At 55.4% G+C, this 137782-nt stretch overlaps 5 protein-coding genes and 1 long non-coding RNA gene across 9 annotated transcripts in view; 2 read left to right on the top strand and 4 right to left on the bottom strand.

The window, feature by feature from the left end:
- Positions 1–38600, bottom strand: part of ABCA7 (ATP binding cassette subfamily A member 7) — a 44583-nt gene extending 5983 nt beyond the window's left edge. Inside the window, exons 1-43 of one of the 3 annotated variants that reach the window (XM_044998900.1) lie at positions 38462–38600; positions 31726–31851; positions 30944–31037; positions 30294–30435; positions 29401–29528; positions 28011–28132; positions 25881–26075; positions 25327–25416; positions 22928–23165; positions 22112–22251; positions 21733–21849; positions 21292–21471; positions 20996–21204; positions 20700–20876; positions 19859–20081; positions 19103–19324; positions 18535–18739; positions 17735–17851; positions 16976–17147; positions 15828–15959; positions 15206–15345; positions 14238–14375; positions 13493–13719; positions 13089–13161; positions 11997–12199; positions 10312–10360; positions 8812–8919; positions 7736–7890; positions 7213–7337; positions 7008–7106; positions 6350–6545; positions 5921–6015; positions 5482–5514; positions 4973–5078; positions 4669–4743; positions 4183–4352; positions 3915–4092; positions 3133–3248; positions 2552–2696; positions 2184–2307; positions 1780–1909; positions 939–1059; positions 1–27 (exon numbers count right to left, since the gene is read on the bottom strand). The exon at positions 1–27 is cut by the window's left edge and continues 36 nt beyond it. In XM_044998900.1, the coding sequence (XP_044854835.1) occupies positions 1–27; positions 939–1059; positions 1780–1909; positions 2184–2307; positions 2552–2696; positions 3133–3248; positions 3915–4092; positions 4183–4352; positions 4669–4743; positions 4973–5078; positions 5482–5514; positions 5921–6015; positions 6350–6545; positions 7008–7106; positions 7213–7337; positions 7736–7890; positions 8812–8919; positions 10312–10360; positions 11997–12199; positions 13089–13161; positions 13493–13719; positions 14238–14375; positions 15206–15345; positions 15828–15959; positions 16976–17147; positions 17735–17851; positions 18535–18739; positions 19103–19324; positions 19859–20081; positions 20700–20876; positions 20996–21204; positions 21292–21471; positions 21733–21849; positions 22112–22251; positions 22928–23165; positions 25327–25416; positions 25881–26075; positions 28011–28132; positions 29401–29528; positions 30294–30435; positions 30944–31037; positions 31726–31791 (5802 nt within the window). In that variant the 5' untranslated portion in view covers positions 31792–31851; positions 38462–38600. Of the gene's footprint in view, positions 28–938; positions 1060–1779; positions 1910–2183; positions 2308–2551; positions 2697–3132; positions 3249–3914; positions 4093–4182; positions 4353–4668; positions 4744–4972; positions 5079–5481; positions 5515–5920; positions 6016–6349; positions 6546–7007; positions 7107–7212; positions 7338–7735; positions 7891–8811; positions 8920–10311; positions 10361–11996; positions 12200–13088; positions 13162–13492; positions 13720–14237; positions 14376–15205; positions 15346–15827; positions 15960–16975; positions 17148–17734; positions 17852–18534; positions 18740–19102; positions 19325–19858; positions 20082–20699; positions 20877–20995; positions 21205–21291; positions 21472–21732; positions 21850–22111; positions 22252–22927; positions 23166–25326; positions 25417–25880; positions 26076–28010; positions 28133–29400; positions 29529–30293; positions 30436–30943; positions 31038–31725; positions 31852–32682; positions 32705–38461 lie in introns of those variants that run through there. The other 2 variants (XM_044998899.1, XM_044998901.1) reach the window with 2 other exon arrangements.
- A 2291-nt stretch (positions 38601–40891) lies between these two features.
- CNN2 (calponin 2) lies at positions 40892–57804 on the bottom strand. The gene is made up of 7 exons (XM_044998902.1): positions 57654–57804; positions 47462–47583; positions 44694–44760; positions 44406–44543; positions 43774–43890; positions 43003–43149; positions 40892–42509 (listed from the first exon to the last, which is right to left on the bottom strand). Exons 1-7 carry the CDS (start codon positions 57714–57716, stop codon positions 42246–42248), a joined length of 918 nt encoding a protein of 305 aa, XP_044854837.1. The 5' UTR covers positions 57717–57804; the 3' UTR covers positions 40892–42245.
- An 11610-nt stretch (positions 57805–69414) lies between these two features.
- ARHGAP45 (Rho GTPase activating protein 45) lies at positions 69415–113338 on the top strand. 2 transcript variants are annotated; one of them, XM_044998701.1, is made up of 23 exons: positions 69415–69755; positions 74372–74702; positions 83317–83460; positions 88922–89006; positions 89574–89646; positions 90348–90426; positions 91654–91791; positions 92337–92401; positions 93148–93258; positions 94448–94528; positions 95174–95353; positions 96570–96707; positions 97423–97577; positions 98062–98213; positions 99951–100028; positions 100466–100567; positions 102058–102221; positions 103751–103939; positions 104911–105048; positions 107097–107338; positions 107643–107901; positions 108747–108840; positions 109618–113338. In XM_044998701.1, the coding sequence occupies exons 1-23, from the start codon at positions 69666–69668 to the stop codon at positions 110064–110066; spliced, it is 3537 nt and encodes a 1178-aa protein (XP_044854636.1). In that variant the 5' UTR covers positions 69415–69665; the 3' UTR covers positions 110067–113338. The 2 variants fall into 2 exon arrangements, with proteins under 2 accessions (XP_044854636.1, XP_044854635.1); XM_044998700.1 differs by having other exon boundaries at positions 97423–97613.
- Positions 78277–85676, bottom strand: LOC123355878. Its single transcript, XR_006575216.1, has 4 exons — positions 85528–85676; positions 83211–83441; positions 78973–79093; positions 78277–78662 (listed from the first exon to the last, which is right to left on the bottom strand). It is a non-coding gene; the product is annotated as an uncharacterized LOC123355878 (long non-coding RNA).
- A 1459-nt stretch (positions 113339–114797) lies between the features above and the next one.
- On the bottom strand, positions 114798–120713 carry POLR2E (RNA polymerase II, I and III subunit E). The gene is made up of 8 exons (XM_044998281.1): positions 120565–120713; positions 119496–119670; positions 118514–118629; positions 117115–117195; positions 116805–116863; positions 116531–116609; positions 115488–115570; positions 114798–115046 (listed from the first exon to the last, which is right to left on the bottom strand). Exons 1-7 carry the CDS (start codon positions 120619–120621, stop codon positions 115505–115507), a joined length of 633 nt encoding a protein of 210 aa, XP_044854216.1. The 5' UTR covers positions 120622–120713; the 3' UTR covers positions 114798–115046; positions 115488–115504.
- An 8408-nt stretch (positions 120714–129121) lies between these two features.
- GPX4 (glutathione peroxidase 4) lies at positions 129122–133768 on the top strand. The gene is made up of 7 exons (XM_044999096.1): positions 129122–129262; positions 130117–130211; positions 130764–130908; positions 131639–131790; positions 132147–132171; positions 132870–132929; positions 133507–133768. Exons 1-7 carry the CDS (start codon positions 129188–129190, stop codon positions 133537–133539), a joined length of 585 nt encoding a protein of 194 aa, XP_044855031.1. The 5' UTR covers positions 129122–129187; the 3' UTR covers positions 133540–133768.
- Positions 133769–137782: the final 4014 nt, after the last annotated feature.

Below are 137782 nucleotides of genomic sequence, written 5' to 3'. Positions count from 1 at the left end.
AGCCGGCTTCTTCCTCGCCCGGTACACCTGAGAGAGAGGGCAGGGAAACAGCCTGAGTGTGGCATCCCAGACCTGAGGCCTGGTGCACCTGGGGAGAGGGCGGAGTCACGTGTTTGTGCGGGAATCTTCCCCTCCGTGCGAATGCAGGCCAAGCACCTGCCGCAGCGAGCGGGCGGACCCACGGTGACCATCGCATGAAACCCCACCGCCTCCTGGTGTTCTAATTCCTGGCAGGAAGGGTTCATCGCCCTTGGAATCCCCCAGAGAGAGTCGGGGGATCGCAGGCGAGGGTGGATTGAAAATGTGGTCATCAAAACTGGTTTTTACAGGACGCTGGGTGTATGACGAACCAAACATATTCACAGGAAGGGTCTGCGTTTATGGGGAAACTCAGATGGTTGTCAGAGAAAACGAATGCCCCGAAACCGAAATATTCCCATTTGGCTATCGCTGCCGCCGCAGAGCCTCATGGGACATGTAGTTCAATTGCCTCATCTCTCCGTTCTCTTCTATGGGTTGGGGGCCCCTGCTGGACTGCACCTCCCATGATGCACCATGGCCAGGGACTCCCCAGGTGCACTGCCTGCCCTTTCCAATGGGGGGGGTGGGGGGATTGTGGTGGCTCATGGGAGATGTAGTACAATCCGGGGGGCCTGGCCCGTAGCAGAGAATGGGGTCCTGTGGCAGCATTTCCAAACTGAGATTTGTTGATATTTGAACAGCTGCCAAAAAATTTTAAATTTTTTTAATAAAAATGAAAAAAAAAATCTGTGGAAAATTTAATTTTTCCATAAAATAGAAAAAAGTGGCACAAGGAAGTGCCAAGTCCTCCTCTGGGGGTGACGGTGGGAGGTGGATGATGATGCCCCACCCCCAGTTGAGGAACAGGCTGCCCCGAGAGTGGAGTCGCTGCCCAGTTCCACCCGTCCCCTCCGCACCTTGGTCAGGTCATGCAGCACCAGGATGTCTCCCTGCCGTGCTCCGCTTGTGATCTTCTCCCGCTCCCTGGCCACATCCTCGTCCTCCCCGCCCAGAGGGGGGAGTTTAACGGCAAAGGGCCTGTAGGGAAGGAGGGGGAATGGTTCAAACCAGGATGCGAACAGAGGGTGACGTCCCACTAGGGCGAGTGGCGTGGAACGGCACGTTGGGCCGCACGGTTGCCATGACACCCAGACCTAGCACGGGCTCTAGGGAACTTGGAGATCCCATAAATGATGCTGGAATCCTGGGGGCTGCGATCAGGTGTTGGGGTCCCAGATTGCCAAATGGGAGGGGCCCCAGCTAGACCCCAGCAGGATGAGACAGGGTCTTTCCATGGTCAGAGTTGAGAACTGCTAGTTTAGACTGGTCCCAACTGTGAAGACAGGCCCGTGTGAGCGAGGTCAGATATTACAGTGACCACGTAAGCACACAGGTGAGAGTCAAGCGGAACTAGGCTCCTAAATCACTTAGGATACATCCATACAGCAGCCGGGAGAGGCGGGTAAAATCATGCAGATTTGGCTCACAGGCCTGGATGGACAGACGGAGGCGGCAAGCAGAGGTGGCATCTCAGCTTTCCCCGGGTCCTGTCACTGAGATGTTAACTCTGCCAGCCCAGCCACATGCCCCAATGACTGTGGGGAGCTGGGCGAAGGGATAGATTAAACAATGGGCTTTCCCCACTCTGCTCTGGCAGGGAGGGGGAGAGCGACTCGGGGAGGGGGTTGGCCAGAGCTGGATTTCTACCCCAGCCGCACGCCCACCAGCCAATCCCGCCGCCCCCCACCGGCCTCTCACCGGAGCTTGACGAAGAACCTGTACTGCAGCAGGATGGTGAAGAGGAAGAAGACGACGCCCTGGAGAGCCATGGCGAACATGTTCTTCCCGGCCAGGTCCCAGCACAGCGGAGACACGAAACGCTTGTCTCCTGGGGAGTGGGGGGGGGGGAGAAATAGGGCTTTAAAAGAAGAAAGGGGTGGTGCGGGGGAGGCATGGGACAGGACAGAGTCAATGCCCAGCAGAGGGTCAGATACCACGCTGATGGCCGTGGCCTAAGAACCTAGGCAGAGACAGACAGATGCTCCTGAGGAGAGCGGTGCAGGGATCACAGGTGTTACCCGTTCATGCTGAGTCTAGCCCGTCCAAGCAGAGCGGGGGCGGGGAAACGTGTCACCTCGACACTGTGGGCTCAGGTGACTCACCAAACCGCTCGAAAGCGTCGGCCATGGCCTGATTCTTCACCATGTCGATGAGGCCGCGGCCCAGGCAGAAGTGCGGGAAGATGAGGAAAACCTTCTTCAGGATGCGGTTGACGTGGTTCAGCTTCTGCCCAGGTGGGGAAGCAAAAGGGTCCGGCTCAGGTGACGGCCCCAGCTCTGCGACACCAGCATGGGGGGCTCCCACCATCGCCCTGGGGGTCCCCTTCCCCTGGGAGCTGAACTCACCTCATTGCAGGCACTGGGCTGAGGTTGGGGGCCTGGGCGGTTGCTAGTTAATCTTGGGTTGGAAAACCCCCGCCGCGCAGCCTGTCCCGAGGGGGCCAGGGAAGCCCTCAGGGAGCAGGACTCACCTGGTCGGTGAAGAGCTCCAGCACGAAGGTGGCCACGCTGCCGTTGATGCCGATGAAGAGGTTGATGCAGGTCAGCACCACGTAGGCCGTGCTGGGGATGCTGAAGAGGAAGGAGGCCGGGTACATCAGTGGCGTGATGGACCAGCTGGGGTGGAAGAGGAACAGAGCTGAAGCAAACCCGAAAGACACCAGGCCCGGCCCCAAGGACCCAAGCCCATGCCGCAAACCAGGGCTGGGAGACAAGGGGCCAATGTCCCACGAAACCCCACCTCCCCGCTTGGTCCTGCAGGGCAGGGCTGCCAGCTGTAATCCACCCCCGAGAGAGACCTACCAGACAAACGCCCTGAGGTCCAATGTAGGGAGTGGGTATTTCAGCCTCGCTCAGATGGCCGGTCCCGGGAATGGGCCAGGCCAGCTATCTCCCTTCCCCTTCTGGGCTAGCTGTTGGTCCCTCTCCCCAGGATGACAGAATCCCCCTTGCCCCCAACAGACAAAGCGAGCTCCCGACTGCGCAGGGAATTTGCTCCCCATGTTGTCAGGGCCAGACGGGGGCCGCGCCTGCCCCGGCTCAGGGCCCTCACCCATAGAGGAACAGCAGCAGCACCAGGGAGGGCAGGTTGGCTGAGGACACGTAGGACTTCTGCTGGAAGCAGAGGAAGATGAGGACGACCAGCCCTGCTGGGACCAGGTAGTTACACTGTGGGGGGAAGCAGAGGAGGCAGTTGGTGTGACCCAGTCAACCCTGGAGAGGCTGGTTGGGGGGGACAGGCCTGAAGCCACCCCCCCAACTCCCTCCCCTCCAGACAGGGAGTGAGCCCCCCCTCCCCCCGACCACACAGTGGCCATTGGTGTTGAGCTTGTCATGTACCCCACACCCAGCGTCCCCACCCCATCCTAGCTCAGGGCCTCTCATCGGCCCAGCAGTGAGTCCCACTCATGGGCACAGGCTTCCCTGCGCAGCCCACACCCACTCTGTGCGGTGCACGGTCCTCGGCTTGTGGAGACTGGGCCACTCGTGGAGGTTGATGAGCCTGCTACGGCCTCGGCAAACAGAACCTTCCCTTTTAGCTCAGGCAGCAGGGGCTCAGGTGTTTCAATCCAGAGGGCCCAGGTTCAATCCCTACCACTGACAACCTAGCCAGGCATGCAGCTGTGTTGGGGCTGACACCTGCCTCCCTCCATGAGGGTCCTGCCCGCAGGCGAGAACCTGCCTGTGAGCCCCACCAGGTGCCAGCCTGACCCTGTGCTGGAGAGCTATATCCCCCACTCCCCCCACCCCTCTGCCCCCAGAGCCATGGGATCCCTCCTCTCGTGTGTAAATCTGCCACTCCCCAGATCTCCGGCCCCACGGCCCGCCCCGCACCATGTCCCAGGCGAAGTTGCCCAGCCAGTAGACGCTGGGCTTCATGCCGCTGACGAACTGCAGGTGCTTGGCCTTGCTGACCCGCTCCTCGATGAGGAAGAGGACGAAGCTGGCGGGGACGAAGGACATGGCAAACATCACGCAGATGGAGACCAGCACGTCCACCGAGGTGGCCATCCTGCCATGGGGAGGGGAGAGGGAGATGAGCCAGCCACCCAGCAAGAGCCCCACCCAATCCCCACCCACCCTGAGGCTCCCCTGTACTCACAGCGCAGCCTCCGAGAGCTGCTCCTTGGTGAGGTTCAGGGGGTGGTTGATGGCCGTGATGCCGTAGCGCCAGGGCTCCGCGCCCGGGGGCAGGCTGGCCCGCAGCAGCCCGTTGTTCACCACGTTGACGAAGGACACCATGGCGTGCCAGCCCTTGTTGTTGAACCAGACCTGTGGCCGCACGGCAGCGCAACGGCAACACTCAGCGCCAAGCTCGCCCCCCGCTGGCCCCCTGTGACTCGCCCGCCACCACCGTGGCACAGCTGGGAATAGAACCCAGGAGTCCTGAGGCCCGGTGCCCCATGGCTCCGACCGCCAGACCACACTCCCTCCCAGGGCCAGGAATAGAACCCAGGAGTCCTGACACCCAGTTCCCATCCCTGCTCTCTGGGCCTTCTCAGACTGGCATCTGGGGATTGGAATATGCTGCCCATGAGGGTGACGGGCCCCTAAGCTCCCCCCCCACGGGTTCCGTCCCCAAACTGACCTTGACGTTACTGCGGGTGTCCAGGCCTTCGATGAAGCTGCTCAGGTTTCCCAGCAGCCTGTCTATGGGGCTCCCCTGGGGGCCGGAAAGGGGGATCAGGACTCGATGCAGATCGATGAGACGTTCACATGTGCCTCCCTGTCCCATGCCACCCCCACGCCATCCATCCCCAGCCCTGCCCCATACCTACCCCCACCGCCAAGAGTCCCATGCCACCCTCTCAGACTCACTGCAAAGCCCCGAGGCAGGAAACTGACTCTTCCCCCATCCCCTGCCCCACCCCACCCCACCCATCGGGCTGTACCTTGGTGATGTTCAGCACGGCCCGGATCTCCCGCACAGCACCATCCACCTCCTCTGCTGAGGGCAGGACCTGAGAGCTATGGGCACCCAGCGAGACGCCGCCATACCTGGGAGGGTGGGCGCAGGGAGGATCAGGGACCCAGGCGTGCCCCCTCGTGCTCCTCCCCACCCCGGGAGATTCAGGGCAGCACCTTGGGACCAGGGCAGGGAGACACCCCCAGGCTGTGACGGTGGGAGGTGCATCGGCACATGACAGGGAGACAATCTGGTGCCCAGATACTATGGTGATGGGCACGCTATATGCATGGGCATATAGACAGAGATGCTGGGGGTGCCATCACCCTTCCACAGCAGTAGATCCCCAAGCTTCAATCAGAGCCACTCACCCACAGCCCCCTCCCAGAGCTGGGAACAGAACCCAGGAGTCCTGGCTCCCAGTCCCATGCCCTTAACAGTCTTACTAAAATAATTCACACCCCAGCTGCCCCCCCACCCCCGCACTCCTCTCACCTCTGCTCGTTGACCCATTTCTTGGTTCTCAACCTGCAGGAACAAAAGGGAAACGCCGAGGGAGCCGTTTACAGCCACCAAATGCCCGATGGACGGCCCTAGAGAGCGAGGTCTGGATTCACCCCCAGGTCAGGGACAGATGGAGGAGTGCCAGGGCAAGCGATGCCCCTGCCTGGCCCTCACAGCGCACCCAGCCTTGGGGAGGGGCAGTTCAGGCTCCGGTGGCCCAGTCAGCCCCTGGCTCTGTGCCACCAGGTCAGTCCCAGAAGCCTTGGAGAGGGCAGGAAGGGAGAACTGTAGTTCTGCATCAGGAGGCGCATCGGGGCTGTGTGTGTGGGGGGGTCGTTACAGCTTCTCCCAATCCCCCACCCCAAGTCGGAGGCAGAGACGGGAGCTCTCCCCAGACTGGACCAGACCCCAGGATCCCCCAGGTGCTCACCCCTGGCGGATGATCTTGGGGTAGGTTTTCACCAGGTAATCGGAGACGTTCCTGCCCGTGAGGTTCTGGAGGATGTCGCCGGTGCCCCTTTGCACCTGGCGGGAGGACAGACGGGGACAGACAGGAGACGGGACTGGAATCGTCGTCGTCCCAGGCAGGACTTTGTGGGGTCCCCAGGGCCGTGCTGGGCCAAGGGCTGGTACTAACCCCGACTGGGTCCACCAGGAGCCACCTCCCTCTACCCACCCAGCTTCTTCTGGCCGTGATTCTCGGGGGATTAGAAGGGGGTGAGACCCGGGCGAAGGCAGAGGCCCGTCTCCACGCTGGGCACTCCCTGGCCCAGCCTGACGGTTTTCTGCCCTCTGGGATGAGCCTCCCTCGCCGCCCCCCCCCCCGACAACCCCAGGGGAGGAGGGAGTGGCCGGCTACCTGTGGAGGAGGAAGTCCCCCCGCTGCTTCGGGGCAGTCGGGCAGCATCTTCCGTGCCCCCCGGGAGCTGCACTCGCAGGCCGGGGAGGGGTTGGCTGGCGTCCAGTTCGTGTTCTGGAAGAGCTCGGCCAGGGACCGGGGCACTTCCGGGGTCCAGAAGCCTCGTTCGTGGGACGCCGGTGGGCAAGGCGCACTCCTGAACACCCCGGGCAGGGAGAAGGCTGCTGGTTAGCACCCAGCCTACTGCTCTCCGCACAGCCGAGCAGGAGCGAGCTCCGAGCCTGCCCCAGCGCCAGGCAAGAGCGGGGTCTTACCGGGGCAGCGAGGGGGCACAGACCCCTGCAGGCGGGGGGGGGGGGGTACAGGCCTGGGCAGACCCAGTGTGTTAACCCCTTGGACGCCACCCTAGAACCCAGGACAAACACGGCCCAGACAGCAGCAGCTGCAGAGGGGAAGTGTCTGGCCCAACAGAACCAGCCAGGCTGGTGCGAGGATGCCTCCTTATGGCGAGCACGGGGAACTGCAGCCACCTTGGGCTCCGCTCCAAGGCTCTTGGCAAGGAAGTAGGTGCGACCTCCGCACAGGGTCCCTTCCCAGTGGCAGTAACTTCCCCCCCCGGCCTCTGCCAGAGGGAGGGGCACAGGCTGGGGGTACTCACCCCTCCGGGGCATCCCTCATGCACTTGGTACCGAAGCCCGGCTCAGCCAGCAGGGCTCCCAGGAGCTGCGCAGAGTCGGGGTCCCCCGGGGAGTCATCACTGAAACAGATGGAGCAGAGGGGCCATTGCCATGAATCCTCCCAGCCGGCGTTGCCGCCGGCACAGCCCAGGCGACACCCCCCCCCCCAGCTGGAATGCGACGCACCTGAAAAAAGTGAACTGCTGCCCGTACATCCAGGGCTCCAGGTGCAGCGGGGGGTACTTCCCGAAGGGCGGCACAATCAGGCTGAAAAGGAGGGCGATGCACACAAAGACAGCCGGCAGGACGATCTGTGAGCAGGGGCTGGAGTCAGAGCTGGGCAGGGGGGATCCCGCAGCCAGGGCAGAGCCCCAGGGCCAGAGCTGGGCAGGGGGGATCCAGGCTGGGCCCCTCGGGCCGGGGCACAGCTGGGGCTGGGGAGAGGGGAATCCTGCAGCCAGGGTGCTAGGACACCCTAGGTCAAGCCAAGGATCCCACAGCCAGCGAATCCGGACTCTCCGGGGCTGGGTCACAGCTCCAGGATGAAGGCCTGACCCGCTGGTAGGAGGAGAACATTCGCAGAGGAATAGTGCCCCCCATGTTCCATTCACACACCCCCACACCCCTCCCCGATGTTCCACTGCTCGGCACCCGGTGCTCTCAGAGGCCTCCCCTCCCACGCCCCCCATCAAAGCCCCCCCTGCGGTACTTGTGCGAAGAAGCCCCTGGTGCTGCGCCGGGCGTAGAGGAGTCTCTTGGTGAAAAGGGCCCGGAGCTGCTGGCGGGTCAGGGCCCAGCCCAGCACCTGCTGGGAGCCCCTGCCATCCAGGCTGTGCAGGAAATCGGTCTCCTTTGGCTCCTCAGCTGCAAGAGGGAGAGCCAGAGATACCCCATCAGCCCTGCCTGCGGCTTCAATGCCTGCAGGGCAGCCCCCCGCCACACCACCGGCCTGCTCCATGGGCAGCTTTGGGCTCCAGGCCACTGTGTGTCTCCAGGGACCCGTGTCGGGGGGGGTGGAGCAGCCGGGTGAATTGTGGGCAGAGCGCTAGGAGCGGGGACACGTGCGGGGGGCGATGCATGGGGAAGGGGAGAAGGGGGGCATGCCTTGCTCTCAGTGGTGGGGTGCCGGGCTCTCTACATAGGGGAACGTGTCCCTCGTCTGGCTCAAAAAAGATGCCTCGGGACTCAGGGCCGAACCCCGCCCAGGCTTCCAGGGACAAGGACAGCTCTGGATCCTCTCCCTCCCGCCGCTCGGCCTCCTACCTTTCTTGGATCCTTTGACTCAACGCAAAGAAAGAGAAAGAGGACAGATCTCACATAGCTGTGCAGGGAACCTCCCCGCGGCACCAGAGCCGGGGCAGGGGAACTGACTAGAGTGGAGCTGGATTCCCCAGGGCAGAGGCGTGAAACGGGCTCTGCCCATGCTGTGAACCATCGCCTGGAGCTTGCAATGCCCGCCCAGCCACTCGCCGGCTCCCGTGCCGGCCGTCTGACTGACACCGGTTGCACCGGCTCCTGGGACGGGGCCTTTTCACTCTCGTCCGGCTCGACCCACAACAATTTCACACTCCCAATTCCATTGCACAAATGCCCTTGAAGTAACCCATAAGCCCCTGGCTCCCGTTAGCACAGGGCACTGCGAGGCGGGTGCTTCAGAAGCACCCAGAAGGCACCAGTGCCAGCGATGGCAGAGAACCAGCCGTTTCCTACCATTCGCGGTCCCTGCGGACCTCAGTACCCCCGTCCCCCTCCAGCAGGAGCCGGAGCCTGGCTGTGCCCCCTTACGCGGCTCGGTGTCTGCTGCCTCCACGTCCCCGTTCTCGCTCACCGTCCGGAGGGTGTAGGAGGAGGCCGGCGCTGCCGTTCTCCCTCGCTGGGGAGCTCCCCCAGAGCCTGCAGACACAGGGCCAGAGCATCACACCACGGGCAGGTGAGAAAAAGCATGTGGCACCCAGGGCCGTGCAGAGGTTTGGAGGGTCCTGGGGCAAAATCTGAAACTGAGGCCCCCCCCCGGCAATCCTTCCAAAAACTTACCACTGAGGGGAGGCCTGGTGGGGATGGAGAGTGAGCCCCCCACTCACCCCACAGCCATGGCTCCCGTCCCATGGCGGTGGGTCCAGCTCCCCACTCTGGGTCTTGCCACCTGGCACGCAGGCTGGCAGCGCCACTCACGTTTGCCCTACAGCCTCTCCGTCGTATGGAGGGGCCGTGGGCCAAATTTCAGGGTTGGGGGCCCTCACAAATGGGGGGCCCAGGCATAGACGCCGACTTCTACTGGTGCCAGTGGGTGCTCGACCCTCCTCCGCCCCCGGCCCTGCCCCCATTCCAACCCCTTCCCCCAAATCCCCGCCCCGGCCCCGCCTCGTCCCCTGAGCGAGCCATGTTCCCGCTCCTCCCCCCTCCCTCCCGGAGCTTGCGACAGCTGTTTGGCGGCAGCAAGCGCTGGGAGGTAGGCGGAGGAGCTGGGATGTGGCGCACTCAGGGGAGGAGGCAGAGGTGGAGGTGGGGCGGGGAGCTTGGCTGCTGGTGGGTGCAGAGCACCCACCCTCCCGGAGCACCCACGGAGTCGGCGCCTAAGGGCCCAGGTCAAACTACCCCTTCAGTCCCCCCTTCCGGACGGCCCTGGTGACAGCTCGTCACAGCGAGCGGAGCAAACTGCAGCCGTTCACAGCATCCATCCAGAGGAGCAGCCTGCAGGGACTACAGGATCCAGCACGTAATGCAGCCTGGCCCTTCCGCCATGTTGGGATTTATAGTCCCTGCAAGCCAGGCCGGGGCAGCCTGGAGTCCCAGGAGGCCTGTTTCGTATGGCCCTGCCAAGCACCCGGAGGCTGTGCTGTGCCAGCTGCTTGACTGAGTGCGCATTGACCCTGCAACTTCCCGGGCTACCCAGGTGCACCCCGTGCCTCCCCCGAGCACCCCAGGGAGAGATGGGGTGAGAACAGTTTGGGGAAAATAACTGGGTCCATCTCCCAACGCTGAGCCTCATTGCAGTTTGAATGAAGATTCTTCTCCCAGGAGCCATGGGCTGCAGAGAACAGAGTTGAGTTTCCAGCACAGGCGCTTATGGAGCTGGGTCTAGAACTCTCACTCTTCAGCTCTAAAATGGCATGATTCTACCTCCTGAGCTAAAGGAAAACTCCCTTAGCTAGCAGCAGTAGCAGGTCTCTTATCCCCTCTGCAGTCCAGGCACTAGAAAACATGATCATTCCTTCCACTCGCCTGACCATTAACTTAGACCCCCAGGTGCTCAAAGCTTTTCCAAGAGGGTGCCAATGCATTTACCTGTGGTGTCAGCGTCCACTCCTGTGTCCTCAGCCACCTTCAGAAAGATCTACAAAGGGTAAACGGGAATGGAGAGGTGTTTTACGGGGGGGAAAAGATGACAATGGACCCTCAGCAAACCAACACCACAAGGCAGGGAGCATCCCAGAGCCCACGGGACTGGCTGAGGGTCCCACAGGCCCTGCTGCCAGCAAAGAAGCCACAGTGGCATTTCCCTAACCCCCCCTCTCCTCCCAACGTCCTCGCTGGAAAATCCACCCAGATCCAGCTGATTTCCTAGCTGGCTTTCCCTGCAGCCCTCTGTGACATTTCACGCCATAATTTTTATGTAAATATGGTCCTGATATGAATACGACATAACTGAGACGTACTTTATGCAAGATGGGGCTTGTAAGATATCACTGGAAAGGTTAAAATTTACAGAATGTGATTATCCGACCGGTATGGCTGAATCATTTCCGTATCTGAAGTTGCTGCCCACTGCTAACGCTTCAGGTACAACAACGGAAAAGCCAGACAGGGCTGACGACCCATCAGCGAGGACAACGGCCTGTGAAAAGGCCTGGCCTTCCTGCAGAACATACTGCCACTGACTCATGGACGCTGCGATGCGACAGAGTCAGGTGGGCTTGTCACCTGATACTAAACATGACCTGGGACTCCTTGTAACTTTCCACTGGAAGGGAAGGGGGGTTCCAGTTTGGGAACCAAAGGATTCCCGCCTTATGGAAATCCTATTTAAGGGTGGGGAGGAAGGCAAACGTGGCTCCGAGTCCAGACCAAGACAGGGGTCCAGTCTGAAATATAACTGGAACTCTGGACCACAGAAACTTTGCAACCTGCCTAAAATAACATTTAGGGTGAGAATTTCCATTTTGTAACCTGTTTCTTAAGGATACTGAGCTTAGCTTGCGTATTTTGCTTTATTTGATCAGGACTCTGCTTGGTTCGGTCTGTTATCTCTTATATTCACTTAAAATTCACCTTTTGTAGTTGTTAAACTTACTGCTTGTTGATAATATGACCCGGTTTATATAATTTCTAACTGGAAGGGGCGAGAAGTTGTGCATCTCTCTCTCCACATTGAGGGAGGGGGCAAATTTCATAAAACCTCTGGGTTTGTCCCCCTTAAAGGGACTGGGCACCAGAGCGCTGGGGTGAGCCCCTGGGCTGAATCTTCCCAGAGCGGATCTCTGGCTCTCTGTGCAGCTGGGGGTGGCCCTGCCTGTGAGCTTGACTGGAAGATGCTTGTGAGCCCAGCCCAGCAAGGCAGGTAAAGGGGACCCAGGCTGGCAGAACAGGCTGACTCAGTGGCACCCCAGCACATCAGGTGACACCCCAAATCCATCACACCCTCCACTCTACGTCCCTCTCCCCGGTCCACACTCTCTGCCCTCAAGCAGGTGAGTTGTGGAGGGCAGATTGTCTCTCTCGGAAGCATCAGGTGTAGGCCACTGGAGGAGACAAGGTGTCAGATGTGATGGACTAACGGTGCAGCTGATACAGCAGGAGGAGAGAGACTGATCTTGATGGGCCTCTTGTCTGGTCTGGTGAGATGAGGGGTGGGATAACAGTCTGGATCCATGTATGGTCTGCCCCCGTCTGACATGGGAGTAGGATGCTGGGGTGTGGATAGGTGCACAGTCGGTGGCAGGGGATGAGATGCTGGGAAGGGGCTGACGTACCTCCTCCAAGGTGGTGTCCGAGATCCCGTAGCTGGAGACCCCCAGCTCGCCCAAGCGGCTGTCCAGCTCCCGGAAGAGCTCCCCGAAGGTCCCATCCTTGGCGCCGCCGTATGGCAAGACGTACAGCACCTCGTGGCCAATATCCTCCACCAGCCGGGAGCCAGGGACCAGCTTCTGGATCAGGGCCGACAGCTGCGGCACGTCTGCAGAAACAAAGGGGGCAGGGATGGCTGGGGGGAGCCAAGGCCTGGAACAGGGCACAAGACCCACAGCAGCTGCACTGTGACTGATCCAACATGGACGTTCCAAGGGCACTATCAGTGCTAAGCTGCCTTGTGTCCTCCTAATGTCCCAGCCCCTTTGCAGGTGCCGATCCAGCCTGGCAAGGATTAAGTGGGTTCTGCTGATGCTGTGAGGTGGGTAGCTCAGCTTCCACCAGGAGATAAGGGAAGTGGGAGGGGCTCTCTGGGGATGGAGGATGTAGGGTGCGGGCTGAGCCGGGCAGAGGGAGGATCCCAGCCTAGGGAGAAGGCTTCAGCTGGACTTTCTCTTATTGTTCACAAAGCCCAGCCCCTAGGAGCTCGGACTCCCCCTGCCCTGTGCACAGTTGGGTCCGAGACCAGGGTGGGGAAGTCAAGGATTGTAGGATGCAGGAGAGATGTAGTGTGAGGTGACCGTCAAAAGCTGGCCCTTGGGTTGTGTGTGGGGCGGGGGGGTGGCCCTGGAAGGACAGGTCACTGGAGAAGGATTTCCTAGGGAGAGGAAATGTCGCCTTGGAGACTGGAGGAGCAGCCGGGGAGGCAGCGAGGCTCTGAACACGCCCCTACGTGCAGGCAGAGACCCCACCCAGGGAACTCAGCCACTCGGGGTCAGTCCCAGGCTGGGAACCAGGGAGAAGCTCAGACTCGCTGTGCCCCAGGGTGACCACAAGGGGGCGCTATGTGCCTGTGCAATGGATCCGCTCCGCGGGGGTGGGGGCACAGTGTGTGCATTGGGGGCACTGTGTGTGCGCGCAAGTGTGTGCAGAGGGATCTTAACCCTTTCCCGACCGGCTCCCAGTGCCAGCCCCTTCCCCCGACCGGAGCCGCTCACCCACGGTGCTGGACTCGCTGCATTGCTCGCTGCCCAGGCCGGTGTCACAGCTGCGCTCCGAACCGCTGTCGTCCTGCGGGGAAGGGGAGGGTAGGAGTCCCAGCCCTGGGCTGGCCCCAAACTCTGAGGCTCGGGACCCCCTCTAATGACCGATGCCACGTGAGGAGATCAGGACACGAGAGGAGATCCCTGTGGTGAGCCCGTTCCCCGACCTCCAAACTTCCGGGAACCCTGGAGCTAGATTCCCTAGAACTCCAGTGACCGCCCCCCACTCACCAAGCTCCAGGGGCTCCCCCTGCCCTCTGACCTTTCACCCCGTGGGGCGTTCTACGGCTCTGCCCACCCAGCCATTCGGGCAGGAGCCCGGCTGCACCAGGCAGGGGAGCCCACTCCCCCGGCATTACCTTTCTGCTGGCGATGGTGACGCTGCTGGCGCTGCCCCCCGGGGCTGCCCGCTCCCGGGCGCCGGCCTCCCGCTTCACCAGGGTCAGGTAGTAGCCGGTGCCCAGCTTGGTCTTGAGGAAGAGCGGGGAGCCGCAGCAGCAGAGCCGGCCCTGGGAGATGATGGCCACGCGGTCGCCCAGCAGGTCCGCCTCGTCCATGTAGTGGGTGGAGAGGATGACCGTGCGGCCTGGGAGGGGGGCAGAGAAGAGGGGGTTCGGGGGGCCAGCCTGGGGGCGGAGCAGGGAAGGGGGTGGGGGGGAAACAGGATGCAGCAGGGCCTTGATAGCCCCTTATACCCAAGGGCTCCTCCTGCAGAAACGCCCCTACATGGCTGCAGGTCACCTCAGGGCGAGTGACCCCCTGAACCGCTCCATTCCCCTCCTGCCCCCATGGGTAGGACTCACTGGGGCCCAGCTCTGCCAGAATTGTTGGGTTCCCTCCTGCACCACAATGCTTGACCTCCCTCACCCAGCCCCAGCCCCAGCCCCCTCTGCTCCCAATAGACACCTTGATCGACTCCCTCACTGCCATGTAGGGCCCAGATCCCTGCCTCAGTTCCCCAGAACGCCCAGTAAGGAGCCCAGTGCAGGGGGCTCATCCCCACAGGGCCTATTGCGGCTCGGCTGGGCCCCATCAGCCAGAGGCCCAGGCCCATTTCTGAGACACCCCCCACTGCTGTTCCCATCCGCCCCACCCCACTCAGACCTTTGCGATACTTCAGCAGCAGCTCCCAGATGCCCCGCCGGGAGTAGGGGTCGACCCCAGCCGTGGGCTCATCCAGAATGACCACCTGGGAGCCTCCCACGAAGGCGATGGCCACGGAGAGCTTCCGCTGCATCCCACCTGCCCCGGGGGAGGAACGGGGCGAGCGTTATGGGGCATCGGGGCAGCCCCCAGCCACATAGCCCTGGGCGTGGGGGGGGGGGTTGCTCCAGGGAACAAGTCATCCCAGGTCACCGGGGCTGCCAGGTCACTGGCTCTGGCAGGGACCAATACTGCAGGATCCATGCCACACCCCCACGGTAAACTCCCCCATGGCTCACATCCCCCACCCCCACCGCACCCCCACCCGCCCACGGCTCACCCACCCACCCACGCCCCACGTGCATTGGACCAGTTTACCGAAGGTCACAGTGGATTCTCCATCACAGGCGCTTTTTAAATCAGGGCGGGATGTTTTTCAGAGAGAACTGCTCTAGGGATTATTTGGGGGACACTCTGTGGCCCATGTTACGCAGGAGGGATCACAATGGTCCATTCAGGGCCAGGGAGTCCATGAATGCGCCTCCCCCACTCCCCGTGACTGCACCACTATAAACACACCTGCCTCATCGGGTTAATCAAGCGAGGCCTGAGGCTGAGATCGTGTCTGTTCTGTGTCTGTACAGCACCTAGCGCAACAGGCCACGGCTGGGACTCCTAGGAACTACAGTGATATAAGCAATAAAGGATCATGGGAGAGAGCAGGGAGCCCGCAGACCCATCCTTTTGGGCCCTGAAGCCTGCAGATTGGGAGTGGGCCCCTTATGTTACCCACTTGTAAACCGACGGGGGCTTCCTTTTCCCTTTAAAAGGCAGCTCTGCCTGCAATATGCCAGGATCAGGTCCTAACCCGAGCCCAGCCTGTCCCCTGTGTCCCCATACCACCTGCTCACTGGGCCCAGGGCACTCACCCGACAGGTTCTTGGTCTGCTCCCAGCGCTTGTGGGGCAGCCCCACGTCCTGGATGATCTGCTTCACCTCCTCCTTCACCTGCTCCCCTGACAGCCCCTTCAGGCGCCCATAAAACCAGATGTGCTCCTCCACCGTCAGGCTGCAGGGGGCGGCCGGGAAAAGCTGACTCCCAACAGGGCAAGGAGAAGTATCCCACCTCTGCCCCTACAGATGCCCAGCCCCCCTGCTCTAACCACTAGAGAATGCTCCTCTCAGAGCTGGGAACAGAACCCAGGAGTCCCGACTTCAAGCCCCCCTCCCCCTGGACTCTAACCACTAGGCCCCCTCCCCTCCCAGAACTGGGAACAGGACTCAATGAGCAAGTGCCCCCGCGGTTGATCCCCGAGCTGAGGCTGCTACAGTGGGGCTGGTGGCTTCTCCAGCGCCACTGGGTCCAATTGCGCTCTGCTCTGGCGGGGAGCAAGGTCCGGCCACAGGCCCTCCAGGCTGGAGGCAGCAGGGAGGCTGGGTGCTCCAACCATCAGGGCCCAAGGGAATTCTCCCCCAGCTCCATCCGCCCTCCCACTCTTGGGGTTCACCCCCCACCCATGCCTAGCTCTCCCCCCACACACACACACCTACATGTCAAAGAGGACGTTGTGCTGGGGACACATCCCCATGGTTTTCCGGATGCTGTCCATCTCGGAGCGGATGTCCCGGCCCAGGATGTAGGCCGTCCCGGAGCTGGGGGGCAGCAGACCACTCAGGATGGACCTGGGAGCGGGGGAGCAGGACACAGGGGGTTAAAACCAAAGCAAGAAGAGTCAGAGGAGTGTTTCCAGCGCCCACCTCCGATGCCTAAGAGCTCAGGGCAGGGGGGTGTTGCAGGGCGGCCGGGCAGGGGCACCGCCCTGCCGGGCATTCAGACCACACGGCCCCAGCTCCCAACACCATGCGGACACTGGCTCATCCAGCAGCTGCACACACCCCTACCCAGCGAAGAGAGCCAGTGACTCCACCCAGGGGAAGGGAGGCTATTTCTTTGCTCTGCTAGCCAGGGCTGAAATTCACTAGCCACCCAGCATACCCTGGGCCAGGTCCTCAGCTCACAGACCCAGCTGAGCTGCCAGCCAAGGCCCTGGCCCAGAATCTCCTCTCCTGGCAGGTGTCAGGACACTGACTGCAGTGGGGTTACTCCCACCAGCGCTGGAGACGAATCGGGCACCGGCGTGGGCATACAGGCCACCCCAACTGTCTGAGACGTGCGCCCGGCTCCCCCTTTGATTCAGGAATTCACATTATTCATTAATAAACCAGGAACTCTGAGAGACTCTCCGGCGGTGGAGCAAACGGTTCCGGAGGGACGTCGGCTCCAACTGGTCCGACTCCAGATCTCTCCTGCCACAGCAGCTCAGTGCCTGGCCCACCCAGGCCTAACCGGGCCCAATCCCCTCTATCGTGACCTTCCGTCACCGAGCAGTGCCAGGGGGGGCTTCCCACGACTAGATCTGGGCTTCACGGACCCCAGCACTTCATACAAGTGAGAACATCCAGCCCTCTCTCACCACAGTGGTCAAAGCGCGTTACAAAGCCAGCTCAAAATCATCCATTCTCTCCATTGGACCAATGGGGGGAAACTGAGGCACCCAGCATCCCCCCCCCCCCCCGACGCCCGTGCCGCAGCTGCCGAGCCACGTTGGCTCAAACACCACGAGAAACACGCCCACGGTGCCCGCAGAACCCCCAGGGATTCCCCACCCCCGCCCTCCCGGCGCGCCCCTCGGGCTCACATCGTGGTGGTCTTGCCGGCCCCGTTGTGGCCCAGGAAAGAGGTGATCTGGCCCTCGTAGAAGCTGAGGCTCAGCCCGTTGACGGCCACTTTGCTGCTGCTGCGGTAAATCTTCACCAGGTTGCGGATGGAGACCCCTGGGCGCAGGTGCGCGGGCGGCTCCTCCACCAGCACTGAAAAGCCAGGAGGCAGAGTCAGCAGGTGGGCACAGTGCCGGACACCACACAGAGTCGGGGCACCTTGGAGGACCCTGCGGCTCCCGCTCCCCCAGGCCAGGGTTTGGGGCCAGTTAGCAGACTCAGCATAGGGCTACAGATGGGGCAGGGACCTGGGCTGGAGACAGGGCTGGTTGTTGGTACCAGGAGACTCAGCCTAGGGTTAGGGATGGGTTGGGGCTAGTCAGTGACTCTGGGCTGCCACCTACCCACTGTCTCACTTCTTCTCCCGTCTCCCACCCCATCAGCCGGTGGCTGGCCCTCTGCTGGGCCTGGCTGGCACGCGGCTGGAGCCACTTTGTTAGTCCAGCAGCAGAACCCAGGAGTCCTGACTCCAGCTCCCCCACTCTAACCAGCCTGCAGAACAGGGAATCGAACCTAGGAAGAGCCCTGATTTTCGGCCCACTTACTCTGACTGCTGGCCCCACTCCCTTCCCAGAGCCAGGGACAGAGCATGGCTCTCCTGACTCCAACTCCGTTACTCCAGTCACTAGACCACACTGCCTCTGTGGCTGATCGGGGCACAGGGGAGGGGAACCCTTTACCTTCCGCAGAGCTCAAGGAGTTGGTGGGGAAGGGGTGGCAGCCGTCGGAGGACGACTCTCCGAACCAGTAGCTCTTCAGGAAGGGAAAATTCCAGGGCTTGGGAATCCCGTACTGGCCTGAACGCAAACAGAGGAGGAAACTGATCGGAGAGCGCAGGGTGGGCATGGAAAACAACCCCATCTGATCGGGGGTCTGGTGCAGCCCAGCTGGGGGAAGGGGCTCTGGCTTTAATCCCAGGTCTTTCTTTTCTCACCCAGGGGCCTAGGGCCTTTCTTTTCTCATTCCCCCAGGGACCGTGGGCCTAGGGCCTTTTCCACACTGGAGTTTGCCCCGATTCCAGCCACAGGCCATGCAAATGCCTAAGACGGGCAGCATCAGCCTCCAGGCAGCAGCTGGCATCGGCTCGGCTCGGCTCGCCCCGGGTTCCAAAGCACGGGTGCAAACTATGCTCCAGGATCTCAGCTATCAGTTGGAAAACAACCTTAGGTCTCTTGTCCTGACAAGTACAAAAGAATCTGGGTTCAGCTGACCCAGAGCCGTCTGCCTGAGTCTGCAGGCAGCAAGGAGCTCTGAAAAATACACGCTGCTCTTATTCATTTCAATTGGATTGTTAACTCTGAAACCTAATGATGGTGCATTAAGGCTAAGCAATGTCACTGATGATCTACCTATGTGAGAATGGAGAAGTGTGGACTTATTATGAAGATCTGCACAATTCACTGAGAGTGGCAGTTCATAAATGGGCAGAGCTCGGGGGAGCATCCGAGTCCCATATCCATTCCCAACCCCACCCGCTGACCTGGAAAGACAGCCTCGATGTACCACGTGGCCAGGCCGTACAGACACGCGTCCAGGAGCAGCAGTGCCAGGGAGGTGGCGAAGTTGTAAGGGTCGTCCTGCACGGGGCTGGCATTCAGGTTGTACCACTGGATCCCTACACCCTGTTCCTCGTACAGGGAGAAGTACTCACAGCCAAACCCAAACGCCACTGGGGACAGGAGGCTCTGGCGGGGGAGAGGCAGGTGAAGCAAGAGCCAGGAAACCCTCAGACCCAGCACAGCTCCCTGAGAACTAGCCCTGTTCTCCCCATGGCCACCAACCTTCCCATGGCCAGGTTCAGTGGCCAGCCTGTGAAATGCTAAGGGGCAGAGATTCCGAGTCCAGCCTTCCTCCGGGGGTGGGTGGTGTAAGCAGCTGTGGGGATGGGACAATTCTGAGCAGGTCACCAGGACCCCCGTGCCCCCTTCGATCGGCACCCACATAGGGAGACCCCATTAGAGCCAGGCTGAAAAGGCCACCCTGGAGCGGGACCGGAAAACATCCAGGGCGTGTGACCTCCAGGCAGGCTGGAGCGGGGGGGATCTTACCACACAGAGGCGCAGCGGGAAGGTGATATGGTCGCGCCAGGCCACGCACAGCACGTAGGGCAGGTAGAAGGAGAAGTAGATGATGCCGCCGCAGGCCGAGGCCAGGTTGGCGCGGGAGAAGAAGGTGCTGATGAGGAAGCACTGGGCGATGGTGGCCACAGCGAAGGTGGCCAAGAAGAGGAAGACCACGGCGGGGTCGCTGTAGGGCAGGATGTCTCCCACCTGCGTGTGTGTGTGTGTGGGGGACGGATTAGAGCTGTGGCTGGCAGAGGCGCCGCGATCTCTCGTTGCCCGTCACTCCCAGCCCTCTCTGCCCCGCTACTGCAGTGCCAGGCTCCCCCACTACACTCAGCTCTGCTGCGGCCCGTCAATCCTAATCTACAGCCCCATCCTGCTACCCCAGCTCTGGGCTCCCCCACGCCTCAATCAGACGATGCTCCTCAATCCCGACCCACAGGCCCCCCTCTGCTACCCCAGCTCTGGGCTCCCCCACACCCAGATCGGATGATGCTCCTCAAACCTAACCTGCAGCCCCATCCTGCTACCCCAGCCCTGGGCTCCCCCACGCCCGGATCGGACGATGCTCCTCAATCCCGACCCACAGGCCCCTCACTGCTACCCCAGCCCTGGGCTCCCCCACGCCCGGATCGGACAATGCTCCTCAAACCCAACCTGCAGCCCCATCCTGCTACCCCAGCTCTGGGATCCCCGTGCCCCCAGCACTGCCCCCCTCCCACCAGCGCTCTGCAGACGTACCTTGAGGATGAGGACGAGGAAGGAGGAGCTGATGAGGAAGGGAATGAAGCTGCTGATGAACCAGCTGAGCCAGAGGATGCCGCTGCTGAGTCCCATAATCTTCATGGTCTCCTTGAGCCGGGCTTCCTTCTCGTGCACCACCCCTTTGATGATCATGGCCACCGAGTAGATCCAGGCCAGCGTCATGAAGAGCGGCAGCGAGCGGTTCAAGACCCGCAGGAAACTGGGGGAGGGCGCGTGGAGGGGGGAGCAGATGGGTTAACCCTTGAACCCCGTGCCCCACTGGCACTTTGTGAAATGAGCAGGAGGGGGCTCCACGCAGTTCCCGGGTGCCCACGGACATGAGAGACAATGCCCCACCACACTCCATGAGCCAGACACCACACAGGATGCCTCTGCGTCCCAGAGAGCCACGGCAAAGGGCAGGAACACCTCAGCAAGGGACTGCAGAGGGTGGGGAATGAATCATCTCCCGTCTTGGAAACAGAGCAGAGATCAGCCTTGGCCGGCAGGGGGCACTACAGGGAATGGGGGGAATACACAGGGATATAGACCGTTCCTATCTCAGTCAGCAGGGGGCGCTGCAGGATATAGGCTGGAGGAGCAGTGGGGGAATACACAGGGATATAGACTAATTCCTACCCCAGTCACTAGGGGCACTGCAGGAATAGGGGCAGGGCCTGGGGGGTAGATACATAGGAAAACAGACCCATTCCTGTCCTACCCAGCGGGGGCCCTGCAGAGTTCGTGACTAGAAGGGGCGCCCGATTTTATGTTGCTCCTGCTCAAGCCTGCGGGGTGGACAGACTGGATCCCGTCCGGGGAGCACGCGGCCACTCACACGTCATCCACGTAGCAGGGGTAGGGCATCTGCTGCAGGTAGATGCCGGTGCGGCTGGCCGTGCCGCTCAGGACCCGCGTGACGGCCCGTTCCACCAGGTCCTGCACGTAGACGAAGCCCCCCCAGACGTAGCGCAGGTCGTTGAAGGGGTCAGCGGCCGGGCCTGGGTCCCAGAACCTGAGTGAGCGGAGAGAACGTGAGCGAGGCCAGGGCAAAGCACCCCCAGATATGGACCCCACTGAGAGGAGATCAGGGGGGTCAGCATTTCTATAGGGCCCTCCCCCAGGCGCCCGCACCTGTCCTTGATCTTGTTGCTGCGGGTGACATCGTCAATGTCCATGCGGATCTTGTAGCGGACGTGGGGGGGCAGCTCCCCGGGGGTGGCATTGTCTGGGGGCAGGAAGACCACGCCGGCCCAGAACTGGCGCCCCTCCAGCAGCTGCAGGGCCCGCGACACCAGCTGCTCTTCGGAGGCCACCGCCTCCACCTTGTCCAGGGAGACACACTGTGGGCAAGAGCAGGAGAGCAGGGCCCTTAGCGCGGGGGGGTCCAGAGGCGGGAAGCCAGGGGGTGTTACTCGCACGCGCCGCACCTCGATGAACTGCGACAGGGTGCCCACAACCTGGTCCACCTCCGCGTAGGCCTGGCGCCAGGTGTAGGCCTCGCCCCCTGGCACCCCCGCCAGGAACTCGCCCACGGCCGACAGGTCCCACGAGGTGCGGTTCAGGCGCTGCTCCACCAGGCGGGAGGTGGCAGGTGCCCGCAGCAGGCTCTGCCGGGGCAAAGAGACGGGGACAGGGCTGCCTCAGGGGGTGGCACCGTCCCCCAGCCAGCACACGGCCCCGCTACGGGGCCAGAGTGGGGCTGACCCCCTTCCCCAGCCCCACCACCCCATTCCCTTCACTGCACCCCCTCCCCATTCCCTTTGCCCCCCACACCCATCCACCCACACCCCTCCCTCTGGGCCCCCACACCCTCCCCCTATACCCGCTCCTCTGGCTCCCCCATTGCCCGGCCCCCAGCTGGCACAGACCTGAAGGACCCGCATCTCCAGGCTGCTGTTGAGGAAGGCGTAGACCCGAGGCCCCAGCTCCTGCCAGGTGCCCCGCACCTCCCGCAGCACGGCCAGCTCCTGGAACGTCCGGTTCACCTGGGCCGAGAGGAGCAAGGGGTCGGCGAGACAGGCTGCTGGCCCGGCTGGGGGTCATGCCCCACTCCAGCCTGCCCCCGGCCCACCGCCCCTCCGGTAGAGTGGATGGGAGGCCCATGGGACTCCAGCCAGAGCCCACAGTCTGGGGGGGGGGGGGCGGGGGGAGATCCCTAGGCACTAAGGGGGCCCCCTGGGTGCTCCAGGCTGACTCTGCATGGTTGGGGTTCGTCCCCGCCCCCACCCTACCTCCCAACTGCTTCACCTCGGCCATGATCCTTCGCGTGCTGGGGCTGGACGGGGCGTAGAGGATTTTTCCGATGAAGAGAGGTTTGATCCCCCGCCACAGGATCCGGGACAGCGGGTTCGACTCCAGACTCTGGATCAGCTCCTTGCAGTAGGGGCCTGCGGGGTGGGGGGGGGGGAAGGATCGAGAGAAGTGGTCATGCTGCCCCCCCTCCCCCACAATAAACTTGTATACTGGAGATGGGGGGAGCTCCTCTATAGATCTGCCCCTCCCACCCCCCAATAAACCCACAGGCTGGGGAAAGGGGGATCCCCTCTACAGAGCTGCCGCCTCCCACCCCCAATAAACCTGCTGGCTGGGCATGGAATCTCCCTCTCCCCTCCAGACCCAGCCCTGGCTCCCTGCTGTCCCCCCCAACCCCGCACTGGGGTTGGCTAAGGCCCCTTCCCCTCTAACCTCCCTGGGCTGCAGCTTCCCCTGGGGCAGAGGATACACCCCTCAGTCAAGCCCAGCTCTCCTCCCTGCCCCCGAACTGCAGCCCTGCCAGGAAACCTCCCACCCGGGGCTGCCAGAGCCCAGCCTAACCCGCCCTAGGAGGGGGATCTCTGCCCCCCGCCAGTGGCTGCCTGCACAGTAGGGGTGAGAGGTTGGGTTGCTTTAGGCACTGGTTCCTTTAGCTCAGGCACTAGAGCCTCGCGCTCGCGGCTCAGCGCGGCCCGGGTTCAAATCCTGTTGTCGCCCCAAGCTGGGTCAGTTCCACCCACGTGGGATCCTGCTGCTGCATCCCCCAGCTCCCCTGCCCCGGCGGGGAAAGGCAGCTCCCCACTCACTCACTGGTGGTGTCGTCCAGCGGGACAGCTCCCTGCTCTGAGCTGTTGCGGTTCAGAAAGGCCTTGATGTCGTTGTCCTCGTACCAGTTGAGGGAGGGGATCTTGAGGCCGCCCCCTTCCGGGTGCCCGCAGGCGATGCGGGACACGGCCTCGAAGGCGCCCTGCAGGGAGGAGCCGGCGTCTCGCCCCGACAGCGCCTGCAGCTCCTGCCGGAACTCTGCAAAGCTGGTCATGGTGCCAACCTGGGGCGGGAGACACCAGCCGCCCATGGGCACCAGGCCTAAAAACCAACACGGGCTGGGTGCTGTGCACGGTGGGCTGAGACCGTGGGACAGGTACGCAGCCCCCCAGGGCCCCCCAGACCCATGTGCCAGAAGGAGGGGGGAAGAAAGGCCCCTCCCCAGTCCCAGCCAAGCCCCTCCCAGTGTAGAGACCGGGACCTCTGCCCAGACCCGCCAGCAGTGCCCTTCGCTCTCACTCTCGGGTCCTTCCCTCCGCCGGGGGTGGGGCAGGAGAGGATGGAGACCAGCGTGATGCCTTCAATCACCCCACTGTGCCCGTCCAGCTGGGGGGCTCCCCTGTCACAGCCCCTGAACCGCAAAGGAGCTCTGGTGTAAGCTGCTAACCAAGGGATTGGGGAGCTCGGCCTGAACCGGGGGTAACATCCCTCCCCCTTCCCGCTAGCGCCTAATGGACATTAACGCCATTGGCAGAGATGTGCCCGAAGAGGCCATGAGCAGGGAGCACACCCGGGGCCATCCCTGCGGGGCTGGGCAAAGCAGGGCATGGGGAGCCAGCAATAACAGGGAGGGGAAAGGATCGTGTTCCACAGGGATCCCTCCTGCGCCCGTCAGCCCCCGTATCTTTGGCCTCGTGAGACACAATCCCTGCCGTAGAGAGTCAACAACCAAAGGGCAGGAGGGGAAACTGAGGCACACAGCAGGGCAATGACTTGCCTGGCGTCACCGGCAGGTCAGTGGCAGCACCCAGGTCTCCCAAGTCCCAGCCACTAGACCAGGCTGTCTCCCTAGTAACAATGCTCTTGCGAGGTCTGGGTAAAAGCAGGGACAGGATCCAGAACCCAAGCAAAGAGATCTGAAGCCCAGCTCCGCCCCAACGCCACTTTCCCCACCCTCGGCACCAATATCCCAGCCAGGCTCTTCCCCCAGAGGCTTCTGAGGGTTTACAGCAGGAGAATTTAGCTGTTTTAGGAGAGCTCTGGACAAGAGAGGCACCCCACGTCAATATCCCTGCTCAGCCGCCACCGGAGAGGGTTAGGGGTCATGCCAGCGCTGCCTGGATCCAGGCCCCCTCCTTCCCTGTTCGCTGTGTACTCACAACTAGGGCCACCATACACGCAGCTGAGACCCTGGGTGCTCTGTGCTGGGGCACCTGGGAGCAGCCACCCAGAGACAGGGGTTGGGGGGAGAATGATGGGGACAGTGGAGTGGGGATGGGAGGGGGTGGTGAGGTATGTGCCCCATTGGCACCATATGAAATGAGTTGGTGGGTCTCAGCGCAGTTCCCGGGCGCCCACACCAACACAGCTGGCACAAACGAGCCCCTTCGTTAGGAGGCCACCGTCTGGCTGGCACAGGGAGACAGAACTGCCCCTGGGGGGGGGTCCCTCTGGTTTGGGGCAGATCACAGGCACTCACTGCCTAATCACCTAAACATGGGGGGGTAAAGTATTTTTTTCTACCACAAAGAATATTTTCATTTCAGTCAAAACATTCCCCCCCCCCAATCCCCCAATTGTTCAGTTCTCAAAACGGGAGTAATTTGCCATGGGCGGGGTTTGGTTTTAAGGGTTCCCCCTTCCTTTCCCCACCTCTCTTTTCGAGTGGGGCGGGGGGTGGGAAAGGAGGATTGGAAGGGAAAAAAGGGAGAGAAAAGTGGGGGAAAAACCACCACAATATTCAGGTTTCGTTTCGTTCGCAGACACGAGGGGGTGGAAAAGAGCAGAGAGATTTTCCCAGCAGCTCCACCGGGCTTGGAGAATCCTGGGATCTGCGCGCCGGGGGAGACTCCTTGTCTGGCTGGCCTCGCAGCCCCGTACAAGAAGCCGGCAGGGGGCCCAGCGGTGGGGACGCGGAAGCCCGGCCGGGTGCACTGAGCTGCACATCCCTGGGGTAGTAAGAAGTTAGGGAAGCAGCTCCCTTTCCACCCTAGCAGGCGCACCTAGCAGAGCGATCCGCGGCTGACGGACTCCTACACTTTGAACCCTGCCCGTGGAGGGGAGACCTGGCACTGGTCACAAGCGCTGCCAGTGGCGCCAGGGGAGGAGTCTGCCTATAGAAACGCGTCGTTCCCCAAACCTCGGGCCCTGGGTCCCAGCGGGGCTGTAGGGCAGGGGAGCTGCTGGGAGCGGTGCAGACCTGGGGCCAGCAGGGATTCCGTTACCTCCTTCGCAAGCGTCTCGGTGCCCTGGAGGAAAGTGACCAGGGTCTCCACGGCGCGCGCCACGTCATCCGATTCAGAGCTCAGCCGCTCCTGCGGGAGGGGGAGAGGGCAGAAGAGTCAGACCCCCTAAGGGGCTCCTGGCAGCTCAGCGAGACAGCTCACTGGGGCTGCGGGGGGCTATGGGCCTGAGTGGCCCCATCTCAGACACACACACCCCCAACCCCCAGCCTAAGCCAGGGGCAGATCTAGCTCCGTAATGGGGAGAGGATGAACCAGCCAGGCAGCACGGGGACGGAGCCCCCATCACACACCCCGATCCCCGACCCAAGGCACAAACTTCAGCGCCAAGAGCCAGCTCCCTCTTCCACAGCCGCCTGGCACCCAGCTCCGGACACACCCAGAGCGCCTAGCCCCACTCCCACTCAAGTTCCCATTGGCTCCCAGGGGCAGGCATGGAGCGGACGGGGGGGGTCCCTTCTGCAGACAGTTTGGAAACGCTGATGATAGAAGCCCCAGCCCCACAGCTCCGGAAGCCCCCCCACCCCGTCCCCTACCGCCAAGACTTGGGAGAAATCCGCTTGTGAGAAGAAGCTGCGCTCCATGGCCTGGAGGGTGGGCCCTGGCAGAGCACAGAGCCGCCCCTGCAGCTGCTCGGCAGAGCTCGCCTCCGCTGCCACCAGGAACTCCGCCAGCACGGAGGCGTTGCAGACGATGTCCTTCAGCGGCACGCCGGTGGTGGCAAGGGAGAGCTGCAGGGGGAGACAAGACGCCCCGGTAGCCAGAGAAGCAGTGGACAGCCCTCCCGGTCAGACGCCCCTGCAGCCTTCCTCGGTTTCAGTCTGGCCACGCAGCCGGAGGCGACCACAGGCTCCAGCGCGCCATGTTCTGTGCTGACATGGGCAGCCTGCGGGCCACTGCGACAGATTTTTCCCTACCTCCAACCTCCAGCACCCCCGGCACAGCAGGAGCTCCGGAAGCAACAGCAGCCCAGCGCACATGGCCCTTTGGGCAGAGGCTGGGGAAGGCAGGCAGGGCTTATGGTCAACACACCAGCCTAGGAGAGCTGGGTTTGTCTTCCAGCACTGCCACAGACTCCCTGGGTGACCTTGGGCTTGTCCCCTAACCTCTCTGTTCCCCTTCTGTAAAATGGGGACACCTCCATTGTCTGTTTACAGTGTGAGCTCCCCAGTGCCAGTCGGCCCCCTGTTGTCACAATACATACCCCAAAGGTGGATGGGATCTATCACTGGAAAACCAATAACTCACTGATCATTAACATTCTGCTGTGATGTACGGACGGTAAACCCACAAAAGACTTTATAGATCGATGCTGGACAGGTGTGCTTAACACGTATTGGGCCATGCCTGCTCCCGACAAAGGAATGTGGTTCCGTCCGCGTAAGTAAATTAAGCCAGGGGAGACCAAAGACAAAGATGAGCACGTTTCGCAAGCAGGGGCAGACGGCCACTTAGTCTTGCTGGGGGTGGAGGCAGCACCCCCAGGAAGCCGCCTTCCTGCCTCTTGAAGCAAGGTCAACAAAATTTGGGACACCATTAGTGGAGAGAACAAGCCCTTCTGGCCTCCTTCACTGGAGGAGACAGAGGCACGTTGAGATCTGTGAAGCGGCCTGGCCAGCCAGGCTGCAGAAGAGACATGGTGAGAAACACCCCTTGGAACAAGAGACTCTCGTTTGTGATGTCAGGTTTTAGTCCTGGCAGCGTGTTGTTAGTTTTGTGTGCTCGTCACCCTTCCTATCTTTACTCCATACCCTTGGGAACAGTTAAACCTACGACTTTTTGCTTAATAGACTTGTTTTACTTCCACTATAAGCCAATTCAGTGCTTTGATTACCACAGAGGGTTTGTTAGCGCCAGTTAAGGTAGTACGCAATGGGGTACTGTCTCTTTAAGGGAGCAGCACACGGATTCACTCCCGGCGAGAGAGCTGGACACTGTGGGGCAGACGGTTGGGGGGATGGGTGTTGGTGTCGTACCACAAGGAGGAAGGCTGGCGAACGCCAGGGTGAGGTTACTGTGCTGTAAGGCGGCTGCTGGAGCCAGAGCTGCACAGTACAGAAGCCCCCCGGGTTACACGGAAGACGGCACCACAATCCCTTGTGGTCTGGGTCGAACCCCAAAGCGTCACAGAACTTGTGGGACTTCTGCCCCCAAGTGCACGTACAGCACCTGGCACAAGGGCCCTGATCTCAGTTGGGGCATTTAGGTCCCACTGTGAATACAAACAACAACTGAGCTTCCCCACCCCTAAGAACTCACTGCTGGGACAAGGTGGGGCCGGGATACTGGTACTGCACAATGTATCCGACACCCCTGCCCCTCAGCACCAGCCTCCTCTCTGTCCCTCCTCACTCCTGGGGCAAGAACCTTCGGCTTGGCATCCTCCCCCATCCAGAACAACCTCCTGGTGTGTCTGCGTCACGCTCCCCTCTCTGCTGAAACTGTCTCTCCCTGCTTCCTCCTCTCAATCCCTTCCCTGTGCCCCAACGTTACTGGACTCTGCAAGGCGCTGGCAGCTGGGACCCCTGTGCCAACTGCCACTGGGTGGCTCCCAAGAGGGCACATGGGTAATGGAGGATCTGGCCCTGCCATACACCCACAAACAGGAGGGCGGGGTTCCTAGCCCCCGGTCCCTATCACAGACCTCGGGCATCAGCCCTACTCACGATGCGCAGGTCCAACCGAGCTCCCAACAGCTCCTCCACCAGGGCAGGGGGGAGGGAGGCGTTGGTCCGGAGGAAGTGGGAAAAGGTCTCGCCCTCTTTCAGGTAGTCCTTGACTGGCCTGGCTGGGGGACACATGGAGAGAAGGGGGGGAGGTGAGGCCAAGCCAGAAGAGGAGCAATGGGAACGAGAAAACAGCGTCAACGAGGTTGGGAAATTCACTGGGAAAGAACCAGAGTAGTTCAGCTAACTGCAGCGCCAAGCACCATGAGATATGCCCTCAGAAGTCCTAGCAACATACGCCACTAAATGCAGCCCCAGTGTGGACGCAATCGAGTGTAGCTGCTAACACCCACACGCCAATCGCCTGAGTCACCTCTGCAGTGAAGACGTACAGTAACTCCTCACTTAACACTGTAGTTCTGTTCCTTAAGTGAAATAATGTTAAGCGAATCCAATTTCCCCATAAGAATTAATGTAAATAGGGGGGGGTTAGGTTCCAGGGGAAAAATTTTTGCCAGACAAAAGGCGTTATATACACATTTTAAACACTTTTAAACAAGCAATTTAATACAGACATAGCCCACTGGCACTGGAGATGAGGCAGGCAAGGAGGCTGAAGGTGCTGTAGGCTAGAAGAAGCATGTTGCACAGCAGCAGCGGCAGCTTCCCCTACTCTGCAAGCATCAGGGGCAGGGGGCTCAATCCTCAGCCTGCCCACTCCACCCCTTGCCCCAAGCCCCCACCCATCCTCTTCTCCCACCAGCCTCCTCCCGCTTTGCTGTGTCCTTGCTCCTCCCCTCCCTTCTGAACGCACAAGCCAGCTGATTGCCGTGGGCAGGAGGCAGGGCAGGGAGAGAGGAGGTGCACCTCCCCACTCCCAATCAGCTGGCTTGCGGCATTTAGGAGGGAGTGGGGAGGAGTGAGGACTTGGGCCGTGGGGTCTGCTGGTGGGTGGGAAGCGCTGGGGGGTGGAGGAGGGAGGCTGCCAGCTGTGGAGAAAGCAGGCAGACAAACAATGTAATAGTGGAGCATTGCACAACTTTAAACGAGCATGTTCCCTAATTGATCAGCAATGTAACAACGAAACAACGTTAACCGGGACGACTTCAAGTGAGGAGTTACTGTACCTACAGGGCCTGATCCTGCAGGGTGCTGTGAGAGAAGCCCTGTTGGTGTACACCCAAAAGGGGTGGGGGGGGGGTTCAGACCTTTGGGGGTCCTGGGTAGGGGGGGGAATGTCATAAATCAGGAGCCCAACCGCTGATTCACTTCAAGTTTTGCAGCACAGCTCCCCATCGGGCCTGGATCAAAGTTAAAATGCCAGGGTGTCACAGCAGGATATCGGATCAACCCCTCCTTGCAGTCATGGCTGTGTGGCTGGAGGCCTTACCCATCCACGGAGCGCCGTTCCCCCAGAGCCGGCGCAGGGCAGGCAGGAGCTGGCCAAAGCTGCTCAGGGTCTGCTTGCTGTTGGCATGGAGCAGCACCTTCCGGGCATCCGCAAACAGGCGGGAGATGCTGCAGGGACAGAGAGACAAGGAGCTGAGACCAAGTCATCACTTAGCATCTGCTCCCCTCCGAGAACTGCCTGCTCCCTTCTACCTGGGACGGGGAGGCAGCCTATGACTGGGGCCGGGAGTTAGCTCCCCTGCCCAAATGCAGTCTGGAGACCCCACCGTCATGCTCCCTTTTGAGCCAATTGTGTGGTCCAAAAAGACTACATGCCCCAGCATGCCTTCTCCAGGCAAAAGACTACTCTCCTCCAGGAGCACTGCATGCTGGGAGTTATACTCACCTCTAGCTGCACCTCCTCCCCCTTGAAATAAGCAGCATCACTGCATGCTGGGAATTGTGGGCCACACTCCCACCTGCTTGAAACAGTAAGGAGCATTGCATGCTGGGAGTTGTAGTTTCCACAGGATACACCTGCGCTTGGATCAAGGTGGAGCACTGTGTTGCTGCAATCTCTCCAGGCCTTCGGGGAAGAGCAGCTAGAATTGTCTACATTGAATGAGCGGTATCCCTTGGGCTGGCGACAAGTTGCCAACTGGGGGAGCAGGAGGGAGAGGGGATGTCTCAGCTGAGCAAAGCATGGGTGGCCCCCAGTCCCCAACCCAACCATCATGGTGCAATCGGGGGGCCAGCTCCCATCGTGTGGGGGTGGATCAAGGCCACGCTGCATGTAGCCACAGATTGCCTGGCAACAAACCAAGGCAGCCGTTCGTACCCCCGCTGGTGCAACATCAGAAGCCAGAGAGGGGAGCACGTGAGACGGCGACTCACATGGACTGGTTGAAGTTCCCCACCACGCCGGGCGTCTCGCCGGCCGTCGGGTACCGGAAGCAGGGATTGTTCACGTTACAGATGATGCCCTGAATCCACGACAGCGTCCCAGCCGAGGGCAAGGCCTTGTTGGGGAAGTGACCTGCAGAGGGAGGGAGAGAGCCCGGAAGGAGCTAGAAGGCTGCAGAGGAAGGTCAGATGCAACTTGAACGTCAGCCGTGGGTCTACGTAAGGGTTGCTGGGCAGAGACCCTGGTGTCTCCACTCCCCGTCCCTCTGGGGGGCCCCATGCAAGCAAAAAGCCAACAGCGCTGGACACGGCTAGGCCGCAGATACATACATCTCCTCCATGCTGCTCTGCAAACCCACGCCCTCGACCCAGCCACAGAAGCCCGCTCTCAGTCTACGTCCTCTTCAGAGCAGGCCCTGCCCATCGTGCTAAACTCTGTGAGATGCCCACTATGGGGCAGACCACCCAATCCCTGGCACAGAGTGAATTTCATCCCCTGGTGCACGGAGAAGCCCCTCCCCTAGCCCTGGTGCTGGGCCACAGGCAGCCGAGGACCGGGGAAGGGCATTACGAGAACTGGTTTGAAACCGGTTTGGGCCAACTGGTTTAGCTGGGTCTCCACCTCAGGGGGCGGCACTTACATTCATGCTGCTCGAAAGGGGGATGTGACTGGCGCACCGAGATCAAGATGAAGAAGAGGAAGAGGGGCCACAGGAGCTCAATGGCGAGTTGGATCTGGAGAGAGACAGAGGCAGGCGCAGAGTGGTCGGATGATTCACATGGAACCCGCAGGGGCAGCAATGGGAGCAGAGGGGACCAGCCTGGTCAGCCCACTCCGCTGTGAGCCACACAGATGGGGAGTGAACAACCTGGGGATCATCCTGAGCACAATGGGAGGCGAGTTCCAATCTCTCCTCTCAGGGATCTTGCCCGGATGGACAGCTTTTTAGGAGACCTTTGCTGTTAACTTCTCCACAGTCTGAATGGGAGCCCGTCCCCCGACCCCCCGATCTCTCACCCCCACCATCAGACCCACCCAGGCACCAGCACCCCATGCCAAACTCCCGGTCTGCAGCCCTGGGGCTCAGCCACCCTGCTCAGGTGGGTAAGTCCAGGAGCTGCTGTGATAGAAGGTAGCTTCCCCCTCTGGATCCAGGGAAGTTTAGGAGATGGGGGTTTGGTGCAGACAGAAGGGCAATGAGAGGAGGGAGGAGAAGAGGGATCCCCATGGAAATGAAGGGGAGGAACCCAGCTCTTTTCCATCTAAACTCACTTGGGCCCCATAAACAGTGGCTCATTCCCACCCATCTCCACCAGGGGCCGCTCTTGAGCGGGAGAGCTTCCCCTTTTCCGCTGCAGCTTGTGCCCAGTGGGATTTAGGGCTCTTGGTCCCTGGCTGCAAATTCCTGCCGAGCCGACTCACCTTCTGCCTGCGCCGATAGGTGAAGTTCTTCCACAGCAGCAGCCCCAGCTGGGTCCCAAACCCCATGCTGCAGATGGAGGCAGGGCTGCCCCCACCATGCTAACACCGCCGGCTCTCTGGTGAAGGCTGGGGAACAAAAATCAGTGGAGAATCGACTTAAATGCAAGTCCCCCTGCTACATAAGGTGCTTCTGGACAACAAGAGTCATTGAGGCCACACCTGCCCCATCCTCTTCCTGCAGGAGGAGCTATGGGGGACAGTAAGAACTCTGGACAGTGGCAGCCTCTCCCAGCAGGGGGCGCTGTAGGGCATGGGGCAGGAGCGCTGGCAGAGGAGGGAACTCCTGGGTAACCCAGTCCCAGGCTCTCCCAGCAGGGGGCGCTGTAGGGCGTGGGGCAGGAGCGCCGGCAGAGGAGGGAACTCCTGGGTAACCCAGTCCCAGGCTCTCCCAGCAGGGGGCGCTGTAGGGCGTGGGGCAGGAGCGCCGGCAAAGGAGGGAACTCCTGGGTAACCCAGTCCCAGGCTCTCCCAGCAGGGGGCGCTGTAGGGCGTGGGGCAGGAGCACCGGCAAAGGAGGGAACTCCAGGGTAACCCAGTCCCAGCCTCTCCCAGCAGGGGGTGCTGTAGGGCATGGGGCAGGAGCGCCGGCAGAGGAGGGAACTCCTGGGTAACCCAGTCCCAGCCTCTCCCAGCAGGGGGCGCTGTAGGGAGTGGGGCAGGAGCACTGGAAGAGGAGGGAACTCCTGGGTAACCCAGTCCCAGCCTCTCCCAGCAGGGGGCGCTGTAGGGCATGGGGCAGGAGCGCTGGCTGCAGGGGTTGCTCAGAGGCCCCCTGGGTCTAACCTGCCTGAGCCAGCGCCATCATCCTGATCTCTGCCTGCTGCCATTACTCAGCTCTGCCTACCCACAGCCGGATCTCTGGCCCCCCGCTGTCCCACCCCGGCCCCCAGGGCTCACCGAACTTGTATGGGAGCTTTGGAGAACAAAGAAGGCGTCTTTTACAGAGGGGAGGAGGTTGCCGTGGCAACGGCTCAGCGACTCCAAGTCACCCATTAAGTAACAAAGCAGCCTGGAAGCTAATTGGTAACATGACCCTCTGGCGTGGGAACCTTGCCCATGGGCCCTGGCACGCCGCCCGCCCGCTGGGCTCCCACCCTCCCAGGAGTGGCTCTGTTCACAGCCCAGCAGAACAGACAGCCCCCGGCACAACTCCCGTGCAACTCGATGCCCAGGGCGGGAGCACCCAGCTGGCCACCAGACCGGGTCCTCCCATTCCCACCCCGCTGCACCTGGGGACATGGGCAGTTGGAAGACCGCATGCCGGGCCAAGGGAGAAAAGAACCAGCCAGTTTTAAAAGAATGACTTTGAAGCAAACAAAGCATCAGCTCAGCAGCAAGACCTGGGCGGGGGAGGTTTCAGGGCTATCAGGTGTCCTGGGCTCCCCAGTGACACGGCCCCACCAGCCACCACAGAGCAGGAATTGTTGTAACACAGGGAGGATCTCTCTGTGCAGGGAGCCCAAAGCGGAGACATCACTGCCGGCCCATCACCAGGCTCCGCAGGGGTCAAGCCTCCCACAGTCATATGCACCTGGCTGGCCCTGGCAGCCTGGGGATTTGAAGCTTGGCCCAGCCTGGGCTGGAGCAGGATCTAAGCTGAAAAGAGATGGGAGGAAATGGCCCCAGCTGATCTGCTCCCCTATCAGGGTTACATTAGTGCCCGTTTCACAATAGGGCCCACAGCCCCAATCAAGCCCCGCTACGCTAGGCGCTGCACAGACGGGCCTCCAGAGACGGGCCCTGCCCCAGAGAGCTCGCTGTCCAGGGTTGTGACGGGATGCACCCGGCGCTGAAGCAGACAAACAGGAGCGGGAGGGAAGATAACATGGTTTTACACAATCAGCAGCAGGCTCGGCAGGTCTCCGTCCCTTGCAGGGCTGACGCAGCTGGCGAAGGCAGAGCTTCTTGAAGAGAGAGTTTGAAATCTGCCAACGCCACCGTCTACAGGCAAGATGGGTCAGTGCCTTGACCCTAGCAAGATGCTGCATGATCTTCAGGCCGGCCCAGGCTGACTCAGGGACAAAGGGTGGCAGCCAGGAATAGATGCCCCAACACCAAACGAGCAAAGATCACAGCTGGGTCGTGCCAACCAGGCCAAGTGCACTGTCGCAGGGTCACAGAGCCGGGTGCCCTGGACAGGTCTCTAGAACCTGCCCTGGTCTTAGCAACAAGGATGAGCAGTCAGGGCATTTCCCAGGCCCCCTCCGCCCCCTCCACGCACACCCCAGCTAACAATAGCCGCAACTGTTTCAAGGCAACACAGTAACTCGACAGGAAACCAGAGAGAACAGAGAGAACTAGTCCTCCCCCGCCCCAGAACATCGGCAAATCCCGTCCCACAGCACAAGGATCCTCGCTACAAAGCAGATCTCAGCTGGGAAGCCTTAAAACGGGATCATCCCTCAGGCCTAGTCCTGAGGCAACTGTCCAGGGACCACGCGTGGAGTGGGCCTAGCCAGGCTGTGGCATTACATCACAGGGACAGACCCTGCCCTGACAGCATGTAGCTGGAAGTCCAAGGGCTAGTGAATGCCAATCTTGGGGAGCGCGGCACCCTGGCACTCAGCACAAACCCAGGCTGATTTCATCTCTGCTGATGCTGCTTTCACATCTGATGCTGCTCAGCTTCATTGCCGAGAGTTTAGACAGAGGAGACGCTGCCTAGGCACAGAACAGTTTCCAAATCCTGCCAACACATGCAGCCCCCTCATCTCAACCCTGGGCTGGAGGAACCAGAGCTAGTAGTGGCTAAGAGAGACGTTCAAGCTCCTTGGACTGTTCCGGGCTCCGTCTCGCCTGAACACCCAGCAAGGTGAGCTCTTTCAAAACTCTGGTCCGACAAGAGACAACTGCAGCCGCGCCTGCCTGTGACACGGGCTCTCAGACACACAAAGCTCCCAGCCGGTGCAGACAGACTTAGTTCGTTGAGCTGATTTTCTTGGAGATTACTGCAGCCGAGTCAGCAGAAAAGTTTATTCGGTTAACAACTCAACCCGATTCTGTTCCACCCTGCGCTTTGCGGGGAATAAAATGCACCGATGACATTCCACAGACGTGTCTATTATAAAAAACAACTATTGAACATTTCATTTCTCACTGAAAAGATGCCCACTGAAGTCAGTGGCGTTGGGAGCAAACCCTTCATAATATTTTCATGATTATTGTTTATATTATTGTAGTACCTGGACCAGATCCCCTTGTGATAGGTGCTGTAGCAACAAACAGAACAAAAACACAGCCCCTGCCCTACATTATCTATAGCATCTTCCATTCCTAAAGATCTCTCTCAGACTGTGCTCCGTAATGCTACCTCCAAGCCCCTCGCAAAGGAAACCAAGGCACTTTGTGCACAGTGATGATTTCATCCACCATTAAAATGCAGTCACTTCTGGGGTGGAAGTCAGCACTCCACCACAACAGTTAATATCAGGTAGTAAAGTGCAGCATTCAATTAAAACGGCAAGGGGGATTTCTTAGAGGGCTGGGGGGCAGGCAGAATTGGACCAGGGGACACGGACACAGACACGGACACACACAAGAAAACCAGCTCTTTTCTGCATATTTGAAGGATTCTCATCTGCAGGTTAAAACAATGGAACGGGGGTTAGACGAGATGACCCTTGCGGTCCCTGTGATTGGATCTGGTTCATTTCAACACCAGGGCCAGTCAATTTCAACACCACAAGGGTTTTGTAACCCAAGCAGCTGCAAACTCACCTATCTTCCCCCTCTCCCCCCGTACCAGAAAAATGTCGACACGTCCATCCAACTCGGAGCACTACATGGGCAAACCTGGAGCTTGGTCAGTATCCAAGTGACTGCTGGTTTCACAGTCAAGTTTTCTCCCCCACCTCTTGGTTCTGAGCAGCTCCTCCAGTCCTAGCTCAGAATCCGCTTCAGAGATGGGGTCTGGTGGCTGAGCGCTAGTCGATGCTCCCCATGCTGAGCAACATGGCAGGCAACCCGTAGTGCCCTGCTGCTGGGGCTTAGTCTGCTGCTCCCCCTTGCCCACGGGGATAAGCAGGTCCCACAGCAAGGCAGGATTATGATGTTGCCAGGAAATCCTTCTAATCATATTGCAGAGCCTGACATCAGCGGCACTAAGGCAGGGGCCAGGCTGAAGGATTTCCCTGCCTGGGGCACAGGGCATTGCAATCGGGCTTTGCGCTCCCACCTTCCCCTAACCCCCATTTTACAGATGGGGAAACTGAGGCCCAGAGAGGGGAACTGATTTGGCCAAGGAACACAGTGAGGCAACAGCAGAGCGGACAATGGAGGCCAGGAGACTACATGCCCTGTCCACTACATGCAGCACACAGGTGAGCCCTCAGGCAATGGGGCTTGGAGGGAAAAATCTCTCGGATATACAGACACCCATGCCCCACCTGCACTAAGAATCAGGCAGCTCATGGCCTGATCCACCCACCAGGGCCTTGATGTTACTTAGGGCCCTTGTGACTCACAATGGCCAGATCAATGCCCAGTGTCAGTCAGGGCTGAAAAGCCCAGCAAATACAGCTGCTCTGAGTGACCCGTCCTGATCTTGCAGAGCGTGTGCAGGCCAGTTCTGCATCACTCATGCTGCAGCAAGGAAGGAAATGACGGGGTGTTGGTTTGCTTGATTTCAACACCTGATATTGCCAAGGTTAAAAACTAGCAGAATTGTAAGGGAGAAAAAGCTTTCAGGCCCACTTTACACATCACCCAGCAGTCAAATATACAAGGCCATTTTAAACACAATCCTTTACTTTATTATTCTTTACAGTCCAATAATGCCCAGCAATCCCAACCAAGGTCAGGGCCCCACAGTGCCAGGTGCTGCACACGCAGTAAGAGGCAGTCCCCTCCCCCCAAGGAGCTCACAGTCTAAACAGACGAGACGGACAAAGGGTGGGAGGGGAAATGTGATTTGCTCAAGGTCACCCAGCAGATCGGTGGCAGAGCAGGGAACACAGCCCAGGTCTCCAGTTTCTAGCACTGCCAGCCCCAAATGTTCAACAATCATTGAGGCAGGCCCAAATAACTCTCAGAATTGGTTTAAAAATCAGGATATAGATGTAGATATAAATATAAACATTGGGTTCTTTTTGTTTGCCTTCTGTTTTCTGAGCCTGTAAGCTGTACTTGGGTCACATTTTCAAGCTTTTCTCTGCAACCATGAGGAGTAGAAGCTTACTTCAAAAAAGAAAGAAAAAGATGAGATTTTTCACATAATCAGAGGATTCCATGTCTGGGACTTTAAATAAAACACCAGGTATCACAAGAGTTGGCAACACTGCAATTCCCAGTTAAGTTGACATAAGCCCTTGATATACTGATGGTTTGCTCGTTGGTCATAAAGCATTTGCACGTGAGCGTCAGGCTAATATCAACCTACCCTGGCACCTGCTTGCCAAAAACAAATTTAAAAAAAATCAAGTAACTTGTCAGTAGGAGGTTATCAAAATGGTAGCCATGGGAAAAAGCTGAAGTGTAATGAAAGAGCCACCCAGAACTGAGAGAGCATTTGAACCCACCAAAATGTAAAAACAGTAGTAACTGGAACTGTGTTAGGATGGGCTGTCTCTGATGCACAAATCCCTCCACCCTAACCACCAAGGGGACTGTAGCCACACTGAAATCAACCTACAACTATTTATATTTAGACAGGAGGAAAGTTAATCTCACACAGAAAAGCCCAGGATGCTCCGTGCAGGATTTTCATACAAATGGGTTTTTATCATCAGGAGGAAATAACCTAGCCAAGAAAGCTCTGATCAGGTCTGTACACGCTGCTCCCCGGAAGTGCCGATTACACAGCAAAGCACTGGAGCTTCACTGGCACAGCTACCCTGATGTAATCAGAACCCCTCAACAGGGCTGGCTCTGTCACCCTGCACCTCATGCTGCCATTGACCCCAGGGCAAACCCACAACCATTCCCATTCAGTCACATTTGCACTGGTATAAACAACTGCACGAAGTGCAGGCAATGGAGATCCAGGCCCTCAGCCTGTGGGGAGCAGCTTTCTGCGGACTAATAATAAACTAGCATTCCCCACTCCCTGGGTTCTCCAGTGTCTTTTCAGTGTCTTCTCTTGCACTCTGGTACCAGCACGATCTTCATCCTCACCCCTCCACCAGCTTTACGCTGATAAACTAGTGCCAGATAAAAGCCAGCCATCCACTGCCACCTCCTTCCCTGCATACTCTGGAAGTGACTCCAGGGATTTGATAAACACTGGGATGCAGCGAACTGATTCCCTGGCAAGCCCACGCCTTCAAACACTCCGGGATGCCCTTGGCTAGCGTCCAAGCCCTGGCACTGCAGAGGCCAGGAAGGAAGGGAGCAATCACACCCCAAAGGAGAGAGGGGGAAAACGGGGGAGCACTTGGGAGAGGGTGGGTCGCAGGGTCTCTGCTTCCCCTGAAGTGGGCAAGAGACGCTGCCTTCTGCGCTGGGGTCCGGGCAGGGATCAGGAGACGCCCTGCCCAGATGCAGAAGTTGCAGCTACAGAGCCAGCAGCTGCTACCCCTCAGCCCACCTGCAACTCTGCTGCAACTTCCAGTGACCTCTGTTGACCTGAGATGGGTCCTGCCCCACTGGGACCCCCAGGACTCCCCCTGTCTCTAGGACCCACACACCCCGAGCCCCGCCGCCCTCCCGCCCCGTGTAGCTCTACCGCTCGCCCCGGTACCTGCTCACTGCATAGCCAGCGCGGCCCCTTTAAGGGAAGCCCCCAGGCTCTCTGTCCCCGCGCCGGCCGGCTGCTGGGGCAGCCTCAGCGTTCCGCTAGCCCCGCCTCCGGGCCGCCAGCGTTCGGCTTTGGAACGTCTGGCACCGCCCACGCCCCAGCCTTATGGCTACAAAGCCGCCGCGTGCGGCCTGAGGGGAGGGGTTATTGCCGGTCGGGTGACGTCACGTAGTTTCTTAAAGGGCCCGTTGCTGCTCAGAGGGATGATGGAGCGAAGAAGCCTGAACTGGGCGCAGACCATTCAGGCTGGGTTTGAACAGCCCCTTCCCACCCCAGGGGCCGTTCAGATCCAGACCTGGGCTCTGGCCTTTTGCACAGTGATGCAGAGGCACCTTCCCCAAGCGGAGCTCCAGTGCCTAGGGTAGCCCATTAGGGGTGCTAAGCAGGAATATTTATGGGGGGCCTCCCCCCACAACACCTACTACTAATTAATAGGGGGGCCCTGCTGAGGGCCCTAAGCAATGGCTTAGTTATGCCTAAAACTGACTCTGCAGAACTCAACCCCTTCTCACCACACCTATGCTTGTGTGCAGCCCCCTTCCCCAGCTGAAGCCAAGTTTTCAGAGATTCTCACTTCACATAAGCAAAACCCCACCCATGCCTGGGGAGTTTGGCAGTTGTAGGGCTTTCACAGGCCCCCACGCTAGAGGCATATACTCACAAAAAAAACCCCACCTCCTCCTCTACTACAGCAAGCGAGTTACTGAAAGCATAAGACTTTCTACTGCAAATATAGGCTGGTCTTGCAAGCTGAGGCACAACTGCTACAGGAAGCAATGAGGGTAGAAAGCAGTGCAAGGATTTAACACACACACACTTCAGATTAAAACTGCAGTTTATTTATGTTTTTAGTTCTAGAAGTGATGTAGGGGAATAGGGAGTGAGTCCTCCACATGTACACATAGCCTGTTTAAAGGTATACTGCTTTATTCCGAGACCTGTGCCAATCTCACCTCTCAGGAGCCCAATCTTCTATTACTCTAAAGATTGATTCTAATGTACATAACTAATGTCACACTTTTCTGATGGGGTAGCATTTCACACCAGCTCTGGACAGGGGCTGTCCATGCACCTCAGTTACTTTGGACAGCAAAGCCAAGCAGCCTTTCACCACTTCCTGTAGAAAAGGATCCGTTGATTACTTTAAATAAGTTATTACAAGGACAATATAGCTGTAGGACAGCAATGCAAGGGCTATGATGGGCCGCATGGTTTTCCCATATGTAATGTCAACCAAATCACATAGCTACGCCTGTTAGACAAACTCTCCACCTGAATCGGTTCACCAAACCTCAACCGCTGAGCTACAGAACCACCTCAAGTGTGGAACCCAACTGTTTAAGAGGGGCATTATTATACATCATACTCTTTCAGAAGGAATTTAAAAAACCCAATTCCTGCATGCCCACGTTGTTACTTTATTGCCAGACTTGCAAGATTTAAAGTTTCTTGAAGCTCCAGCTCTTAGAGGCAGGCAGTTACACAGGAGAGTTTCACTTTTCCTTTTTAGGAGAGTTTCTAATCTCATGGCTGTAGATTTAAACATAAAAAAAAAATGTTAACTCCCTCCAAGCTCAAACTACAAATGCAAATAAAACCCAAGATTCAGTAAAATACCTGGTGCTGAGGCCAGACTCCTAGTTTGAGTACTTGGGAGTTGGCACTACTGAGTTTACAGATCACTGTTTGTGCTGGTTGCTTTTGGCATTTCAACTTGGACAGTGAGTCTTCACTTTGATTCACAGGGCTGAAGAAATTGGCTTCCGGGTTAGGTGAAGAGCATTTTATTTCTAGACATCTTCAGCACTAAGGGAACAGCACCACCTACTGAGACAACAGCAGGGAAAGCACTGGATGGAAGAGAGAAGGTGCCCAGCCTAGCAAGATCCCCACCTAAGAAGGTATTGAGTTAAGGAATTCCCATGAGTTCAGGTCTATAACTGAGCTGCAGGTGTTGGGCTGAGTTATCTTCCAGCATCAAGTTTAGTTGACCATGAGAAGTGGAATGTAAACTGACCAATGGGGGAAAAAAAACAACTCTCTTCTCAATACAGGAGTTCCCTTAAAGATACCATCCAATAAGGCATCTACTCTAATTTGAAGCATCAGAATAGAACAGATCCATAGTCTCCAATAGGAGAAAAACTCAAAATATTTGAGCCTTAAGAAAGCTATTGAGAGGCAGCCAGTGACCAAAATGAATGTCTTATTTCAATACTGGGTGGGAGAATATGCTGCCTTTGGAATCCGAGACTCATCCCAGCCTATAACCAGCGACAGTGCCAAGCGAGAAACAAGGAATTCTGTATTTCTGCAATGGGGCCAGACCTATTTTTTTATATACTTTAAAAAATAAAGTCACAACAGCGCAAGTCTTATCTGAAAGCTTTTATTGCCTATATTCAAATATTACAGTTTCACATTTTATTCAAAAAAAAAAGTTCTAAGCTACCTTTACAAGGACAGTAGCACCTGGGGAGGACTGTGCAGTATTTCGGTTATCCACACGCAGAAGGAAGTCTCTGACCTCAGACACAGCTGTGGCCGAGATCCCATCCAGTTCTTAAGGACTTGTCGTTTACCAGCAGCGCAGTGTTGTTCCCTGCCCCTACAGATCACAGGATGGCTAAGGAATGCCCAAGTCGACACACTGATCAGGAGGCCACATACAAATGCAACTTAAAAAAAAAAAAAGTTTCCTGATGGTTTAAATTAAGGGGGAGCCTAACATACAAAAGCATGTAACATTTGTAAGGATCCACTGTCCTAGCAACAGGGCAATGGCTACACAACCCAGCATCCTGCAGCTGCCTGTGCCGATGCAGCACTGTCTGCCTGAGCACTATCAACTACAGGATCAGGTAATAAGATTCTTCCTTCCCTCTTCCCTTCCAAGGAGGGCGGCAAAGGGGAGAGGAGAGAGAAGGAGCCACAGCGTAAGAGTATTTTAGATATTAAGTTAAACACTTGGTCCCTAGGATGTCGCCAAGGTACGTTACTGTCCTTGCCTCACTTTAAAAGTATATACATTAAAAGAGAGCACGAGCCTTTTAGAGCTTCACTTTTGGCATCATAGAAAGGCACCTAAAAAAGAATTCCTTGGCCCTTTGAGCGAGATCTCCAGAAGCAGGAAGAGCTGGCAAAGGCTTTACCAGAGCCAATGTGGGAGAATCCACCTCTAATTCCCTTTGAGATTTCGTGACCTCACTAGCGTAACCAGGAGTCATTTGGGAAAGCCTGGGGTGTTTGATGCCATCGACACCTATGCTGCTAGAACTGCGACAGCGTCACAAGAATCACATCAGAGCATGAAGAATAAGCAGCATTCTTGCAACGCAGAGGACTGCAATGCTAGAAGGTTGCATCCCATTTGAGAGCAAGTTCCCCACTCCGCTCCCTTCCCCAAGAAACACACGTAGCCCCAATGTTTTGCTGGTATGTGTCTCCCTGCATGACTAGAAGTGGACTCCATCAGCAATTAAAGGCCTGCCTTGTTCGCATTCTGCAAGTTGCGAGCAACAGGCTACACCCCAAAGGTAAGAGGGTTTTAAGAAGCCACCAACTCTCTCCTCTAGGATCAGGGGATTTTTGTCTTTGCTCAGAAAACAAGATTTGTTTAAAAAAAGTTACAGAAAGAGGCTATAGATACTGGAGTGTTGCCGGCAACAGAGATCCGCACACGAGCTGGCCTGGGGAGGTGGCCTTGTGGCCAGGCAGGACCCAGGGCTCAGTAGCCCTCCTCTTCTCGGTAGTAGTGGTACTCCGGTGGGTCCGTGCTCTGGTCGTACACTGCGTTGGCCACGTCACCGGCATTGCCCTGGGGACAGTACTTGGGATCGTAGATCTGTCGGCCCAGGCCGAAGATCTGGCCGCTCTGATTGGCTCCCTGGTTGGAGCCCATCTGGAGGGACATGGAGGTGTTGTCGCACTTCTCGGTGCCCATTTTGGTGTCGTAGATGTGTCTCCTCGTGCCAGGAGCCGTCATGCCCACCTGAGAGACCAGATTATTTGTGGTAACCGTGGCAGCTGGAAACCCCCATTGGGGATTGGGCTCCCACTTTACAAGGCGCTACAGAACATAGCAAGACCCTACCCAAACAGCTGATCTACCTAGACCGCGTGGCGATGGGGGGCGGGAGGGAGTGTACAGCTTCTGTTTTACAGGTGTGGAAACAGACACAGAGATTAAGGAACTTGGGCAAGGTCACACAGGGAGTCTATGGCAGGGCCAGGAATCCAAATCCACATACCGGTCCAGTGCCCAAACCACAAGACCAGCTCTCCAGCAGTCTGAGGAAGCACCGATTACATCAAGTAGGCACCTCTGGGGCTTTCCTGGATTTAACCCAGCTGCCCAGGCAGGAATCTACCTTCTTCAATGCCACCCTTAACCCCAGATGTTGTGCTGAAGAGACTCCAGTCACTCAACTGGCCTCTCTTCCCTCCCCACAGACAGTTCACCAGGTCCACGACTGCCTGCTTACCTGGCTGGCACACTTGTTGGTGCCCATCTGAAGGCTGATGGTGGAATGGTCCATGGGGGCCAGGATCTGGTTTTTGGGATCATAGAGATGTCTCCTGGTGCCGTAGGCCGTCATGCCAGACTGGCTTGCACACTTGTTTGTGCCCATCTGTGGGCAGAGTCACACGGAGAACTAAGCTTACAGCCCAAACGAGTATGAAGCAGGTTCCTCCCCGCCTCAAATAAGACAGCAAGACCCGGCTAAGCCTCCTCTCCCCACTCCCATACTAAGCACAACTCCTCATGGCTCAAAGACGGCCTCTATTCAGAGGGGCAAGTACGAAGATTTCCCAGGGCGGGGATTCTAGCCCTGCCTCCAACTGCAGGCTTTCCAGTGCATTATGGATTTCACGTCTGCAGAGCCGCAACTTCCCATCCCCAATTCCCTGCAGGGGCAACTCTCCAGGTCCCAGACCTCTGCTGGCGGGGAGGAGGGAGTCGGTAACGCAGCCCTTCAGACCAGAGAACCTGTTCGATACACACCCCAGCCCCCGCAGGGGAAGAGAAGAGACACCCCAACGTGCCAGGAGACCAGTGACGAGCTGAAGGGCACAGGGCAGTTCTACTCTGTGCTGGACGTTTCACATCCAGCCTGTACCAGGAGATCTTCCGGTCTCTTGCCCACCAGCCGTACGCAGCGGCAGCGAATTCAGGTGTTAAAGGGGTAAGAGAATTTCATGAGACTTGCCTCGCCACCCCGTGGCCGTGCCTAGCCCACCCCTGCCCAGCTCACCTGAAGCCCGATGACACACTGGCCGGCCTTCATTTTTGCATCGTCAAAGTTCCTCTGTTGTTTCTCCGAGTATTTCACCCCGATGTCCACATCGCTTTGTATCCCCTTGGTCTTTGCCTGCAGCAGAGAGAAGGGCGGGGGGAGGGAGGGAGGGGGGCGGCCTATTAGAACCACCGAGTTCTGTTCCTGCATAGAAGAGGATACTGCAACCTAATGCTGCAGGATCATCGTCAGTCAACGTACAGAATCCAACCCAGGAACTGCCAGGCTGGATCAGCCCCCTGGTGCATCTAGCTCAGTCTCCCTGCTCAGGCAGCAGCCAGCATGAGATGCCTCACAGGAGGGCTAGGAGAAGGAATGACCACTCCTGCCCACAGGCCATATGGGATGGATGCCAGTGCAGAGTCAGAGGGAAAGCAACTAACGCAGGCTAAGGCTAAGGCAGCCCCGAGAGTTAACCTGACTCATGTTCCTGTTTCAACAGCCCCTACAGAGCTTTGCAGGGGCCCACAATCACCAGGGTGCCGGTCTCTGCCCCCTGCCGCCATACCAAGGGTATACCACGGCTGGGGGAGGGTGCCTCAGCCGAGATGACCAGGGCAATGACAAATCAGCCTCCCAGCGGTACTCACCATGCCTGCCAGAGCCAGCAGGCACACCTGCACCTGCGTCATGTTCCCGGTCTCGAAGAAGTCATTGGCTTCAAAGAGGTCGACGGGGTTCATGCCGTACTGAACCATGGCCTTGATGAAGTTGGAGAGGTTCTCCAGCTGGTGGGGAAGAGAGCCGGATATAGACACACAGGCCACAGCCAACAGGGGGCCAGGGAAGGAACCCGCGAGGCAGCGTTTGAGAAGCCGCTCCCAGGCGAGCCATCAGCCAGGCCACCCTCGCTGTAAAGGGAGCAGCCCAGCACGTACCTGGTGCCAGGTCTGAGCCGAGCGGTTGATCTTCCTCACTGAGCCTGGCTGCAGCTTGTTCATGAGCCTGGAGAGAGTGAGAAAGAGCCGTAAGAGCGGACGCCAACCACCCGGTGTGGAAGCACATTTCCAGCCACAGTGGAGTTGCACACGCCTCTCTTAGGAGGTTCGGCTGCTTTTAAACAAGCACCCGTCAGAGAGAAGGACGTCCACAAAGCTAAACAGTTAGCAGAAGAAATGCTCATCCCTCGACTCTCATACAGAGTTCTCAGCCGCTCACAAAGCACTTCACAAGAGGGGGGCAGGATCATTCCCCATCTGTGAAATGGAGGCAGAGAAAAAGCGACTTGCCCCAGGTCACCCAGCAGGTCAGTGGCAGAGCCAGGAACGGAATCCAGGTCTCCTCAGTCTCAGGCCACTAGGGGACACTGCCTCAGGCTTGGGCTGCACAAAACTTACCCCTGTGCAGCCACATCAGTCAGCAGTGTGGAAAAGCCACTGCAGCCCCAATGATTGTGTGTGAGACAAAACCCCAACGGACGGCAACAGAGGAAAACACTGTTCAGAACGGTGACGCTCGTCCCCCAGCAGGACACCTCCTCGTGGCGTATGCTGCATCTACACTAGCAGGCTCTACCAGTACAGCGATGCTGACACGGGCTGTGTCTACACTGCAGAGTCACAGTGGACACAATGTTAAAAACCCAAGTCTCTGAGATCCTGGCTAGACAAGCTATTATAGGAGTCCCTGGCATGGGCCATTGTTCTAGGCGCCGGACGCACACAGGACACAAGGCTACATTCATTCAATGTTAAGATTTAAACTCACACTTAAGGAAGCATGAATGTTCTGGTCCCCAGAGCAGAATTGGGTTTTGGGGGGGGGGGGGGGGGAGGCTGTCCTTGCGTAGGAAAGCAGCCATGTGAACACCATCAGCATTATAATGGGGCGAGGGAGTTTGCAATGGCAAAAATGCAAGATCCCCCTGAGCTGGCAGGTTGCACTACATGGCCCTGGGAAGGTCATTTCCACCTGGGTTTCCCCCAGCAGGATATCATGTTCCTGACATATCAGTCCCCCGGAGAGAAGTCAGCTCTAGCTTCACCCACACACACAGCAGGAGCATCACAGGCATCGAGAGATGCACAGCCCTGTATTTCCTGGCATGTGTGGTTAGAGACTAATGCAATATCCTTGTTACATATTTTCTCCCTCTATTCTGAACTACAGCCACTTTCAGCAACAAGATTGTTACCAGGATCTCATATTCCACCCACCCCCAATCACAGAACCAAGACAGAGTCATTCGAGGCCGTCAGCCATTCTCCCCTCTGGCTCCCCGTCTGCTAACCAACAAAGGCTGCTTCAGGAGAGGTCCCGAAACAGTCTCTCTCGCTCCAGGCCTCGGGAATGGCCAGGCTCTGCTGCATTTCTTTGCAGAGGCAGATCTGAACCCTGGAACATTCCCATCTTTCAGATGCTTTCCTGGAATCAGACTCTCCTCTCCTGCTGTTTGCAGCTGCCCAGACTATTATGAATCTCTGCAATCTGCTTTCAGAGATCCTTGGAGAGATGCTAGAAGAAGGCAAAGCATTCACTATTCATGACACCGGGTCTCTGGCACTTACTGAATTACCAGCATGTGCTTAGGGTTACTCCAGATGTGACCCTGCTCCTCCAACCTCCCCCCTCACCCCCCCCCCCCGAAACCCAAGCCAGGGGCTCCAGTGCTCCTCAAGTCAATTCCCTTTTAAATGAGCTCCAGTAGCCCCGTGGCACTTCTGCCAAGTGACATCTCACAGCAGCGGCGCCAACTTTCTCTGGCATGGGTGGGTGCCCGCGCCCCTTCCCCCGCCCTGACTCCACCCCATCCCCAAAGTCCCTGCCCTAACTCCGCCCCCTCCCTGCCCCTATTGGATCCCTTCCCCAAATCCCCGCCCCAGCCCCGCCTCTGCCCCAGCATGCAGCATTCCCCCTCCTCCCCGCCCTGCGAATCAGCTGTGTCGCGGCGCAAGGGCTGGGAGGGAGAAGCAGGACGCGGCGGCGCGCTCGTGGCGGAGGCAGAGGGGAGTTGGAGCGGGGGGGCAGGGCAGGACCATGGGGAGCTGCCGGTGGGTGCTCAGCACCCACCAGTTTTTTCCCCGTGAGTGCTCCGGCCCCAGAGCACGCACGGAGTCGGCGCCTGTGTCTCACAGGCGGGAGCAGGACCTTCTGCCACTGCATTTGCCAGCCAACCACAGAGCACAAGCGCTTGCCGGGCCCTAGTCCAGCCAACGCCTCTGCGTCCTAGGCCGAGACTGGGAGTCTTAGCGCCAAGCTCGGGACTTTTGCAGAGACGTCGCAGGCAGTCGCTGAGGCAGGGCTAAACTGGTGCTTTAAGTGCTGGTATCGTTTGCTATGGGGCAAGAGGGGCAGTTAACCCCCTGCCCAGGCTTTTCACACCTCTACACGCCCCATTGTATCTTCCACTTCCCTCCCGCTCTGACTCTGCAGGGTAGAATACGCTGCACCAAGCCCTGAACGCTGACACGACTCTGCACCTCCCGACGGTTTCCTGAAGCGACACCGCTGGCTTTAACCCTCCAAGCCGGGCTGCAGCTCCGGCTGGGGCCCTTGATGCAGGACGGGTGCAACCAGCCAGCAAGGTGAAAGGAAGTGGAGCTCTTCCCCGGGATGGCAAGGGGAGGTCGGCGCTCACAGCCTGCTGTTCCATCAGCTCCCTGCCCCAGTGCAGACCCAGGAGTCCACCAGCCCCTCCCAGACTCACTCGCAGAGGATCACTCCATCCTTCAGCCCCAACTGGAAATCGGGGCCGATCTCCTTCCCGGTGATGCTCTCGATCCATATCCTCAGCTCAGCCTCCTTCTGGGGATCGTACTTCTGGGCAAGCTGGGAGGAGAGCAGAGAAGGGAAGAGTCAGGCAGCTCCTCGCTGGGTCCCCGGGCTAGCCACCCCTCCTCCCACTGCCCACTTCCAGGGGAGCGCAGCCCCAAGGCCACGTACCCTCTCGCTGCACAGATCTACAGAGCAAGCAGCACATTTCAGTAAGGGCTGCTCGGACACACGACCACGGGAAACAAGACAGACTCCATGATCAGAGACCTCTGGGGAAGCTGAAAGGGGGCAGGCCAATACCAGGGCCACCTGGTCTGAGCCAGATGTGTAGCTCCTCACGGAAAGGGGGGCGTGTGTGGTGTGGGGGGGGTTAGCATACAAAGCTAATGCAGTCCCCCAGCGCAGGCTAAAGCAGCCTCCAAGTTGCACCCGTTTCAGTGATGCTCTAGTCTGCTCCCCAGCAGTGCCCATATAAACAGGGCACGGGTCTGCCCCAGCCGTGCCCACTCACACCCAGATTCTGACCCATCCCCTTTGTGCCCAGGGCTGGTCAGTGCAGAATCAATCACGCCGGCTGGCACTGGCGAGTACTGGGTTTCCTTTGACCCCACAGCCCCTTTGCAGCAGCCTGGCTAGCGAAAAGGGGCCCCGCTTCCCTCTACCCAGGTGTGCTAGCAGCAGGCCCCCCTGTAAGGCACAGGCCAACGGGGCGGCGGGGAGGAGACCATCATCAGTGCAGGTCAATGTCCCATTAGCGTGGCCACTGGTAAGACTGGTCAGGACGCAGCTCCCCAGAGGGAGCCTTAATGGTGGCAAGAGAAAACAAAACCTCAAATCACTGCCAGGCATTTTGCCGCTAGACCCCCTAGAAGCCCAATGGGCTGAAGCCAAGCGGGCTGGAGACCAGAGGGCCCAGCATCAGGAAGGGGCCGTCTGGATGGCACCAAGATACTTGGTCAGCTGCCACTTCCTGATGCACCGGAAAGCCAGCCCATGCAGGAGCTCAGCAACGAAGACACCGGCAGCCTCTGCTGCAGCGTACAAGCCCTGACGGTCCCTCAGCAGCCAGCTGGGGCAGAGCCAGCGGACACCCTGCAGCATTTACGTGCGTGGGGAGTTTAACAACTTCCTTGTTTGCTGGGTTTTGACACACGAGGACGAGGCTGGTTTTTACTCTAAGCTGGTCTAAGATCCCCCTCAGATCGCACGAGAGCGAACCCAGCAAAGACGGCTCTGGGCTGGTTCCCGCTGGACGTTCTTGGAAGCTTGGGGCAAGTGCAACAGCATCACATCTTCCCCACGTAGCTACCAGCCAAGAAATGGTGCAGCCTCTGACAACGAGGTCACTAGAGATCACCTGTCGCTTCTCGGGGGGGGGGGGGAAACGTTCCACTCCTCCTGCCCAAATCCCGGGCTGGCCAATTGCAGTCTGTCCCCCAAAATCCCCCGCTGCACTTCTTGGCTTCTCCCTCCTTCCCCACCACAGAGACACGACTGACCCCGCCGTGCCCTGCCCTGGAAGGCTGCAGACCAAGCAGGCTATAAAAAGCACAGAGTGATCATTACAAGACAGAAGCTAGCGAGAGGTAGGAGGTGTTGCGGTTAAGACACCGGGCTGCTGGCATGATTGACATCCTGTGTGAGCCAGCACAACTCACCGCTCAGTCTAGATGCATCTTCATCTCCTAGAAGCGGGAGATAAAGCAACTGCACTTCAGCCTTTTCCTTGGTGCAGCAGAAGGTCTGGAAAAGTTTTGTTTAAAAACAAAAGAGCCGACTAGTTTTCCAGCTTGTTTGATTTTAACAGTAGAAATTCAGGTCCTGTCTCTTCAGGAGCCTGAACGGCTGGAGAACTGGCACAGAGGTGGAGTAGGAACAACACAGCTGGGGTGGGCGGGCAGTTTTTAATTCACCTTAATCTATAAGGCTCATTTAGCCCAAGTGACTGCTCCCGCTGGGGAGAAGGGCGCTCTTTGTTAAAGACATTGGCCTGCTAAACCCAGGGTGGCGAGTTCAATCCTTGAGGGGGCCATTTAGGGAACTGGGGTAAAAACCTGTCTGGGGATTGGCCCTGCTTTGAGCAGGGAGTTGGACTAGATACCTCCTGAGGTCTCTTCCAACCCTGAGATTCTAGAATTCTATGAAAAGTGCTGCAGCCCACAGCAAGACCGGACTTCATTCGTACGGGAAGAGACCCAGCAAAACAATGTGGTTTTAAGAGGGAACTTCTCAAGCCTTTTTGAAGCAGCAAGGAGTGCCCCAGTGCGACCTATTCTCTTTCGCAGGTGACCTTTAATGCTGTGGATTAAGTTCACCCCACATCAGCGTGCGAGAGGCCGGCTGTACCTGCCTGCCATGGTGCCACAGAGCTAAGAGGCTCCTACAGTCTCAATCCTCATTTGCTTCTGCCCCAAGGCCACTGGCAATAAAACCTGAGCCTACAGATCAGGGTGTCATTTGCTATGGGGCAACAGGGCAGTTGTTCCCCCTCCCGCAATATCCTGCTTTGCCTCGAAATTTTTTTTATAGGTCTGTATCTTCCAGTCCTCCCTGACTTTGCAGGTTATATTATAATCACACATCTTGCTCCCCCGACCCCAGAATTTCTCCTGAAGTGCCACCGCTGCTATAGACAAACTGGGATCTTGGTGCACTGGCATGAGAAGCCAATGGGAAGCCAGGCAAGATTCTGCCCTCTTCACCCAGGTCCCAGCGCGCACGCACACACACCCCCCCCCCAAATCTCTAACACCTGCCTCCCACGGGTGCAGAAGCCCTTGGGATCCTTGAAGGGGAGTCCTGGAGCTGGACAGAACAAGGGCTCAGAGGCCTCAGCACTGCAGGCCAAACCACTGCCCTTGGGGTCAGGACCAGACTTCCTCTCCCGGCAGCCCAGGAATGCGTCTCGGCAGATTCCTTGGTCACCGCGAATATGCCAAGAATGCAAAGTGCCTTGTTTAAATCAAGGCTGCAGGCCCCTCACTGCTGATCGGCGGACAAGCAGCTTTAAAGAAGAAGTGAAGGAGACAGCAGGTCCCTGCTGCCAGAGGAGAGCTGTCAGCATGTTGGATGCCCTCTCCCAGCTGCTACTAAGCAGCCTCTGTTAAGGGCTCATGCCCAGGAGCACCTGTCAAAGGCAGATGCTGGAGAAGCTGCTGGCTGCATAGCGTCAGGAAGGAAGAAGGCTGCTCGTTAGTAGAGGGCTAAGAATAACAATCCTCCACTTAGTGGAGTCATTAAACCTAGAACCTTTGGCATCAGAAACATGGGCCTCTACCTCTTCAGCTAGGGGTGCAGCTCTACTAGATGGCAGCAGTAGTAGGCTCTTATCTTTTTAGATGAACCAGCCACTAGTGGGTACATGACATTTAACTACTGTGTCACATTAGATATTTACAACTCCAGTCAGTTCCCTGAGACTACAGCGTCAAATCCCAGCAAGATCAATTCAGCCCTTCCAAGGTACAAGATTAATACAATGCAGTTTAGTACATGGGTGTCTCCCAGCCATGGAAAGCAGAGTGTCCTCTCTGCCCGGGAGAAAAGGTCCCCTGGACTTGACAGTCTCCTTGGAGAAAGTTCCCCTCCTCTGGCTTTGGGAGCAGCTTGTAGTCCTCCACCCCAGAGCTGACTGCTGGTCAGCCGTGCTCTGAATGCACACAGCTTAAACATCACATTTCAGCCCAGCTCGAAACAACTAGACTTGCACGTTTAACAAACCCTAGTAGTCTGCAAAGGTAGAGATAGGAGGGGCGAGATCAGCCTCAGCTTATCTTGGGCAGGGACAGGCATCTTAGCCCAGCTCCCTAAGAGCATATAACAAGTTAATTAACTACAGAGTCTTCCAGCATGGACGGGGCAAAACCCTTGACGAGCTGAGAGAGATTGTTCTATGCTCCCAGTGCTCCAGGCTCACAGTTGGGCCCTACCAACGTCGCCGTCATAGGATTTAAAAAATGGTAAATTTCATGATTTGAAGCTATTTAAATCTGAAATTTCACAGTGTTGTAATTATAGGGGAGTTCTGGGAGGGTTGCAAGGTCATGGGGGGGGGGGGGTTTGCGGTACTGCTACCTTTACTTCTGCGCTGCTGCTGGCGGCGGCGCTGCCATCAGAGCTGGGTAGCTGGAGAGCGGCGGCTGCTGGCCGGGAGCCCAGCTCTGAAGGCAGAGCCGCCGCAAGCAGCAGCGCAGAAGTAAGGGTAGCATGGGATAGTATTGCCACCCTTACATCTGTGCTGCTGCTGGCAAGATGCTGCCTTCACAGCTGGGTGCCTGGCCAACAGCTTCCGATCTCTGGCCGCCCAGCTCTGAAGGCAGCGCAGAAGTAAGGGTGGAAATACCATGACCCCCCTGCAATTCCCTTTCGGGTCAGGAACCCCATTTGAGAAACGCTGGTCTCCCCCGCGAAATCTGCACCCTAGGGTAAAAATCACACAAGAGACCAGATTTCACGGTCCGTGACAGGTTTTTCATGGCCACAAGTTTGGTAGGGCCCAACTCACAGCCTTTGGCATGTGGTTTCCAGCAGAGGCAGCCACACAGCCCAGCTCATCCGTACTCCCATCTCTCCCCACTGCTGAGGGCTTGGCATGGGACAGCTCAGCCTGCCTCAGGGACGAGGCTCCCCACCCACAAGGAGGCAAGCTCAGTGATGGAGATGCAGGGGCCAGATTAGCCAGAGACAGTCACACCCGCAACGGGCCCAGGTCCAGGAGAGCTTGGCTCTGTCCACATGTGGGGCCATAAACCTCATGAGGAGAGCAGAGAATCTCGCTCCCAGTCTCAGCTCTGACAACTGCGACTCTTGGGCAAGTCACTGCACCCCTGCCTCAGTTTCCCTGCTTATAAAGTGGGGGAAATAACGCACTCCGCCAGAGGGTACTTTGGATCGAAGGGTATGAACGCGTTGGATCAGCTGCAGACTCACAGCTCACCACAGCCGGGAAGCAGCACCCAGGCGGAAAAGGGAGAGTTTAGGATCTGGAGAAGCCCATGGAAGCTCCAAACCCCCACCGGATTCAGAGCATTGCACTACTGTGAGGTCACTAGCTGCCCAGCCCATCAGCAGGGCTGCTCAACACCCTGCTGTGAAACGCTCAGCTCTGGTTTCACAACAGCTTTCTTCACTCCCTTTTGCAACCCAAGAAGGGGACTGGGGTGTTAGGGGGAAGGGGAGACCTGTTGACAGCAGCAGTGCAAGGGGAGGGCCCTTGCTCAACACATACAAGAGGCACTGGAGATCCTAGCCCCAGTGGCACGGGAGAATCTAGCACTAATCCACAGCCCTGCACCCTTCCTTCTCCCCACCCTGGCTCCTGGTGCAGCTACCCTGGCCTGTAGAAATGAGCCACACCCAAACCCACTCAAGATCCAGGGCCTTGCACTGGCCTCTGGATGGGAGCTCGCCTGATGGAGGAATCTGAACAAGTTTGCTGGGTCTCACAGGGACCCAGGGCAAATCAGAACACAGGACAACATACAGGACCAGGCTGGGCTCCTTCTCACCCAGCACCAGCTGCTTCAGACAGAGGGGCAGCCCCCCAGTGGAAGGAAGTTACTTGGGGGAAGTTACTACCTAACCCCCATCAGTTAGTAGCTGGTCTGTGCCCCGAAGCATGAAGGTTTAAATAAGCCAGAGCGACGTAGCCGCTCCAGCATGACTGCACCCGCACACATGGCAAATGAGAACATCGACTCCTGGCTTCAGCTCCGGGATTGCGCTGCTCTGGGTTTCACCTGCCATCCCAGCCCCATGGGTAGCGCCAGCTGCTGTTTCGCTACTACAGCCCTATCGGAGCCGACACCATTCCCTTGTGCTGTTGCCCCACATACACAAGTATTTATCACACTCTAAGCTCCCTGGGGCAAGGACGGTTTGCACAACAGGGCCCTGATCCAGTAGGAGCTTTAAAGACCACCTCCATGGTCCTTTAGAAAGCTCCCTTCCCCCACTGATCTATCAATTCCACAATTCCAGGCGCTGACAGACAGAGAACAGGCAAGATCTTCATCACCCAACCCCCTAACTGCAGAATCCAAAGTGAGCAAGGTTGACAATTTGGATGGGACCCTCAAAAGGCGAGCGAGATTAATTCACATTGGCGTTAACAACCCATCCCAGCAAGAGAAAGCTTCCCATGGAGAGGGACACGCATTACATGTTCCCCTCTCACGCCAACATTATCACCTCCCCAAGTAGTTTCTGCACCAGCTTGCACGGCCAGGGGAATGGTTCCGATTTCTGGGGGAGGGAGCATGTCAGCATTCTGCAGTTCATGCTGCAAAGTCTGAATTCTTTCCCCTAGACTCTGCTGTGAATCTGTTTAGGTGACGGATTGATTTGACCCAGGGACTGAGAGAGAAATTTTGGGGGGTGGGGTGGGGGGGGGAGGAGGAGACAGACAAGCCGGCCCCAAAAGCAAATTCCACAGATTCCATTCTCCAAGGACTTCTACCCTTAGAAAAGTTGTACTGATTTAACTAGAACAAAATCCATGGTGCAAATCCTGAATGTCAAACTACTGCGTGCGCCAACTCCCTCGAGGGTGTAGCTGACTGAACTGAACTAAGCAAGGATTAAACAGGTTCAAGTGCCTCTGCGCTTAGGGGCTGGCACCACTGACTTTGATCTAGTTAAACCAGTGCCTCTTTCCAGCGTCGGTGCGGCCTAGGCACTGCTGCAGTATCTAGAGAAAAAACAACAGGGTTACTGCTGCCAGTACAAACCGGGGAAGGTGGGTTTGTCAAACACACCTTTTCCACTGGTTTCTGGAGTTCCCCTTCCCTCCCTTTATAGCATCGTCCCCTGAAGCAACCTAGAGCAGAAACTGCATGTCCCTTGGGCCGTGCTGACTAGACAAAGGGCGAGTTAAAATTGGGTTTAAGCTGGCGTGCGTCAGTGATCGCTCTTCCGGGTTAGAGCAGAGCCTTGCGGCTGGTTCTCTTCCAGATCGTGGTGCTACACAGCAACTGCAGATATTTGTACTGCTTTTATGGGGGTTATAAAACAGGGCAAATGGTGGACAAGAATGAAGCACTTGCTCAATGCTGGCCTGTCCCATAGGCTCTAAAAAACTGCAAACCCTCACTCAGCTGCGTTTAGAGAGGATACCCATGTTGTGCCCACATCTGCAGGTTCCTTAGTGTTCAGCCATAGTATTGCCTCCATCTCGTGCAATAACACTTCAGGATTGGGCCATAAGGTTTCGCTAGAGGTGTTTCCGAGCAGAGACAGTGGAAGGCTGCAGAGAGAAGAGGCACCTGCAGTACAGCACCTAGCGCAATGCAGCTCTGACTGGAGCCTCCGGCATTACTGTATTACAGATCTGTACGCGGGAACCTGCTCCCAGAGAGCCCTCGGCACTGTCACACTAGCCAACTGAGCAAGCTGGTCTCAGAGGATGAGTGCAGAGGAAACGTGCCACATTGTAGCTGCAGCGGGAGCAGACGGAGAAGGGAAAGATCCCAATCCCTTTCAGCCTGCGCCCCGCCCACAGGAGCCCTCCCTGAGCCAGAGAGGGTATCACAAGTGACAGAATCAATCTGAACTAGACCTGAAGATACCAGAAGTTCACCAGAAGGCAGCTCTGGGAGCTGCATCCGCACTGGAGGTTGGAGTGAAATCGGACTCCCAACAGCGAGCGCTAGTTTTGTGGGTTAGTCCCAGCACAATCTAACCCCCATAAGAACCGGTCTGGATGACACAGCTACATAAATGCCACCGGCAGCCTGTCTATACACGCACCAGTGGGAGACTTCCCTGATGTCACCATGAACAAGGAAGGCCCCTCAGGGCTAGACTCCAAGGCGGCAGTTGCAGCCCCGGCAGCCGCTCCCGGCAAAGGGTCACTCCTGGCAAAGGGTCACTCCTGCGTGTTGCAATGGGCCAGCAGTTCCCCCTTCCACCATAGGCCAGCTCAGAAGTTGCATAAACAGCTTTATTTTATGACAGTAGCACTTCAGAACCGCAATCAAGGACCCCCAGTAGTAGGCGCTGTACAGATAGAACTGTCCCTGCCACAGGCAGGGGACAAGGTAGGTAAGATGCCAACACCTGCCAGCCACTGATCTCAAAGTCTAAACTAAATGTGGAGCACTGGGAGAGGTGGCTCAATGTCATCCCCATTTTACAGAAGAAAGGAGAGGCATGGGGTGACAGTGGTCCAATGCTATGCCTTGAGTCAGCATCACAGCAGGGAATCCCCACGCCCAGAGCCGTGCTCTAACCACTAGCCCATACTCCCTTCACTGGGGAAAGGGAGGATCCTTTTCCCCGGCACAAAGGCCTCCTGAAACACTTCTGGAAGTTGCAGGTAGCATCGGAGCAAAGCCAGGCCCTAGACATTTAGTTTATTACATTGTTATTTAGGCCAGTTGCCTTTCTCAGGGATTATAGCAACACATTGACAAATGGAGGCCAAATTGCCATGGAAATAGGGAGCTGGGTTGAGTCAGGGGTAAGAAAATCTGTTGGAACAAACAGAGTAAGGTGTAATAATAATTAAAAAAAAAAAGCCTTCCTTGGCTCACACCTAGTATTTATTCTAATTACACTCAGAACAGGAGCAATCCAAGCGGTAAATGACAGGTTTAAGAATTGGGATGACACAAATTGGTAGCCAAGAAGCTGCACCATACAGTCTGAGCAGCGTTGTCCCCACACCTTCCCCTGAGAGGACTTGGCTATTCTAGAAAGAGACTTTCCATCAGGCCACAGCCCCATGGCTTGTTTTCTGCCCACACCTGCACGCCCTTGCCTAACAGCCTCCCTTCTCAGAGGGTTTAGTCTGTGCTCTTGTACATGTCTCCTAACAGAAGGCAGGATTTAACCACATTTACCCAAAATCTGGAGTTAACCTGCATTCCCCCAGGGCCATCAGCATCCCAGCCAGCTACAGAACCAGCTGAGACCACTCTCAGTTCAGAGGGAGGCTCAGTTCAGGCCCAGAAATGTAAATTTTGTAGGGGGAGGGGAAGAGACAGTTCGCATTTCAGGGTTTCCCTACTCAGTTTAGAGGCCAAACTTTGCAGCCCTGGGACAGAGAAGCTGAGCGGGAAACTGACAAGAAACAAAAAGTGAAAGCGACCGGTTTTAACTTGGTCTAAGAGTAGCAAAAAGCAAGACAGACTGAATGGGCCTGAGTTCAGCTGGTAGCAGTAACCAAGGGGGAGAGGAGTTTAAAGCTACAATGCGCTTACTAAGCCGACCAGGGCTAAGATACTGAGCTAAGTAACACGACTCCGGGGTCAGGATCAGATGGCGAGGAGGAAGTGGAAGCTCTCAGATTTGTTGTGGCAAACAGAGGAATATAAGGCGATGCCCCCGGCCCCCCCAGCTCAGCCTGAGAGGAGCAGGCTACGCCCAGCTGCTTCCTCCCACATTCCCACCACCTTCCCTTTGTGGAGATGGGCAAACGCCCCCCCCCCCCAAACTCAGGGCAAGTGGACGCAGAGATACATTTGACTCCCCCCCAGGGCCACACCCCCTCAAAGCTACTTTATAGACCCCATTAGCGGGACTTACTTTGTAGGAAGAAAGCTGCTGCTGAGGCTCAAGTAATTTTTTGCTTTCATACCTGATGCGGCCAGCCCAGAGGGGCCGGGCACAAAATTAAGCCCTGTCCATTGCACAAAGCCGGGCGAGGCTCTGGGGGGGGGTGCTGAGCGTGCATGGAACCGCACCAGGGCAGAATCCGGCCTTGCACCAAACACACTTGGAAGGGCCCAGGGAGCCGGGGCAGCCCAGGAAAAAGTGCTGCCAGATGGAGCCTGGAACAGGCTTATGGGACCAGTGGCAGGGAGCCCTCCTGGTCCCCTCTCACTTTGGGGGCGGGGGGAGGTGCGGGCCTCCTCTATCCCCAGAGGCCGCTGCAGAGCCCAGAAGGAGAGGTCCCAGCCAGGGCTGAGCAAGGGAGGGCGGAAGAGGAGCTTGGAGGCAGATTTCCCCAGGGCCAGCAGCTGGGACCGAGACGGGACCTGGCCAGTCTAGCCCTCGCCAGCACCCCAGGGCGCACCAGGCAGCACCCAGAGCGCACCGGGCAGCTCCCCGGGGCGCACCGGGTCCCCGCTCCCAGGCACAGCCCAGCCCCCCGCCAAACTTTCCTGGCGAGCCGCCAGCCTCACCCTGCTCTTGACCTCCGCGGACAAGCCGTAGGACGGGCCCTTGTTGAACTGCGAGCTGCTCATGCTGCGCTCCGGGGGCTGCTCTGGGCCAGGTCCCGGGGCCGCGGCGCTTGCAGGAGACTCCCTCGCCGCGCTCCGGGCAGGGCACCGCCTCCTCCCGCTGATTGGAGGGGAGTTAAAATAGCCTTATAAGGGCAGGAAAGCTCCGAATTCCTGCAGGATGGGGAGTTTCCTGTGCGTGTCCCCCCAGTGACCCCCGGGGTCAGAGCTGGGGGCTGCGCCCCCCTTCCAGCGCCGGCTCCGTTCCAGGAGCCTTTGTCAGGCGGACGAGCCAGGCGAGGGTGAGAGATGGAGCCCTGGGCTCTCTGGCGGGGGCAGATCCCAGGGATGGGATTTCCCACTAGGTTTGGGGGGGTTGATCCCCCTCCCCCCCCCCGCCCCAGTCACACACACACAGAGACACACACCCCTTCACATAACAGACACCCAGTCCTGACACACAACCCCGCCTTACACACAGACACCCTCCCCTTAACACGCCTCCCCCCCCCCCCCCCGAGCACTGACACAACCCACCCATCTCCCCAGACACACCAAATGTTACACTCACCCTAGAAATAAACACCCACCCCCCTACACACTCAGACCCATCCATCCTAGAGTACAGCCAAGCCGTGACACGCCCACCACACACACACGCACGTGCCTGCACAATCCCTGAGCCCAAATTGCCGGGGCTGTGAACTGCCAAGCCTAGAGGTGCCGGGGCTCTCAGCCCTGGCAAAAATTAATCGCTGCTTATGTCAGATGCTCGGGGCGCCTCACCCAGACCCCTGGGCACACCCGAGCCCTTCAAACACCCAGTGGCCCCTACGAGCCCGCCAGCCCTCCTGTGTACACACAACCCCCTGCCCGCTCCCTCACACACACTCTAGGGCTGGGCATGCTCCAGTGATGCACACGGCTATTCCCCCCACCCCTTTCTCCCCACACAGGGGCTGTCCTGAATTCATCCAGGAGCCCAAGCTGAGGATGGGGTATGCCCAGGATGCTGATTGCCTTCCCAGCTCTCCCACACATACCAAGGCAGTGAGCTCATTCCGGGTAGACGCTCATCAGGGCAGGGCTGGGTGAGGCTTCCTTCTGCTACCCGCAGGGCTGGGCAGGCTGGACAGAAAGTTGCTTCCAATGGCAGGAAAAGGTGCTTCTTCTACTGGAAGCTGGGGGTGTCGGCTGCATCCCATCCAACCCCCCATTATCCCGTCACTACTGAGCACCTCCATTGTGCTGGAGAACCCCAGCAGCTCCCAGCGTCAATCAGGTCCCAAACACACATGACCCATTTATGTGTCACTTTCCCAGGGCGACGGAATTAAGATCCCCATTCCCAGGAGTAACTGGGTGTGATCCAGGCGTGTAGCGAGGACTGACTCTTAATGAGGGCGCGGCCTGGGAGGGCCGGGTGACAGACCACTGTGGGTGGCTGGCACCATTTCTCAACAGATGTAATCTTACTACTGAGACACCACAGTCTTTGTCTGTCTCTCTATCCATCCCCATACCCCCACTCTATCTATCCATCCATCCATCTATCCCCATACCCCTACTCTATCTATTTGTCTATCCTCATACACACCCCAATATCATCTGTCTATCCCCACACACCCCCTCTATCTATCCCCACACACCCCCTCTATCTAATCTATCTATCTATCCCTATACACATCTAATCCAATCTATCTGTCTCATCAATCACACCCATCAGCATGGTGTCTGGATACCGATAGGGAGGGTGGCTCACTGTCCCTGGAGGGAACAGAAATCTGAAATTTCATATGAAAACTTTCAGGGGGGGGAGGGGAGACAAGAATCAGTTTTTGTCCCTTTTCCCCCAGCTTTCTGCTTAGACCCCTCCGCAACCTCCTGCCAGCTCTGCAGGGACATAATACCACCCAGTTTATCGGTGGGCAGGCCACGTTCCTCACAGCAGATTGGTGAATCCAGGCAAACACAAGGGTTAAAGCAGCTGTTTCTCAAATGCAACCACCGTGGCCACATGCAGCCACCAGGGACTTTTCTCGGGGCCACAGACTTCTGGGCTGTGATGGGGGGGGAGGGATAAGTAGAGCCCCCTCCCCCTCTCCGTTGCTCCTGGATGCTGGGGCCAGCAGCACGGCCTCTCTGGGGACACCTGGGGCACAACGCTGGAGTGGAGGAGCAGGCAGCCAGGGAGTTCCCCACTTCTCCAGGAGTGGTGGGGCTCAGGCTTTGGGCTTCAAACCCTGGGGTGGCGGGGCAGCAGGCTCTGGCCACGGGGCTTCAGGCTCCAGCCCTGAGCTCTTGCTGCACAGTGGCAGAGCCAAGGCTCCATCCGTGGACCCTGTCCTCCAGCCGCGGGGCTTCAGGCTCTGGCCCCAGGGCTTCAGGCTCCAGTCCTCCACCCCCATCTTCTCTGGCTCCCCACTGCCTCCCCCAACCCTCCATCTAAGGCTTAAGTTGGCCCCAGGCTTGCCAGGGCTCAGTAAGCCTGCTGTGAAAAGTGATACTTGCATGTCTGTTAATAGCACTTTTCACACCAGCCTTACTAGCTAGCAATAAATAAATGGCAATGATTTGGACATGTCTATGTGCATATTTATTTGGTTTTCCTAAAGCTAATCAAGTATTTTAGGAAAAAATGTGAGAGCGGCACTCTGAGGCCACCAAAAAATTTGTCCTGAGAACCACTGGGTTAGAGGAGGTAGGTTACACTGTACCGCCATGCAGGCAGCACATCTAGATTGTTGGGCAAGGGATGGCTTTCAGTTCATACGCCCTAGTTATGGGAAGGAGAACCAGCAGCAGCATCTGATTGTTTTGTGAGACAGATCAGGGCTCATCGTAATCCAGGGCTAAGAGAGAGATCTCCAGAAGGGATCTGAAGACAATCAGAGTGACAGCTGGATCTGACGGCTGGAGCACAGGATGTTTGCATGGCAGGAGGCACATGTCACCCTAACCCTGAGTAATCTTCATGGCTATTTCAGAAACCAAGAGAACACTTCCTTCTTCCATGTCAAGACTGCCCCCGCACCTATCTCTGTGTGTTCTCTCCACCCCTCGTGCGAGTGGTCTTGGCTACATTGAACTTTTTTGAACTGGTGCAAAACCCCTGTGTAGAATCATTACACCAGTGTAAACCGTGCCAGCTACGGTGCTGTACCATGGCAAGTCATGGTTGACACGAGTGCAGCATGTCTGTGTTAGTGAGTTGCATTGGTGAAGCCAAAAAAAGGAACAACTCCAGGCCAGGGTTAGCTTCTCGGCTGGTATAAATCAGTGCAGCCTCATTGATTTCTCTGGAGCTATGCTGATTACACTGGCTAATTATCTGGACCACTGAGTTCAACGGAACAGCACTCATTCATGCCAGCTGGGGATCTGGTCACATTAAATTAAATGGAGCTGCACCAATTTACATCAGCTGAGGATCTGGCCCAAAGAGCAGAGCCGGCATGTGCCAATGTTTTTAATAATATTCATCCCCGTCAGATTACATTTTTATTTTGGTGACATTTCTAAATGGGATCGACTGTAGAACAATTTATGTTAGTAAATAATGATGTATTGACTAATTATCCCAATAAGGAATTGGACACTGACTGGCTGTAAGTGACGAACTGCTTCTTGGGTCAGCCCACGTGAGCCGTCCTAGCAGCCACTTGGTTCTGGCACAGCTGGGATGTGTAACTCCCTGCGTCAAAGCTGAATTTCTAAGCAATATGTTGCCACTTGCTGTTCCGTTCTGTGCAGGTCTTTTTACCGCATTCATCATGGTGGTATCTGAGCGTCTTGCAGGGGTGCCTGGAGCCACAGGACTAACATTTGCCATGTGTCTGTTCTCTCATTCTCTCTCACTTCCTTGTCACTTCTATTTAGCAAATGGGGCTTGAATAAGGAACTGGGTTTTGACTGGCTTTCCATGACAAAATGCTTGTTGGTCACCCCCGCTGACACATCCCTGTGTCGTCAAGACTGTTCTGCAGGAGCAGGGCCACATCAGCCCCTGAGCCGATGCTTTTCTCCTCAGTACTATGCTGGCATATGCCACACAACCACCTCGCAAATGGGGCTTGAAGCTGGGTTTTGACTGGCTGTAGGTGACAAAATGCTTCTTGGACTGTAAGTGTCGCCCCTACAACCACCAGACTCTTCTGAAGGAGCTGGGGCACGTCCCTCCCTGACCCAAAGCATTTCTTTGTGAGTAGTAGTGGCCCACGTCACCAGCCTCTCCTCCCCCCCCCCCCATGGAGGAACCGGAGCAGCAAACAGGGTTGTTCAGAAGGCGACGCACCCAAGAGTCCTAAAAGAGCTGGTCAAGGAGCTCTCCAGCCCGCCAATGTTAATCTCTAATCAAGCTTGGAATACCCAGGGCCGACGAGTGGGGGGGGAAGCCGGTACAAATTACCAGGGCCCGGCGGTCTGGAAGGGGGCCTGGGGCCCAGCTTCCCCAGCCCTGTTTAGCCGGTCCACCCTTGCTGGGGGGCCTGAAAAATGTTTTTCACCAGGGCCCGAACCTGCACTCGGTGGCCCTGGGAATAGCGGGGAAATTCCAGAAGACGGGGAGGGTGCTAATGTTACCAAAATTCAAAAAGGGCGAGCGGGATGACCTGGGTAACTATTGTTCTAAAATTCAATCACATTTATTATGTAACCTTACATTGATTAAATGTTATTTGGTCTTTGAATGTTGTCAATGGCCAAAGCAGATGGGCCCAGCTCCTGCCGGGCTCCCTGACTCACCAGGCTGGTAGACAAGAAGCGAATTTCCTGCACTCGACTTGGGACTGAGAGTAGCCACATCCCCTGACTGGCTGCTGGCTTAGCAGCCCTACTCGCAGATCAGTGTCTGCTCAACGCGTACCACGCCTGTCGCTCTACGTGCTCTGCTTCCAGTCCCTGCTCCAGCTTGGTCTCTGAACCTGCTCTGCCCCAGCCCCCGCTTCCACTCCGGATTCAATCCTCGGCTCCACCTCTGGTTCCGGCATTCGGCTTCTGTCCGTCCAGTACTGATCCCTCGGCTTATTCCTGGACTCTGCTCACCCTGGACCCAGCTCTAACTGGCAGCCCAAACTCTCATTTCAACCACTAAGCCTGACCACTGTGATAAAGTTCCTCCGCTACCTCGGTGGGTCCTGCGCTTATTGCTGGATTTTGCTAGCCTCAGAGAGCTTCCTGTGTTGGATCAGGAGTTGGGAGGTTTTGGGGGGAACCCAGGCCCACCCTCTACCCCGGGTTCCAGCCCAGGGCCCTGTGGACTGCAGCTGTCTAGAGTGCCTCCTGGAACAGCTACACGACAGCTACAACTCCCTGGGCTACTTCCCCACGGCCTCCTGCCAACACCTTCCTTGTCCTCACCACCGGACCTTCCTCCTGGTGTCTGTTAACACTTGTGCGCCTCAGTCCTCCAGCAGCTCATCCTCTCACTCCCAGCTCCTTACACACACCTCACTAACTGGAGTGAGAGCCTTTTTATACCAGGTGTCCTGATTAGCCTTAATTAATTCTGGTAACTTCCCAATTGGCTACAGGTGTCCTAATTAGCCTGCCTTAATTAGTTCTAGAAAGTTCCTGAGTGTTCTGGAATAGTCCCTGTTATCTTACCCAGGGAAAAGGGACCTGCTTAACCTGGAGCTCATGTATCTGCCTTCGACCACTCTCTTGTAGCCATCGGGCCTGACCCTGTCACACCACCCATGGCCTGGTTGGCTACAGATATAGAACTGGGAGCTATGACTAAGGAACTAGGAATAAGGAACCAAGTTCAGCCCAGTGCCTGAGTGGGAGTATGTATTCTGTGCTCCCAGGGGAGGCAACAGTCACCCAGACAGAAGGCTCACTCCTCCTGGAGACACACAGTCACATGTGCCTCTCTCAGGAGAGGACATCCAGACTGATTAACTTAACGCTGCTCCACTCCCAGTATGTGTGACCCAGGCTGTCTGCCTCCCTGGAGCAATAGTTTGGGACTGATCCAACAAGCTGATTAAAGGGGTGCTGGTGCCCTCAGCTGGAAATCTAGCCAGTTTTAAAGAGGTTGGACACAATCTCAGGTCCTACACTTGCCCTTCCCTTGCCAATTTCGGTGGGTTTTGCCACCACATTTTATTAATGTGTTAAATAACATTTCCAGTGTTGCCAGCCCTCTCAGTATTTGGTGTTGGATTTTTTACTTATTTTTTTTAAAAAGCTCCAGCTGCCGGAGTCCTGTGAGTACATGATGATCTCAACTTTCCTCAATAAAGAAAGAGGGGGAAAAAAGTACGTTTCTAGTCCTCATTTTTAATGGAGAAAAGCTTGAAAATGTGGCACACGATTGGCACAATAGAAATAACAATTAATTCAAGTAATTAATTAGCAGAGCACAGTAGCCCAAGTTGCACATTTCACATCCAACGCCAGATCCCACGCGGGCGGGGGTGCTTGGCTGCAGGGGTTTCATTGATGTCTCTGGAGAGAACCGTAGTCACTTGCAGTTACCGCTCCAGAGATGACCAATTATTCAAGATTTGCTGAGTTCCTCTTTCCCTAGGCAGCCCGGTTCTGTCAGCAGCCTACATACAAAGGGCCACACTTGGTTCTCTGCTACAGGAGATGAACAGAATCTGAGCCTGTGAGTCCATTACTTTCCGTCCTTCTCTTCTTCCAGTTTGACCCATTATTATGTGTATTGCAGGAGCACCCGGGAGCCCCAATCACAGAGCACGACCCCCATCCGTGCAGACACAGAACAAAAAGATGTTCCCTCCTGGACTGCTCTAGCTAGAGAGATTTGTTCTTCTCTGCTAATTCCTGTTCTTCGAAGGGACCCAGCTGCCAGCGCTGAGCAGTGGGAGGCAGAGAGCAGAACGAAATGTCGAGAGGAAGGCTGGCCTAGTGGTTACAGTGGGGGGGTCAGCGCTCAGGGGACATGGATCCAAGTCCTGGCTGTGCCACTGATTTGCTCTGCAAGCCGGGGTAAGTCACATCATATTGGTGTGGCAGCTTCCCCAGCTGTAAAATGGGGATAGCCCAGCTATTCAGGGACTTATATGGGCCCTGTCACCCTTTTGCAGTAGGGAAGTAAGTGTGAGGGGCTGTCCTTAAGGACAGAGGAAGATGGTAGAGGGGGAGGGAGCCATGGAGAACCCTCTCATCCAGAGCAGCATCATACAAGGACCATGTGTCCATCGAAGGTGCAGAGAGAACAACCTCGGTCCCTTTCCATGAGTCTAAACTGCTCCAACAGCGACCCCTCGTGACGGGATTTCAGAGCTTGCCTGGCCTCTGACCACAGCACCAGCACCAGGCAGAGCTCCCCTGCCGTTCTCTGGGCTCCCGAACGTAGGCCGCATTTGGCCGTATATAATCCACGGTCTTGTCTCAGCATCACCAGGGCCCAGGCACCCAGGGCACACACTGAGGTCTGGTCTCCACTACAGACCCGTACTGGTGCAACTCCATCAGTCACGGCTGAAATCCACCGCCCCAGAGATGTAGTTATACCGAGCTAAGCCCCTTGCCGACAGAGCTGTGGAACTAGGGGGGCTGCCGCACCCCCTGGCTTGAAGTGGTTCCCATCATACACAGGGTTTACAGTTTGGTTCAATGGCTCCCACCCCCACTATACAAATTATATAGGTAAAAATCAGTCCCTCACTAAAATGTGCCCCCTTTGGGGGTGTGGGGAAGGAGAGTTTGGCCAGGGAGTCTAATCACAGAGTTCTTGGGTAATGTGGGAGAGAAATTCTTTCAGCTACCATGGTGCTGGCTCCCATGTAAACACCTGGAGAACCAAAAGTCTGAGAAAGGAAGAGAAGAGAGAGAGAGGGACAAGGAAAAGGAGAGAGAGAAGATGGTGGGAAAGGAGACGCAGGGCGGCCTAGCAGATATGGCGCTGGAAGGGGAGCTCTAGATTTCTAGCTTGGCCCCTAACCTGCTGGGTGATATCACTTCCCCTCTCTGCACCTGTTTCCTCTCCCAGCCATTCGGCCATTTAGCCTGTCAGCTCTTTGGGGCCGGGACTGTCTCTTACTTTGTGTCCGTACAGCGCCTGGCGCCCGTCCGGTAGGGTGACCAGATAGCAAGTGTGAAAAATCAGAATGGGGGGGCCACAGGCGCCTATATAAGACAAAGCTGCGAATATCGGGACTGTCCCTATAAAATCAGGGCGTCCGGTCACCCCACCGTTGGGGTCTCTAGGTGCTACCATCATACAAATACCAAGAGTCAAGAAAGTTTTCCTTGCTGGTCAGAAACTGAAACTGAGAAGAGGCTAACGTGTTCAAACCCAAAGCCATCAATTCTGGAGAGAGCATCGCCAACTTCTCTAGCGCGCAGAGGGGAACCCCAAGACCTGAACAACGGCAGGAAGCGCACAGATTTTCCCACGGTTTCATTGCCCCTTCTTGCCAATGGGTGGCAGCAGAGTTCACCCAGAGCAGCGGTTCACACTTTTCTGATGGCAACCCCCTTCTTTGTGTCTGCAGTAGTTTATGCAAACACACACACACACCACACACACACACACACACACGCCACACACACACACACACACAAGTATATCAACATGCAACCCTCACGCAGTATTACCAACAGCCAGGTGTTGATTCAAACAGCGCCAACGAGCCATGGTAATAACCGCAAAGGCCACACCGCGATGGCGATCGATGCTGACAGTGAAATGTGCACACCGGGTTGTAGCCAACGGATTCATGTACCGATGGCAAAGCCTTTGTATGATGCTAGGCAAGCGTCACAGAAATGTGTCACAACGCACAGCGCCACTGACCGTCGAATGCACAGCACCACTCGAGGAGCTGATGTGTCTGGAGGAGTCGGCTTTGCCAGTTATGTCCCCCGCCGCCCCGCCAAAGCTTCTCATGCCCCCACCCCAAATACATTCTTTCCCCCCCAGTTTGAGACCCTCTGGCCTAAAGAGCCCGGCCCAGCCTAGCCCTGCCATCGGCGGGTTAATAATGCCAAGCGGCTCCAACTTGGCACTTTTGTCTCCCGTGAGACCACTTTTAACTGCAGCAAATACCCAACCTAGCATCACTCCACAGGCAAATCCCCAGCCACAGGCAGACTCCTCATCTTGCTCCATGCAACTGGAGCCTTTCACCCACTTGACCCAATCCTTCAGTCCCTACTCAGGCAACTGACTGCAGTGCGCAATTTGCCAGAGAACTGGAGGATCAAGCCCTTAAATTGCACTGAGTGGGACCACGTCTCGGTTACGTTAGGGCAGGGGCTTACAGTGGGTGGAAAGGGCCCCTGAGAATACTCCTTGTGCTGGGAGTCTCCCTGCTCTGTGGCTGTTGTAGAATGGGACTAAGGGCTCTATCCCACCTCTGCTCCCAGCAGACCGAGCGGATGTGTGCGGCCCCAGAGCACTGCCATGGTCGATGGGGGGCATGGGAAGCAGACCATAAGGTACAACAGCCCCGAGGCTGCTCTAGCATGTGCCAGGGGTCAAGAAGTGCCTTGAACAACCCCATAACTCAGGGAGTGCAGAGATGGCTTAAAGCCACCTTAACAACACCCTGCAGCCCTGCCCCAAGCACAGGAACGGAGGAACTGAGACTCAAACCCACAACCCAGCCATACCGTGTCAGGCAACGTGAAACACGCATGCATACCAGCTGACTATTCCTCTCCCAGTAGTCACTCTAGAGCCTCACTAGCCCAGAGACCCTCCTTCTGGGCAAGACCCTCTGCCTCTCCCCCCTCCTCTGCCGGGCTGTGCGGTGACCTGGCTCTCCAGCCAGGTCACACTAAGAGTCCCACATCCAAACTCCAACTCTTCCAGGCTCAATCCCCTTCATCCCTCTCAAATGATCTGGTCGTCTTCCCTGACTCTCAGGGCTTCCTCTCTGCAGCCTCCTCTCCCAGGCCTGCTTTAGGAGTGGCCTGGTCCCCAACTGTCCTCACCCTTCAGGACTGTCCTAGGGCACAAGCTCCTTCCTGTAGGCCCCTCTGTGGTTCCTTTCCCAGAGAGCAGAAATCCCCAACCACCTCTCTCCTGGCTCTTCGCTCTCTCTTGCCCTACAAGTTTGGTTCTAATCCTTAATTACCTGCCTCCCCTCCAGGAGCCCCAGAATGGGTTAATTGGGCCCAATCCTGCAAGGTGTGGCTCGCCCTCTCCCCGCATTGCAGTCAGCAAGAATGGACCCAGGAAACTGTCACACTAGGTTGCAGGGCCGGCTCCAGAGCCCAGCGGGGCAAGCACCCGCCTGGGGCGGCCCTTTCCCGGGGGGGCGGCAGGCTGGGCCGGCGGACCTGCCGCAGTCATGCCTGCGGGAGGTCCACCGGAGCCCCGGGAGCAGCGGACCTGCCGCAGGCATGACTGCGGACGGTTCGCTGGTCCCGCGGCTCGGCTGGACCTCCCGCAGGCATGCCTGCGGCAGCTCAACCGGAGCCGCCGGACCAGCGAACCGCCCGCAGCTGCGGGAGGTCCAGCCGAGCCGCGCGACCAGCGGACCCTCCGCAGTCATGCCCGCGGGAGGTCCGCTGCTCCCGCGGCTCGGGGGCGCCTCCCGGGCATGATTGCTTGGGGCGGCCAAATTTGTAGAGCCGCCCCTGCTAGGTTGGCTCTGCCTCCTATCTCTGATAGCGGCAAGTACCAAGATGCTTTAGAGGAAGGTGCAAGAACCCTGCTGCTGCAGGATTACCTGCCCAGGGACTTACCTGCTGAGTGACCACAGTCAGAATTTCCTTACGCCATGAAGCACGAGGGTTTAAATCCCTCCCTCGGTTATTTCTAACATTTACTATTGTAACCCTGGATTTTCCGTACCAGCGTCTCTAATCCCTCTTTTAATATCGCTAAACTCTTGGCTTTAATGGCATAGCACGGCAGCGAGTTCCACAGGCTAACTGGGCCTGACGGCATGCGCATGGCAGCCAGGCAGCACCTCTCAGGACCTGCTCACAAAGCTAGGCCCTCGCTCAGCCACTCAGCAGGTGCAGTTAGACAAAGATTTTGCAAGATAATCTGATGTGTTAGGTGCCATAAAACACGCTGCTTCTAGGAAACCGGGGGGTGGAGGGGGTGAGGACGGAGGGAGGTTGGTACTGTGGTTATGGCACTGGGCTGTGCTGCAGGGGAGGGTTAATATTCATTTGTGTTACTGTAGCACCTAGGAGCCCTAGTTGTGGACCAGGACCCCCCTGTTGTAGGTGCTGTACAAGCACAGAACAAAAAGACAGTCCCTGCCCAAAGATTTGATTCCCTTCTCTGCCACTGACGTTCTCCGTGACCTTGGGCAAGTCACTTAATCCCCCTGGGCCTGAGTTCCCATCCGTAAACTGGGGGTTATACAAATAAAGCTTGTAAGGCACTCTGGCACTAGGGGCCAGGTAAGTATAATAAATAGGGGGATGTTCAAAAGCACAAAGGGTGATTTGGTGCCTGACTCCCATTGAAACGGAGCGGGAGTTGGGGCGTAATTCTCCTTTGTGTCTTTGAAAATTTCCCCTATAATCTCTCCTGGCTTCAGTTCCTATCTGGAAAACGGGGCTAATGAAACCCGCAGGGAAAGCTCATCTCAAAGAGCCAGAGAGAGATCCGGCCCCCCTGAAAACAGTGATCACAACCCCTTTTTTCCCTCCCCACTTAAAAAAAGAAAAGTCAAACCTCTAAAAGCAAAACAAGAAAAGAGGAATCGAGCTGCTTTTGTCTCTCTTTCTGCACATTTGCCTTTTCCTGTGAAGTGTTTGCAGGTTAGCCTGACACGCCAATCAGGAAATTAGTTTGCATCACATGCTTCAGCCCTGACAGTTAAGCAGCGAGCTAATGTGGTTGAACTGTTAAGGGAGTCGCGCCTGAGCTGGGCAGGCTGCAGCTACACAGGGCATCTACGCAAGGCTCGAGATCAAGCCGTGGTGGATGGAAATAGAGAGAAAGAGAAAGTGAACCCCAGCTGGGAGCTCAGAGACCGGGGATCGGCTGGGGTGGGACGCGAGAAAGACCTTGTTCTACCTTTGGGAAAGATGTTTTCAAGGAAGAAACGCGAGTTAATGAAAACTCCCTCAATATCTAAGAAGACCAGGGCAGGAAGCCCCATACCGCAAACCCCATCTGTAAGTAACACTGCATCCTCTTTCCTCTGATCAATGCAAATGTGAACAGCTACGATGCAATGGGAGGCAGAGTGGCTCTGAAAATTACCAACCTTTAGGGCAGCGGTGGGAGGAAGAGGAAGGGGGGGAAGATACCTGAGGCAACAGTTTCTCTGTTTAGAAGTTGGCTTTGAAAAGGAGAGAAGATGTGATTAAACGGAGGGGGGGGGGGATCGGATGGAAGGATGAGAGAAATTCAGCAGCAGCAGCAGCGATTGGGAGCGAAGGGAGGGAAACGATTATTAATGGGCGAGTCGGGTAGGATTTGGCATTCGCGTCTATGGAAGGCAACTTTGCAGCAGCAAAGCGGCTGAGCCAGGTGGGACAGAGGGAATGAGATCAAAGCCGGAGAAGGAGGAAGACAGGAGCTCGCCTTTATTTCCATGATAGAGCACAGAAATCAGAGGTTGGGGGAGGCTCTCTGGGGTCAGCTAGGCCCAGCTCTGGAAGGAGGGAGCAAAGGGGGGACGGACAGGAGCGTGTGGATGTTTTTTAAATGAGCTACATGGGGTTCTAAAGCAGGCAAAAAGGGAAGCTCCCAGCTTCATCTTCCTGCTGCTTTGGAAACAGCTGTGGTTGAGACACACACCCTGACCCACCTCAGCCCCTCCTTAGCAACAGACTCCATTTAAACTATAGATTCTCTGAAGAAGGAATGGGGGTGGGTCCCAAGGCCGCCGAAAACCATCCAGCAGCTTCTTAAAGGGCAGTGGCTGCGTTTGCTCCTCCTTCCCCATCCTTCTTTCCGGGCCAGTTCTTGGGGGTTTGCGGATGGGTCCGGCCCGTAGGCCCCTTGTGTGTAAGACCAGAGGATGCTGAGCAAACGCGCAGCTGGCAAGAGCAGCTACAGCCCGTACTCTGCAGGGCTCAGGAGACTGGCGAAGAAACACAGCTCACGTGAGCATGCCCTGGACTCCTTCTCCTACAGACCAAAGGTGTGGCTGAAGGTAGGTGGGAACCCAGGGTCAAACTCTGCCTTCTGCTTCTGTCCGTGCAACTCCACCCAGGGGGCAAAGAGGGAAACAGTAGACTCCAGCCCCATGATTTCAGCTAGAACCCCTCCAGCCTCCTAGCCAAGCCTGTGCAGCAGAAGAAAGCTGCCACCAGACAGGGAACATATCACCCTGCAGTTGCCGAAGCAAGAGAGTTGAGAGCCCACGGAGCCAATAGCTTGTAACGTCAGAGGGGGCTGCATGGTGTTATCACGTCTCACTCCTGGCTAGAGGTTCACGGGGGTCTGGAGATTCCTCTTGGCTCAGTTTGCCTGTCGTTTATCCTTCTGGGATCTTGGAACCCACAGTCACCGCTAGCCTCCTGGGGATTCATTTCTCAATTTTTTGTCTCTAATCGAGCCTCGTGCGAAGGCCGGTGCCAGGGTTTGAGAGCGAAGGGCCCACTTTATTCACCGAGCAGCCAGAGCAAAGGCCGTAGAAGCTTCCTCACAGTCCTGCCCTGGAGGGACCATCTCTAGGAGAGAGGCGAGGCCAGCCCCCAGCTCATCCAGTTCCTGGGCTCACGGCTGACACGGCCACCACGAGGCCCGATCGCTGCCAGCTGGGGTGGGTTTTGTCACGCTTGCTGAGAACTGGGCTGAGACCCACCAGACTCATTTCATGCACAGGCTGCCGAACAGCCGTCTGATAGGAACTACTGAAAGCGGCGTGGATCTGAATCACTGGCTTAGAGGTGGAAGATGCCACCAAGTCCCTGAGCCATGCAGTCCCTTATGGTGTGGCTCTAGGAAGTCCTTGATCAGACAATGGTCTCATGGGCTCTCCTAGGTAACTCCTGCTTTCCTTTTGAGTTGTGCTAAATAATGCGCCTTGGGCCAGAGAGAAGGCGTTGTCAGCTAGGCTGGCTGGTCTTTTCCTTTCTGTAATTGAAACTGTTTCTGTTATCAGCCATGGTTTCTGATGCAACTCTACCCACAAACCAGACATGCTTGGCACGGAGTGGCTCAGGGGTCTCCAGTCCACGGGAATGCCCTCCTATGACTTCTATGGTTATTCCAGCCTTCTCCTGTCACTGGCTTTGAAAGACCAGGTGTCTTCCCAGTACAGATACGCTGATGGGGCATTTCACATGCAAAACCTGTAGAATAGGAAATGCCAGATAAAAGACGTAAGGGAAGAACTCAAAGTTGTCCCTGGCCCATCACAAGCTCTTCCTCCAGCAGCTACACACAATACGACTGAGTCGTCCTGAATTTGACCTGAAATCCCCCGCGGGAAGCCAACAAATCTTCTTTGAGTTGGGAAAGGAAAAGTTCCCATGGGGATCAGGATGTTGAGCCATCGTGGGGTGACACTGAGCCACAATGTCATGCCGTGTTACATCCCAGCATGATGTCTTCATCCCAGTGTGAGATCACGGCACATCACCTAAGGGGGACACCCTAGCCTGGAGGCCGTGTCTGTCCTCTTGCACCCCTAGCTGTGCCCGGGTGTTTGGAGAACACAGCGTGAACGCTCGGCTTCTCCATTATCTCCTGGCTTTGGTCAGTTTGCACCAGCCACACCTTTTACCAGCATTTGTGCATGATTACGATACAGTGTCACACGCTCTGGATCCTAGGCCAGACCCAAAGCCAAGGCGGAGGAAAGTTCCATGGACAGAATAACCTGCTCTAAGTCGACGCCGGCACTGGGCGTCCAGTGGAACCTCGTGTGACATACAATGGCCTATTGTCAATCTACCCAGTAGAGGACAACCCGATATAACGTGGCATAGGGCAGTTAACACTGTAATTCCACATGGCAAAAGGGGCCACGGTGCAGAGAGACACCAGAAGACAGCGGAGGAGAGATGAGCAGTAACTGATATAAGCCAGGCAGCCAGCAGGGACATGGAAGAAACCAGCTCATAGTGATCAGAGAGAAAAGTCTGTGGTTTCTGAGCTGATGACTGATGCTTGTGAAAGGTCCCGCATCAAGGGCTGTTTACGTGTTGAAAGCCTTGGGGGAAGGTCTTAGGCAATTGAGACTGTTAAGGCCACATCATATTTTCACCCCTGTGGGACTCTGCTTCTTGAGTTGGGTGTTTGCAGTGGTGCAGGGACCGAGGTGATAAAGCTCCGTGCCTGGCTGTTGCTGTGTGGTACAGAGCAGCGGATCAAGGACGCGAGTGGATCAGTATCTCAGGGTCTGGCCTAGTGGCACTCTATGAATCTAGAACTCTTTGGAACCTCATCCCAGTCTGGCAGCGCCTCCAGAAGGGAGATGCTGGGACGGATAGTGAGCTAAATGATAGCCGGTGTTTCTACCATGCTTCCTACAGCGCCTCCTGCTGGGAGGGCTGGATCAGGAACAGCACGGCTTTCGCAACTTGTTAAGCCAGTGATGCTCAGAGTGTGACTTGTGAGCTGCAAGTGACTCTTTAACGTGTCTCTGTGCTGCAAGTGATATTAAAACACAGCGAGATTTAATTAACCAATCTAAAGTTATTAACCGATCAGGATGCTTTTACGATGTTATTAACCAATTAAGTTAACTTATTTGCTGTGAGACTAATATATATAAATATTTCCCTGCCATACTGTCTAAATAGGAATAGCATGATAGACAATGAAACACGGAATTCACACTCCTGTGTCTCTTTTGGGTAATGCTGATCGCTGATTTGGTTCCTGAACTCCTGAGATCTGAGTAGACTTGTATTAGTGCTAGTGGGATCATGACTGTCTTGTTCCAAGAATTCTCTAATCATTTTATTGTATCGAAATCATAATTCATCTTTGTTCAGTCATTTTGTGGTTCACAGGGGGTCTACCCCCACTGTTGACCTGAATTCTTACTGATGTCAGCAGGAGTTCCATGCACAGGGACAAAGAATGTAGCTCGTATAGCTCTGAGAGGTGAATCATTTAAACCTGCCAACTTTTATTCGCAGTTCAGTCATTTTCCTCTCCCCAGCTGGGTCACCCACTGTCTTCATCTTCAGAGATTGTCCCTCCATTTCCGGGAGGAAATGTTCCTTCGATTCCTTAAACCTTTTCTTGTTACAAAATGCAAACTCTGTAGCCACCTTAATTGATGATAAGACCGTGATCTCATTTACCCTGGTGAAAATGCAGAAACCCCTCCGGTTTCAGTGTAGGAGTTACACCAGGGTTGCTAGAATCAGAATCTGGCCCATTAACTCATTAAATCTCATAGCCTCCTTGTAAAAGGTTCCTAAATGGAGAAACCGAGGCACAGAGAGATTAAGTGACTTGCTCAAGGTCACAAAGAAAGTCAGCGGCAGAGCTAGGAGGTCCTGACTCCCAGTGCCCTTCTGTAACAACTACCCATAGTCCAATCTCAGGGCTAGGGATAGAACCCAGGAGTCCTGTCGCCCAGCCCTCCCCTGGGCTTTACCCACTAGACCCCACTCCTCTTCTAGAGTTTGAGCTAGAACCCAAAAGTCCTGGCTCCCTGTCCCCTGTTCTCACCCCTCCCTTAATTAAGACGAAGGTTCATAAGTGTGAGGACTGCCTTGGTAACGCCTGTGGGACTGGTTCCTCCCCGCTGGCTCTGGGAGGGTTGGAAGCGCCTTCCCCCTGGCCCGTTACACCCTCACGCATGTCCTTGTCCCATCAGGAGCTGCCGCGGAAGGACTGCCTGGACGCGCCGAATTCCAGCCTGGCGGACCTGTCCATGTCCAGTGCCAAGCTCAGCAGTAGCCCCAGCACAGTGGGGACACTCAAGCGCCCCACCAGCCTGAGCCGGCATGCCAGCGCCGCCGGCTTCCCTCTGTCCCCTGCGGGCCCACGGGGCATCGCCAAGGGACAGAAGACCCCCGCCTCTTACAGCCCCATCGAGAGCGGGGAGGGGACTTTCATCGACGTGGAGGACATCTCGCAGCTCCTGGCCGACGTGGCCCGGTTTGCCGAGGGTTTGGAGAAGCTGAGAGACGTGGTCCTCAGAGATGGTAAGTGCCCACGACCACCTGCTCCCAGAGGGGCCTGCGGACGTAAAGGCCTGAACAGGGGTTTCCAGCGTGTCTGGTAAAGAATGGGGCAGGGTAAGGGGGGATAGAACGGAAGGCCCCGGGGAGCTCCCTGGCTCTGAAAGGGACCCTTGTGTCCTGCAATGCCCCCCCTGCTGCAGGCAGGCCAACAGGAGGCAGCCTAAGGCAGAGAAATAGCCTGGAGCCGTGGATTTTCAGCCACGGCCTCTGATTTCTGGATGTTCCATTTTGGGATGCTTGATCTGAGCCACCCTGGGACAGATTTCCCAGAGGTGCTGGGCACTGGCCGCACCCAGTGACCTCAATTGGCACTAAGCCCCTCGGACAATAAGACCCAGGACTGAGAACGTCCCTCTCAAAATCAGAGGCGGCTTTGAAAAGCAGGGCCTCGCCCTGTTTGCACGGGGGGCTGGCAGAGGGGACACTGGCTGATTTGTCTTTGGCAACAAGACCCCTGCAGCCAGCACTTACCCATCCCATAGAAACAGGCCCATGGGTTTGGTGGCCTGGTGCATGCACTGGGGCTGATCCATGCCATGCTCTGGCCTCCTGGATCCGACGTCAGCACTGGTCTTGTGCTCTGCTGCTCCCTGCGCCAGTCACACAGCTATGAATCACCCCCATGGGTCACAGCTGCCTGTGGTTGACGCGCTGGAAATGCCCGACCCCCCCCTCCCAGACGCCTGAGCTCGATTCACCCTCCTGAGTGCTGGGGATTGAGGAAGAAGATTCTGCAGGGTGGGAGAAGATGGGCTGTTTGCAGTGCCTGGGCATCAAACCCTCTGTGAGTCCCTGTGCTCACAGGGGAGAACGTCGAAGAAATAATCCCGATGAGATCTCGCCTCCTTGGTGCCAGGCAGCCTGCCTGCCGACACTGCCTCTCCCCCTCGAACGTGGGCAATCCCACGCAGCCATGCCAGTGCTGTCGAGTCTGTGCATGGCACTGGGAAGCAGGAGCTCTGGCATTCTAGTCCTGGCTCTGACACTGAGCCCCTGAACACGCCACTCTCCTGCTCTGGGCCTCAGTTTCCTCAGTAATATTTACTCCCTTACCTACTTCCCATGCGTGTTGTGAGGCTTAACGGCCGTAAGAGACTTTGGAAATGGAAAGGGTTATCCGGGTGCTACTTAATATTATCCCTGTTCCAGACTTGGGAGATCCCAAAGCACTTGACAAAAGTTAGAAACTGATCACACCGAGCTAGGGACAAAATACTGGTCTCCACCCCGTGCCGAGAGAGGTGCTGGTCTAGCAAGGCAGGCTGGGAGCCAGCAGCTGCCGAGTTCTGATTTCTAGCTCTTCTCTGATCCCCGCTGCACCTTGTGTCATCATGTAGCCCTGTGCAAAGGGGCCGTAAGATGTTCCCAGAGCAGAGTTCTCTGCTCCCTCACACTGGTGGGAAGGTGAAACAACCCCACCCGGGCCTGATTCTCCTCTCACAGATGTCAGCGTAAACCAGGAGCAATTCCACTGAATGGAGTGGAACGACCCGGCCGGAAAGCTGGGGCGAGGAGAATCAGAAGCACTTGCAGCAAAATGGGGGTGATGCTGACCCACCTCCTGGGGCTCATGTTTGGCTCAATGAACCCCAACTCCATAGTGCTAACTGGGAAGGTATCCTGGACTCATCCCACACAGAGAACTCCCAGCTTCTCAGCTGCTGTCAATCAGCCCAGCCCCACTGAAATCAGTGGCGTCTCATCCCTACCTGTGCTCAGGCGTGTCATGTGATCCAAGCTCCACAGGGGGGATTGGGCTGGAGGAACTGCCTCCCAGCAGTGCAGCACAGCCAGGGGCCCCAGGATGTGTGATTTTTAATCTCCTGGGAATGCCCCTCAGCTGCTCTCCCTAGCCAGCTGCACTGGTTCTGCTAGCAACTGTGCTCATCTAATCTCCAGAGACCGTGTCACTCCTCAGTGGAATGCAGCCACCTCTGGGGTGGAGGGGACACATGCAGGCTGGCCCCAACAGAGTGGGGGAGGCGGAGCAGTGTCTGGGGCAGCTGTGAAGAGGAGAAGGGGGGAGGGAGCAGAGAGCAAACAGGCTAGAGAAGCAGCAGGCAGGGTCAGGCAGCACCTGCAGCTGAGAGTGGTGATGGGCAAAGGAAGGGTCAGGGAAGGGTGGCGAGAGTGCTCCCCCTCCCCCGCACCGGCCAGTCCGTGGCACTGATTGGACACCTGCCTCCAAAGCTACATGGCTATAGGGGAGCGAGAGGGGTGGCGTCACAGGAGAAAAAGGCCGAGCACGGGGGTGATTCCATAGGGAGCGGACAGCAGCATGCTGGGAGGCGGTGGTCACCCAGGGTGGGAGAGCAGAAAGCCAGGGCCTGCAGCGCCCTGGGGGGCTTCGCTCAGGAACTGGGCCTGACCTCCCCACGGTGGCCATGCAACTGCTTTGCTCTAGCCTTTCCTCGTGGCCTGGAGCAGAGCAGTGGCAGCTGCCACGCGAGGCGAGGAAGAGGGGTAAGAGGCTGAGCAGGGGAGGGGGATCTGGGACAGGATAACACGACTTCCTGCCTGCAAGCTATTTTCATCTGCCTGCCTTTCCTGTTTACTGCAGCGCCAGCGATGGCTGGTGGCACCGAGATAAAGCCCTTGGAGTGGCAGTGGGCACATTCCTCGCCTCTCCCCGAGCCCCATGCGCCCCTGGGAACGAACCTGGGTTCCCAAAGGCCACTGAACGCGGCTCTTTTCTTTACCAGGACGCCAGGCTGGGGGCGGGAAGTGGCCCTGCAGTCTCTGCCCTGTCCCTTTAAGAGGCTTCTCTCTCTGTAGGAGACAAAGGAAACTGTATATTTCCCGCACCCCTGGCTAGGGTGGGGCCCAGCTGGGGGTCACATGATGACTTGTTTTTTCGCTGCCAGCCATGCAAACATGTTGACGCGGTCCCTGTTCCAGTGGAAAACACCAGCGCAAGGCCCCAGTGTGTAACATGGGGCGGGAGTCTCCACAGGGAAGGGGCGCAGTGACCCCCGACTCCATTCCGAAAGGGGTGGGCAGGAACCTTGGGCCCAGGTCTCTCGCACCGAGGTTTGAGTTTAGACCCCGCATCCAGATGAAAGTCCACCTTGGAGTGTGGCTCACCTTGCATCCCCTGCTCGGCCAGCCCTGCGCGGTCCTGGTCGCAGCCGAATGAGGTTGCTTAGGGCACTGGGACCCTGGCACGGTGGTTGGAGTGGGAGCCTGGTTCTGCATTGGGTCAGTGGGAGAAAAAAAATCCATGGGCCAAACTCCATGGAGCGGCACCTGTTTATACCAGCTCTGAATGTGACCTGCTGGGCTATCGGGCGGGGGGAGAAGGGATGGGAGGCGAAGGTTAAGTAGCTTTTGCAGAGTTAGTCAAAAAATGGGATTTCCATTCCGCAAGAAATGCCAGAATGTCATTTCAAAATTTCCGCCAAACCCCCCCCCCCCAATTGTTTTGGGTCAATCGAGCTGTTTTGGTTGGATTTGGACTTCAAATTTTTTTTAATCATCTAAAATAGACTCCTCGATGGAAAAACCGTTTCAAAACGAAAATGTCAAAATGCTTCGTTTTGATTACCCCACCCTGGGCAATGAAATTGAGTGGAAATTGACGCGTTCCCGCCAAAAAGTTTGATTTCAACAAAGCGGGAACATATTCTGGGAGGAGATTTTCAACCAGCTCTAAAGCCACGTGAGGGGGGGAAGGAAGGGAGAGAGACCGGGCTCAGGGGGACGCCGGGTGGGTTCTGGAGGAAGACTGAAGCTGTTGAGACAGGAACTGTGTGTGCATGAAGGGATGCAGCAATGGTTGTAGGGGATTGCACCATTTTGGTGGGTCCAGCTTTCCATTACGTCTCTTCGTCCATCCCTGCTCAGCTGTGACACAGATCCCAGTCCTGTCGGTCCCTGCCCCCAGCCCCACATGGCCTCTCTGCCTTCCATTCCGGATACAGCCTGGAAACGTAAGAGGCGGCAGAGAATGCATAGGAAATCCCTTCCACCCTGACGCTGACATAGGGGGCCGGGATGCAGGGTTTGCCCAGTCAGAGCAGGCTCCCTCTCTCCCCTCCCTGCTCTTGTGGATTTCTCTCCAAAGAAGGCTTCACCCTCCAGTCCCAGAGTCACAGACGCTGGGCTTAGTCCCTGGGCATGTCAGTGCTGAGCTCACCCCACCTCCTAGCATCCAGGATTGGATTAAAGGGATCAGCCACTCTAGACCTCACACCCCTTCCTTTCCTCCCTTGTTTGAGGGCTGCTTCCCTACCTCCTAGCAGTGCCGTTCACTCTGGGGCAATGCAGCCGTCCCACGCCCGTGGCAACGCAGCTTAGAGTGCCCCGTGTAGGCCCATGTTCTCGCCGGGGACAAATTCTGCTCTCAGTTGCACCTGCAGAAACCAGAGTGAGGTCAGTGGCGTTCCTTTGGGTTTACACTGATGTAGCAGAGCAAAATCTCAGTGCAGCGAGCAGGCTGATAACAGGAACAATACTGCTCACATATCACTTCGTCCAGGGATCTTAGAGCACTGTATGAACATTAGTGAATGCTCCCAGCACCCATGTAAGGTAGAAAAGCATGAATCATCCCATGTTACAGATGGGGAAACTGAGGCACAGAGAAGGGACAATGACTTGCTCAAAGTCTTGCAATTGCAGAACTGGGGAAGGAACCCAGGAATCCTGACTCCCAGCCCCCGCTGCTCTAATCAATCAAACTCCATTCCACAGCAGTGAATGGAACGCAGGATTTCTGCTCTAACCACTAGATCAGCTCACATTCCCCTGTCGGAGCTGGGAAGAGAGCCTGTCACTCGCTCTACACCTCTGTGCTTGGCATCTGAAGGAAAAGCAATGGGTATATGTTTTCCCCTGGCCATGCTGATAGCTTCTGGCGCCCCGGGGCAGAATTCTACTGCACCTTCTCAGTCTGTGATCACACACAGGGCTGATGGGGCAGAAACAAGGGATGCTGGTGGGCGGCTTTATCTGGAGAGTCGCAGAAGGGGCTGGTTTCCTGGGGAAGCTCCCAATATCCAACTTCCTTTCCTGCCAGTAAACAAACTTCCCAAGGACCCTGGAGCCAGTTCCCGTGCTCACTCAAAGAGTGAGCTGGGGTGTGCGTAGGGAGAGCAGCCCGCTTATTTGCTGCATCTCCGATGGGTGGCTGAGAAAATCCACCCAGCAATCATCCTAAATTACAGCAATAATGGAAATTTGGCTGAGCAGGGAGGAGGCAACAAGAAGCCACTGGGTCCCTCCGGGCTGCGTGGCAGGGAGTTCACATCCGGGCAGGGAATGAAAGGAAAGGAAATGAGGAGGAAATTCTCAAACTGCTTTCAAGGGAAACCGCCACCGAGGAAAAATCACTGGGGTCAAATGCCTCCCATCTCCCTCCTGTCACACCACAGCCTGAAATAAACTCCCAGGGCCTGATTCTCTGTTGTCATGCACCTGGGGTGTAAACACATCATGGCAAAGTGGGTGGCCAATGCTTTCAGTGCCAGACTGGGAGCATTTAATGTCCGCTTTGCACAGGTGTGAATGACTGTGCAGGGTCAGATCCACAGACATGGGTTGTGTCAGCCAGACCCTCCCTCCCGGCAGGAATCTGTGCCTTGGGATACAGCGAATGACTGATGGAGACAGACAAGACTTTCTCCATCTCCACCTACTACTGCAGTCTTGTTCCCTCTGGTCCATTCTCCTGGGCTGGGGTGGTTCAGAGCAACCCAAGCAATGGAGGGTTCCCCACACTTCCCCATAGGGGCAGATCCACCTCTTTGGAGTCTATTTTTGTGACAGTCACCTGAACTTTCCCTTGGGTCACTTTCTCCTCATCACTCTGCCTTTCGTTTCCCCTGCGGGGCTGGTAGAGCGGCTGCTACTAGCTAGCAATGCAGTTAGTCCGTATATGCTCCTCTATAGCACTTTTCATCTATAGGTCCCAAAGCAAGTCAGTATCTTGAACCTATTTGAAACTGAGGCAGAGGGAGGGGATGTGACCTGCCCACCGTCAGTCAGTGGCTCAGCTGGGACTAGAACCCAGGTCTCCTGTGCCCCAGTCCAGTGGTCGATCCACTAGGCCACAATGCTGCCACCAGGCATTTAGCGCTAGTGCAGCGTGAGGCTGAACCAGCCTGGCGAGGGAGTGTTCTAAACCCCAGCAGTCAGTGCGAAGAACAACGCTGTATGCGCCTCTCATGCTTTCCATCCAGAGGTCTTACAGCATTGTCCAAAAGTAAGTATTGTTCCCGGTTTTTCAGATGGGGAAACTGAGGCACGGAGCAGTTAAGTGACTTGCTCAAGGTTACTCCGAGAGTCAGTGCCGGAATTCAGGGGCCAGCTCCTCAGCTGGTGCAAATCGGTGCAGCTTCATTGACGTCAGCAGGGCTATGCTGATTTCTTGTAAGCCTCCCATCACCCTAATAGCTGAGCTCTGCCCGATTCCCAGGCGCCAACCACTAATCCACAGGCTCACTGTGCGAGAAGCTAGAGGGTTCGTCCCTCGTGGAATTCCCAGTGCTATTCTGAAGGCTCTTTATTCATCTCATCCCAGCACCCCAACTAAAATTCACCCCGACACACACATTCCCCCCAGCCAGCCAGCCGCTGAGCGTTACCAGACAGCCAAGACTCATTTAACAAGCCGGGCACTCCCTGAAATCTCCTTGATCCTGCCGTATTGTCTTTCCTCTTCCTTAGGATGCTGCTCTGGCCTCAGGCCTTTAAACCCAGCCAGGGCTGGAGTGGGGAGGGCCTGCCTTGGGAAGGACAGTTCTCAGGGAGGAGGGAAGATGCGTGATCAAACCGAGGCAAAAACAGGAAGCTGACGGGGTGGGTTTTAATGGGCTTGGAGATCAGTTGGCTGGGACGGGGGCTTTGAATAGAATCATAGAGTCATAGACCTGGAAGGGACCTCGAGAGGTATCTTGTCCAGTCCCCTGCACTCATGGCAGGACTAAGTATTATCTAGACCAGGGATTGGCAACCTTTGGCACGCGACTCGCCAGGGAAAGCACCCTGGTGGGCTGGGCTGGTTTGTTTACCTTCCACACCCGCAGGTTCGGCCGATCGTGGCTCCCACTGGCTGCGGTTTGTCGCTCCAGGCCAATGGGGGCGGTGGGAAGCGGCGCGGGACGAGGGACTTACTGGCCGCCGCTTCCCACAGCCCCCATTGGCCTGGAGCGATGAACCACGGCCAGTGGGAGCCACGATCGGCCGAACCTGTGGACGTGGCAGGTAAACAAACCAGCCCGGCCCACCAGGGTGTTTACCAGAGGTTGCCGATCCCTGGCAGGTCTTTGTCCAACCTGTTCTTAAAAATCCCCAATGATGGAGATTCCACAACCTCCCTGGGCAATTTATTCCAGTGCTTAACCACCAGAATAAATTGCCTAGGGAGACAATAATGGGTTGGTATGTAACGAGGGAGACTCACAATCCCACGCACCCATGTCAGTTGCTGCTGGCCGCTAGAGAAGGACGCCAGCTGGAAGCGCCATCTGTCTGTTGAGCAGAGGGATCTTCTGTCCTGTCTTGGCCGGGACAGTCCCTTTTTTTAGCCCTGTCCCAGCCATCCTGACTTTTTGGGCAACAGTGGGCATTTGACAAGAGCAAACGGGCAAATGGTCACTTTTGTCAAAAATGTGGGGTGCAAAGGAACGTGCCGGGGGGGGAGCAGTGATGCCAGCCCCACGCGGGGGGGCTGGAGGGGGAGGCAGGGCTCTGGCAGGGGGCAGGCAGGGCTCAGGTGAGCAGCAACGCCAGCCCCAGCCTTCGGGATATATGGTCACCCTAGTTGAGCATGAATGTGCCTGTTCCAACAGGGAGTGAGATGCGTTGGCTGGGACAGTCTAGGCAGCCTTCCCTAAAGGGGGGATATTGGTACCGTCCCATCAGCACAGTGGAACCCCCTCCTGGAACAGGAGCCTGCGCTGATTCCTGTCTTGGGATGACTGACAGGTGCTGAGCCGTCCAAGAGAGGGAGGAGGCTGGGAGAAGATACGGGCAGGCCAGAGGCCCCAGCAGGGGCTTCCTGGGCAGGGATACGCTGGGCAGGCTGGAGACACTGGTGGGGAAGCCACCAGTAGAGAGATTGGAGGCCGTGATGTGACACAGAGCACCCCAGAGCCCCAGCAGGCACCAGGCCCTCGAGCACAGAGTACAGCTGGCTCCTTCCAAAGGTCCCATGGGATTAATCAGCCAGGGCAGGGGGCCTACCACCACCCTGAGCAGACTGATCAAGATGAGCTGGGTGGAACGTGTTAGACTTCGGTTCAGATGGGGCGGCTCATCAGTGACATGAGTTCGGTAGGTTTCAGCCTCTCTTGCTCTCATAAAACCATTGCACAACTGGAAATGTCTGCTTAGAAGTAACTCCGCACTGCGACAATGGGTGCAGGGGCTGTTCGTACAGGTGGGGGAGCAGGACTGGAACAGCAGCGGATGCTGCAGGTCAGGCGGAGGCGCAGGGGCCAGGGGAACGGCCTGTGTGTGGGAGCTCACCTTGCTATTACCCCGGTGCTCCTGTCCTCCGAGCGCCCTTCGCCGGCACAACGTTGACTTTACAGGCTCAGGGCTGTAACGCTGCTTTGACCCCTCTCTGTTGCAGATCCCTTGGAGTCTCAACGGCCGCTAGCCCACGAGTGCCTGGGGGAAGCCCTGCGCATCCTCCGGCAGGTCATCAACAAGTACCCACTGCTCAACACCTTGGAGACCCTGACAGCCGCAGGAACCCTAATATCCAGGGTCAAAGGTCAGTGCACAGCCGGGTCATGAGCACAGAGCAGCTGCCACCTCAAAGGCTCCGCGATTCTGCTCACCCTTCACTGCCTCCCTCCCGACTTGCCCCAGCCAGGCCCAGCAGCTGCTATGGACTCACGGGCGTTGACCCTGTTCAGATTCAGGCTGGGCTGGAGGCAGGTGGAAGCTGACCCTAAGGAAAGGCTCTTTGGGGTTGGGGTCAGGGCTGCATGGAATCAGAGGCGAGGGCCTCAGTCCTTGGTTTGGAGACGTCCTTTGCATCCAAACCACAGTCACAACCAGTGCCAGCCGACCCCTCGCTCGCACATGCGGCAGACAGAGGCCACGGGCTGAACGGGCTACGGAGACTGAGCTCCCTTCTGCATCCAGGGGGATTCGGGGCAGGGGGAGGGGGGCAGGCACACTGGTAGGGAACAGTGTCCAGGAAGCTGGTGTGGCTGCTGTCCAGGGGGGTGGAGACAGGTCTTCAGTCACCAGCCCCTGGCACGAGGGTATTTCTGCCAGTCTGTTCTCCAGGGCTCGAGCCAGTCCACTTTAAAATGACTCCAGTGATCAAACTCCCCCAGGGGAGAGGATCCCGCAGTCTGGTTGTCCTCCCCTCCCTTCCCCCCCGGGAACATTGCTGGGATATTCAGCCCACGCTCCCCTCGCTTGCTCACGTCCTAATTCTCTTCACGCCCACTGGCGCAAACCCTCATGGATGGACACAAAAGCCTCTGTGGGTCACTAGCGTGAAGCGTTCACTGGGCCAAATTCAGCATGTGGCTCCAGGGAAGTCAGTGGAATTACCCCCGAGACAAGTCTGGCCCTTCGTCTGACACGTTGCGCTGCACCAGGCGGGAGCCAGCTGTCTCCGAGCCGCAGGAGGTGCAGCGTGGATTAGCCAAGATGGAGCATTTAATTTCCTGGGATTAGAGAGAGCCCGGCCTGAGGGTGCTGGGTCACGGCTGGGGGAGCCTATTCACACCGAAGCTTTTACAAAGGAACTGCCCTTTCTCTAGATGGGGCGTCAGACGAGCCCAAGTGAACGATGCCAGTGGGAAACCTTCCAACAAACAACCCGGGGCATGCGAGAGAGAGGGCTGTTTTCTGAGCTGTAAAACCAGCCCCGGCCCTGCTAACACCCTCGGCCTCACCCTGCCAGCACCACATGGCTCTAAGAAACTGACTTGGGTACAGAGTCTTGTAACATTCATCGCTGGGGGTGCCAGGGACCTAGGGCCAAACCCAGGCCCTGCTGAAACCAGTCGGAACTTGCACCTTGACTCCAATGGGAGGTTTGGCCCTTTCACTCATATTTTCCCCTTGGACATCACATGGCAAGAGGTGCTCAGGAGTCAGGCCGGGATGTGTTTTCTGGACCTCTCAGTTCCACTTCAGGGCTGGGAGAGGGGTGCGATATTTGGGGTGAGTCCTTGTCTGTCGGAAAGCCACCCCAGGCTCCCCCGCCTTGACTGATATAAGTCTATCCCCCTGCAAAGGCAGGAGACGGGCTCTGAGTCTCCTCTCCCTTCCACCACATCATCCCTTCCATCACATCAGTGTCATCCCATTGATTAAAGAGCGACAGGGGAGGGATCACTGGATGATTCCCTGTTCTGTTCATTCCCTCTGCGGCACCCGGCACTGGCCGCTGTCAGGACACTGGGTAGCAGGACCTTTGGGCTGACCCAGTGTGGCCGTTCTTATGCGCTCACTCCTAATTTACACCGGTGAGGCCTAGAAGAGGGCGTCAGCCATAGGACCCGATTCTCCACTGCCCTGCGCCTTGTATCGTCATTTACACCTAGGCGAAGCGGGTGTGAAACGCCACCGGGTCAGAATTCTCCACTCTCGCACGCTGGCCTCTTCCCTCACTCCAGTGTCAATGACATCGCCAGGCAGCGAAGAGTCAGACTCCCACAATGAGCCCAGGGTACAACGCTGGGCTCTGCGTATGAACTTCCCCAGAGACTGGGGATGTCTGGATCCGGGGATTTCGTACAGATCCTGCCCTGATCAATACTAAGCACTGGGCACTCATAGAGCCCTGCGGAGGCCTGACTGTCCTCTCACTTACACTGGTGTGGATCAAGAGCCGCGCTGTTGAACTGAATGAAGCTCCTCACGTAAAGCCGGTGGGCGTGTAAGTTCTCTGGGCCAGTTCTTTGTTCTGCGCTTGTACAGCAACCAGCACAACTGGGTCCTGGTCTGTGACTCAGGCTCCGAGGCGCTACAGCAATGGAAATAATAAGAAGCGAGATCAGAATCAGGCCCCGTGCCTATTCAAAGAGATGAGCCAAGGCACAGATTGCAGCCTAAAGCCCCCTGGAACGTCGCTGGGGGTTCGGTGCCGAGCTCCCGTTTGTGCCTTTCCAAATCTGACATGTACTGTTCACGCAGCTAAGGCAATGAATGAATCGGCTCTTAAACTGATCTGGCATGTTGAGCTGAGCCCAGGTGATAGGAGAACAGTCAATTCCTTCTTCAGAGGCATTTAGAAAAACGTGCAATTGACTAGGGTGGAAATGCACACCTGGGATTCCGAGGAGTGGGGCCCCCAGAAAACAGTTCCCAGCTGTGCTGTTATTCTTGTCAATGTTGTTTGATGGGCCTGATTTTCCAAAATGGCCTGCAGATTCGTGGGCACTATTGTGCCCCCTCTGCTAATTGCTGGGGCAAAGGGCTGGTATTTGGGGGCGTCGCTACACAACTGTGGTTGTGATCCAGGAAGATTTCTAAACACTGACCATCAGTACTCGCTTCTCACTGGCGGTGCACACTTGTGTCTGCAAAACTGGGGGCCAGGCTGAAACACATATGCACAAGCCGGCCTATTTTCCAGCAAGTAGGAGAGAAAATGTCTGTTCAGCTGACATGAGGGGTACTTAGGGCTGATCCAAAGCCCACAGAGGTCAGTGAGAGTCTTTGGATCCAGGCCTTAGATCAGAGATGGGCAAACTATGGCCGGCCTGCGGGACCGTCCTGCCCGGCCCTTGAGCTCCTGGCTAGGGAGGCTAGTCCCCGGTCCCTCCCCAACAGCCTCAGCTCGCCATGCCACCTGCGCTCTGCGTGGCGGGGCCACGAGGTCCTGACGGGCAGCGCGGTGGTGGGGCTGGCTCTGGCCGGGCGGCGCGGCTGCCAGACATGCTGCTCTGAGCGGCATGGTAAGGGGGAAGATGGGGCGGAGGTTTGGGGGGGGGACATTAAGGGGACGGGGAACAGGGGGGGTTGGATAGGTGGAGTCCCAGGGGGCCTGTCAGGGGGCGGGGGTGTGGATAAGGGTAGGGGCAGTCAGGGGACAGGGAACAGGGGGGATTGGATAGGGGGTGGGGTCCCAGGGTGGCGGTTAGGGGCAGGAGGTCCCGAGAGGGGGAGGTCAGGGGACAAGGAGCAGGGGGGTTGGATGGGTGGGGGGTTCTGAGGGGGGCAGTCAGGGGGTGGGAAGTGGGAGGGGGCGGGGGCCAGGCTGTTTGGGGAGGCACAGCCTTCCCTACCCAGCCCTCGATCCTGTTTCGGAACCCCAATGTGTCCCTCAGGCCAAAAAGTTTGCCCGCCCCTGCCTTAGCTTGCTAGGACTTTGAGGCAGGGGCAGTCTGTTAATTACAAGGCGTGGAGTGCCGAGCACAATGGAGCTCAGATTCGTGAGTGGGCCGTTAGCTGTTACTGCAATAAAAATCTTAAACCCTAATCATCATCGGCCACTATCTCCCCGAGTCCCTGGCAGCACCGCATGTTTCTGAGACGTGATTCTGCCAAGTGTGCCAGTGCAAAGCCTTCCGAGAGCAGTGTTACAACAGCGGTGGGGGAAGGGCCGGCGGGCTTAACCGCACACAGAGCACAACATTTTGCGTCACTGCCCTCATTTCCTGGACACCGAACGGTAACCACAAGGGACAGGAAGTTCCTCCATAGCAGGGTGGAACGAGATCTGCCGATCGGCTTGCTCAGTGATCGCCTGTCAGGGCCTCGGCATGGGCCAGGCTCTGTGGCTCAGCAGTTGTGGCAAGCGCTGATGTGAGGCACGTTTAAAAATGGGCGGCTCCTCTGAGCCATGCAGCAAGTTGATTTTGATGAGCGACAAGGTTGTGAGCCAGATTCTGGTCTTTTACTCTGGGAGAGGCTTTAATTTTGCATCGCCCAGCACCTTGTGCCGGCATTTGCACAAGTGGCACGTGGGTGTAATACGCAACCTAATCAGAATGAACATTTCACACCTACTTTGCACTGGTGAAAATGACTGCACCGGGGTAGGGCAATGGAGAACCGAGCCCAGGGTGCAGAGAATACAGGATTGGGCCCATTCTCTTTTTACCATTTAATGCTAAAACCTCTAGCGATTCTACGCTAGATTCATGCAGGAGCAGACCCAGAATGATTCTGCATCTGACCTATTCGGAATCCCCGGACTTGAACTAGATGGGAATAAAATTCTCCTTTTCTTTGGGATCTGGAGGATTCAGAGCTTGGGGTGACCCCTCCACCTGGCAGCTCTGCAGCAGTACAAGCTGCTCTCTCAGTCTGCGATTAGAGGGGTTCTTTGATCAGAGTTTTCCATCTCAAAGCAGAAGGCTCTGAAGCCGGAGGGCAGGAAAGGCACAGCGGTAACACAGATTCATCTTCTCTCTTACGGTGGCCTGGGGGTAGCTGGGAGTGATGGGATGCAACTGACCTTAGGGGAAATACAGACCCAGCACGCTGAACGGGAACAACCTCCCAAGGGAAGTGCTAAAAGCCCCATCACTGGGGAAATGTAAAACTGGCCTGGACAAAGCCCTGGGGAATATTCCATGGGAACGATCCAGAGCTAACCCTCTCCAGGGCGCTGGACCAGATGAAACCTAGGCAGGTCTTTTCCACCTCCAACAAATATGATTATATGTACTGCCGGGCTCTGCCCCCAGGGTCTCTAGGTCTCTTTCAAAAGCTGCCCTGCTAAATGTGCAGTGGCAATTAGCATAGAGCAGCTGGGTTCATCGAGCCAAGACTGTTTTGTTGGTGGCACCTAGGGTACGTCTACACTGCAAAAAAACCTGCAGCAGCCAGTCTCACAGCCTGGGTCAACTGTCTCAGACTCACGGGGCTTGTGCTATGGGACCAAAGATAGCAGTGTAGACATTCTTGCTTGGGCTTTTGCTCGGGCTCTGAAACCTAGAGAGGGGGGAAGGGTCTCAGCCCGGGCTCTAGCCCCAGTGGGGATGTCTACACTGGTATTTTTAGCCCCGTAGCAGCAGCCCGAGTCCACTGAACTGGGTTCTGAGACTTGCTGCTGCGAGGTTTTTTGCAGTGTAGATGCACCCTAGTTAGCAAGGGCAGAGGTACATGAGAACTGAGGGACAGCTGAGCCTGAGAGCAGAGACTTCCTGGATGGGCTGCAAGACTCACCCCTCTCTCTGCGTCGGAGCAGGTCTGGGACCACCCCTGGCAAGTGGGTGTCAGTCACAAAAGGGCTTTTGCTTCTCTTCCATTTCCAGGTTTCCACTATGAGTCCAACAATGAGACGGACAAGCGGGAGTTCGAGAAGGCTCTGGAGACCATCGCAGTCTCCTTCAGTAGCACGTAAGCGAACCTCAGCCGGCGGCGGTCTGGAGGACTTGCCACTCCCCTGCCACCTCGACTGTCCCCAACCCAGAGAGAACATGCTGCCCCGCCCTGTCACTTTGCACACTCGCACCTTAACAAGGGGCAGCTTTCCGCCGGCAATGGTGAAAGACCAAGTTTTGGGTGTGCAACCCATCCCCCACTCCCTGCGGCGTCACAAGTTCCTGGGTGGCCCCTGGCTGGATGTCCTGGGTTCCTTCTATCAGTTACATCCACATTGCTACTGACACCAGGAGGTCTGGTTCAGACAACCACCTGGCAGGGATATTAAGATACCCCTGGTCTCCTCCTGACATTGCTTCACCTTCATCTACACTGTAGCAGCTAAATCATTTGGGGGCTGATCCAATCCCCACTGACAGCAATAGGAAGACTCCCACTGAGCTGGATCAGGCCCTAGGGCCTGGCCCCTGGCAGACTCCAGAGACCTGCACTCGGAAGTGGTATGGAAGGTCCTATGTGCTGCTCTCCAGTTCATAACTCTAACCATGCTGACCATCCATGTCCTCCTGCCCCTTCTTCCAGCGTGTCTGAATTCCTCATGGGAGAAGTGGACAGCAGCACCCTCCTCTCGATACCTCCCAGTGACCAGAATCAGGTGAGTGACACCAGCTGCTCCTAAGTGGACCGGAGGGGGGATATCGCTGGGGTTTGCTTTTACTTCTGGTACACTGCCGTTCAGAAACCCGGACCAGGCCCTGCTCGGCACCAAGAGAACCAGCCACACACAGTCTCTGCTCAAGAACAAGTAGAGGCAACTAAGCCAGAGGCCTGGCTGCCCCAGCTTAGCCTAGCGGGCACTGACAGAACTGTGCGGGGAACATCACACAGGCCTTGTCTGCTTGGTCCTGTTCCTACTGCCATTCACGCGGACAAGGAGAGATCAAAAGGGCACATGGTGCTTAGCTAGAGAGGTGACAGGCCCCTGAGAAGGACTTCAGCTAGGTTGCAGGATGATCTTGTAGACCAAAGAGTGGAAGACTGAGAATCAGGGCTCTTGGTGTCTATTCTTGTCTCTGCCGCTGATTTGCTGTATGACCTTGAGCAGGTCACTTAACCACAGATACTCCCATGTCCCCAGAGGGCCTTCATGTAGGACCCCAGGGCTGCACTTGGCAGATCAAAAGAGTTTGCTCCTTATTCTGGGCCTCAGTGAACATAGAGAACGGCCGGCAGCCCCAGGTTTCTCTATCCATCTCCTGGCTTCTGGAAAAAAACCCTGGCAGCCTGCTCCCGGCTTCACCCGTTGTACCTACTTCTCACTCTCTAACGAGCTCTTTTGCCTCCCGACCCGAACAGTCTATGGAGAACCTGTACGGAGGGATCGCCGGGCAGGGCGGAGACGGCATGCCAGCTGGCATGGAAAGCTTTGATTCAGGTGAGTGGCTGGGTGCAGAACAAATCCTGCTGGGGGCAGGGAAGTCTGGGCAGCGGGCCGAGCAGAGTGGCTCAGAGGACGTGGCGTTCCCTCTCCATTATTGAGGTTCCGGGAGAAATGTGCAAGTGCAACTCCCTGGCTTGCAATGGTGCTGAATGCCAGCGTCCCACAGGATCGCAGGGTGCAAGTGACAAGTACACGAGGCTTCACTGCAGGTGTGTTCTTGCCCCCTGAACCCGGCACCTTAGGCAGCACCAAAGCAGTTAAATCTGCATTCTCCATGCCCAGCAGGGAGCCGAGGGCACAAAGGGGCTGGTAACAAACACTGCCGTGAAATGTGCAGCTCGTGGCATTTCTCTGAGTCTCGGAGCCAGCAGGCGGTGGGCAAGTTCAGGCAGGCAGAGTTCCTGCAAACCATCCAGCGGATGCAGCGTCCTTCCAGCCAACGTCTCCTCCGAGACGAGAGATCCTCCTCATCTTCACTACTGCCGCAATACACCCAACCATTCCGTGAGGCGCTGCGTGAACATGTTATAAGAGAGAGTCCCTGCCCCGAAGAGCTTACAGATCAGACCAGACAACACAAGCCGGTGTGACAGAGGGAGTGGAGCAGGGCGGAAAAGGGCAGAAGTACCAAGAACCCACGTTTCCATCGGCTGACGACGTGTGCAATTTGCAGGGATCACGCCAACTTGCCCAGGAATGCTAGAAACATATCGGTCACCCTTACTACGCCCCTGCCTAGCCATGATCAGCTGGAAGTTCGATCCTGGCACGGCTTTGGAAAGGCGTTCGAAGGAGGGCCAGCGAATGGCTTGACAGGCTCGTTTGGGGAGAGCGCTTCACGGGACGGCTTTGGCAAGTGGAAGAAGCAGACAAACAGGCAACGGAAGCTGGCGGCGTTGGCAGGCAACAGGCATCATGAGACACGAGAGCGGATTAGTAGGGTGGGGCAGGGTCATGAAGGGCTTTAAAGGAAACCTCAAGAAGTCTGTGTCTGCTGCCGTGGGGGAGGGGGGCGTGGAGGAAGCCTGCAGCAGCTCAGGAGGTCAGTTCTGCTCCTTGGTTTCAGCCCATGGTGGAGCTCTGCCTCTTTGATCCCTGCAGGACTCCTGGACAATTTGGGTGGGTAAGTCAGTGGATGAGAGTGCTTGGCGGTAGCTTAAGTGCCTGGCTCATTCTGTATCTCCTCCTTCTCTCCCATCTTTCTCCGTGTCCCCGTCACAGTCCGTCCGTCTGCAGAAGAGGTGGACATCATGCTCCAGCGGTGTGAGGGCGGAGTGGAAGCTGCCCTCCAGTATGCCAAAAACATCTCCAAATACATGAAGGACCTTTTCTACTACCTGGAGAAGAGGACCACTCTGGGTGAGTGGCGAGAGGACGGAGGGCAGGGTCTGCTTCCCGAGATGCTGAAGGCGGCATCGTAATGGGCCACAGTGCCATTCCCAGCTCACATTCTCGTAGTATTTATTATGGGCTGGAGGTTGAAGGGACCCCTTGATCCAGAAATGGGTTGGGGGGCGCGAGAGTCATTTATGGCCGAATGGACCAAGCACGAGCCTGGGAATCGGGACTTGAATTCCATTCCAGACTTTGCCACGGACTCTGAATGATCTTGGGCAAGTCTCTTTGCCTCAGTTTGGCCCGCTATCAAATGTTACCTGGCTTCCTATGTAAAGCACTTTCAGATCTATGGAGGAAGTAAATCTATGTGCATGTGAAGAATTACTACCTTGATAGAAAAAGGCGAAGGGGTGGGTGTGTGGGTGTGTTTGTATAGGACCTACGCTATCTGCAGAACTGGCATGCTTTAATTTATATTCAGCGCTGAAATGACTGATATCCCCCAATGAAACATAAAATCAGCAGGGCAAGGCCTTCTAAGTCCACTTCCTTCCTTCCCCTTGCAGAGATGGAATTTGCCAAAGGGCTGCAGAAGATGGTGAACAGCTGTAAGCAAACGATCACTCAGGAGGTAGGTCAGAGCTCCCATGTAAGCACACCCCTTGTGTCTGGTTCCGGCATGTGTCTGGCCTTACTTACACCAGAAGCAAGCCCTGGAAACCTCCCTCCTCATGAGAGAAACACTGCAGTTCCAGAGCCTCAAAGGTTTAGCTATGCAATTCTAGGGTGTCATTTTTCGGAAGCAAGCTGCACTGCCCAGCGTGGAGAATTGAATTCAAAGGCCAGTGCTAAGCACTTCTGAAAATCTCACTCCTAAACTTCTAGGTGTCACGGTTCATTTTTGAGACTCCCTGCTCCCTCGTGTAAAATCCAGGGGCCCGATTCCCCCACCCCAGGTCCAAGTAACGACCATTCACTTCAAACTTGAACCCAGGCTCCGAGTCCCGTAACAATACGACCTGTTTGGGTGAGGGCGAGCTACCTGCGAGCCAGGCTAGAAGGAATCCCAGGAGGAAGCGGTTATGGTATAAAGTCATATCGCAGGGTTTTACAGGCACTCTGGTTTGAGAGCTGCTGGGAATGAGGTTACGCATGTCAAGCTCAACAGAACCTCTGACATTTCCCCTTTGCACAGTGCTAACAGTACCTGATGCATCACTATGTAAAAGCTAGCTAGGGGCCTTTGCTGGCAGCAGAGTCTGGGCCTCTCACCCTCCTCCACCCCCTGCCCCACGGCTATGACCATTTCTCTGTCATGTGCTCAGCCTGGTTTCTCGCCGTGGCAGTGATTCTCTGGGGGATGTTGTAATTTTCCAGCCGCACATGCCGTTCCTGTCGATCTACTCGCTGGCTCTGGAGCAGGATATGGAGTACGGCGCTGCAGTCCTGCAAACGGCTGCCACCTTGCAGAACCACACCTTCCTGCAGGTAGGAGAGCTGCCCACCCCCACACAGCTGCACGGGATGCCTTGGTGCAAATGGCTGGAGAGATCCCCTGCCTTTGCTTTCCCTGTTTGCTGCTTGATCTGCAGTGAACACCTGGTGCCCCTGAGTTCCTGGCTTTGAAACAGAAAGTGCCCTCTCCTACCGGAAATGGCACCTGAGAATAACCCCTTCCCACTAGAGACTTTGCAGCGGTAGAAGTGTGTCCTGTCACTGTCTTTATACCATAGGGTTTCTCTTTCAGGCACAGCTCTTCAGAGTTCCCTTTCACTCCACTAAGGCAGGGGTTGGGTTTGATATTTACCGGCATCCCGCCTGTTACTGCTCCAAACTGGAGATGTGCCAGAATCAGAATCATGTATCCAAACTCCTGGGCTGTGGGGTGTTTGGATAAAGGGTCTCACAACCATCCCTAAGTTCAGCAAAACCAAACAATTCACTTTTGCCATTCTCCAGCTCAGCTTAGGCCTCTCAGAGTCTGTGTATTTTTCCCGGCATGGACAAAGTTACACGCGCTGGTCACTAGCAGAAAGCTGCTAGGTCTGGTCTGCGTGCCCAGGACAGTAGGGTAACGCATGGTCCTGTCACTGCCAGAGAGCTCAGTTTGCTTATGTCAGCCGAAAATGAATGTGACAGCATCCACCTAATTTCTAGGGGGTTGTCCACAACACAGAACTGCCCTTAGTTCAGCCTGATCAGTGATAACAACTCTTAAATCGTACTTCTCATTTGTAGATTGCAAAGCCCCTTACAAAGGAAAGTATGTCTCGGCATCCCCACTTTACAGACAGGGAAACTGAGGCACATGACTCCTTAAGATCACACCAGCAGCCAGGGGCTGAGCCAGGAAGAGAACCCACATCTCTTGATGCCCTAGCCCAGTGGCACCGCACTGCAGGTTTGGCTTACTGGAATCCCAGAACAGGAACAGTGGGTAGGCAGGGCAGGCCAGGCATGTGTCAAGTCCCACCTGGCAGAGCTGCCCGTGCTCTGGCTGGCTCTGGCTGGTGCTGGCAAGCCCTTGGGTTTATGAACACTACAATCCACTGTAACGGAAACTGGTGCATTTGGAGCACCCGAGCAGGGCAGAGCACATCGGTGCAGAGAGCAGCACAGGTCATAAAGGCTGAGCTGTGCTGCCCCTGACTTCGCCCCTTCTGTCCCCACATTCCAGCCACTGGGAATGAGACGCCTGGAACATGAAAAGCGGAGGAAGGAGATTAAGGAGCAGTGGCACCGGGCCCAGAGGAAGCTGGTAGGTAACGAAGAGCTGCAGCGTGCCATGGGGCTGTCCCATGATCGTATCCTGGCTGTCACAGCCTCCCCCCACGCATCTCGTCAGTCATATGGTCAGATTCTCTGCCCCTCTTCGGGCCGGCATTAGAAACAAGCACATGCTGGACTGATCTACGACGGCCTCTTCAGTGAGCCTGATGGATGAGCAGTGCGGGAAATGCCCCGAGAAACGTGCACTGTCCCCGTGCTCCCAGCGGGCAGGAAAGCAGCTCCCCCCTTGAAAGGAGCTTTGCTCTTCCAACCCCCATGTCAGTTTCACTATAAGAGCCCAGAACTGTTCCCTTATTATTTATCCTGCGGGAGTGCCATGGAGCCCTAGTTCTAGATCTGATCCCTACCGTGCTAGGAGCTGTACATAACAGACAGCTTCTGCCCCAAAGAGCTTACAGTCTGTTTCCTCCCCTCCATGCTCATTCCTAGCCATACATGGGCAGAGTGGGTTAGTACTCAGCTTCATACCCTAATCCTGCAGTGGAGACTCCTTCAAGCCAGTGAGGAGAGAACCCCGGGGCCAGGGAGGGGGAGGATAACATTCTCCTCGGACAGACAGACTTTTCCCTAGACCAGTCACCTTGGATCAAGGTCCCAATTTTTTGTCTGGCAGCAAGAGGCTGAGACCAACCTGCGGAAGGCCAAGCAGATGTACATGCAGCGCTGTGAGGAGCACGAGAAGGCCAAGTACGTGACAGTGAAGGCTGAAGAGGAACAGCAGAGCACCAGCAGCAACACCACCACCAAGACCCTGGACAAGAAGCGGCGGCTGGAGGAGGAGGCCAGGAATAAGGTGAGGGTCAGGGAGATGCTAGGAGAACATCACTGTTTGGGATGCTGAGTGGGCAGGGAGCCCACCCCACACCATCGGAGCTTTTGTGTCCCAAACAATGTACATCCCGAAACCATCCTTTCAGCCAGAAGCACATCCCAGCCTACCAGTGCTACCGATCCACACCTGGCCAGAGGGACTGATGCTGAATCACTCGCTAACCAGGGCCTCTGGTAGATCCCAACCCTCTGCTCCAGCCCAGGGCCACCTGGTCTCTCACCAGGCTGAACAGCAGTGCCACTGCACCAATCTGCTATCACCTTCCTTTTGTACTGAGGTGTTCACTGGCTCCAATTGTGTTGGGAATTCGTTGCCCCTGACAGCCATTTAAATGAGTTTGGTGGGACTTGACACAGATGCTGTATCCAGGTCTGGTGTCCACAATTCCGGAAGGATGTTGATAAACTGGAGAGGGTTCAGAGAAGAGTTGTGAGATTGACTGACAGACTCCAGAAACTCAATCTATTTATTTGAACAAAGAGAAGGTTAAGGGGTGATTTGGTTACAGTCGATACATACCTTCACGGGGAACAAATATTTGGTACGGGGCTCTTCAATCTAGCGGAGAAAGGAATAACATCATCCAATGGCTGGAAGTTGAAGCTTGACACATTCAGACTGCAAATAAGGGGTGATTTTTTTAACAATGAGGATAATTACACATTGGAACAACTTACTGAGGGTCATGGTGGATTCTCCATCACTGAGAATTTTTAAATCAAGACTGGATGTTTTTCTAAAACATCTGCTCTAGGGATTATCTTGGGGGGGGGGGGGGGAAGCTATGACTTGGCGTTACACAGGAAATCAGCCTAGACGATCACAATGGTCTGGCTTTGGAACCCATGAAGCCTAGCAGACAAGTGTCTGCACTGAAAGAACTTCCCCAGCTAGTCTTGTCGGCAGCTGTCCCAGCACAGTAGCCAAGGATGAGTGCAGGAGTGCACGGGGAACTTGCCCCAGCATTGTCCTGGCTGCTGTACCTGGTATGTGACTCGAGGACTTCATGCTCCAGGGTAGTAAATGCTCATCAGAACTGCCTGGGCTGAAGGGACCGTGGGGTAAATGCCACCCATGGGGCAAAGGAGGTTGTGTCCGTGCCTGGAGGGTTTGTCTTCCTTCCCTGCCCTCCCGCCGCTGAGCAGTTAGCACCTCACACTTTCTCGGGTGCTTTCAGGCAGAGGAGTCGATGGCCACGTACCGGACCTGCATCGCTGACGCCAACACACAGAAGCAGGAGCTGGAGGACACCAAGGTGAACGTCCTACGGCAGATCCATGAGGTGATCAAGCAGAGCGACCAGGTCATGAAATCGGTGAGTAGGGCTCGCTGGCTTGAGGCAGCCGCCTGCGGGAGACGGGTAGGACCGTACCCAGCCTCTTCTGCACACATTGCTGTGAGAAGCCCAGATCTTGCTGTGTTACGCCAAAAGCACCTACACTCCCACGTGGGCTGGCTGCTCCTATCTCTGATGAGGGTAGAGGAGAGGGGGAGGGGGAGTAGACCTGAGAGAAAGTTCTTTCCAATACCTCTGCCAGGACTTATAGCTCGATGTAACCCGGGGAGCTCTGTCTAACACGGCGTCCCAGGGTCCCGGCTGCATGTCTTAGGGCTGGTCTACACTAAGGGGAAAAATCGATATAAGATACGCAACTTCAGCTACGTGAATAACGTAGCTGAAGTCGAAGTATCTTATATCGATAACTTACCCGTCCTCACGGCGCGGGATCGATGTCCGGGGCTCTCCATGTCGACGACGCCACCGCCGTTCGTGGCGGTGGAGTTCCGGAATCGATAGAAGCGCGTTCGGGGATCGATATATCGCGTCTAGATGAGACGCAATATATCGATCCCTGAAAAATCGATCGCTACCCGCCGATACGGCGGGTAGTGTAGACGTAGCCTTACATGGAGCTCTGACTCTCTGGCACTAGCGTGCAGGGTCTCAAAGGGCTGCTTCCGAACACACCACGTGTACAGTCACACATACCCCCCGCACCCCTCTCAGAGTCTCTCTCTCTCTCTTTCAGGCCACAATCTCCTTCTACCAGATCATGCACATCCAGACGGCTCCCCAGCCCGTCCACTTCCAGACCCTGTGCGAGAGCAGCAAGCTGTACGACCCCGGGCAGCAGTACGCCTCCCACGTCAAGCAGCTGCAGCGGGGAGACGAACCCGAGACCCAGTACGACTTTGAACCCTACGTGTCGCAGAACGCCTGGTAGGGGGGGGGGCCCCTTTCAAAATAATCATCTCTGCTGCCTGTAACCCTTCCTCTTGGGGAGGGGCTCTGAGCTACTCTCAAAGCCAGTGCTCCTGCATCATGCCTTACAGTGCGTCCTGGGAAAATCTGGGAGTCGTCCCCGCCCCCCCGCAGCTAGCGTGCCTGCCCTGCCTCCTTCCGCATCTGCTGCTGGGACAGGCTAGAGTGGGAGGATTTGAGAGCTTCCCCGCTCCCCTCCCCACCAGCGTCACCTGCTGGTGTGTCCCACCCCCCCACCACAGGTGCGGTGCGGCCTGGCTGGCCAGGAAGGTGCTGACGGAGCCATTGGATACAGGGAGGTGCGGTCCCAGAGCGGGTGACTGCAGTGGCATGTGGGTCGTTGCTGGACATCCCCTTCCTTTCCACCCATTCGACTGATCCCTTTCACCTTCCTTCTGTCCATCAGGTCCCCCTTCACCCGGCCCCGGAAAGGCAGCTTTAATGCCAGTGACTTCAGTAGTACCGATGGGGCTGCGTCCTCCAAGGACGGAGGTGTCTCGGAAGGAGGGGCAGCGGCGAGGGAGCAGCCAAGTGGGACCATGACCGTGGAACGGAGAGGTGAGCTCCTGGAGAGCAGTGCCTGGGGGCGCAGGTCAGACACCGTGTCCTCTAATCAACAGCTCCCCCCCCCGACTTTATTCTCTAGCAATATGGTCTCAGGCAGAGCGAGTTCTTCCGTCTGCAGAGAACAATTCCTCTGCGGGAGCCCCTCCGTGTGGGGGGCAGAGGAATGGAATCAGGGATCCAAAGTGAACATCATTTACCAAGCAGAGCCATGGTCCATCCAGCCTGGTATCCCTCCAGCTACCCATCCCAAACAGATCCCTGGGCCATCGACTCTAGCGTCTCCATCTGCCCCTGCCAACCATCTAGTCCCTTAGCCTGCAGCCCAGGCCGGATGCATAAGAGAAAAGGCCCTGGGATCCACATGATTGTTTCAATACTATTAGGTGGCAGTTGTTCTTCCTTACCCAGCCACTCATAAGCTGGTGCCCTGAAGCACCGAGAGGTAATAAAGGGAGATATACCAATCTCCTAGAGCTGGAAGGGACCTTGAAAGGTCATCGAGTCCAGCCCCCTGCCTTCACTAGCAGGACCAATTTTTGCCCCAGATCCCTAAGTGGCCTCCTCAAGGATCGAACTCACCACCCTGGGTTTAGCAGGCCAAAGCTCAAACCACTGAGCTATCCCTCTTGTGCTTGTATCTACTCAGCTAAGTCCTTTGGGATACTAAATACAATGGCAGCGACAGCGTCTTATCAGGCCAGGGAGATCAAAGCCATTGAGGGTGTTTAACACAGAGACCTTTGCTGTCCTTCAGTTCCCTCCCCAGTACAATCTCCCCTCCCCTTCCTATTATAGGGCCCTGTAAACAGTGCGCCACTGCCCCACAGTGCTGCCTAGCAGTCAGGCGAGGGTTTCCGGCTCTCCCCTCCTGTCCTGGGGGGGAGCGGGGGCTGGGCCTTTGAATAATCAGGGTCGCTCCAGTAGGTGTCTGGGCGATGCTGTCTGCTAGAGACGGGTGGGAGCGCCCGGGCCCATCCTCTCCACCGATCTCCAGTCCAGGGCCCAACGGTGGGAGGCTACACGTGACCACGTCCGACCCCAGCCCCCGCTGACTGCACCAGGAGTCAGAGTCTCTGCCCTGCACCCCCAGTCACTGCTTTCTGTCGCAGGCTCTCCTCTGGTCGCTGTAATGAGGCCTCCAGCAAGGTGCCCCTGGGACAACACTTCGACTCCCAGAGCTGCCATCTGCCCCCCTCCATTGCCTGCCCCCTTCAGAGCTGCTCTTCTCCCCTTCTGAAGCCCTGCCTTGCGCTGGTGGCGTGGCTGCCTTAACCCCTTGCTCTCCGGCGGGGTTTGTTAACCCCCCCACAGGCCCAATCCTGCTAGGTCTGAGAGCTCTCAATTGCCATAATGCTGATGAAAGATGAAGGGGCTCAGCACCATACAGAACTGGGCCCACCAAGCCTTACAATCATTCTCTAATTTCCCACCAAGATGAGCCTCCTCTCAGAGTCCGTCCATGCTGCTGCTGCTTCTAACTCCCATTGCTTGGAAGTGGGTCCACTGCAGGTTCCCCTCTCCCTGCACTCAGGCACTGAGACTGCCCTCTTGCCCTCTGCAGCACTCACCCCTCGTCTTAACCCGCCTGCAAGCAAGAAACGTGGCACGGGCCGTTGGGTTTCCTGCAGCCTGAGGGCCCACCAGTGTCGAGGCTGTTCTAGATTAAACTGTGTTGCTCTCAGGGACCCAGCAAGCAGCAGCTAACGTGTCAAGTGGTTCTTTCTGCAGGTGGGAGGGGACACCAGGTCCATAAGTCTTGGCCAACGTCCATCACTGAAACAGAGGGCCGCCTGGATTCAACCTCAGGTAGAGTATCCTGGCCCGTGGGAAGCAGTACAATGCAGGGCTGGCTGCTTCTTTCTCCTGTGCTACTCCAGTCTACATCTCGTAATGGGGCCAGGCTGGGAGCAGAGCATGAGAGCTAACATGGGATTTGTGTCTTAATTTTTCTAGTTTAAAATAAGTCTATAGATTGCAGATTACTACTCTGGTCCCAGCTTCTGATGGCAGGTGGCTCAGTAGAATGACTGGAGAACTGGAATGTCACCACTACATCACTTCCTCCCAGCAGGAGGCGCTGTAGGGGACAGACTGGGAGTGCTAGCTCTGGGGAAAATTCACAGCTACTCTAAAGCCATCCTACCCTGGTAGGCACAGGACTTGGTTGTGGGCCACCCACACATTCATAAGAGAAACTGTTTCACCACTAATTGTGCTCTGTATTGTGGGTTGTGTTTCGGTAGGTACATTTAGCCAGAAGTTCCAGCGGATGTCTTCCAACGGCACCATGTCCTCTAACGAAGAGCTGGATGAGAAGGATGAGAACGCGGCCTCGTTTGAACAGAGTACGTGATGGGGGCGGGGTTCCACCATGCCTGCGGCTCAGTAGCCAGGCACCTTGACAACATTAAGAAGATAATGACTTCCCTTGGCAAAAAAGATTGACCGAGGACAAGATTAAGATGGTGTTTGCTTTGAGGTCACCAACATAAGGCAATGGGCCAAATTCATCCCTGGGGTATGAATTCAGCAAAGTTACCTGGGAATTAATTGGTTCAGATGTCGGTACTGCCATAGTCTGAATGCTATTGACCGAGGCAAAGATGAGGGACCAGGTTAGTAATTGGAGTCCATGGAGTGACATTAGTCTGACAGCAGATTGGGGCTGACACTGTTCCACGAGAAACTGTAAATACTGATATTGCCCAAAAGACGAGATTAAGAGCTGAATCGTACCATGTCCCCAATAAGTGGAAATCTCTCCACCACGGCCATGGATTTCTTAGCACTTTAACGTTCTGAAGGTGACTTCAAGAGTTCCATGGGAGGCGGGGGGGAATCAAATATTACTGACTACTGAGCCAGTCAGGTCACTGAGATTTGCATACGCAATCTGATTGGTTAATTTAATACTAGACCTGTCAATACTGTCGACCTTGGAAGGAAACAACAGAAACGCATTGATTTGTCACATGACTACTTTCAGCCAATCACTGAGCTAGGATTTCCTTGTCTGTAACAATCGAAGTCACTTGGACTCCTCGTACATTTGCTAAGAGTCTTCCAGTTGATAGGGAAACAAGGTGACTGGGAGCTGGTGACGAAGCGCTTGCTGCCATGGTGTTTTCAGAACCGTGATCTGGGCTGTGTCTGATCCAGGCTTGTTGCACGTTTTCCAGACTCTCTAACCCACTGTCCCCTCAGAGCTGGGGGCTTTGGATCTTTATTGCTGTTTATCTCACACAAAAATAGGAAAAGGAAGAAAGGTTCCCCAAAAATGTCAGCTCCAAGCAAGTTATCTGAGGATTGAATTCAGCTTGGCAGGGGAAGGGGCTGGTGGCAGAAAGTCTCCCATGGCCGCTGCATTGTGTGTTTTTGTATCACCTTCTGGAGACTCTGGCCAACCTCCCCTGGAGATGAGCTCACAGTCTGTGCTGCTGGGCATTAAATCCGTGGAGGATCAGCTAGAAACCAAACGGGTGGTGTTTTCTTCTCACCTCCTGATATAGGAGGAGAGCACAGAAGAGATGGGTGAGGACTGCCTAGACAGTGGACGGTGAAACCGCAATTCTCCATATGTCTCCAGGGCCATGAAATCCCCATGGATGATCATGGGCTTAGAAAGGAGGAGGGAACAGGTTTATTTCACCCATGTTACTCAGAGGAGCTGACTCTAAAGCTTAGGCCATAGGTTACCTGAGATGTGACTGGAATATGGACATGGCCAGTTGATTGACTGGTCTGTTGGAAGTGCTCCTGGGCTCTGGTATCACCCTATGCCAGCTCCTCTTGAGTCACATGGATTTTGGATGGATTTATTCTTGGTTTCCTCCAGGCATCAATGGGATAGCCCCTGAAATGACGGCTCCGACGGGCCCATTCCGAAACGTGGGTTTATCCAAGGCTGCCCAGACCCATCGGCTGAGAAAACTTCGCACCCCTTCGAAATGCCGGGAATGCAACAGCTACGTTTACTTCCAGGGAGCGGAGTGCGAGGAGGTAGGGAGCGACGGGAAGCAGGCCTGGGGGAAGGGAGGGGTCAATGAAGTATGAACCTGCAAGCGTTTTGGGTGACAGCCTCTAACTTCTCACATATCTTCATTCCACAAGAGTCTCAGCTGCTGGGCTGTGTTTTTGCAGCTTTGCACCTGCAATGTAAGTCCTGTTATGCTGAGAGACACTGGTGGATCCCAAACCTCTTTGAGATTGAATGTGAACACACCATTCGAGTAACATAACTGTCAGGAGGAGTTAACCAGCACTGTCCTCCTGCACCCCACTCAGACAAAAGGGAGTTGTGAACCCACCGAGGAGCTTGGACTGAGTGGGCAGAGAGGTTTAGCTGAGTGTTGTTTGTGTTTGGTGTGTGTGCGCATGTGTGGGAAGGCAGGACACACAAAACAAGGAGAGAGGTAGACGCAAAAAAGCACAAAAGCCATGCAGTAGCCCAGGGGTAGGCAACCTATCGCACGGATGCCAAAGGTGGCACACGAGCTGATTTTCAGTGGCACTCACACTGCCCGGGTCCTGGCCATCAGTCCGGGGAACTCTGCATTTTAATTTAATTTAAATGAAGCTTCTTAAACATTGTAAAAGCCTTATTTACTTTACATACAACAATAGTTTAGTATTATAGACTTACAGAAAGAGACCTTCTAAAAACGTTAAAATGTATGACTGGCACGTGAAACCTTAAATTAGAGTGAATAAATGAAGATTCGGCACACCACTTCTGAAAGGTTGCCGATCCCTGCAGTAGCCTGTGAGCACAAAGCGACTGTGCGAAAAGCTAGAGATTGAGCTTTTGGGTCTGGTGTTGGCAAAAGAGGCTTGGGGCTGTAAGCTGAGAATCTGTCCTTTTGCTCACGGTGCTGCCTGCGCTCAGAGAAGCAGGACTTTGTACACTCCTTGTAACCAAACAAGATGACATCACAGAAATACCAGACTCCATCAGTTTCTGCTTCCAACTGGAACATCCCCAGGGCCCTGACACCTTTGATGAGCCACTCAGGTCAAAAAGGGGCAACAATCCCTTAAATCTCTATGACCCCGATGTACTGATGTGCAAGAGGCCTTAACTGCAGGTGCAAGATGAACCTGCAAAAACAGAGGCCCAGGGACAGCCCGGCTGAAAATCTCTCTCTTAGCGTATTCCACAGGGCAGCTGCTTCCTTGGCCCGCTGCTGGGTGGGCTGGGGAAGTCCCTGCCTACCCCCTCTCTCCCTTTGCTTTTGGAAGAGATGGTTTCCCTTGTGTTTTGGGACATGTTTAGGCTACGGAATGGCTTTGGGTCCATCCCAATAGAAAGGCAGTTGCCAACCCATCCAGCTGTTGCACTGCGGCTGCTCCTCTCAACACAGCTGTTAAGCACCTCTGTTGGAATGCAGTGCATCTGCTCTGATGTCTCCCAGGCAGGGGTTTTTCTCTCAGTCTATTCAACATGGTGGTGGTCCTTGTGAGCGGAAGCTTTATTCACCATAGAGTTGTCTCTCTCTCTCCCCCGCCAACCATCTTCCTGTGTGTTCCAGTGCTATTTAGCCTGCCACAAAAAATGTCTGGAGACCCTGGCCATCCAGTGCGGCCACAAGAAACTCCAAGGGAAGCTGCAGCTCTTTGGCCGGGATTTCACACAGGCGTCCCAGAGCAGCTCGGATGGCATCCCCTTCATTATCAAGAAGTGCATCTGTGAGATTGAGAAGCGGGCTCTGAAAACCAAGGTGAGGCACTTTCTTTCTGCCCTGTGACCTGATCGTGCCGGGCTCCCTGCGGTGGCTCAGACGGCCCTTGTACCCTGGAAAAGTAATGGATGGTTTGCTCACGAGCTCCAGCTCCTTTCCCAGCACGGTTCTGTATCCCACAGTGAAAACATCAGACTGCTTCTAGAGAGGTCTAGAGAGCCGGGAGTCAGGAACTCCTGAGTTATAGTCAGTAGCAGAGCCAAGATTATCTGTCACCTTGGCTAAGACACCTCCTGGTTCACAGATGGGGAAACTGAAGCATCAAATAGCAGCACTTGGGTTTAACAGCTGTTATATAACTAACTACTACTAAAATAAGATCAGCCATACTAGGTCAGACCAATGGTCCACCCAGCCCAGTATCCTGTCTTCTGATGCCAATGCCAGGTGCTTTAGAGGGAATGAGTAAGACAGGCAATGATCGAACGCTCCATCCCGTCGTCCACTCCCAACTTCTGGCAGTCAGAGGCTCGGGTTACCCGGAACGTGGGGCGGCGTCCTTGCCATCCTGGCTAATAGCTATTGATGGACCTATCCTCCATGAACTTACCTAATTCTTTTTTGAACCCCGTTATGCTTTCGGCCTTCACAACATCCCCTGGCAAGGAGTTCCACAGGTCGCCTGTGCGTTGGGTGATGAAATACTTCCTTTTGTTCATTTTAAACCTGCTGCCTATTCATTTCATTGGGTGCCCCTTGGTTTGTGTATTATGCGAAGGGGTAAATAACACTAACACTTTCCTATTCACTCTCTCCAAACCATTCACAATATTGCAGACCTCTATCCTACCCCCCGAGTCGTCTCCTCTCCAAGATGAACAGTCCCAGTCTTTTGAATTGTCGTTTCTAACCACAGAACCAGGCATGGGGCGATAAACCCACTGTGCTGGGTGAGCTGGTGGTGAAACACCCCTCCCGATCTCCCTTTAACCCCATGTCCCCCTTTGCAGGGCATCTATCGAGTCAATGGCGTGAAGACGCGTGTGGAGAAGCTTTGCCAGGCATTTGAGAACGGGAAGGAGCTGGTGGAGCTGTCCCAAGCCTCCCCTCACGATATCAGCAACGTCCTGAAGCTCTACCTGCGACAGGTAAGAAGTTCCTGACCCGCCAGGATTCTCTCTGCACTGCGTGAGTTGGCGAGTCTCCACAGGAAGTTGTTTCAGGGATCATACCCAGCCCCGCTGGGTCACCTCTGGCAGGAGGAGTTTGGCCACAAACTAGAGTTAAACTCTATATGCTGGCTGGCCCATGCCAATGGCAGAGACCTAAGGTATTGAAATCACGGATCCAAATTCAAAGCAGGCCCATAGGAACCTAAAGCAGCATTGCCAACTTTGGGGATTTTATCCTGCTCTATGGTGATTTTCCTTAAAGTCCCAACTCCTGAAAGAAAGGAGTCCCCCCAAAACCTCAACTTTCCTCTAAAGCAAAAGCAAGTTTGGTGCCCTTCAGGAACCACCATGCTCTGAAACCATAAGGCAACTACAAAGACCCCCAAATCTATTAGTTGCTAAACAAACACAAAACTCCTGCTTTATTTTTTGGGGGGTGGGTGGGGGGGCGACTCACGATTTTTGATTGCTTGACAACGTTGCTGAAGACATTCCTTCTAGCGGCTCTTTGGCAGCCTGCATGCAATGAGATCATTTCCTGGGGGACAGGTGCCCACACTGCAAAACTGCCATGGCAGCTGCCAGTCCACCCATTCACCTCTTCAGGGGCACGCCACAGGGACAGATTTCGCCCACACCTAGAGGGTGTCCCTCCAAGTCAGAGATAAGGCATGTGGTTGGGGATGGATGGGCAGGGGGCACATTGTGGAGGATTCTTGCCGGCCACTGCTCATGCTGGGCCAAGGGTAATTTGCAAGCTTCATTCTGTGAACTCAGCATTAGAGAGAGAGAGAGAGAGTGACACACACACACACACACACACGGCCAGTTCTGGAGCAGGGGCTGTTGTTCGTGCCTTGGCATTCAAGGTGGTTGGTACCAAGGACTCCCCCAATTCTCCTTTGGCCAAGGCCCCAGCATGTGAAACCAGCCCTTTAAAACGGGCGACCCACATCCTCAAACAACAGACGCTGCAAGGCAGAAGGGGAAGCAGTTTGTCTCTTTCACTTTAGACTGTGGGTTTGGTAAACTCGCACCTGTTAACTCCTTCGGGGCAGGGTTTTCTGGACTGCCTGACACGAAGGCCAGATCCTCTCCTCGCCTCCAAGTGGCCAGGGCCTCTTTGAGAGCAATGGAACTATGGCGAATTACAGCAGCTGAGGACGTGACCTGGCGCCTGTACGGCAGGCAGGGCAGCCAAGCAGGGGAAAGAGAGACGCTGACCAACGTTAGACTGTTTTCAAGTCCCTAGTTAGAGCAGCCTGAAAACCAAGCCAAAGCGACAGGAAGTCTTCATGATTCATGAGACAGGAAGTCTCCCTGTCATCATTCAAACAAGCCAGAGGGAGCGGCTCAGTGGTTGTTGCTGAAGGTTTGAAGCATCAAGATTCCCTGGAAACAGACTTTTGAATGCCAACAGCACTGACGCTGCCCTCTGTGCTGTTTGCAAACCAAGTTCCTGTTTGCTCCCCGGGGCCATTAGCGAGTCCCCTCAAAATGTCCTTGGCCAAAGTCTCCCCTCAGCATTGCGCAGTGGGTTGCCTGCTCAACCCCAGAGGTGGCTGCATGGCTGTGGTGCTCGAGGCCTGTAGTGCATTGGGAGGGAAGGTGCTAGGTAAATCCAAAGTTCTGTGATAAACGAGTATATAATTTACAGGAAAAAATGGCAAGATGGGGCTGAATTTACATGGCACAGGGGTAAAGCCGGGTCTCTGATCACCGACTGCCTAGCAAACAGGGGAGGCTGATTGAGAGAGAGGCCCTTTCCTCCCTCACTGCATTGTGGGTAGCTCAGGAGCGTTTGGGAGGTTTCCTTGCCATAGAAGTTTGCTGTAGAAAGGAAGAGAGTTTTCTCGGCTCAGTGAACTAGGACTGGGAGCAGATTCAGGAAGGAGAGGCCCCCCCCCTAGAGGCTAGGGCCATCTCCTGTTATCTGAAGTTGCTTTACAGCCTTGGCCGGGGTGAGCTTTGAGTCTGTGCATTTGCCTTCACGGAGCCACCTCTCCGTCTGTTCTTTCCTGAAGCTGCCAGAACCCATCATGCCCTTCCGGCTGTACAATGAACTCATGGGCCTGGCCAAGGAAAGCCTGCAAGGTGGGGGCGAGACCAAGACCAAGGCTGGGAAGGGAGGTCCCGAGCTGGTGGACAAGGGAGCTGAGACGGACAAGATGGTGGTGACGTTGGTGACAAAGCTGAAGGAGCTGCTGAAGGAGCTTCCACGGGAGAACCTGGCCACTCTGCAGTACATCGTGCAGCACCTGAGAAGGTGAGGAGGGGTGAGGAGAGCTGCAAGGGGGGGGGGGGGTCATTAGTGATGCTGCAACACCTGCCACCACCTCCCTCCCTCCTTGACATGGGAGGGCGGGGGTTAATGTCAGCCTCACCCAAAAATGGAAGCTAGGTCTGAGGGCAGCAGAGTCCTCTCCAGCACTACCGAGGAGGATGGAGGGTGTGTCTCTCCTCCCATACAGACACTGTCACTCCCCCAGAGAAGTGTGATTCCTGCACCACAGGCAGAGCATCCCTTGTGCTGCACCAGTTCCATCTGTCCCTCTATCCTCCCCCTTCAGGATTGTGGAAGTAGAACAGGACAACAAAATGACCTCGAGCAACTTGGGCATTGTCTTCGGGCCAACGCTGATGCGCCCCCGGCCCACCGAGGCCACCATCTCCCTCTCCTCGCTGGTCGATTACCCCCACCAGGCTCGCATCATTGAGGCCCTCATCATCTTCTACTCAACCATCTTCGAGAACAAGGCGGCCCAGCTGCTGGCTGGCTCTGACAAAGACGCTGAGGATGCCAAAGAGAGGACCAGGCGCTCTAGCCAGGTGGGAGGTCCTCAGAGTAGAGTTCCAAGTCCTAGAACTGGGGTGGGGGAGCATTTATCTAAGGAGACCTTCTATTTCTGCTTGTACCATTGGGCCTTTTGGGGCCAGCAAGAGGAATGAGGGAAAGCAAGAGAGGAGGGTGCGACATGAACAGGCTTTAAAAGGAAGGGAGAAGCAGCCAGCGCCCCACAGAGGGAGCGGAACCGTCTCTCTGACCTAGGGCAGGCCACCATCAGAAGGGAATGGAGGGAGCTGAGTGGACCAGGCCCTGCGTGCTGCGGGGAAGGAAGGAAGCCTCCTACCTACCTGGCATCAAACAACTTTTCAAAGCATCATTCGTGCCAAGCCAGAGAGCAGAATTTTAGCCAGGATTCAGCCAGCTGCCTTCTTTGGAGGCAGGTTCTCAGGCAGCCCTTGGGTCAGGACACGCTGCCCCGCGTTGTGTTTAAACACACACGAACCAGACGCTGGGTAGTTGTTATTACTGGTATTACGTTAGTCTCTGGAGGAGGCCTCAGCAAGGATCAAGGCCCCACGGCTGTACAAACACAGTGAGACAACAGCGTCCAGTCTAAGTAGACAAGACAGGAAAGGAGGGGGAGGAAGGATGGATTGTCACCTCCATTTTAAAATACTGGCTGCCGAGACAGACTGACCCAATGATGCTTTTGTTCCTCTGAATGGGGTTTCATGACCCATTCCCCTTAATCCCAAGAGCGAGGTAAGGGAGTGTTGTGATCTGGCTTCAAAGGACCTTAATTTAGGTTGAGAGCAGCTGAGTGTTGCAACGGCCCCTTCCCCCACCCCCTTTGTTCACCTTGCTCCTCTTCCACCTTCCCTCCCAGGACAACGAGCCCCCAGTTCCACACAGCAACATCCCGTACTTCGAGGTGCCCTCGGAGAAGGGGGATTCCGATAACAACGCCGACCCGTACGGAGGTGAGTGACAGCCACAGGCAGGCCCTGCCCTCCCCCTAATGGCCTTAAGACGTTCCAAGGATGCTGAATGATGCGAAGGCAGCTCCAGAGAGTTGTTCACCTCCGAGCTACCAGCTCTAAACTGGCCCAAGGTTGAGAATGACCAGACGTTACCACCAGTAAATTTCATGATCCTAGTGGGCACGTGTCCAAGTTGCCATTGAGATTGGCTGAGCCCCATGGGTCACTCTCAGCAGGGAGGCCAAGGACTCAATGGACAAAGGGTGACAGGTGCCCACTGGCTCTCAGGGAACACCAGCAGGGCTCGTGCTGCATCTGGCCAGTGGAAAGAGCCCATAAGGCCCCAGTCTTGTTGATCAGCATCTCTCAAGGGCAGGGCTTGCGCTGTGAAGGTGCCTGGTGTAGACGTACAAGTCACTGGTCTCAGCTCAGCCCTCCCACCCATTCTTACTGCAGAGCAATCTCTGCTCTGCTGTCATTTCCATCACAGCTGAACGGATGGAAACCTTGCCCCTGTAGAGAAAATTGCCACTGGGACCCACTGCGACCAACAGGGGGTTGATTCGGGGGAGGTCTCTCTCTAAAAACTGTCCAGTCTGGCAGTGCCCATTTTGCAGGGAAAATGTGGGGGAGCAGTAGAGACCCAGAGATACTGGTAGCAATACAGGGGTTAACAAAAACCTTCCCCATCCTGGCAAGAGGCTCTGCTATACCAGGGTCCTGCTAGTCCCAAGGGGTAGGGCCGGAGGGTTATAGAAAGTCATACGTGTCCCGCAGAATCTGGCGACCGCTCGATAGATTCCGACTCGGAGCTGGAAGAGGGGGCGGAGCTGCCGGCTACAGACGAGGGAGCCCCGAGGCAGCGGCTGGCAAAGCAGGGAAGCGAGACCAGCACGGACGAGGCTCCATTCTGCGACGACGCGAGCGAGGGGCAGCTGAGCAGGACCTGCAGCGTGGGCCAGTCGGATGCAGAGTGCGCCTCTTCGCTCCAGCACAGCCCAACAGGGGAGGAAGAGCAGAGCGACCCGGAAGAGGAGTCCGCCTCGGAGAGGGACGGCAAGGCAGGCCAGCAAGAGAGGCCTCTGTCTGACTGTAACACAAACCAGTCCAATAACACGCTGCTGGCCGAGCGCTGTCGGGGGCACCGGCTGCTGCCCACCGTGCGGCTACGAGACGGCACGATAGCAGTGAGGTCGGCCAGCGAACGGCAGCCCAGGTTTGTCTAGGCCACCGCGCAGAGACTACGCAATGGACACCGGGGCGGGGTGGCTGACCAAACAGGCTACCCGCCCGCAGCTAGGCAAAGGGCGATGCTGTGCATATTCAGGGAAGGGAAGGGTCTAGCACAGCCAAACCTCAGGGAGCTCACAAGGGTTTCATATGCTGGCTGCAGACAGTAGAGTCGCTTTTATCTAGTGACTGGAGCTCCCATACAAACCCGCTCTGCATGGACATTCGTCAGTCCGACGACGAGTTGTCCTTGCAGTAGCAGCGCCTCAGCTAGACAGGAACTAGAACCATAAAGCATATTCCTTTGAAAGGAGGAGTCCAACGAGGGTGGATTTGACCTTGTCCTGCTAGATTGGGAAGGGATCCAGACCCTTGCCGTACCTATGCTATGCTGCCGCAGCGGGTTTAAGCTCAACTTTATTTAAATAGCTTTTCAAGAAGAGAGATGCAGCTATTGAAGTGTCTAATCCGCTGCGGCGATTACTGAAAACTCCAGCTCCCCAGGCTAGGAAGGGAAGCCAGAAGCGCTTTGCGTTTAACTAACTTGTTTTAAGAAAGCAGCACCATCTTTCCACTCAAGTCTAAGCATGCCAGGTGGCAGAATAAATCTCTTATATTTGTATGGAGTGGAAGATCCCGGTACAAAGCGTTCTATGGAGATGCACAGCCTCTGTGGTGGCAGATGGCAGACAGGATGCTACACAGCAGTGGGAGTGGCATGGACAGCTTTCGGGCAATTGCCTACCACAACCTCGCCAAGCACCGACAGCCGCTCAGTAGGGGGGGAATAAAGCTTTGGCAGGAAGGTGGAAGTCACTCTTGTCCTCTTGTATAAGTTGGGGGGTGGGGAACTTCATGTGTTGGGGCTGTGGATTCCTGCGTGATGCTCACAAAGGGCACAAACGATTATGGCCGACTGTACCAGGCGTGCCAACTGCAGCTACAAGTGCCCTGCAAGAACCCAGGCACTCCTGTGGAACATGGGACTTCACTAGCGACCTGCCTTTCCACACCCAGCTTATTTACGGTCTCTCTTCCGCTTGGCAAGATCGTAGAGGACGCTGCGTGAGAGCGGCTGGCTGTTCTCGACTCACGGCTGTGAATTAGCGTGGAGGGTACCACGGGGCAGCCATGTTTTCCCAGCTCTAATTCCTTTGGATCCTGGGCTCTCTCTAGTCCTTCCTGCAGTTTCTTGTACAAGCGGCCAGTACCCTAACCGGAGCGGTTTTTAAAGGCGCGTGAACTGTAATTTCAACGAAGAAGGGGTTCATAGTGCTCACAGGAATGGAAATCCATGACGCAGACACAGCCACTCCAGTGGTGCCTCTTGTTGAGAGCCTGACGACTTGCCCTCTCTGCCTCAGTGCACAGGACAAGCTGCCTTCACTGGGACAGGAGTTGCCTGAATTGAGCTACTGGAGATTCCAGTGTAGGGGCCTTTTTAGATGCCCTGTCAACATGTGCCCAAGGACACAGCTGGCAAAGGAGTTTAAGGGATTAACCAGAACCAGGTATGTGGCTTTAAAGAAACGCAGGGACTCCCATCACTGCAGTAGCAGAAGAGACTGAACTTGCAAATAGATTTTAAAGCAAAATAGCTGAAAATCACTTCCCCTTATTTCCCACCCCAGCCTGTCCTCAGGCTTCCATGTTCCTCTTGCAACGGTTGAGAGTGTTGCTAAACCCTGTAAGCGAGCAGGGAGCAAGCTGAACAAACAGCACCAGATCCCCAGCCAAGTTTAATTCACCTGTGCTGGTGGTATCACATGAAGCAGTCGGGTCGCTGTACTTCAACCCGCCGCATGCATGTTACTCCCAACTCTGAGCACCTGCTGGCTGGTGTAGTCAATCACTGCTTTCGCCAGCCCACAAACTGTCATTTTAAGGGTACAGTCTAGTGAGCTGAGCTCAGGAACTCTTATCTGAACACCGTACCTCTCCACCCTTGAGTAAGTCACGTACCCCTCCGTAGAGCAGGGGTACAAGTCAGCTACCTCCCAGGCCTGTTGTGAGGGTTATTAGATTCAGCTGAAAACCAAGCCTGCCTGCAGGATTCAGCTTTCAGTCAAAGCAGAATGCCTGCCCTCACCCCCTGGTGTGCACATAAAGCTCCCACTGTCACTTGTGCACAGGGGGTCATGCACACTAATCACATGGACAAATTCTAACTGCTATACTTCCTGCTTCCCCGGCCTCACGCTCCTACCCACCGCTGTTCAACAAGGGCGGGCTGCATTTCCTAACCCAAGAGAGCCATTGAGACTAGGCTACAGGCCGAGGCTATTAAAAAAAAAAGCCACAGCAGGAGCCAAAGCTGCTTTCTATGACTTCCACACAGACACTCTTCCTCAGCAACTTACGGCATCGTCTGTCCCCGTTAGAGAACAGGCTTCACCACTAGAGGTCACTACGCACAGTTCACAGATTAAGCAGACAACCTGCAGCAGGTAGAGAGACCTTTGGCACTCTGAACCGATTGGGGGCGCTAGTAGTCTCAGGCCCAGATCCTCACAGGGGTTTAGGCTCCTGACTTCCACTGATTTCAGTGCGAGGAGCCTAATATACCTGGGGGGCTCTGTCCCTTCCCAGGAGAGGCCACCAAATCAAGCCACCCTTGGGCACAGCTACTGAATGGATGGCTACCTCACAGGCTTGGGATGGTGATTACACACTGCTGCATTATGAAGGATGGAATAAAGATTCTGTTGTTCAGCCAAATGTTAGAGACTCCAAAGCTAAGAGGATCAATAATCGATGAAGCAAGTGGAAAGAACTCAGGAATCTGTGATGCCTGGAACGCTCCAAGACCCAGTTAAAGGAATCCCAGAACTGTTTCTTCTTGGTGAAGAAATACAGCTGCTTGTAGACCACAAGCTGGTTTGTTTGCAACTGAGCTGGAAGATTGCAAGACTCCTCACTGAATCGTCGTTCAATACAACGGTTACATTTCCCTGCAGCTTGTTTCCATCAGAGGAGAAGGAATCAGAACTGCTTCACTACATTCCTGTCCTACTGCTAACCCTGGGCAATATGGGGAGCATGTGTGCACGGACGGCTGGGTGGGTGCACAAGAGGGAATGGAGTTTCTGTGTTATGAGTGCTGTGTTTGTGCTTAGCATGGTGCCAGGCATCCTGTGTTTGTATATTGTTCAGCTGCGAGAGATGGAGTATGTTTATTTGAATGTGAGTCACAGCCTTGCTGCACACAGACATCTTACTTCGTTTGTGCTCTATGTAAATTCACATGCTTCAAAGAAATAAAAATGTGTTCAGATGATCATTTCCATGCCTGAGAGCAATGTGCTCAAACCTCCATTTATCAGCTCTGCTGTGCTAAGGAGAGACGACTGAGCTGCCATCTTCATGACCAGCCTCAGCTGCACAGTGGCATCTCAGTTCCTGAGCAGCAAATTTGTAATCAGACACTATGATAAATATTTACACACAGGAGCAATACGAGGCAGTGCAATCTAGTGCCTAACATAATCCTGGGAGTCAAGACTCCTGAGTTTTATGCTGCCACCAACCTGCTGTGTGACCATGGGCAAGTCACTTCTGTGCCTCAGTTTCCCCAGCTGTAAGAGGCATGCTGCACTGGGGGTAGGAAGAGGCTTATTGACTGGGAGAGAAATACTTTGAATTGGAAAGGTTTTAGAGAAGGGTTAAAACAGGGGATCTGAAATAGAGCAGATGTTCTCAAACTGTGGTCCGCGGACCACTCATGCAGGTGGTCTGCAGATAGTTCCCTCTAAGGTGTGCGCCTGGGCAGCCGCACCCAATAGAATGAAGGGCCACCCACCTCATTAGCACAGCTCCACTAACGAGATGCCTGAACCCTGGAGAAAACACACATGTACGGTGAGGTGAGGCCTTGGGGGGGGGGATAGGGGGTACGTGGGAGGGGGCAGTGGGGTGAGAAGAGGGGGTGGGAGGAATTTGGGATGTGCAGGGCTGTGGCGGCCAGAGAAAGAGGTGACTTTCCCCAGCTCCAAGGCTCTGGCTGCCAGGGAGAGAGCCCTCCTTCCCAGCCCCAGCTTGGGGACTGCTGCGGGGGGGGAGAGAGGGCACATCCATCGCATTAGAAAGGTAAAACTACTGCTATAGAACAACAAAAGTTTTTTTATATAGTGCTTTTATCCAAAGCACTTTACAATAGCTAGCTAACGGTATAGACAACCCCTGGAAAGATCATTAAGTGGTCCTCCGAGACCCTCAGCAATTTTCAACTGGTCCGTGGGGGGGGGGGGAGGAAGGAGTTTGAGAACCACTGCGCTAGAGGATCAAGACAGCATCGGAACACTCCCACGTATCCCAGAACTCAACCCACACGGCCATCTGGGAAAGCAGGACTTTCCATGTCAGTAGGAGAGGCTGGGACAGAGGGAAGCAGCAGTCTGTCTCTAGGGGCTTTTTGGAGACTCCGTGTTGAGATGGGCTCCTGTTAACACAGCTTGGATACTTGTCCACTGTTGGACTCAGCTGCAGGACGTCCTGCTCAAACAGAACAGCTGCGGTATTGCCAGAGCTGTGCAGGGAAAGTCCAGCTAGCTAACCAACGCAGGCGTGAGAGCTACTGCTCAGGACCCTGGGGGCAGACTTCATTAGAGCACTTACTGGCTCAAGATGTTACCGGAAGGGACGGGGGAGACAAGTCTGGAATAGCAGGTGTCAGGAGGCTCTGCTGCAGGGGAAGTTGCAGAAACACCGCGCCAGGGAGAAAACACACGTGTAGCACAAACCTTTATTAAAATAAAATTCCGTTCAAAATTAAATTAAATAGCCCATTGCACTGAGCTTCAGTCCAGGCAGGAGGCCTCCAGGGAGTGAGAGAGAGGTAAGCGAGCGCAAAGGAAGACTAAGGCCCTGCAATAGTGCTATGACTTGAAATCACATTCAAGGATCTGGATTTAAGATGACAGACAACCCAGAGAGCCGACAGGGCGTAGATCAGATAACACAGGATTCCTCTTCCATACCTGGAAGAAAGAGAATCTGGAATTTCTTTCAAGAGAAAGATCATCTTTTAGTTCAGATGCATCATCTGACTCCTGCACTCCCACCAAGCTGCTGCACAGACTCTGTCCTGCACCAAGGGCCTCACGTCTAACCCCACCTCAAACTGAAGCCACCATCTAATTCCACAATGACAAATGCCCCTTCACTAACCAGATGTGGAACATTTATTTTGTTCCGTGCAAGGAGAGGTTTATAACGAGCATGCACATTAGGTCCCATTTACTCCAGCCTTCAATACACTGCAGGGAACTCTCCTCCAGTGCCCGTTTGGGGTTTTGTCCAGTTCAGTTTAAAACATCTCCACTTTATAGGTGCTAATGTGAAGTTACAGCATTAATTTCGGACACCGTTCAACTGTATCACAGCTAGGCAGTCCCATCGGGGAGATGCTGCCATGTTACCTGATGTACAGCACAGACTACTGAACCAGTCGGTAGGTGATGTATCGCCCTGCAGTCTCACTAGGTCTTATGATCTTGACCACCTGCAAGGGCAACAAAAACAGTTAACAAGCAACGAAAAGCAGCTCTGAATTTCACCTGGCAGGGCTCCCCGCTGCAGGGATTGGCTCAGCTGTCCAATGGAGAGGCAGAAGCGTTCAGCCTCTGGGAGGAGGGTGTATAGTGCTTGATCCTCAGCACTGAGGGAGGAAACCAGCCACGGAGACGGCTGCCCATAGCTAGGGGACAAGTATGTGCTTGGCATGACACGCAGGGGACAGATTACACAGACGTGCTTGTGAAGCATGAACGTGTGAGTTTAGTCAGCCACGCCAATGCCAAGGGTGTAAAGCCCAGCTTGTGATCTAACAAGCGATCCCTGACCCCCACCAATGCTCCATGTGAGTGCGTTGTGCAATTTACACAGTACAGGGCAGGCTGGAGGTAACTCTGCCAGATTAGGGCAGAAACACAGAAGCTCTGAAAGAAACTTTAAGTGACACACTGAATCAGAACCCCGCCACAGCTCTCTAGCGGAGGGTTTTCTTATGGTGCCCATCAGCATAACACCCTTTAGTAGAGGAAGGGGTGACATCTGAACAGCAGCACAGGCTCAGCTCCCATCCCACAGGCAATGAAGATTCCTCATTCAGATGCAACTCTCCTGGGGAGGAAATTATTCCTGGACGAGGAACCTGCAGAGCCACCGAAAACCCAATCCTGGGTGTGTAACACACAAGGAACCAGTCAGAACTGTGTCCCAAGGCTCTTAACACACCTCCTTCTGCCTGTTATGGACGGCCAAATCCTGCGGCCACTCTGTGCAGCTTCCACTATCTGTGCTGGGGTTATACATGAAGGAGGCAGGGACCCCATATTCAGTACTAGTTAGAGACCCATTGTGCTTATTTATAGACCATCAGGCCTTAAACAGAGCTTTCAAGAGGCTCTGTCTTGCTGCTCTCCCGCAGGAGCTACGTCCCTCACTCTGCTTTGCTCCTTACCTGCCCTCGCTTTATTCCAAAGTACCTGGCCACGGGATCTCCAGCCTGTATCCTGGGGAGCTGGTTCTCTCTCAGTTTACTGAGAAACACAGTGAAGGAAAACCCGCCACCAGAAGGGTTATCATTCGGCCCTGCTTTCTCCCAGCAAGAGGCAGGACCAAGAGAGCACATAGCAGCCTGCTGTACACATCGGAAGTCTAGCCAGCACAAAGCGAGTGAGTCACTTCCATGCTGGTAGGGGAGGGACTGACATTTGGAGCAAACAAAAGGATACTATCTGGCTAGTAATTCAGTTACTTCTTCCTTTGTCATGACCACGTGCTCTGGAACCAACTGCAAACACAAAAGCAGAGTCAAATCTAGGCAGGCTGAGATCAGAAAGGAGGAGAGAACAGTTATTTCCTGTGATGACCAGGGCTAGTACGCAGTGGCAAGGGAGACTAGACCGGCTGTCTGTGGGCCACCACTCAGCGTCACAAGATACACAGGAAAAGAATTTCAAGGGGTTGATTTACACCCAGATAGTCCAGAGTAAAGGCCGACTGTCCTGAACTCACTCCATGCTGCCCAAGCATCCAACTCACCTCGTGCTCTGTGATGTTGATCAGCAGCTCCTGCTGCAGGAATTGTTCCAGGATGTATTTGGGAGCCATGTCCACCAGTGACTGAAAGAAAAACCAAAAGGATTTTAAACTTCAGCACAGAAGAAGGGGCCCCAGCGCACATCAGTCCAATGTGATCCTGTCTAGTCAGAACAGAACTTTAATGAGCACCAAACGCTACAGCCAGTGTACTACGCGCAGTAACATCAATCACATCTATACATAAATCAAGGGGAGAGTGGATCTCTTAGCGAAGATGCTAAACACACAATCACCTCTTCCTCCTCATTTCTCCCTGCCCCCAGTCTGTCTTCTCCCATCCCTTAAGCACACCGCTTGCGGAAAGAGCAGCCCATTGGAGCTAGCTGATGGGGGCTCAGAACCAGGGTGGACCAGCAGCTCCCCTAAGTTCCCTGTGCGGCAGCCGCCCAGCAGGCTATCAGTTGCTAGCAGTACAGCTGTCCCTCCCCCCACTGCCATGTGCTGCTCCTGGCCTCTGCCTTGGAGCTGCTTCCGGGAGCCTCCTGCTTGCTGTGGTGGGTGTGGGGGAAGAGGGGTGCTAATGTCAGGGTGCCCCCTTCCCCCCACTCCTTTACCCCCCCAGCCATCTCCACAGAGCAGCGGGGGTGGGGGGGGGGGACACAACAGGGCTCAGGACAGAGGGAGCTTGGTGGCAGCAGCTGCTAGCTCAACTTGCTGATCAACTTAAAAAGGCAGTGTGCTTAGAGTAGGGTCATTGTACTTAAAGGGGCAATGCTGTCTCTCTCTGCTATGCTGTCTCCCCTCCCTCCATTCCTGCTGCCTTGTAGAGTGTGAGGCTACATTAACAACGTGTTAACCCTTGAGGGCTCAGCTGAGTGCTAGTTCATCATTTAGCAGTAAGGCATTTCCTGGGAAATATCCCTCCCTCTGACTCCACCACCTCAGCCAAGCTACACAGTCATCATTGCTAACCCCTGCTATTTACATTAATTCTTATGGGAAATTGGATTCGCTTGACATAGTTTTGCTTAAAGTAGCGTTTTTCAGGAACAGAACTACAACGTTAAGCGAGGAGTTACTGTAGCTCCTATTGAGTACACATGAGCTAAACAAGTTCTGCCTTAGCAAATGTGTGTTAAGACTGTCCTACAATCCTCATGTACCCCATTACCTGAGGGTTCTGCACGGTCTGCAAGGGCACAGTGCCCACGCGTGATGGGCATGGACACACACTGTTTTAAAGAGGACAACGTTAAGCAAAAAGGTTAATCTACAGGGGCACTGACCACTGTGCATCTGGAACCAAAAAACCCCAGAGGCATACAAGTGTGCATCCTATGAACTCTCAGTCCCCATCCTATAAACTCTCAACCAGCCCTTATGCAGGATCAACACCTACCTGCTTTGCCGAGGGAGTCATGCCCTGCTGCACCACAATCAGAGCCCTGGTGATGTTCTCTTCCTGCATTCTCTGGCAGTACATCTTGATTGTCTTTATCCCAACCTTGGGCTCCTCTGAGGAATAAATTAGTCACATGATATAGCTCCTGGTTGTCATGAAAGATCTGCATTTCGTTTACCTTTATCCTGCAGCTGGTCTGCAGAATAATACTAATGCACCTATATTCCTCTCCTGGGTTTCTAATAGCCTCCCCTTCAGCACGACATGCTGCTGCTATTCAGAGCACAGGTGGTACATTGCACCTGCAGTTTCTGGAAGTGCAAAGAGATTCACCACAGCACTGCAGCTGGGACTTCAGCGAATAGAACTGTTTTCACTACAGGCTAGTTGGTTCACAGACATCTATCCAGATGTTAGAGACTGTACTAGGCTGCACCAAGAAAAAGAACATATGACAGAGAGCAGGTGCATAACCAAGTGGCCAAAAAATCCTTCTGTAAATCTTTTGGGATTGTAGCCTGCAGAATTCAGCCTATTCCATCTGTACTTGGCCAAAACTTTCCCTGGCTTCAAGGGATGTTTTGCCCTCAGTAAAGCCAACAAAATTGGGCCTCTGGTGCAGTTATCCAAATGCTGGCTGGAATCAACTGCTACCAGGATTTTTCAAGGAGCAGGCTGGCCATCTGAGACATCCACACAGTAAGTGGCACATTGAATGGTGCTGAACTGATCTACCTTGGATCATCCAACCCAGGATTTGTTCCCAGGAGCCTAGGCACTTCAGAAACGATTCTCAAAAGCTAAGCCACCCCCCTCCATTCAGTTTCTCTCAGCTAGTTAAGAGCCAGGCAGAAGAATCAGTTCTATGCTGGCGCTGCATCCAGTCGGAGCTGCCGGCACCAGTCTAGAATGAGGTTCATGCCTATAAATTTACTGAGACTCCTCAGTTCATTACAGAGAGTAACAGCACCACACTCACCAGGGAAGAAGACAAACATCTGATCTGTGGGATCATCATTATGGGCCACCAGCACTGTAAGGTCAGTCCGCCGTGGTCTCCCTTCACTGGGTTTATCACCAAATTGGGCTTTAAACTCTTCTAAGGTCTGATCCAATTCATCCTGGGTCACCAGATAGCCCCGATCATGACACAGCTGAGGACAATACTCCTGTTTACTCACGATGCATATAAGACATAAATGCAGCTTTGCAGTTCCCATGTGACCCACCCAATTTCCCATCCAGCAAAGCCTCCCTAGCCCATATTCTCCCCACTTCCTGAGCCTGTACCAAGGTTATTTGACAGCTTCCACTGCATCACTGGTCTACAGATTTTAGGCTGTTTGGGGCAGGAGCTGGCTATCATGTCTGTACAGCATCAAGCACAATGGGGACCAACGTACTGATGGTGTTGAGGCACGACAGCAATATAAACGTTCAATATTGTTAACCATCATCACTCCTCTCTCCTGCATGAGAAAACACCTTCTAGAAAGATAAGGCTCCGACAGTAGATTCCAGAATGCAGCGGACAGACAGCTACAGCAAAGAGCTTTGATAGCTCCCGGTGCTTTACCCTTCTCTTTCTAAATCCAGGCCCCCAGCACAGCAGGGTAGTACCACTGCACCCATTTTACAGATAGGGAAGCTGAAGCACAAAGATGGGAAAGGACTCAGCTGAAGTCACCCAGAGAGTATGGAGCAGGCGAGAACCCAGGAGCCCTGGCTCCCGCCCCCGGGAGAGAACCCAGGAGCCCTGGCTCCCCCGGGAGAGAACCCAGGAGTCCTGCCCTCCCCCGCCCCCGCAAGAGAACCCAGGAGCCCTGGCTCCCGCCCCCGCGAGAGAACCCAGGAATCCTGCCCTCCCCCGCCCCCGCGAGAGAACCCAGGAGTCCTGCCCTCCCCCGCCCCCGGGAGAGAACCCAGGAGTCCTGCCCTCCCCCGCCCCCGCCCCCGCCCCCGGGAGAGAACCCAGGAGTCCTGGTCCCCAGCCCACGCGCTACCCTCGCCACCCCTCGGGCCCCAGCCCGGCAGGCCCCGCCCCACACCTGCATGATGGTCTTGCGGATCTTCCAGAGCCGGTAAGTCTCCTCCTCATCGTCCATGGCGCGTCCAACACGCAGCCAGCAGCGCCGAGCTCCGACAGAGCCACTGAGCAAGCGCCCAACAGCTCCTGCGCAAGCGCAGATACGTCTTCCCCAGAAACATGCTGTCAGGACCCTCAACTGTAGGTGTCTACTGTAAACGCCTGCTAACGCTCAGGGTACCCCCCCCACACACAATGCATCCGTTTTGGTACCCTCCCCTTACTTCTTCTTCCCAGGGTTGTGCCTCGTAAAAAGCTATTCTATTAGACTTAATAATTTTATCACAAATAACAGGCACAAAGAGATAGAAACTGGCTGCAGGGGTCTTTAGGAACAAAGGCTTCTGGGAACTGTAGTTTCCCCCTCAAAGACCTAAGCCTATTACTGCCACCTGCAGGGGAGTTGCAGCCTTGGCAAGCAATGGCTGTTAGGGCCAGGGTGCCACAGCTCAGGGCAACTGGTTTTGTTCAGCAGCTTCATTAATGATCTGGAGGATGGCATTAATTGCACCCTCAGCAAGTTCGCCGATGACACTAAGCTGGGGGGAGAGGTAGATACACTGGAGGGTAGGGATAGGGTCCAGAGTGACCTAGACAAATTAGAGGATTGGGCCAAAAGAAATCTGATGAGGTTCAACAAGGACAAGTGCAGAGTCCTGCACTTAGGAAGGAAGAATCCCATGCACTGCTACAGGCTGGGGACCGACTGGCTAAGCAGCAGTTCTGCAGAAAAGGACCTAGGGGTTACAGTGGACGAGAAGCTGGATATGAGTCAACAGTGTGTCCTTGTTGCCAAGAAGGCTAATGGCATATTGGGCTGCATTAGTAGGAGCAAGTATCAGAGGGGTAGCCGTGTTAGTCTGGTTCTGTAGAAGCAGCAAAGAATCCTGTGGCACCTTATAGACTAACAGACGTTTTGCAGCATGAGCTTTCATGGGTGAATACCCACTTCTTTAGTAGGAGCATTGCCAGCAGATCGAGGGACATGATCATTCCCCTCCATTCGGCACTGGTGAGGCCACATCTGGAGTATTGCGTCCACTTTTGGGGCCCCCACTACAGAAGGATGTGGACAAATTGGAAAGAGTCCAGCGGAGGGCAACGAAAATGATTAGGCAGCTGGGGCACATGATTTACAAGGAGAGGCTGAGGGAATTGGGGTTATTTAGTCTCCAGAAGAGTGAGGGCGGATTTGATAGCAGCCTTCAACTACCTGAAGGGGGGTCCCAAAGAGGATGGAGCTCGGCTGTTCTCAGTGGTGGCAGATGACAGAACAAGGAGCAATGGTCTCAAGTTGCAGTGGGAGAGGTCTAGGTTAGATATTAGGAAACACTATTTCGCTAGGAGGGTGGTGAAGCACTGGAAGGGGTTCCCTGGGGAGGTGGTTGAATCTCCATCCTTAGAGCTTTTTAAGGCCCGGCTTGACTAATCAAATGATTTTCTTGGGGTTTGTCCTGCTTTGAGCAGGGGGGCGGAATAGATGACCTCCTGAGTTTTTTTCCCAACCTGTATTCCCCTTCCGTGCTCCAGCGAAGTCATGATTGGCAGCTAAATGGGGTTGTGTGTTATATCACTGGGAAACTGGGATTAATCACACTGGGGATTAATATCACTGTGAAATGTATGTATTAATACTATACATGGCAATATTGATGTCTGGTATTATGTTTTGAAGGAAGCAAATACAGGTCTGTGCAGAGCATGAATACAAATGCAGCAGGGCTGACCTTTGACAATGGAACTGCAATTTACATATTTGGTAAACAGCTCACAAGAGAGTTGGGAAATCAGCAGATCCAGATCACAAGGGGCTCTGTATTTGCTTGTCTGCACAGCCTGGTCATCAGCCAGAGACAACAAAAGCTTATTTACATGTGAGGTAAACAAAGGCTGCAGGAGAGCATGTGGAGAGAGATGACCACTTAACCAACAATCTCCATGGGGGATGGAGGCAGCACTCCAGGAAGCCTTCCTGCCTCTTGAAGCAAGGTCAAGGAACTTTGAGAGAGAAGTTTTTCTCATGATTTTTAAGCCAATCTAATGATTTGGTTGCCTGAAGCATTTCATAGCATGCCCTGAGTGTAGTGAGACTTAGGGGTTAGTTGGGCTTAGGGGTTAGTTGGTTAGTTGGGCTTAGGGGTTATAGTGTTCAAAAGGCTCCTCCCGGGGGGAGTGACACTACTACCCATGTTATATCAGGGAGGACGCAAGCGCTGAGCAGGATGAGTTCAAAGAGCTGCATGAATGATCTCAAAAATAGTGATAAGGATCTCTATGCAGTTACGTGCTAATTACTTACTAATCTGGAGATCTGACGAAAGAGAGAAATCTGTTGCAGTACATTAAGAAACGTTGCTTACTAAGATTTCAAAAAGAATCGGACGCTTAGATTATCAAGAACAGCATGTGCCGTGACATGTGTGAGGATACGAAGTTGCAAGTGTTCCTAAATCCTCATGCTTCATGGTGTAATGTGGTTGTTAGCAGGGATCAGGAAGAAATTCCTCCCTCTTGTCTCACAACTGTGGAGTGGATCAAGATCATGGCTGGGAGTCAGGAGACCTGGGCTCTCTTTGTTGACTCACTGTGTGTCTTTCAGCATGTCACTTCTCCTCTTTGCACCTCTGTTTCCCTACATGTGAAATAGGGTTAATAATACCTTTGTAATGATAACTGTTTGTATTATGATAGCACCAGAGGACCCATCTGAGATTGGGGCCCCATTGTGGTAGGCACTGTGTAGACTCACAGTGAGAGACAGTCCCTCCCCCAGAGAGTTTGTAATCTCAATAGACAAAGGGTTGGAGAAAGGGAGGATTATAATCTCCATTTTACATCTGGGGAATTGAGGCCCAGACCCACAAAAAGTATTTAGGCTCCCAACTTCCACTGAGCCTAAATACCTCTGTGGATCTGGCCCAGAGAGATTATGTGACTTGCCCAGGGTCACACAGAGAGTCTGTGGCAGAGCCATAATCATAGACTATCAGGGTTGGAAGGGACCTCAGAAGGTCATCTAGTCTAACCCCCTGCTTAAAGCAGGACTACACCCCAGACAGATTTTTACCCCAGTTCCCTAAATGGCCCCCTCAAGGATTGAACTCACAACCCTGGGTTAGCAGGCTCAAACCCCTGAGCTATCCCTCCCCCCATGGATGGATGATGGATATTTTCCTGCAGTGATTTGTTGTATCAAATTACATCATCATAAGGGTGGAGCCTGCCTGTGCAGGAGCCAGCGCTCTTGGGAACTGCTCTGAAACCATGGGATGAACATGTGGGGAAACCAAGACCATCCCAAACCTCTTCACCTTCTGCTCCAAGCACAAGATGCGATTCTCCCGCCGGCCTTCTCCAACACAAGCAAAGCAGCATAGACATTTACAAGCAACAAAACCAAAATCCTACCAAAACAAAACACTCCACTGCCAAAAACTTCTCCCAGGGGAGCGGAGGAGAGAGAAAGAATTAGCCACACGTGACAGACGTTAATTGCGTCGTTAAAGCGCGCCTGGCAAGTGCTCAGATACTACGGGGATGTGAGATGGGCATAAGAACCTGTATAGCACAGAATAGAAATTGTCATACTGCTGCATTTGGAGGTGCCAATGTAAACTTCTGTCCTCCTTACATCCCATTGTAGCCATGGACAGGATAAATTCAGCTCTGGGGATTTCTCCTGAGCAAAGGAAAAGTGACTTACTGGCTAAACACAAACGTGCGTATATTGGATGTGGCCAGTTTAACTTGGGAAAGGGTATTTCTCCTTCCCAGCGGGAGGGTGGAGCCAGTTTTTACCGTGCTGGTTGCTTGGTTTTGATGAGAGTTTTGAGAGTCTCAGCTCTTGACATTTGATCAAAGGACCATGACATGCCAAAAGCAAAGCTTGCAATTTCTGACACCGCTCACATTAAAGGCCCCTTTGGTGGGGATTTTGTGCAATCTCGAGATATAAGATCAATTGGCAGAGACCGAAATAGGACCCTCAACAAACATCCTGTGCTACTGAGGTTCTTTTCTATCCTTTCATTCTGTAATCCAAGGCTACCATCCCTCCTCCCTCCCTAACAATGCACTAGAAAATATTCAACCCATCAGCAAGGACCCCTTCCTCTTCCAACTTGCATTATCCTTTCATCTGCCAGTTGCAAAGCTGATTCTTTCTCATACTTTTTCCCTGGCTCTGAGGCAATACTCCGTGCCAGCAGATCAGGGCTCAGAAAGACATGAACAGAAATTATCCATTTTTATAAACTAAAACAATGTTCCATCCACCCTTCTAATCTTTCTAATTCACAGACCCCCACCCCCATCTAGTATTAATCACAGAACCATAGAGATTCCACAACCTCCCTTGGAAGCCTATTGCAGAGCTTAACTCTAAAATCTAACCAAAATCTTCCTTGCTGCAGATTAAGCCCATTCTCGTCCTACCTTCAGTGGACATGGAGAACAGTTGATCACCATCCTCTGTATAACAGCCTCTTACATATTTGAAGACTATCAGGTTCCCCCTCCCAGTTTACTTTTCTCAAGACTAAACATGCCCAGTTTTTTTAACGTTTCCTCACAGGTCAGGATTTCTGAACCTTTTATCATTTCAGTTGCTCTCCTCTGGACTGTCTCCAATTTGTCCAGATCTTTCCTAAAGTTCGGTGCTCAGAATTGGACATGGTACTGTACTCCCAGTGAGGCCCAGTGTTGAACAGAGCGGTACAGATACCTCCCGTGTCTTATGCACAACACTCCTGTTAATACACCCCAGAATAATATTAACCTTTTTTCGCAGCTGCAGCCCACTGTTGACTCAGATTCAATTTGTGATTCAATATAAACCCAGATCCTTTTCAGCAGTACCAGCACGTAGCTACTTAGGTCCCATTTTATAGCTGCGCATTTGATTTTTCCTCCCTAAGTTAAGTACTTGCACTTACTCATAGACTTAAAGGTCAGAAGGGACCATCGTGATCATCTGTCTGACCTCCTGCCCATTGCAGGCCACAAACCCTCACCCACTCCTGAACTAGACCCCTAACCTCTAGCTGAGTCACTGAAGTCCTCAAATGATGGTTTAAAGACTTGTCTTTATTGAATTTCATCTTGTTGATTTTAGATCAATTCTCCAATTTGTCCAGGTGATTCTGAATTCTAATCCAGTCCTCCAAAGTGCAATTGAAGTGATTTTATTATTCAGCACCACCCCCTACTCGTTTTATCTGTCTTAAAATTAAAACTTCAAGTTGAATTGTATCGTGCAGTGTCAGTTAGTCTCTGGGGGATGCACCCATATGACAAAACCCAAAATAAGCAGTTGAGGGAGGGGGAACTAGAATTTTTTCTCCACGTCTTTTTCTCTTCCTAGCAATTGCCTAGAATTCAGCCAATAGGGAGCTAGAGCTGGAGTCTGAGCAATGTAAATTGCACTTCCAATTACCCTTTTCCCATCAAAATGTTCACATCTGCTTTTTAATAACACTTCTTCCTGCAACCGCTGCTTAATAACAGGGGTTGGAAACTGCTTTTTGAAGGTTCTTACCACAGTTCATCCTCTTTCATTTAAGGTGGAGTCTCCACACTGGATTTCTGTGGCATTTAAACCTCTGGGCTGCCCAGGGTTTGTCTGTGGTCTGAGGCTATAAAGAAGTGCACCTTTCCTTTTCTTTCTTCTTTTATGGGCGAGGGTGTGAGTTTATTTCAGGATAGAGCCAACATCTTTTATGTCTTCCTGGGAATCACCTGTTGCCAGTGACACCAGTCATACTGCTGTGATGGTAGATACCCGTAGAGCCTTCAAGTCTAGAAAACAGCATCCCACTATTACTGTTATTTTTCACAGTACTGCCAAGAGACTCCAACAGAGATTTGTGCCCCCCCTGGTGCTAGGTGCTGTACAAACATATGGCGAAAGGCTATGTGAGGCTTGTCCCTGCCCTGAAGAACTTCCAACCCAAGGGTCTGAGCCAATCTCCACTGAAGTCAAATAAATAGACAAAAGGTGGGATACATGAAGTTATTATCTCCATTCTACAACAGGGGAACTAGGGTTGCCAGGTGTCCGGTTTTCGACTGGAACAGCGGGTTGAAAAGGGACCCTGGCGGCTCCAGTCAGCACTGCTGACCAGGCTGTTAAAAGTCCGGTCAGCAGTGCAGCGGGGCTAAGGCAGGTTCCCTGCCTACCGTGGCTTTGTGCGGCTCCTGGAAGTAGCGGCATGTCCCACTTCGGCTCCTACGCGGCCAATGGGAGCGGTGGGGGCGGCGCCTGAGGATGGGGCAGCGCCTCCACGTAGGAGCTGGAGGGGGACATGCTGCTGCCTCTGGGAGCCGTGCAGAGCCATGGTAGGCAGGGAGCCTGCCTAGCCCTGCTGCACCGCTGACTAGACTTTTAATGGACACGCCGCTGCTTCTGGGAGCTGCTTGAGGTAAGCGCTGCCTGGACCCTGCACCCCGACCCCATCCCGTGCCCCAACCCCCTGATCCCCCTCCCACCGTCTGAACCTCTCGATCCCAGCCCGGAGCACCCTCCTGCACCCCAAACCTGTCATTCCCCAGTGCCACCCTAGAGTCTGCTCCTCCAGCTGGAGCCCTCACAGCCCCTGCACCCCAACCTCCTGCCTCAGCCCAGAGCCCCCTCCTGCACCCCAAATCCCTCATCCCCAGCCCCACCCCCCAGTCTGCCCCCCAGCCGGAGCCCTCACCCCCCCCTCCGCACCCCAACCCCCTGCCCCAGCCCGGTGAAAATGAGCGAGTGAGTTAGGGTGGCGAGAGCAAGTGACAAGGAGGGGGGGGGAATGGAGTGAGCAGGAGCAGGGCCTCGGAGGAGGGGTGGGGCAAGGACATTCGGTTTTGTGCGAGTAGAAAGTTGGCAACCCTAAGGGGAACAGATGCACAGAGAGTTCTGGCTCCACGGAGGCCTCCGCCCATGTGGAGCTCAGTGAAAGACTGAGGCCCAGATAATGTGACTAACCTCACACAGGAAAGCGTGTGGCAGAGTCTTGAGCTGAACCCAGCTCTCTGGGGTCCCGCTCCAGTGCCTTACCCAAAAAGCCAGCCGCCTTCTCGTCCTGGGCGGTTAAAATCAGAACGACTGGGCACATGGCATTCCCGCACATAGGGCCTATTGCCAACACGTCCTGGGAATTTGAGGCCAAGCTGAGCTGTTCCTCATCATTATTACTTGTTGCAAGCCGACAACATGCTGGGTATTGTGCAGATGCGATCTCCACTCTAAGGAGCCGACAGGCGAAAGATAACTCAGACCTTTGAACATCACAAAGGGTAGTAGGATTGGCCAGGAATCTCTCGGAACTGGCCTCAGTCTCCTGGTTGTTATTGAAAGCAATCCGAGAGATCTGAGCAGACCAAAAGTCTGGTCAACGGGGGGCAGCGCAACAGAGCTAAGGCAGGCTCCTTACCTGCCCTGGCTCCGCGCAGCTCCTGGAAGTGGCGGCGTGTCTGGCTTCTAGGTGCAGGCAGGGCGGCCAGAGGGGTCTCTGCCCCAAGTGCCCGCTCCGCTGCTCCCCTTGGGCCTCAGGGCAGGGGGCGGGGCAGGGGTGTTTGGGTTTGGACCAGTCATGCCAAACCCAGGAAAAAACCACAGCAAATGGGCTTGTTCTAGGCTTAATTGGCTTGTGAGTTGTTTGTTAGCTAGTTTTTGGCTTGTAGCTTGTTTCTTTTTTTAGACTGGCGTTTTTTGGGAGGCGGGGAGAGAGTCAAGGTGCACAGCAGCGTTAGGGGCCTTATTCCTTCACCCTCCTACTTCCAGACCTGAATATCTATATCCTAACAAGCAGGCCCACCCCAGTGCCAGACTGCACCCCAGGGGGGGGGTGTCTAGTCACATAGAGGGTTGGGTTTCTTAGGGGCTGACTTGTTTTGAAATGGGATGACCTTGATTTTTGGCTTATTGTGAAAGTCGGGGAGTTTATTTACGGCGTGAAAGCTGCCAACGCAGCTTTGGACTTTATGTGATTAGACAGTGGGGCAACCCTGGGACGAAGGTGTGACGCTAAGTACTGTAATTATTATCAGCAAAGAATCCTGTGGCACCTTATAGACTATAAGGTGCCACAGGATTCTTTGCTGCTTTTACAGATCCAGACTAACACGGCTACACCTCTGATACTTGTAATTATTATATTGCCCGGCCTGGTGCTTTGCAAACCACCCTCCCACAGCCCCCGCACCCTGAGCACTTTGCACTCTGGACAGGCCTGGCATCCTACAAGGCAGGGCCAAGCTAATCTGCCAGCGCCCCATAGGCACCTTCTCCCTGCTGCACTCTGGGCTGTTCCACCCTGGGTCTCCCCCTCCCCCTGCCGCCAGGTGCACGCTGGGCTGTTCCCCCAAGGTCTTACCCTCCCCCTGGACACTGCAATGGATAAACACGCGCGCGATAACCTGTGCCGTCTCCTGATTGGTGACCGCGGGGGGCCGCTTTCTGCCGGGGCCGCCCTCTTCGGCCGCTGATTGGTCGGAGCGGCCGGGGGCGCGGCCCTGGAAGCCGGGGGGGCGGGGCGCCCGTCGCTGATTGGCGGGGCGGGTGAGGCTTGGGCCGGCCGTTGAGGCGGGGCCCGGGTGCCGCTGCCATGAATTGGGGCTGCCTGGGCAGACGGGTGCTGCTGTGCGGGGCGCTGGGCGCGCGGGGTCTGAGCCGGAGCATGGTGAGTGCGGGGGGGCCGGGGCCGGGGCCGGGCTCGCGCTCCCTCAGGCCGCCCGCGCTATGGTCCGACCAGCGAGTCGGCGGGGCGGCCAGAGAGGACCTGCCCCTTCCCCCCCCCGAGAGGGGGCCCGCTCGGCGGCGCCCCCAGCCCGGCCCTGAGGGGCGGCCGCCGAGCCCCCACCCCAGCGGGTGCTGCGGGCTCCGGGGCTGAGGCCTGGAGGGGCCGCCCCCGCCCTGGCCGAGGGGCCTCCAGCCCCGCCCCCCGCATCTCTGAATGGAGCCGGGGGGGGCTGAGCGAGGCGGGTCCCGGGGCGCCCCCCGGTCCCATGACCCTGGCGGGCACGAGCAGGCCTGGGGCTCCCCCCCCCCCCCGCCGCGCAGGCTCGCTGGGTTCCTTCCTGCGCCGCTCCGGAGCGGCCGGGGGGGGGGGAGAGGGGACACCGGTCCCAGTCGGGGCGGGGGGGGGGGCTCGTGCATGAGCAGCGTTAACCCAGCCCCGAGTCCCGCGCGGGGCGGGGGGGCTCGGCCGAGGCGCGCGCCGAGCCGCAGCGCAGCGGCAGGAAGGCTCCTCGCTGGGCCTCGTCCCCCGGGAATCCGCTGCCGCTGAGTCACGGTCACGAGACCCGCTCCTGCCCCCTGAGCCCTGGTAGCGCTTGTGACCCCGTGTTAATTCCTCCGATAACCGAGATTAGTGCTGGGTTCGCATCGAGCCCCCCGGTCCCCTGCTTTGTGGGCCGTCAGCTGGGCGTGTGGCTGCTGCCTTTCCCTGGCACGCTCCGGATCTGGCCTCTGTGCGCCAAGACTGGGATGCCCCCTTTGCTGGGAAACTGATCTTTTGCCCTGGCTGTCTTGCAGTGCGCACAGGCGGATGACTGGCGATCTGCCAAATCCATCTATGAATTCCATGCCAAAGACATCGATGGCCATGATGTTTCCCTGGACAAGTACAGGTAAGTGGTGAGGAGCCCAGGTGCCGTGAGCCTGGCTGGCTCAGCGAGGTACCCGAAACCCAAGTGTTGTGCTAGCCTGTAGATAGGCTATTAATACTTCAGTCTCCTCTAGTCTTGCCTAGCCAACAACAAAACTGTTAATACTGGCAGCCCAGGGAGGAGTGCTGGTGAGAGAGCGGCACATCCAGGCCCTGGGGAGGAGGAGTGCCCAAAAGGGACTACACTAGGCAACTGAACTAAGCAGGGGCAGCTTGGCTCCAGATGGACAGGCTCTGCCTGACTCTGGGTGGGGTTCAGAAGGTCTGTGACTTGCACCCGATGGGACTAATTCCCATGAAAGAGGTGTGGAGAATCTGACTCACATCTGATGCAAATGCGCCTAGGAAAGGGGTGCATGTGAGGAGCCAGTTAGCAGGTTACCTCCAACAGGGAAGAAAAGCGATGGCCATATGTAGGTAGGGTCCCTTGCTGCAGATGCAATGTTGATCTTTGTGGGGTAGATCAGCTCCCGCCCTCTTGTGATAACTGTCAGCGACTCTGCTTCTTTCCCAGGGGGTATGTCTGCATCATCGCCAATGTAGCGTCCAAATGAGGAAAAACTGACGTAAACTACACTCAGCTTGTCGATATGTACGCCAGATATGCTGAGAGGGGTTTACGCATCCTGGGCTTCCCCTGCAACCAGTTTGGAAACCAGGTGTGTGGCACCTCTGCCTTCTTGCACCCTGCCTGCTAAGAAAAGGGGGTTCCTCTAGGAAAAAAGCACCCCTTTCTCCCTAGCAAAGGGGGCTGGCTCAGCAGCCCTAGAGACTGAAGGATCCCTGTAGTTAGCCTGGGCGTGGCAAATATTCCCAACGTGTAGAGCCTTTAAGTACTACCATCAGATAAACAGCTAATAACAGCCTCCCTAGCATGTGAGTGGGAGTACAGTTTAGTCCTTGGCCCATTCACACTTTGTCTCTACCAAAAATTGGTCATGGTGCCTGGTGTGCACACTTCAGTCTTAAAGAACTAGGCTTTTTGCCACTGAGCTGGTGTAATGCACCTGGTCTTGCTGAGCTCCTCTGAGGCACAAGAGGCTGTGGGTGATTCAGTGTGCACTAGAACATGGAAGTGTAGCTCTGCCGGGCATTCAGGTGGACCATGTGGCTCCAGTCATCTCCTGAGCCCAGTTGTATTCAAGTAACCATGCTCCCTGCCAGCTGTGTCCCAGCAATGAGTGGGGTATTCTAGAAGCAGGCCACTCATGCCTCCTTCGTCACCCAGACTGCCCAACTTCATTCCCTCACTGTACACACAGCCTGCCCTCAGAATCTGAGGCTGGAACTGTGCTTCATCCAAATGGAATGGGGTTCCGGGTAGTCAGTCAGAGCCTAATGATGCAAGGCCACTCACTTCCCACAGTAACCTTTCTCTTTGCTTCTTAGGAGCCTGGGGATGAGTCGCAGATCAAACAATTTGTTGCACACTATGGGGTGAAGTTTGACATGTTTAGTAAGATAGAGGTCAACGGGAACAACGCCCATCCTCTCTGGAAATGGATGAAAGATCAGCCCAAAGGAAGAGGCACCCTGGGAAAGTGAGTGCAGATGCAGAAGGAAGCAGTAGCATTAGAGAAACAGCTTGGCCCCATTGGTGTCATTGGAATGGGGGAGGAGGAGAGCAAATCAATCCTGGGATGAAACCAAAAGAGGAGCCTTAAGCCTGCACTGCTGGCAGCAGGGCGACACTCTGGACTGGAGAGGAAGAGGTTGTGGGGTGGATGGATTGGAGAGCTGAAGGGTCACACAGCAGTCCCCAGCTTGGGCCTGTTGGAAGTCGTGGCAGAGCAGGCTGTTGGGTTTGGCGTGGGGCTGCGGTGGGTGGGTGCTCCTAGCCACACTGGGACTAGTTTATAACAGCTGCTGTCTCACTGGTGTTCTCTCTCCTTCCTAGTGCAATAAAATGGAACTTCACAAAGGTAAGACTCTGCTCTCTTCTCATTGGGGCTTTTAGCCTCTAAAATGGCCTGATCACTTGAGTGAGAGCCTGTAAGATCCCAGGAGCTAAGCAAGGTTGGTTGGGAGGCTCCAAGAAACACTTAGCTGCCAGAAGAGGTGTTGGAGGCAGGGGCTGCAGAGCCTAGTAAGATTACTCCTCCTGAGCAGGCATTGACCCATAGCTCCTAGACCTAAAACCGCAGCCCTGACTTTGCACTTGGGTCCTAGCTCAAACCCTGTAAGGGATAGGGGTGTCTGGTCAGACTCCAGCTTGGCTAATTACATTCTACCTCACTCTGCTTCAGCGGGATACATCAGTCTTTGCTTTGCGCATTGAGTTGTTGCGGGGAGGTGGCGAGGAAGGGCTTGCCTCATGCCAGAGGTGGCTGCATTTCAGCATTGGGATGGGAGGCCTTGTACATCATGAGGTCAGATTTCAAAGCACTCAATCCCCCTGCAAAGGCGCTGCAGTTCTTATAAGTGACCTGGGGAGGGATAGTGGTTTGCCAGGTGCCCCCAAAGCTGCTTCTCCACCCATGGCCTCCCTGCTGCCCAGGGGAGTTAATGGCCTTGAAGCTCATTTCCTGTAGTGTTCTGTGCACGACTCAAGCGGTGGGGTCCAGTGGGGCAGAGCACTTGTGGCTCCAGGATTATTCATGCTTGTCTCTTAACTCCACAGTTCCTCATTAACAAGGAGGGCCAGGTCGTGAAGAGATACAGCCCAATGGATGATCCCTATGTAAGTCAGCCTGTCTGTGTCACAAAGCCGTAACCTCGGGGGCTGGCTCTGCCGGAACCGCACAGCCAAGCCGTGTCACAAAGCAGAGCTTTAATAGGGGGCCCAAACTTGGGGGAGGAGGGGAAGGAAGGTACTTTGCCAATAGCAAGGGCAGTGCAGGAAGCTGTTAGTCACGTAGGGAGACTTGGGTAATGCACATCATGACTCGGTGGCGGAGGTCCTTGTTTCTCCCCAGCCTGAACATCTCTGCAGTGAACACACAGAGCTGCTGGGTTTCCTTACACTCTACAAGCCAACCAAACTTAAGCTGCCCTTCCCCCCTGTAGTGGGGGGGGGGGAGTTCCCTCTGCAGGAGTGTAATGCAGAGGGGTGAGAATGAGCAGGGTGGGATTCAAGTAGTCAAGCAGTGTCCACAGCTGGTGGGGATGCTGCACAGGGAGGTGTTCCTGGTCAGTGGTGCAGAGCTCTGGATACAGCAGGCAGGGGCTAGTTATCCTTCATGGACAGGACGGGGGGGGGGGCTCTCTCCACAGGCCCTCCAGAGAAACAGCACTTGACTCCCTCCTCTTCTCTGCAGGTGATTGAGAAGGACCTGCCCGCTTTCCTGTAGACCCGTTCACTTCGACACTGGACCATTCCCTCTGCTTAGCAATGGCTCTTACCTGCTCCCCGTGGAGTCTTCCCACCCGGCCCCAATGACGGCCTGCCTTAAAGCCAGCCTGCTGGTGAGGCAGACCCGAAAGCTTGGCGTGCATCTGCGGGAAGAAGGCTTCACTGGGCTGGTGGCTGTTGCTGGGCACTCTCAGCTTTGTTGCAATAAAAGTTTATGCTGAAACTGACACATCTGGTCTGAGTCTGTTGGCAGCAGCTGTGTGTAACATGGTGCAGACTAAGAAGCTCCAGCGACTCTTCCAAGTAGATACAATCTCTGTGGGGGAGGATGCTCTCTTCTGTGCAGTGCCAGGGAACAGCCGCTGGGGAGAAAGTCTGGTTGTATTAGCAACTTTTATGTTGGCCACCAAGGGTGGCTCTGGTGTTTTGGTTTTTTTTTTGGCCACCCCCAAGCATAGCAATTGGGGAGCCTTTGGTGTTCCTGCAGGTGATCTACTGGTTCCATGCCTTCAGTGTACCTGCCACCAAGGCTGCGGGACTGGCAGACCTGCAGGAAACACTGCCAATAGCTCCCTGACTACTGCCCTCGCAACAACTGACATGCCGCTGGCCCCGTGTTGCTGCTCCAGGCATGTGCTTGCTGTGCAGGTGCCTGGAGCTGCCCCTGCTGGCCACTGTCAGTGGTGGGGAGCAGAAAGCAACTGACTCTGTTGCTGGGAGTTTGAAACAGGTTAGCTGGATCCTGGGGAAGTGATCTAACCCCAGGAAAGATTTTTATTCTGCCCAATCCTGTGCTAAACATGAGTTTATGTAACTCCTGCTCTTAGAGGCAAACAGCTGGGTCTGAGAGGGATAATCCTTGGTAATACCAACAGGAAAGGCCTCAGCACTTGCTGCTTAATTCCTAGAGCTATTTTTTTTATAGATTTTGCCAAGCAGGCTAAGGCAGAGCCACCAGCATCTTTTGGCAGTTCAGCTATAGCAGGGGGTGATTAGCTGGGCTGCCTGCACCATTGATCAGCCACGTGACTTGTTTTGTGTGGCTGAATTTAGGTGTAAGCACTGTGCCATAGGGCACAGCTGCATTGTTAATGCACTGATTGATTTGAGTGAAAACGTAGAATGTGTGTGATGTTGCAGTCTATAAAATTTTATAAAAATTTGAGTGAATGTAACTGGAATATGCTTCAAGCAAATGGTCTCTTGTAAGGTATCATTACAAAGCTTGTCTACTGAGTGTAGTCATCCTATTTGTATAAAGGTATCATTCTTGTAACAAACTAAAAATATGAAATAACTAAGGGCCTATTGTAATTCTGCAAAGTGTGGGCCATTAATGGTGTGTTGGAATCTTAATGACTCCCATCAACCAGGACAATTGACTGGCTGGCTCTGTTTGCAGGCAGCCTCCCTGTGAGTCAGGCTGGGAGGAATGAAGGCTTAGGGTCTTACAGTGACGTGATCATGTCAGATGAACTGGAATCCATCTTTAAGCTGGTGCTTTTCCAGTGAGTGGGGGGTGGAAGCCCAGAGGGACAAAGGATTCCCACCTTACGCAAAAGATATATAAATGGGTGGAACAGAGGGAGGAGTCATCATGAAGAATCCCCTAGCTACCACCTGAGCTGGAACAAGATCTGTACCAGGGGAAAGAATTGTGCCCAGGCCTGGAAGGTGTCCAGTCTGAGGAAGAAACTTACTGAAGCATCTGAGGGTGAGATTATCTGTATTCAGTTTCATTAGACATAGATTAGTGCATTTTATTTTGCTTGGTGACTTACTTTGTTGTGGTCTGTTACTACTTGGAACCACTTAAATTCTACTGTATAAGCTTTATACAGGGTAAAATGGATTTATTTGGGTTTAGACCCCATTGGGCATCTGAATGTTAAAGACAGGAACACTTCTGTGAGCTGCTTTCAGCGAAGCCTGCAGCTTTGGGGCAAGTAATTCAGACCCTGGGTCTTTGTGGGAGCAGATGGGTGTGTCTGGCCCAGCAAAACAGGGTGCTGGAGCCCTGAACTGGCAGGGGTAGAAGTAGTCTTGGCACATCAGGTTTCCTGTGATCTAACCCGTGTCACACTCTTCAACAGAACTGGATCTGCAGTGTACAGAATTCTTACCCTTCCATTGCTGCAGGAGCCTGGCTCTAAAGGGTTAAGTGTAAAGTAGCCAGAGGGTTGGGCTCTCCCTACAAGAGACAAATGTGATGAACAAGGCAACTGTGCTTAAAGAAACCTCCCCAACCTGCCTATATTAATTAGGCAGCCAAGCCAGCTGCAGCAACTTACATGGCTGTAGTAGTGAGGCAGCCCCCACCCCATGGAAGGATGGGCATGAAGGAGAGGTTGAAGGCTCCTGCCTACACTCCTCCTTTCCCTGGTGAAACACAAACCGGGGGGACTGAAGAACCCATCATCTCTGACCACTTCCCAGCCTGCACCCTCAGTTGTAGGAAGTTTGCCATGAGCCAGGGTGTGGCAGTTAGTGGGATGGCCCTGCTGCACTCACAGCCCTAAACTAGCATGACACACACAGAGCATCACAAACCACCCCACCTGGGTGAGTCCTGAACTGGCCTCAAGTTGTATTGTAAAATGGCTTCAGGGGGGTTTTATGGATTCTGAGGCTAGAGGGGACCATTGTGATCAGACCTCATGTGTAACACAAGCCAGAGAACTTCCCTGAGTAATTCCTGGAGCAAATCCAGTTTTCATTTAAAAATTGTGTGATGGAGAATCCATGACTCTTTTGTTAAGCATTTCAATGGTTAATTACTCACTGTTAAATTACCTTATTTCCTGTCTGAACTTGTCTAGCATCAACTGCCAGCCCATAGCTGGTATTCTACCGTTCTTTGTTAAATTGAGAGCCCCTGGTTACCTACTTGTTCCCCCTGTAGGTACTTTTAGACAAATCAAGTCAACCCTGAACCGTCTCTTCATTAAACTAAATAGAGGGCACATCTTCCATGGGTGTCTGCAGTCAGGCTTCTGATCTTTTAATTATTTGCACGTCTCTTTGATCAATCTCCAATTATTCACCTCCCTGAATTGTAGACACCAGAATTGTACGCCGCAGCCACACCAGTGCTAAATACAGAGGTAAAATAACCTGTCTCCTACCTGAGATTCCCCCCCGTTATGTAGCCCAGGATCACATTAACTCTTTTGGCCACAGTGAGCTCACATTCACCACAAGCCCCTCTTAAGGGGCAGGAGGGGTGCAGGCCCCTGGCTAAGGAAGTGGGGTGTGTTGGGCGGTTTTATAAACTTCTTTCCCTTTTGGTAACAGTAGCTTAGTATCTGTAATGACAGGGAGCAGGAGAGCAAGGAAGGTAACTGGTAAAGAGAGGATGAAAAGGCCCTGAATACCCAACAGCACAAGTTAAAATCAGAAGCAATTAACTAAATGAAAAATGTATGAGAATAAGCTGCTTTATAGGTGCAATTAAATACAACTGCAGCACCAGAGGAGGAGTCCTGGCTAGCCGGGAGGAGTATAGGTGCATAGAAAAATGTAAAGCAGATGGGACCTGGTCTCAGCAGTTAACTGGCTGGAGGACATGTCTGCAATGGCCCATTGCAAACCAACTGGGCCTTACAGTGCTTCCCCTTCCTACAGCTCAGTGCCTTAGACAGGGGAGGGAGGCAGGTAATCTCATTTCCTACCTCCAGAAGCCAAAGTGCACCACTGAGAAGCACCAGTACATGGCAGCGGCACCTTTGGGCTCTTTATTTCCATCAAATGAGCTGTTTGCAAACTAAAAGGGGAGAGAATTTAACTGCACCAGGGATCAGCAAGGCTGGGCAGGTCAAGTCTGGGTCTTCACTTCAAACTGCCCACTACTGTCTTGCTTTGCGACAGGACTCCTGTATACAACGTAGTGGAAAGCATCCACCTCTCCCCACAAGTTACTGCTGGTAGAGGGGCCTTGGAGCAGCACTACGAGGCAAGGAGGGCCCCTCTTCACCTAGGGACTTGCTGAGGCCAAGCCAGCTCTGACTCAGACCCTATTGGCACAGCGGTCAGGACCTCCTTCCCCCACTCCCGCAGGTTTGGGTTCCGTGGGGAGTTCCTTACCTATGTGTCTGACTGCTGGGATGAGGATGAGCCCAGATCCCAGTGGATGAACACCCCACAACAATCAACACCAGTGGAGTGGGCAGACACAGCAGAGAAGCCAACGGCTGAATAGGGGATGGCTAGCAAAGCATGCTGCCGGCTGTACTCCAATAAGC

This window comes from Mauremys mutica, chromosome 24, assembly GCF_020497125.1.
Source record: "Mauremys mutica isolate MM-2020 ecotype Southern chromosome 24, ASM2049712v1, whole genome shotgun sequence".
NCBI classification, from domain to species: Eukaryota; Metazoa; Chordata; order Testudines; family Geoemydidae; genus Mauremys; species Mauremys mutica.
This window is presented reverse-complemented; position numbering and strand designations above follow the sequence as displayed.

Bases quoted from the DNA above. Each gene is read 5' to 3' on its own strand.
- CNN2 (XM_044998902.1), bottom strand. From the start codon at position 57,716: ATGAGCAGCTCGCAGTTCAACAAGGGCCCGTCCTACGGCTTGTCCGCG. The intron at 47,584-57,653 runs GTGAGGCTGGCG...CTCTCCTCCCAG, and splicing joins CCGCGGAGGTCAAGAGCAGG to CTTGCCCAGAAGTACGATCC. The intron at 43,150-43,773 runs GTGAGCTGGGCA...CTCTGCCCACAG, and splicing joins AGTGTGTCATCGGGCTTCAG to ATGGGCACAAACAAGTGTGC.
- ARHGAP45 (XM_044998700.1), top strand. From the start codon at position 69,666: ATGTTTTCAAGGAAGAAACGCGAGTTAATGAAAACTCCCTCAATATCT. The intron at 100,029-100,465 runs GTAGAGTATCCT...GTGTTTCGGTAG, and splicing joins CCGCCTGGATTCAACCTCAG to GTACATTTAGCCAGAAGTTC. The intron at 102,222-103,750 runs GTAGGGAGCGAC...TGTGTGTTCCAG, and splicing joins AGGGAGCGGAGTGCGAGGAG to TGCTATTTAGCCTGCCACAA.
- POLR2E (XM_044998281.1), bottom strand. From the start codon at position 120,621: ATGGACGATGAGGAGGAGACTTACCGGCTCTGGAAGATCCGCAAGACC. The intron at 119,671-120,564 runs GTGTGGGGCGGG...TATTGTCCTCAG, and splicing joins TCCGCAAGACCATCATGCAG to CTGTGTCATGATCGGGGCTA. The intron at 116,864-117,114 runs GTGAGTTGGATG...TTGTGTTTGCAG, and splicing joins TCAACATCACAGAGCACGAG to TTGGTTCCAGAGCACGTGGT.